This window comes from Hyperoodon ampullatus (genome assembly GCF_949752795.1).
Source record: "Hyperoodon ampullatus genome assembly, chromosome: 4".
Taxonomy (NCBI): Eukaryota; Metazoa; Chordata; class Mammalia; order Artiodactyla; family Ziphiidae; genus Hyperoodon; species Hyperoodon ampullatus.
The window spans coordinates 64,823,209-64,967,387 of NC_136917.1; the positions used below are offsets into that span (position 1 = coordinate 64,823,209).

General features: G+C 40.4%; 5 protein-coding genes and 1 long non-coding RNA gene across 9 annotated transcripts; 3 read left to right on the forward strand and 3 right to left on the reverse strand.

Annotated features, from left to right (window-relative positions):
- Positions 1–12,307: 12,307 nt before the first annotated feature.
- On the forward strand, positions 12,308–87,962 carry AFF4 (ALF transcription elongation factor 4; the record flags this gene model as incomplete). Its single annotated transcript, XM_079702637.1, has 22 exons — positions 12,308–12,580; positions 29,176–29,267; positions 29,737–29,863; positions 32,247–33,041; positions 35,054–35,098; positions 39,198–39,284; positions 57,606–57,642; positions 59,335–59,383; positions 62,086–62,140; positions 62,592–62,629; positions 63,068–63,230; positions 63,878–64,795; positions 67,532–67,620; positions 68,230–68,470; positions 72,145–72,239; positions 72,853–72,916; positions 73,030–73,166; positions 74,156–74,227; positions 82,756–82,849; positions 83,725–83,768; positions 84,891–85,111; positions 87,835–87,962. Exons 3-22 carry the CDS (start codon positions 29,741–29,743, stop codon positions 87,960–87,962), a joined length of 3,495 nt encoding a protein of 1,164 aa, XP_079558763.1. The 5' UTR covers positions 12,308–12,580; positions 29,176–29,267; positions 29,737–29,740.
- A 6,541-nt stretch (positions 87,963–94,503) lies between these two features.
- Positions 94,504–95,252, reverse strand: LEAP2 (liver enriched antimicrobial peptide 2; the record flags this gene model as incomplete). The annotated part of the gene is made up of 3 exons (XM_079702650.1): positions 94,504–94,540; positions 94,848–94,987; positions 95,196–95,252. 3 exons carry the CDS (start codon positions 95,250–95,252, stop codon positions 94,504–94,506), a joined length of 234 nt encoding a protein of 77 aa, XP_079558776.1.
- Positions 95,253–100,566: 5,314 nt separating this feature from the next.
- UQCRQ (ubiquinol-cytochrome c reductase complex III subunit VII) lies at positions 100,567–101,812 on the reverse strand. 2 transcript variants are annotated; one of them, XM_079702649.1, is made up of 3 exons: positions 101,742–101,812; positions 101,415–101,582; positions 100,567–100,764 (listed from the first exon to the last, which is right to left on the reverse strand). In XM_079702649.1, exons 2-3 carry the CDS (start codon positions 101,566–101,568, stop codon positions 100,670–100,672), a joined length of 249 nt encoding a protein of 82 aa, XP_079558775.1. In that variant the 5' UTR covers positions 101,569–101,582; positions 101,742–101,812; the 3' UTR covers positions 100,567–100,669. The 2 variants fall into 2 exon arrangements, with proteins under 2 accessions (XP_079558775.1, XP_079558774.1); XM_079702648.1 differs by having other exon boundaries at positions 101,751–101,810.
- Positions 101,813–104,142: 2,330 nt separating this feature from the next.
- GDF9 (growth differentiation factor 9) lies at positions 104,143–106,645 on the forward strand (the record flags this gene model as incomplete). Its single annotated transcript, XM_079702643.1, has 2 exons — positions 104,143–104,539; positions 105,678–106,645. The coding sequence occupies 2 exons, from the start codon at positions 104,143–104,145 to the stop codon at positions 106,643–106,645; spliced, it is 1,365 nt and encodes a 454-aa protein (XP_079558769.1).
- Positions 106,646–124,373: 17,728 nt separating this feature from the next.
- On the reverse strand, positions 124,374–130,920 carry LOC307051989. Its single transcript, XR_013810846.1, has 3 exons — positions 130,812–130,920; positions 126,589–126,683; positions 124,374–124,484 (listed from the first exon to the last, which is right to left on the reverse strand). It is a non-coding gene; the product is annotated as an uncharacterized lncRNA (long non-coding RNA).
- Positions 130,921–134,584: 3,664 nt separating this feature from the next.
- On the forward strand, positions 134,585–138,217 carry SHROOM1 (shroom family member 1; the record flags this gene model as incomplete). Of its 3 annotated transcripts, none has more annotated exons than XM_079702638.1 (7): positions 134,585–135,553; positions 135,645–135,700; positions 135,925–136,134; positions 136,335–136,907; positions 136,996–137,137; positions 137,218–137,490; positions 137,611–138,217. In XM_079702638.1, 7 exons carry the CDS (start codon positions 134,585–134,587, stop codon positions 137,941–137,943), a joined length of 2,556 nt encoding a protein of 851 aa, XP_079558764.1. In that variant the 3' UTR covers positions 137,944–138,217. The 3 variants fall into 3 exon arrangements, with proteins under 3 accessions (XP_079558764.1, XP_079558765.1, XP_079558766.1); XM_079702639.1 differs by having other exon boundaries at positions 137,626–138,217; XM_079702640.1 differs by lacking the exon at positions 135,925–136,134.
- Between the last annotated feature and the right edge of the window lie 5,962 nt (positions 138,218–144,179).

The window sequence follows — 144,179 nt, forward strand, 5'->3', positions numbered from 1 at the left end:
TGACCAAACTTTTACTGTTTGATTTTTAAAAAAAAAGAACTTAGCTGTGATTATTGGAAAACGGTCTACAGTTTTAAGGTGTAAAGGTGATTCTACAGTGCTTTGAAGCTGCGTAATTCTTAAAGATAGCATATTTTCATTCAGAATAAGTTTCTGCTTGTCAGATGATGTACATTCCCTTCTCTGTGCTCTTGAGATACTGTACCCCCTTTGTGACAGTTGATGCATTCTGCTTTGTATTGTAATTTTTTTATAGATCTGTCATGTCTTTAGAGCAAGAACTATATTTATACCTCTTTGTGTCCTCCCCAGTATTTTATGCAGTTACTAGGTTGAATTTGAATGTGATACCCAACCCAAGATTTCACAAAAGGGTACTCTTAAAAAAAAAAAAGCTGTATGAGCAGGTGATCAGTATTTATTTGTAGGGGAAAAAGTAGCTGTCAGCTACAGAAGATGACAGAAGGTGAAGCCTTCTAAAATTATGTATCTTACATTTTTTTAAGACTTATGGTAAATGTCATGGTTTTATGTGTACCTGAGAGGAACAAAGAAAACAGGTATTTCTTCTTTTGTGGCCATCTACTGGTTTAGAATGGAGTCCAAAATGTATGAGGCCTTCTCTTCATAGTATTTTTCATAAAAATCAAAGAGGTAGTCTTTTTTTTTAATATAAATTTATTTACTTATTTATTTATGTCTGTGTTGGGTCTTCGTTGCTGTGCGCGGGCTTTCTCTAGTTGCTGCTAGCAGTGGCTACCCTTTGTTGCGGTACCAGGCTTCTCATTGCCGTGGCTTCTCTTGTAGCTCTAGGCGTGCAGGTTTCAGTAGTTGTGGCACACGGGCTCAGTAGCTGTGGCTCGCGGGCACTAGGGTACAGGCTCAGTAGTTGTGGCGCACGGGCTTAGTTGCTCCTCGGCATATGGGATCTTCCTGGGCCAGGGCTCGAACCCATGTCCCCTGCATTGGCAGGCAGATTCTTAACCACTGCGCCACCAGGGAAGTCTCCAAAGAGGTAGTCTTAAATATCGAAGGCACACCTGGACAGTGACCCAGAAGTGCAGTGTGTATTATAAAAATGGATAACTTAGATTTGATTTGATTTTACTATTTTTTTATTTTTTATTGAAGGATAGTTGATTTACAGTGTTGTGTTAATTTCTGCTGTATAACGGAATGACTCAGTTATATACATATATGCATTCTTTTTTATATTCTTTTCCATTATGGTTTATTCCAGGATATTGAATATAGTACCCTGTGCTATGCAGTGGGACCTTGTTGTTTATCCATTCTGTATATAATAGTTTGCATCTACTAATCCCAAACTCCCAGTCCATCCCCTGCCCCCAGGTCTGTTCTCTATGTCTTTTGAGTCTGTTTCTGTTTTGTAGATAGGTTCATTTGTGCCATATTTTAGATTCCATATATAAATGATATCATACAGTATTTGTCTTTCTCCTTCTGACTTACCTTACTTAGAATGATAATCTCTAGTTGCATCCATGTTGCTGCAAATGGCATTATTTTGTTCTTTTTTATGGCTGAGTAGTATTCCATTGTATATATGTACCACATCTTCTTTATCCATTCATCTGTCAATGGACATTTAGGTTGTTTCCATGTCTTGGCTATTGTGAATAGTGCTGCTGTGAACATAGGGGTGCATGTATCTTTTTGAATTATAGTTTTGTCCAGATATATGCCCAAGAGTGGAATTGCTGGATCATATGGTAGATTTTATTTTTTATTTCAGCTCTAATCTACAGATAACTTACTATAAAAACTTTCCTGTATAATGTAAAGGATTTCCAGCTTTTGAACCCCCAGTCTTCATTATGGTTTTCCCATTTCCTTTTTTATTTTCTCTGAAAAGTTGGAACAATTATATTGATTTCTGGGAGGGTGTTTGCCAGTCTCAGTTAATTGTGAAATAAGGTGTAGTCAGTGACTAAAAATTGCTTAAAGCTAACCTGACCTGTTACCTTGCTACTTTTCCCTTTGGTTTAGGGAGAGCACCCCTACTTGCAGTAACTCCCCACACCCAGAGATTGACATGAATAGATTGCTCTGGAAAGCCAGTATGGTTTGGCTACCCAGATACTGTCGTGATCTGTCCTGGGACTGGGCTTCCTCGGTCTGTTTTGGGCCTGAATGGGTCTCCCGTGATTTTGTCAACTTGGAGCTGTGTAGTGGGTTATGACATTTCACTTTGACTTCTTTTCTTGTCATCACTAGGGTAGGGACAGTTTTATGGAAAGGTGAGTAGAGTCAGTACTCTTCATAGATAGGCCTTCCCACCTCTTTCCAATTTTTATCATTTCTTCCATCTGGAATATCACTTTTCCTGTCTTGTTCCCTGTCTCTTAACATTTCATCATCTTTTAAGGCACGGTGCAAATACCATTGCCTTAAGTTTTGCTTGATTCCCTACCCCAATAGTGACTTATCTCCTTTGAATCCCTGTATCGCTTTGTATCTCTCTTAATATTTGTTACGCAGCTAACTATGGGACTGTAGCAGGCTGGATGACTTTGAGCACAATCAGTGAAGACTCACTAGTAGAATAAAGACTGTGTTATAATATTTTATTGTATATCTCTAAGAATTAAAACAATAATCCAATTTAAGATTTTACTAAAAAAATTAACACTAATTCCTTAATATCATCACATATTCTAGTCGGCGTTCAAATTTCCCTGATTACAGTTTTTGTTTTGTTTTAACAGTTTGTCTGAATTAGGATCCAAGTAAGGTTCATACATTATATTGTGTTGATGTGTGTCTCAACCCTCATTTCTTTGTCTTTTTGTTCTTGTTGCTATACAATTGGTTTGTTAAAGAAACCAAGCCTTTGCCCTATGAGATTTCTCACAGTCTGGATTTTGCTGATTGCATCCCTGTGGTTTCATGTAGTATGTTCTTCTGTCCACAGTTTTTCCTGTAAATTGGTAATTACATCTAGAAGCTTGCTCCGATTCAGGCTTGAATTTTTTTTTTTTCAATGGGAAGAATACTTCATAGGTAGAGTTGTGTACTTCCTATGTATTCTTTTTTTTTTTTTTTTTTTTGCGGTACACGGGCCTCTCCCGTTGTAGAGCACAGGCTCCGGACGCACAGGCTCGGCAGCCATGGCTCACGGGCCTAGCCGCTCCGCGGCATGTGGGATCTTCCCGGACCAGGGCATGAACCCATGTCCCCTGCATCGGCAGACGGACTCTCAACCACTGCGCCACCGGGGAAGCCCTTCCTATGTATTCTTTTTTTTTTTTTTTTTTTTTTGGTACGCGGGCCTCTCACTGCTGTGGCCTCTCCCGTTGCAGAGCACAGGCTCCAGACGCGCAGGCTCAGCGGCCATGGCTCACGGGCCCAGCTGCTCTGCAGCATGTGGGATCCTCCCAGACCGGGGCACGAACCCGTGTCCCCTGCATCGGCAGGCGGACTCTCAACCACTGCGCCACCAGGGAAGCCCTTCCTATGTATTCTTAAACCCTCAATCTGGCTTCTCATCCTAGCATGCCAGTGAAATTGCTCTTATCAGGGCCACCTGTGACTTCTACATTGACAAATTGTATAATCATTGCTTACTCCTTTACCTCCTTCTATACTTGACATTGTTAACTACTGTCTCCTTGATACTGTTTTTTTTCCCTTGACTTTTATGACTGTCCCTTTCCTGCCTTTCTTACTACTAGCTGCTTCTTTGCAGACTCTTAATTCTCTGCTAATCATATTGATATTTATGAATTTCCACCTTGACCTTCTCTTTTCACTCTTCCTGGTGATTTCTTCCATTTTTGTTGCTGTAGCTACCATCTTTAAGTGTTTTAAACTCACCAGAACTCTTTGATCCAACTGAATATCCCTATTTAGATTGTCCAATAGGTACTTTGTTTTAGTTAGGAGAGCGACACATACCTAACTGAAGCAAAAAGAAGAATTTTTTGGAAACATACGGGTATCCCGTGAATTCTCAGAAAGGCAATCAAGCCATAGGAGGACAGCTAGAACTCAGGAACAGCTAGATCCAGGGACTCCATATGTGGTCAGGAGTATCTCTTTATGTCTCACAAGATACTCTTTTTTTTTTTTTTTCACACAAGATACTCTTTGTGTGTTCAGTTAGTTCTTTCTTGCTGCAGGTCAGTTTTTAACACTTACTAATATCTTTTGAGTTTTAAATCTTATAGCTTCTGCCATCAGAGAGACTGACCTGATCCTCATTCTCAAATCTCAGGAAAGGGACTCGTTACGTTATATGTCCAGCTCTGGACCACAGCTGTGGCTACTGGGCTACATCCCAGAGAGAAGAGGAGTAAAGGACACTCTAAAACATAGTTGTCCAGTTCATTCATTCCATGGCTATTTAGCATACACACACAGAGTCCTACTTTTCTTATATATATTAAATATTTTCTTTAACATAATCTCACTATCTCTATATACCAGCAAACACTCTCATCTCTTCTATGGAAACAACCCAAATTCATATCTACTTAGCATATCCAGAGGTCATTGTTCTCTGAGTCCAGATTCTAAAGGTGATACTCTTTGTTAATCAGGCCTAGATATGCTTTGTCACATGTTTGAAAATTGTGGACTAAATACTGAATTTAACCATCCCCAACATAACTGATACACAGTAGTAGGAAAAAAAAAATAGCTAAAACTCTTATGAGGGGAGGGGAGAGGAAGGTATCATTGTTCCGAAACTTAACACCGTATCTTGCTGGACAGGTACAGTAGAAGGTAAATGATAGAACCAGCAAATTGCATGGGCCTTCATTTGTTGATTTACTTCCTTGCAAATGGAGTGAGTTCTTTGGCAGCCAAATGAAGATTTTCAATTCCGTCCACTAGAAAGATTTTCCTTTTCTGACACTTAGAGGACATTTGAAAGAATAGGAGAGGGCAGTTCTGTGTTACCTTAGCACAAGGGTTGACACACTAAGGTTAGTAGGCCCAATGCTGCCTGCTTTTATATGGCCTGAGAGCTAAGAATGGTTTTTACATTTTTTTAAAATGGTGGGAAAAAGTCAAAAGAAGAATATTTTGTGGTATGTGAGAATTATAGGAAACTCAGAATTCAGTGTCCATGAATAAAGTTTTATTGGAGCACAGACAACACACCCATTTGTTTATGTATTGTATGTAGGTGCTTTTGCTGATACAGTGACAGAGTTGAGTAGTCCTAACTTTATGGCCTGTGAAGCCTAAAATATTTACTGTGTGGCTTTAAAACAGTTTGTCATCTTTTGTCTTAGCAGATCAAATGACCCTTAGTGGATATTTGAGTCTGAGGATTGCCTTAGGGTTGAGCTGTTAGTGACAAGGTCCTATTTACTGTGGTGGTTGCTAGGGGATTTTTTGTTTGTGTGTGTGTGTGTGTGTGTGTATGTATATGTATATATATATCTGTGTGTATGTATGTATAAATGTGGGTATACATATATGTGTGTATACATACCCATTTACATGTATATATAGAGATATAAATAAACCAGGTGGGGTCTGCATATTGGCCTAGCTTTAGTTAAGGATTCAGACTTTATCTGTCAACTGTACCCTGAAGGTAGGATCACACTATAGGTTACATTGTAACATGGTTGCTCTTAGTACAGCTATGTGAACGGGGGAGAGAATTTTGAGAAAAGCTGAGGGTGAGTGAGGTGAGACTAGAAGATGATCAAATAGTCCCTATAAGTGTTGATCATGTTCAAATTAACTATTCTACTACTTCTCAATCCCTTCATCCCTAAATTCTGCTATTTTCCTTGCCTTGGAGGATGTACCACTATCATTGTTTTTTCTAGAAACCTGCAAGTTGTCCTTGATTCCTCCATTTTACATCTCACATCTGTCTGGCCCCAAGATTCTACCTCCTTAACATCTTTGAATCCAAACGCTTTATCTACATTATCAACACTCCTACTATTACTGCCTTAATCCAGGCTTTCATTTCTTACCTGGGTTACTGCAACAGTCTTCTCATTTGTTTCCTTATAATCTACTTCATCCTGTACCAAAGTGATTTTTTTCCCCTCTAAACTGCAAATTCACTTCTCTTAGAACTCCTTAGTAATATTGTGTTTTCTGTAGTATTTTTCTAACTGGGCATTCTTGTACATTAATGAGTTTTATATAACTTCTAAAGGACTGCTTTATAGCCAAGTAATCCCTTGGGAGTTTGTTGCTGTGTTTAGATTTTGTTTATTATTGTGTTTGTGCCAACTTATAAAGCATTGTACTGATGATGCCCAGACAGGGAAAGATGGTGAGTTAAATTAGATCATGTCATGGTATATGTTAGTACAGGCAGGTCAAACCCCGGCTTAGTATTTAGTATCATATTTTCACTGTGAGATGTATCTGGTAGATCCCATCTTGTAATTAATCAATGTGAAACAGTTTGTTTGCAGTGTGTTTTATTCCAAACTTCAGCAGTGATTATACTAGATACACATTTAATGTAGTTTTCATTAAGGTACTGAACCACAAATGAACAAGAAAGATTGCCAGAGTTAACCAAGTAGGCCACTTTAAAACCGACATTTAAGGACCGCTAGCTGGTATGGTAGTATATATAAGGTTGTATTTCCCTAAATTAGCAAATAAACACTTGCAGTTATTAAATCTGTTTAGTTTTACATATTTATAAGCATTTTATGCACTACTGTTATTGAAGTCAAATTACAGAAGTGGTTTAAAAATATGAGAATTCCCTGGTGGTCCAGTGGTTAGGACTCTGTACTCTCACTGACAAGGGCCCAGGTTCAATTCCTTGTCGGTGAACTAAGATCCCACAAGCCATGCGGCACAGCTGGGAAAGAAAAAAAAGTGCGTGTGTGTGTGTATAAAACTAGACCTGAGACTACATATTTCCAGGATTGAATACATCATTGGTCTAGTTTATGTAAAACAACATAATCTGTTACATTAGCATTTTATTTATTTATTTTGGCTGCACTGCGTGGCATGCAGGATCCTAGTTCCCTGACCAGGGGTGGAACCCGTGCCCCCTGCAGTGGAAGCATGGAGTCCCAGCCACTGGACCGCCAGGGAAGTCCCACATTAGTGTTATTTAAATTTTTGTTTTGTAATTTAATTTTTAAAGTTGTTTTAGTGTTATGGTTACATAAGAGCTATATAACATAATGAGTTCATACCTAATTTTATATCCATACCAGATTCTTAACATTATAATTTTAAAAAGGTCATCACTCAAGATCTGGGAGATATTAATTTTCTCTGAAAAGGTATCCTTATGTATTTCAGATTTCAGAAACAAACCCACAGGTCTAGTCTGATCCCATGTGTTTCTCCAGTCTCACCTTTCATTTTGTACTCCCCCAACCCTATTTTTCAACTACTCTTGATCTGTCTCTATTCCCTGGGTGTATGCTGTGTTCTCTCTTCAGGGCTGTTCCACATGGTCTTCTTTCTGCTCAGAACTAACTTCCCTCCCTTCCTCTTCTTCCTTCCCTTCCCTCCTCCTGTCCTCCTGCCACCTTTCTGTAGTTGGTCTAGCTGCAACCAAATCTTGGAGATGATGGGTAATTTTTATTTTTATATCCTTAGCCTTAGTGCAGTGTGTGACACAACATATGCCCTGGTTAACTACAGTATTAACGTTGTACAGTATATGTAATATTGGTCTATACTGAAGAGACAGATTTTAAAATCAGAGTTATAAAGCCTTCAGAATCTTTTGAGTTCTGTTTAAATATGTTACAAGTCTGAATTAGAAAATATTTTGACAATAAGTTTACTCTTATCACTTTATAAATTGATTTTTCAAAGTAAATATTCTCTCATAATAACTCATTTAATATATAAATTTGTATTCTGTGATTAAAGAGCAATAGCCTTAAATGACCTTAACTACCTTTTAAAGCAATATTCTTATTTACATTTTAATAGAACCTTATTAAAAAGAAGTTAAGGTAATTAGGATAGGGGCTGATTTAAGTTCACAAGCCTTGAGTATCTGCCTTCTTCATTCAGTACATTAGCGTTTTCTCTCTAACCTTTTTTGCAATATTCTAAGACACTAAATATATTTTAGGAAACCCAGATACTTTATTTCACTTGTCTTCCACATATGCAGATGAAGATGAAATTAATCAGAAATAATTCCTTTTTAGCGTAAACTCTAAAGAATCTTTGCTGTGTAATGCTTTTTAACTTTTGTTTAATTTGCTATATACATTTTTAAGTAATAAAATTGCCCTTATTTTGCCTTTTTGACATGTGTTATTTTCTCTTGGCTTCCTCAGGTACTATAAATGAAAGCAGTCTTGCAGTACTCTTTTGAACAGATCATTTCTTTCTGGGTGTTGTTACTGAAACACTCAGTTTTTATACCGTCTCAGTTTGCCAAGTATGATTATGAGATTTTACAGTCTAGCACTTGTATTTGGTGAACATTTGAGAGTGTAGGTTTTAAGTAAAAATAGAAATTGATCATTTCTGTACAAGTGTTTTTTTTCTTGTACGTATGTTGTTTTTTTCCTTTAGATAAACTCTTTTAGAGAAATTGTTTTAAAAACAACCAAATTCATTTAGTATTAATATTAATGCTTTATTGGGTTGATAATATATTGAATGCAGGAAATGAGGTAGTAAATGAGATAACCCCTAGTAAATGAGAGAACCTCTACTTTTTAACCAACTAATGAAGTTTACTCATTTAAGTGATTGTCTACTAGGTTATGTTCTAGGTATGCAATGCTGAAAAACAAGCACATTCCCTGATTATTGTCTAGTGGGAGAGGAAATATAAATGAACATAAAAATAAGTATATACTTAATTGTGATCAGGTACTCTGAAGGAAACAGGAATTGTCTACATGAATTTTTTTAAGCTGGAAAGAGCGCCACAGTTCAAGAAGCCTAAAAAAGGCCCTTGGTGGGAGCTGGGAGGGGAGGGCAGTGAGATATAAAATAAATCTGATGAGATAGGCAGGAGTCACGTCAGTAGAAAGTCAAATCCTGGCTTTGTAGGCCATGTTAAGTACCTTAAAGTTTATCCTAAGGCAAGTGGAAAGGTTACTAAAATTTTTAAAGCAGGGGTTGAGTGAAATGATCTGGTTTGTGTTTTAAAAAGATCACTTAAAAAAAAAAATCACTTTAGAGCTTCCCTGGTGGTGTAGTGGTTAAGAATCCGCCTGCCAATGCAGGGGACACAGGTTCGAGCCCTGATCCGGGAAGATCCCACATGCTGCGGAGCAACTAAGCCCGTGCGCCACAACTACTGAACCTGCTCTCTAGAGCCCGCAAGCCACAACTGCTGAAGCCCGTGCACCAAGAGCCCATGCTCTGCAATAAGAGAAGCCACCGCAGTGAGAAGCCCGCGCACCACAACAAAGAGTAGCCCCCACTCGCCACAACTAGAGAAAGCCCTCGCGCAGCAACAAAGACGCAACGCAGCCAAAAATAAATAAATAAAATTAATTTTTTTTTAAAAAGATCACTTTAGCTGCTGTATGAAATATGGATTAGAGAGAGATGAGGGGAACTAGGAGTCCCAATTAGAAGGCTGTAGCATTTGTCCAAGTCTGAGGTAAAATGATGGCTTGTTTTGAACAGTGACAGTGGAGAAGGAAGTGAACTGATAAATTCAAAATATATTTTGGAGGCCGTGGTTATGGAGTGGATGTGGAGGGAGGTTGAAGGGAGGGTTCAGCAAGAGCAGGTGGTTGGTAGGATGAGGATCACTGGAGCAGAAGTTGTTGGCGGTAGGGAAAAGAGATCAAGAAATCAATTTTGGATGTATTAAGATTGATATTCCTCAGTCAAAGGACATGATCAGACAGGCTTGATGTGGAGTATATTTTGGTATTTGTAGTATAGACATATAGATGGTATTTTAAGCCATGAGAATGTAGGGAAAGAATGTAGATTTAATCAGAGTCTGAATAAAGACTTAATCGGAGTCTGAATAAGGCCCACAGCTGAGTGCAGAGGAGCACCAATTTTTAAGAAGTCTGGTAGATAGAATGGGAGAAGCCAGAGGTGCTAGGAAAGCTGGGAGGGCTGGGGTTATAGAAGCCAAAAGTATATTAAGGAGCCATTAGTGGCTGAGTATGTTGAACAGTAGGTCAACTAAAATGATAGTGTCTGTTGAATTTAGCAACTTGCAAATCAGTGTGATCTTGGCAAAGGAGTGGAGTGTGGGAAGTTGGAAACAATGTTGGAAGGTTGGAAACAATGTTGGAAGGTTGGAAACAATGTGGAATAGTGATTGGATGTATTTTGGAAAGCAGTTTGTGTATATCAATTAAAATTGAAGATGCTCATTCCCTGCAACCTAGCAATTCCACTTGTAGGTGTCTCTTCCAGGAAAACTCTCACTCACTGGTACAAAGAGAAGTGTATAAAAATGATCATTACAGGGACTTCCCTGGTGGCATAGTGGTTAAGAATCCGCCTGCCAATGTAGGGGACAAGGGTTCGAGCCCTGGTCCGGGAAGATCCCACATGCCGTGGAGCAACTAAGCCCGTGCACCACAACTACTGAGTCTGCGCTCTAGAGCCCACAAGCCACAACTACTGAGCCCATGTGCCACAACTACTGAAGCCCGCATGCCTAGAGCCCATGCTCTGCAACAAGAGAAGCCACCATAATGAGAAGCCCGTGTACCGCAACGAAGAGTAGCCCCTGCTCTCTGCAACTAGAGAAAGCCCGTGCACAGCAACAAAGACCCAACACAGCCATAAATAAATTAAACAAGTAAATAAATAAAGTAAATTTATATTAAAAAAAATCATTACAGCATCGTTTGTAATGGCAGAGAAAGGGGAAACTACCTAAATATCCATCATCTGGAGAGTGGATAAGTAAATTGTGTGGATACACAGTAGTGAAAACAAATGAACTACCGCAACATGTATCATGATGGATTAACCTCAACATAATGCTGAGAATTTAAAAGGCTCAGAGTCTTTAAAGTGTACCCTTTTTAAAGGTTGAAAAATATGCAGAACAATTCAATGTCTTATTTAGGGATACATACATATATAGTAAAAGTATAAAGAAATCTATGAGAATGATTAACACCAAAATCAGAATAGTGGCTATCTCTTGTAGGGGAAGGGAGCACAGGAGATGTGATCCAGGAGGGGTACACAGTAGCCTTCCACTATATTGGCAATGCTGTATTTCCCAAGGCGGTTCATGGGTAACACAAGTATTTACTATATTGCTCCTTACACCTTTTTGGGTCCTTTTTATCAAACAAATGGTTGCAGAGAGAGTGGGGAATCACCAAGAGTCCTTTTGGCTGTGAAGGAGAATAGAGGAGGGATAGAGTGAGAGCTGGAGAGGTCTATGGGATCAGGGAAGACTTTTTTTTTTTTTTAAGAAGAATATGTTTGAATGATGATGGAAGGGATTCATTAAAGAGAGAAAAGTTGAAGTTGCTGGAGAGAAGGCAGTAACTGATAAAGGTCTGGGAGAAGATAGCAAAATGGGCATAATTGTTCTTTGATAGAGAGATGCTTTTTCTTTTTTAGACAGAGGAAAGAAGAGAATGGATGCAGTGTTAATAGTTTGAAAGTTGATAGTTGATTTCTCTCTGGTCTTTAATCTTTGTAATCTTTGTCCAGTAAGATAAGGTCATTTGTGGAATGGAAGCTAGGAGGAAGAGTCATAGAACTCCATGAAAATACTTGTGAGGAATAGGAAAGAGCATTTGTCAGAGAAGGATAGTAAATTTCCGGGAAACTTTGAGGGCCTAGTTGAAAGTGATTCATGAAACATGATTATGAGAAATTAGATAATGTATAAAGATATGATGAAGAAAGCAAAAACGGTATGGAATTATCTTTGCTTTCATGTTTTTTACTACCTTTTTTTTTTTCTTGGTCACGCAGCACAGCACGTGGGATCTTAGTTCCCCAACTGGGATCAAACAACCTCCCCACCCCCCAGCCCCACTGGAAGCACAGAGCCCTAACCACTGGACTGCCAGGGAAGTCCCTTTACTATGTTATTTTAAACCTGAAGGCTATAGAAATCTCATGACTAATTTTGGGTGAAAGGTCCTTTTATGCAAAATACCATTTTGGGACCTGATGTTTTGTTATTGTTGGCTTTGATCTCCAGGTGTACAACCTCTGTTTGCCTACCTTGTAGGAACTGACCTCTTCAGACTCTCATGGGTAGAGAAATCCTGCCAAATGAGGCCAAGAGGGATTTCTCTACCTATAAGGCTTTTTGCTTTAAGATAGTGTATTTTAAAGTTATAGTTTAATAGCAGTTGTAATAAACTGGATTCTAAAATAATTGAAATCTTAGCTTAAGTCTCATTTTGACTTTTGGAGTGTAAATCATTTAATACTCTGGTAGCTGAATGGCTTCGTTTTTCAGTAGGATAGTTCTAAGATACTAATTGAAAAAAAACCATTGTAACAGGTTCTGAACACTTGAAAGGGTCAAGTTAAAGGTCACATTTTACTCTTTAAACTATTTTTGAAATTTTAAATTTTAAAAGGTTATAAAACTAATACATGTTTTTATTAAAAGGATTATAGGAGATGAATTTCTGGTTCATTGGGAATGCACACTTTTTTTTGAACTGTGAGTACTGTAATTTTTTTATTGTAATATATGCATAACAAAATTTATCATTTCAGTCATTTTAAATGTACAATTCAGTGCCATTATTTACATTCACAGTGTTGTGCAACCATCACCATTGTCCATTTCCAGAACTTTTTCATCATCCCAAACAGAAGTTCCATACCCATTAAACGATAATTCCCTATTCCCTCTTATGCCCAGCCCCTTGCAACTACCATTCTTTCTTTTTTTTTTTTTTTTTTTCTTTTTTCTCTACTTTGTATCTCTGTGTCAGTTTGCCTTTTCTGCATACCTCATGTAAGTGACTGCTTCATCCATGTGTCAGAATTTCATTCCTTTTAAAGGCTGAATTATATTTCTTTTATGTGTATACCACATACATTTTGTTTGTCCATTCATCTGTTGGTGAACACTTGGGTTGCTTCCACCTCTTGACTGTTGTGGATAATGGTGCTATGAACATGGTGTGGACAACTACCTGTTGGAGTTCCTGCTTTCATTGGCCATATATACATAAGAGTATAATAGCTGGGTCATATGGTAATTCTATGTTATACTCTTAGAGTGACCATCAAACTGTTTTCCACAGCAGCTGCACCATTTTACATTTTTACCAGCACTGCACAAGGATTCTAATTTCTCCATATTCTTGCCAACACTTGTTTTTTGTTTGTTTTTTTAAATTTTAATTTGTTGAGAATAGCCATCCTGATGGGTGTGATGTTGTATCTCTTAGTTTTGATTTGCATTTCCCTAATGACTAATGTGGTTGAGCATCTTTTCATGTGTTTATCGGCCATTTGTATATTTTCCTTGGAGAAAAACTTATTCAAATCGTTTTCCCTTTTTTTTTTTTTTTTTTTGCGGTACGCGGACCCCTCACTGCCGTGGCCTCTCCCGTTCCGGAGCACAGGCTCCGGACGCGCAGGCTCAGCGGCCATGGCTCACAGGCCCAGCCGCTCCACGGCATGTGGGATCCTCCCAGACCGGGGCACGAACCCGCGTCCCCTGAATCGGCAGGCGGACTCTCAACCACTGCGCCACCAGGGAAGCCCCCTTTTCCCATTTTTTGACTGAGTTGTTTGTCTTGGCATTCTTGTGGAAAATCTGTTACAAATGTGAGGTATAGGGAGTTCCCTGGTGGTCCAGTGGTTAAGACTCTGCTTCCACTGCAGGGAGTGTGGGTTCGACCCCTGGTCAGGGAACTACAATGCCGCATGAGGCGTGATGCGGCCAGGAAAAAAAAAAGTGAGGTAGATTTCTGGACTCCCAGTTCTCTTTTCTTGATCTATAGGTTTGTAGTAAGTTTTGAAATTGGGAAGTGTGTGTCTTCCAGCTTTGTTCTTTTGCAAGGTTGTTTTGACTGTTCTGGATCCTTTGAATTTCCATGTGAATTTTAGTATCAACTTGTCAATTTCTGTGAAGAAGTCAGCTGGGATATTGATAGGGATTCTGTAGAAACTGTAGATCAATTAAGGGAGTATTTTCATCTTAATAAATTTTCCATTCCGTGAATAGGATTGTTTCCATTTATTTAGGTCTTTTAATTACTTTCAGTAATGTTTTATAGTTTTCAGAGTGTAAATGTTGCTGTTCTTCTGTTAAATTTTTTTCTAAGTATTTTATTCCTTTTGATGATATTGTAAATGGAAATATTTTCTTAATTTCATTTTGGTTTGTTTATTGCTACTGTACAGAAATACAATCCTTTTTTGTGTGTGTATCAATCTTGTATCCTGCAACCTCGTTGAACTTGTTTATTAGCTCTAACAGATTTTCAGTGGATTCTTCATGGTTTTCTATGTACAACATCATCATTTTACTTTTCCTTTCCAGCTAAGATATCTTTTATTTCTATTTCTTGCCTAATTGACTGACTAGACTCTCCATACAGTATTGAATAGAAATGGTGAAAGGACATCCTTGTCTTGTTCTTGATCTTAGGGGAAAAGTATTCAGTACCTCACCATTAAATATGATAGCTGTGTTTTCCTTGTAGATGCACTTTATTAGCTTGAGGAAATTCCCTTCTCTCTCTTTTTTTTTTTTTTTGTGGTACGCGGGCCTCTCACTGTTGTGGCCTCTCCCGTTGCAGAGCACAGGCTCCGAACGTGCAGGCTCAGCGACCATGGCTCACGGGCCTAGCCGCTCCGCGGCATGTGGGGTCTTCCTGGACCAGGGTTCGAACCCGTGTCTCCTGCATCGGCAGGAGGACTCTCAACCACTGTGCCACCAGGGAAGCCCCCTTCTCTTTTATTCATAGTTTGTTGAGTGTTTTTGTCAAGAAGGAATGTCGCAACTTGTCAGATGCATTTTGTCCGTCTGTTGAGATGGTCATTTGGTTTTTGTCCTATATTCTATTGTTATGGTGTATTACTTTAATTGATTTTTGGATGTTAAGCCAATCCTGCATTCCTCACTTAGTCATGGTGTATAATCCTTTGTAATATTGCTGGATTTGGTTTGTTAATATTTTGTTGAGGATTTTTATGTATATATAATAAGCTTTTTATTGATCTATAGGTTTTTTTGTTGTAATGTCTTTGTCTGGTTTTCATATCAGGGTACTATTGCCCTTACAAAATGAATTGGAAGGAGTTTCCTCCTTTCCATTGTTTGGGAAGAGTTTGTGAAGGATTAGTGTTAATTCTTTAAACGTTCGTTAGAATTCAGCAATGAAGCCATGCAGTTCTGAGCTTTTATTTATAGGCAGTTTTTGGACTACTAATTCAGTCTCTTTACTTGTTATGGGTCTATTCAGGCTTCCTGTTACTTTTTTTTCCCCCTAAATTTATTTATTTATTTATTTATTTATGGCTGGATTGGGTCTTTGTTGCTGCGTGTGGGCTCTGTCTAGTTGCAGTGAGCAGGGGCTGCTCTTCGTTGCAGTGCGTGGGCTTCTCGTTGTGGTGGCTTCTCTTGTTGCGAAGCATAGGCTCTAGGCGCACAGGCTTCGGTAGTTGTGGCACACGGGCTTAGTTGCTCCACGGCGTGTGGGATCTTCCTGGATCAGGGTTCGAACCCGTGTCCCCTGCATTGGCAGGCGGATTCTTAACCACTGCGTCACCAGGGAAGTCCCCCTGTTACTTCTTGAATTATGGAATTTGGTGTCTTTTTAGGAATTTTGTCCATTCCATCTAGGTTATCTACTTTGCATACAGCTTTTCATCATATTCCCTTATAATCCTTTTTATTTCTGTAAGGTTGGTAATATTGTCCTCTCTTCATTCCTGCTTTTAGTAATTTGAGTTCTCTCTCTGTTTTGGCCATTATAACTAAAGGTTTTTCAATTTTCTTAATCTTTTCAAAGAACCAATTTTTGGTTTTGCTAGTTTTCGGTATTATTTTTCTATTCTCTTTTATTTCCACTCTAATCTTCATTTATTTCCTCCCTTCTGCTCGCATTTGGTTTAGTTGACTTTTAATTTTTTTAGTTTCTTACGACTGATTTGAAATCTTTCTCCTTGCTTAATAACAGTGTTTGTAGTTATACATTTCCCTTTAAGCACAGCTTTAGCTGCATCTCATAAGTTTTGGTATGGGGTTTTGTTTTTATTATCTTAAAGGGTTTCCTTCCTCTTGTGATTCCTTCTTTGACCAACTGGTTATTTAGGAGTATATTGTTTAACTTCTATATATTTGTGAATTTCTCAATTTTCTTCTGCTCTTGATTTCTAATTTCATCCCATTGTGATCCAAAAACATACTTGGTGTGATTTCAGTCCTTTTAGGTTTATTTAGACTTGTTTTATGGCCTTACATACAGTCTATCCTGGAGAATGTTCCATGAGCACTTGAGAAGAATGTGTATTCTGCTTTTGTTGAGTGTTCCATATCTGTTAGATCTAGCTGAATTATTACAGTGTTGTTCAATTTAGTGTATCAAAACCTGAGAGACTAATATTTGTTCTACTCATATCCTTTATCTCTTGAATAACATCAGATTGTTTTAATGATATGAGACCTCAGTCGTTTCTGATAGGGAAACAGGCAGTTTAAGCAGAAGGTTGGGAGCATGAATTACTTAAAGGAATGCACTGGTCTGAAGCCCATTAATAAGGTCATGAAGATAAAGGAAAAGTTGACAAAGATAAGGTTTCTTTATTCTCTTTTCAAAAACAGCTTTATTGAGGAATAATTTGCATTCCATAAAATTCACTTGTTTTTAAGTGTACAATTCAGTGATTCTTAATCAGTTTATGAGTGTGCAACTATCACCACAATGTAATTGCAGAACATTTTCAGCACCCTAAAAAGATCTGTTGTGTCCATTTACAGTCACTCTTCATTCTTTGTTTTACCCTTTACTCTTTTTATGGTGGCGGGGGTGGGTGCACCATGTGGCTTGTGGGATCTTTGTTCCCTGACCAAGGATCGAACCTGGGACCCCAGCAGTGAGAGTGCCAAGTCCTAACCACTGGACTGCCCCTTTATTCATTTTATTTTATTTTTATTTTTTTCATTTCATTTATTTGTTCTGTGGCACGTGGGATCTTCCTGGACCAGGGATCGAATCTGTGTCCCCTGCATTGGCAGGTGGATTCTTAACCACTGTGCCACCAGGGAAGTCCCCCCTTTATTCTTGTATAGTGTTAAATACTCAAGTACATTCAGATAGTTCTCTCATCTAATCCTTACCGTCAGATTAGTATGGACATTTTATAAAAGACAAAACTGAGGTTTAGGGAGATTATTTGCCTAAATCATGTCTAGTATGTTATATAATCACAACTAAACATCAGGTATCCCTAATTGTCCCATTTATAAAATTATGGTGCCTCAGCTGTTTACAGCTCAATTGAAGTTTGGAAGTTATGTTACTTTGTTAAGGTATTTAAGAAGTTAATAAAGAGGTAATTGCCTGTATTGGTTTTTGGTTACTAGATGTTTTACGTTTGAGAGTTTTTATTAGCAAGGATACCACTCTACATCAAGATTATCCAATAGTCTTTGCTTATAACTAAACCACCTGAATCACTACAATTTGAAGAACTGTGTATTAGGAAATAGAGGGTCATTTTGCAAATTAATACCTTAGCCTCTTTGATATTGATATGGAGAAATAAGGGAGGACATCCCTTTTTCCCCCAAATATTCTTCCAGTAGATAGTTACTGCACATGTACCATATGCTCTGAGTTATTTTTGATGCTCTTCTGAGATTGCTGTTCTCTTTTTTTCTTTGCTTTTTTGACTTTGCTGCATGGCTTGCAGGGTCTTTCTGGATCAGGGATTGAACCTGGGCTCCGGCAGTGAAAGTGCCGAGTGCTAACCACTGGACTGCCAGGAAATTCCCTGAGATTGGTATTCTTAACCTCTCTCTCATTTCCTTCTGGTTTCTCCCCAGGAGGTCCTAAGGATCTTCAGAGAAATATAAATGACTGAGAAATAACCGCTTTCAAATTTGTCCAGTTCCGCTATAAATGCAGTTTCACTTGGACAGAGCTGCTAGTAGTGGGTGGATAAGACTTAGAATAACTGCAATGGGTAGCAGAGGCTGCCTATCAAAGCAACCCTTTCCTTCCTTTAGTACCTCAATCCCATGTAGTCCATAGTATAATTCACTTTTAGTCTCTTCGGATACTAGGTAACTGAGAAGTAAAGATACAGATAGCACATTATCTGTAGTATAGACATTTAAAGTTATTTATTTAGATTGATTTTAGTTAGACCACAGAAATAAAGAATGGAAAACTCCAGAGAGGCTAAACAGTTGCAGATCAAGGTGAAAGTTAAAAGTCAAAAAGCCAACCAGAGGGACTTCCCTCGTGGTCCAGTGGCTAAGACTCCATGCTCTCAATGCAGGGGGCCCGAGTTCGATCCCTGGTCAGGGACCTAGATCCCACATACCGCAACTGAACATCCCACGTGCTGCAACTAAGACCCAGGCGTAGCCAAACAAATAAATTAAAAAAAAAAAAAAAAGAACCAGCCAGAAGCAAATCAAGAGACTTGGAGAGAGTATTGACAAACTTTGAAAACCACAGTGTGAAGTTTGCATCTTAGATTGAGGAGAGTTTAGGCATGGCCTTCCCGTAGTTTGGGAGTGGTCCTGAAAGAGGAGGCAGACGACTTGAAGGAGGTGGTCAGTAGAATTAGTATGCAGTTTAGCATAAAATTTAGTCCTAACCTTATATTCCTCAGCTAAGATATAGGGCAGGTTGGGAAAGCCTAGTTATTACATAATCAAAAGACTATCACTTTAATAGAAAAATGGGCAAAAGATGTAAATAGGCAGTTCACAAGAGAAGAAATATGAATGGCTAAGTAGGACATGAAAAAGATGTGTGGTTTAACTATCGGAGAAATTGACTAGAAAGCAGTTGACTATGAGCTTTATAAGGTCAAAGACCGTGAGTCATTCTCCGTTTTATCTCTGGCTCCTAAGACAGTACCTAGACATAGTAAATAGGCTCATGTATTTGTTGAATGAATGAAATAAACAAATAACGTTGGAATAATTTTTTTTTTTACTTCTTAGATTGGTGGCACGATTAAAAAAGACTCATAATGCCTGGGATTGGAAATGGCATGGTTAAAGGGCAGTTTCATACTCCTTTGGGGCGCTGTCAATTAACACAATCTTTTCGAAAAGCAGTTTAGTGATATACGTTAAAGTGGTATAGCATATATCCTTTGACTCAGCAATTTCACGTGGAGAAATTTATCTGAAACTGAAATAGTGTGCTGGCGCACACGTGCACACACACACACACAATCATTATAATGTTTATCATACTAAATTCCGGATACAACCTAACTATCGGGCTTTCTGGTTAAATGAATACTATGCAGTCAATCAAAGAATGAAAATTCATATGTATTGATATGGAACTATGTTCATTACTTATTAAATGAAATAAGAACTGTATGTGTAACAGTTTTCTACACGACTAATGTGTGACTCTTTGCAATATTAAAGGGAAGTTTCACTTCCCTGAAACTATTGGTGACTTCTGCTTTCTACTTTATGTTAATCATATTAGAGTTTTTGAGCAAAGAGCGAGTATTACTTGTGTAGTTGGAAAAACAGACCCATCAAGGTTTATCTCTTTTGAAAAAGGAACCCTCTACACTGTTGGTGGGAATGTAAATTGGTGTAGCCACTATGAAGAACAGTATGGAGGTTCCTTAAAAAAACTAAAAACAGAGTTACTATATGATCCAGCGATCCCACTCCTAGGCATATATCTGGAGAAAATTATAATTCAAAAAGATACATACACCCCAGTGTTCATAGCAGAACTATTTACAGTAGCCAGCACATGAAAGCAACCTAAGTGTCCATCAACAGATGAATGAATAAAGATGATGTGGTATATATACACAATGAAATATTACTCAGCCATCAGAAAGAATGAAATAATGCCATTTGCAGCAACATGGATGGACCTAGAGATTATCATACTAAGTAAAGTAAGTCATCAGAGAAAGACAAATATCATATGATATTGCTTATATGTGGAATCTAAAAAAAATGATACAAATGAACTTATTTACAAAACAGAAATAGACTCACAGACATAGAAACAAACTTATGGTTACCAGAGGGGAAAGCGGGGAGGGATAAATTAGGAGTTTGGGTTTAAAATATACACACTACTATATATAAAATAGGTAACCAGCAAGGACCCACTGTATAGCACAGGGAACTATACTCAGTATCTTGTAGTAACCCATAATGGAAAGGAATCTGAATATATACATATATATGTGTATAACTGAATCCCTTTGCTGTATACCTGAAACTAACACAATGTTGTAAATAACTATATTTCAATAAAAGTTTTTTTAGAAAGGTTTATCTCTGTTGGAAAATGCAAAAGTGGAAGACTGTTCCTTATTAACATTTACAAGAACAGCCAAAATATTTACTAGGGTCAAGAAAGAAGATTTACCTAAATAGACATCCTTCATATTATGTGTGAAAACTGGATATTCAGATTTCAGTTTTCTTGTGTTTAGCTTATGAGAATAGTAGTTGGCATATTTTGCTGTTAGTTGAGTTAGTTGTATCTCATTCTTTCTATATACTCAACACCTAACAATTCTACTTCTGAGTTTACCCTAAAGAAATAACGAGGTCATCAGTCATATGGCATACATTGTGTTGCATCTACTTTTCCTCACAAAACGGCATTTATGGAAATTCCTCCAAGGTAACTGGCAGTGATCTACCTCATTTGTTTTAAAAAACAATGGTTTATTTAAGCATTTCTTTTTTCTTGGGCATTCAGTTATTTTAAATTGTTTTACCACTAAAAACAGTGCTGCAGTAAACATCTTCATAGCTTATGGCTGTGCTTTTAATTCTGTGGAATATAGTCCCACAAGTGAGGTTACTGGGCTGAAGGATTTGTCTTTTTTCTGGCTGAGTTTGAAATGTCTTCACCATTTTATAACCGTCATCTTAGAAAAGTATGTAGTTTTTAACTGTTATTAAATAAAACATTTATTTAAATTATTTATTTATTTATTTTAAATTTTATTTATTTATTTATTTAGGCTGGTCCGGGTCTTAGTTGTGGCATGCAGGATCTTTTAGTTGCAGCATGCTGACTCTTAGTTGCGGCATTTATATGGGATCTAGTTCCCTGACCAGGGATTGAACCCTGACCCCCTTGCATTGGGAGTGAGGAGTCTTACCCACTGGACCACCAGGGAAGTCCCCAAACATTTTATTATTGAATTGGTTTTGTTAACTATTAAAATCCCATATATCTTTGGGTTTATTTCTTCCCTCTGTTTCACTGATCAGTTTGTTCATTTCTGTGCACTACCATACTATTTTGATAATGGTGATGGCTTATAGTAAGTTTTAATCTAGTGTGGCCAATTCTTCTTGTTCTCTCCCCAATGCTAAGTATTTAATAGATGCTTGTTGCATATTAAGTTAATAGTAAACTTAATAATAAACATTAAATCTTGCTTTAGATAAATTCTGGATGCCCATTTACTTTAGGGAGCTGAGCTTGGCATGTGGATGTTGTCCCCTCCTAGCAGTGTAATAAATGTAATTTCTTTCTGAAATGTAATAAATTGTGACACAGAGGAGGAGTTGAGGAGAATTGGATATCGGTGTGAATTTGGAGACAGGGGTGCACCTTAGTCATGAGAGAAATACTTTAAGCCCTAGAGAAGAGACAGTTTGATGGTAAATCCCAAGGCTGAAAAATGTTGGAAAGCACCCATAGTGCTCTAATATATAAATTTTATCACTCTTATCCTTCCATCTTTTATTTTGAAAAATCTCACACCTATAAGAGAAGTATAATATACATATGTATACCCTTCACCTAGATTAACATTTTTCCTGCGAACATTTAATTACTGCTGCTGCTACTCTTCCTTCTCTTCCTGACTCTTTCCCTCCCTCACCCTCTGTCTTTCCCTCCTTCCTTTATCCATCCCTCTCTGTCTGTCTGTCTGTCTCTCCCACCCTCCACACACATACTATCTATATACATGCTATCTATACATAATAAATATATATTCCAGTGGTCATTGAACCATTTGAGAGTTGGCAAACATGATGACATTTTGCCTGTGTGTTGTGTATGTCCTGGATAAGAATCAAAGATTTTCTCCTGCATAAACAAATACAGTTATCACATTGCTATGATTATCTGAAATACCATTCATATTAAAATTTTCCCAAGTCTTCCATTAATGACCTTCACAACCATTTTTTCCTCCTCAGATCCAGGGTCTGGGGTATGAAGGATCATGCATTGCATTTAGTTGTGTCTGTCTGTCTATCTATCTATCTATCTATCTATCTATTTATTTATTTATTTATGGCTGCGCTGGGTCTTCATTGCTGCACGCGGGCTTTCTCTAGTTGTGGCGAGCGGGGGCTACTCTTTGTTGCAGTGCATAGGCTTCTCATTGTGGTGGCTTCTCTTGTTGCAGAGCATGGGCTCTAGGTGCACAGGCTTCAGTAGTTGTGGCATGTGGGCTTAGTAGTTGTGGCTCACGGGCTTAGTTGCTCCGCGGCATGTGGGATCTTCCTGGACCCAGAATTGAACCCGTGTCCCTGCATTGGCAGGCGGATTCTTAACCACTGTGTCACCAGGGAAGTCCTGTTGTGTCATCTTGAATGTAGAATATAGACATAATCTCCAGTGCCTGCCCCTGTCTGTCTCTCCTTTTGTTCTCTGACATTGTTTGAAGAGTCCAGGCCAGTTTTGTAGAATGTTTCTCAGTTTAGGTTTGTCTGCTTACTTGTGATTAGATTCAGATTAAATATTTTTAGCAGGTAGAATACTGAGGTGGTGCTATGTCTTTAGTGCATCACATTGGAAGGCACATGATGTCAGTTTGCCCCATTATTGATATGTTAAGTCTGATCACTTGATTATGGGTAGTGTTTACTTCTCTACTTCAAAGATTTTTTTCTTTATACTTGATATTCTGTGGGGGTGATACTGAATATTCCATTGCCTCCCAAATTTTTACCCAATGGTTTTAGCATCCATTGATGTTTTTTGCCTCAATTATTACTTTAGTGGCTGCAGAAAAGAGATTTTTTAATTCTTTCATTTCTCCTACATTTATTAGTTGGCATTCTTCTATGAAGAAGTACATTTGCTCCCTGACTTATTTGTCTTTTAATTTTATTCTTTGCTATTATTCTGTGGATTCAGAGATTTTTCTTTTGTTTTTAAGTATAGTTGATTTACAATATTGTGTTAGTTTCAGGTGTACAGCGTAGTGATTCTGGCTTTTTTGAGGATTATATTCCATTATAGGTTTTTACAAGATATTGGGTATAGTTCTCAGGGATTCTTTTTTTATTCAATTTGTTATATTCCGTTGCTTGTTCATTGTGATGCTCATGTTTTAAAATTTGACCAGTGAGAGCCCCTTCAAGCTGGTTCTTGTGTCCTTTTGATATGTCTCCATCTGTTTTTGAGCATTTTCTTACTGTTACAACAAGATACTTTAGGCTCACTTTTTACCTTCCTTGCTATAGCTCTGGAATTATCTATTTCCCGAAGAAGTCCTGTTCCATTTTAGCAGGGAATGATATTAGAAAACAAAATTTGGGGGCTTCCCTGGTGGCGCAGTGGTTGAGGGTCCACCTGCCGATGCAGGGGACGCGGGTTTGTGCCCCGGTCCGGGAGGATCCCACATGCCGTGGAGCGGCTGGGCCCGTGAGCCATGGCTGCTGAGCCTGCGCGTCCGGAGCCTGTGCTCCGCAACGGGAGAGGCCACAACAGTGAGAGGCCCGCGTACCGCAAAAAAAAAAAAAAGAAAACAAAATTTGGTTGCTGAGGGTGCTTCTTTCTACCAGATTGTCACTGCTTCTAGACTCTTTCAGTGGATGGAGCTAGAGACACCATATGTGTGTGTATATATATGTATATGTGTGTATATATACTTAGATATAATTTATTTTTAATATAAGCATGAGTTCATAGTACTACTTTCTAATCCCCAAAGGTTCTTTTTCTTCTTATTCCACTCTATATTTGTATCTGTTTTCCCATAGTAAGGTCCCTGGTTCTCTAAAAGTTTCAGGATGTTTACATTTACTTATTTGTTCAGTCTTGTAGCAGTAAAATTGCTACACCATTATCTTTACCAACAACCAACCAACTAAAGTTGCAGATATTTCTTTGCATTTCTTTTTGTCCCTAGGATTTCATTTAAAACTGTTTTGAATTTTACTGAATTGGGAAGAAATAGAAAATATGAACAGACCAATTACCAGTAATGAAGTTGTATCAATAATTTAAAAAGTCCCAATGAACAAAAGTATAGGACCAGATGGCTTCACAGGAGAATCCTACCAAACATTTAGAGAAGAGTTAACACCTGTCATTCTCAAACTGTTCCAAAAGATTGCAAAGGAAGGAGTATTTCCAAACTCATTCTTTGAGTCCAGCATTACCTTGATACAGGCACAGACAACACAAAAAAAGAAAATTACAGACCAGTATCACTGATGAATGTAGATACAAAAATCTTCAACAAAATGTTAGCAAACTGGATTCAATAATACATTAGAAGAATAATACACCATGATCAAGTGGGATTTATGTCAGAGGTTCAAGGGGGTGGTTCCACATCTGAAAATCAATCAGTGTTATACACATTAACAAACTGAAGAATAAAAATTATATGATCATTTCAATAGATGCAGAAAAAGCCTCAGACAGAATTTAGTGTCCATTTATGATAAAAAGCTCTCCACAAAGTGGGTTTAGAGGGAACATACCTCAACATAATAAAGGCCGTATATGATAAGCCTGCAGCTAACAACATAATGGTGAAAAGCTGAAAGCATTTCCTCTTAAGATCAGGAACAAGATAAGGATATCTACTTTTGCCATTTTTATTCACCATAGTATTGGAAGTTCTAGCCACAGCAAACAGGTAAGAAAAAGAAATGAATCCAAATTGGAAAAGAAGAAGTAAAAACTGTCACTGTTTGCAGGTGACATGATACTATAAATAGAAAATTCTAAAGACATCACCGAAAAGCTACTAGAGCTCATCAGTGAATTCAGTAAAGGTGCAGGATAAAAAATTATTATACAGAAATCTGTTGCATTTCTATACACTAACAATGAACTATGAAAATAATCCTATTTACAATTGCATCAAAAAGAATAAAATACCTGGGAGTAAACCTAACTAAGGTAAAGGATCTGTATTTGGAAAACTATAAGGCACTGATGAAAGAAATTGAAGATGGTACAAATAGATGGAAAGAGATAACGTGTTCATGAATTAAGAGAATTAATGTTATTAAAATGACCATACCACCCAAGGCAATGTACAGATTCAATGCAATTTCTATCAAAATACAAGTGGCACTTTTCACAGAACTAGAACAAATAATTTTAAAATTTGTATGGAAATAGAAAAGACCTTGAATGGCCAAAACAGTCTTGAGAAAGAAGAACAAAGCTGTATGTATCATGTCCCCCGATTTCAAACCATACTACAAATCTACAGCTATCGAAACAGTATGGTACTGGCACAAAAAGACATATAGGTCAGTGGAACAGAACAGAGAGCTCAGAAATGAACTCATACGTACATGAGCAATTAAACTATGACAAAGGAGACAAGAATATACAATGAGGGAAATACACCCTCTTCAGTAAATGGTGTTGGGAAAACTGGACAGCTATATGCAAAAGAGTCAAACAGGACTACTTTCTAACACCATGTACAAAAATAAATGCAAAATGAATTAAAGACTTAAATGTAAGACCTGAAACCATAAAACTCCTAGAAGAAAACATAGTATGCTCTTTGACATTGGTCTTAGTAATATTTTTTGATATATTCCCTCAGGCAAGGGAAACAAAAGCAAAAATGAACAAATGGGACTGTGTGAAACTAGAAAGCTTTTGCACAGTGAAGGAAACATCATCAAAATGAAAAGCTGCCTACTGAGTGGGAGAAGATATTTCCAAATGCTCTGTCAGATGAGTGGTTAATATCCAAAATGTAAAAGAACTCATACAGCTCAACATAAGAAACACAAACAGCCCAATTGAAAAATGGCCAGAGGATCTGTAGACATTTTTCCAAGGAAAACATATAGATGGCCAAGAGGCACAGGAGAGATCCTCAGCATCGTTAGTCATCAGGGAAATGCACATCAAAACCACAATGAGATGTCACCTCACACACAATAGCCATTATCAAAAGACAACAAATAAAAAGTGTTGGGGAGGATGTAGAGGAAAGAGAACCCTTCTGCACTGTTGGTGGCAATGTAAATTGGTGTAGCCACTAAGGAAGACAATATGGAGATTCCTCAAAAAATTAAAAATAGAACTGCCATATGATCCAGCAATTCCACTCCTGGGTATTTACCTGAAGAAAACAAAAACACTTGAGATATGTGCACCCTTATGTTCATTGCAACATTATTTACAATAGCCAAGATATGGAAGCAACTGAAGTTCCCCTCAGTAGATGAATGGATAAAGAAGATGTGATTTATAAATATTTGTAATGGAAAATTACTCAGCCATAACAAAGAATGTGAAATTGTGCAATTTGCAACAATATGGATGGACCTAGAAGGTATTATGCTAAGTGAAATAAATTAGAGAAAGACAAATACTGTATGATTTCACTTATATGTGGAATCTTAAAAAACAAACAAACACAACAAAACAGAAACAGTTTTAGATACGGAGAACAAACAGGTGGTTGCCAGAGGGAAGGGATTGCGGGTTGGGGGGGGGGAGGAAAGAAACAGGTGAGGGAGATTAAGAGGTACAAACTCCAGCTGCAAAGTAAATGAGTCAAGGGTTTGAAATATACAGTGTGGAGAATATGGTCATAACTATGTAATATCTTTGTATGGTGACATATCTTAGCTAGATTCATTGTGGTGATCAGTTTCAAATGTATAGAAATATCAAATCACTATGTTGTGTAACAGGAACTAACATAGTGTTGTAGGTCAATTGTACTTCAAAAACAAACTCAGAAAAAGAGATCTGACTTGTGGTTACCAGAGACTGGGGGGCTTGGGGTCGGGGTCCGGGGAATCAGATGAAGGCAGTCAAAAGGTACAAACTTCCAGTTATAAATAAGTACTAGGGAGGTACTGTACAACATGATTAATAAAATTAACAGTGCTGTATATTTTATATGAAAGTTGAGAGTAAATTATTAGTTATCACAAGAAAAATAATTTTTTTCTATTTCTTTAATTCTGTATCTATATGAGATGATGGATGTTCACTAAACTTACTGTTATGATCACTTCATGATATATATCAAATCATTATACTGTACACCTTAAACTTGTACAGTGCTGTATATTAATTATACCTCAGTAAAACTGAAAGAAAAATTTGTTTGTTATTAATATATCAACTTAAAATAAGTACCGGATGGGTACTTAAACAATTTACCTTAAGTAATTAAAAATCTTAGATGGAGAACCTCCTTTCTACTTGCTAATTTTCTTTTAAAAATTATTTTATCTAGTAGTCAGATTTTGTTATGATACAGCAATTTGTTATTTTTTACTGAATCCTGTTTCAGTACAGTTGCAGATGTCCTGAGGAATATAGTTTTGCCTTTACAAACAGAGATATAATTCAAATTGAGTCATACTTAAATTTCATAATAATTTTAGGGCAGCTCAAGTGGAATTACTGGAATTACTGCTTTGGGGAAAACTTTATTTTAGGCAGAGATACTGATGTTGAAAGACACAGGAGAAAAAAATAGAACTGACATATTAGATGTGAAAATAAGTCAAATCAGAAAAAAATTAGAGAATAAGAGCTACAACTAGAATATTAGTTCTTATAAGCTTATATAGTTCTATATAAGCTTATAGTTCTATAAGCTTATAGAACTTAATATTAGTTCTTATAGTTCTTATAATCATTTAATTTCATTATGAGCTTCTTGGCAGCCTTGTTTAAAAGAGGAAATATTCAGTGTGATGACTTATTGTTTAAGAAAAGGTTTTATTGAATTATAGGAGGAATTTTATTGTGGGAATCGTCCGTTTTTGAAGTAAATGTTCACGTGTTTCTTGCATGATTATTTTAGTGCTGTTGAATACATAAAATTAAATCATAGTTTAAATAAGGCATTTCTGTTGTTTTCTGATCTTTCAAGAATTAAATTTAGGGAAACATAAGGAAATTGGTCATTAACATAGACCCTAACAGATACAGATAAGTTTGTATGTTGCAGCACCATAGCTCTAGAGGTCTATTTGAAACCTGATTGTTGGTGATATACAGTTATTAGTTGGTTCAAGTGTGCTGGAGGATAATAAATGTTCTTTGTTTTTATTTTTGAGTACCAAAGTGTAGATGTTTTATGGTATTTATTAAAGAAAGAATCAAATACTTTATGTGGTTCTGATGGGAGACCAAAGCAAGCACACACTATTTCCATAACCTCAAAATAGTTTATGTTCTCTTATAAATTTATTAGAAAATTGTGCATATAAGAAAGAACTTGAATACACATTTGGACACTTAGAACATTTTTTTAAACATGAAATTGCTTTATTTGCATGATATTAAACTAATCAGGATGTTTTATCTTTGAATGTTTATTTGTACTTAAAAAAGTCCTCAAGAATATATTGGTTTTGCTGTCCATTCTCATTTTATGATTATAGTTTCCCCCAGTCTTGATTGACTTTAATTTTCTGATTTGATTTGATTTATGAATCCTAAGGCTGGAAATACTCCACAGTATAACCTGTTTTTTCCCTTTGGCCTCCAACAGGACTTTCAAAACAAAACAAAACATAACCAGGACAATTGATTAAAACTATCTCCTGGGAAGAGTGTGTTGACAACATTTTTCATTATCTAACCAAAATTCCTGCTGCTATAAATAAACTATTTTCCTTGGTTTGTTCTTAGTGACAACAGTATGACAACATACTGTCATGATTATAGAAATGACACCCTCATTTACCCTTTCTCCCCAAAGACTTTTTCTTTTTCCATACAATTTCGACTACTGTTACTAACCCAAGTTAATTTTAGATTCTATTGCTGAAAGCCTCAGTTTTGCCATTTATTGAGGTGCTAATTGAAATATTAATGTATTTAGAGCAGAAATGTCGTTTTTTAGGGAATCTAGAGCAACAGCAAAGCTGAGGTCAAACTGCCATAAGGATGGACACCAAGGAAGCTGTGTTTGGGACAAAAAGAAATCAAGATAAGGTAGATGCAAAGTAGAGAAAAGCACTGGACCCTGGGGGGAGAGGGTGGTAGGTGGGAGTGGGTTGTATGCCTCTAATGGCAAAGGATAGCTAGATTTCTGAAGAGGAAGCCATAGAAGGCTTATAGGAAATATTAAGAATTATGGGTTTAAGTACTACTTTCCCTCTGAATATAGAAGTTTTAGTTGACTTTTAGCTAGCAGAACACTTAAAAATTCATAAGGTTAAGTATTTCAGTGGGGTGGATCCTAATATTCTGGGCTAGTGTTTCCTGTCTGGATAGTTGTGGAAGACACTGTCGGTTTAGTTGATAAAACCGTTGCCAAAACCCAGCTTCAGTACTAATGCCTGTTATTACTTGAAAGTTGAAAGGGAATCTCCGATTGAAGCGTTAAACTGACAAAATGAGTACAGAACATTTAATTTTTCCTTTTCTTTTTGTGATGTAAAGATTGTGTTTCTCTTCATAGCAACATGAACCGTGAAGACCGGAATGTGCTGCGTATGAAAGAACGGGAAAGGCGGAATCAAGAAATTCAGCAGGGGGACGACGCCTTCCCACCTAGCTCTCCTCTCTTTGCTGAGCCATACAAAGTTGTAAGTTGTCCGTTGAATGTTTTTTCCCCTGTAACATAACATTTTTTGTTTTTAAAATTTTTAAACTTGAGTTTTTATATTAGAAAGGGTTATTATGTTACACCTTTTAACAGTTTTTCCTTTTCTCAGAATATACTTTTTTGGTGTAAACTTTTCATTGCAGTATAACATACTATGGAAAAGCACACAAAGTAAGTGTTACAAATGAAAGAATTTTCACCACATGAGCAACCTCACATAATTAGTACCCAAATCAAGAACTACAGCATCACTAGTACCCTAAAGTCATCCTCACAACCCCCCACCCCCACCCCCATTGCTACCCTATACTCTTTTTTTTTTTTTTTTTTTTTTTTGTTGCTGTACGTGGGCCTCTCACTGTTGTGGCGTCTCCCGTTGCGGAGCACAGGCTCCGGACGCGCAGGCTCAGCGGCCATGGCTCACGGGCCCAGCCGCTCCGCGGCATGTGGGATCTTCCCAGACCGGGGCACGAACGCACGTCCCCTGCATCGGCAGGCGGACTCTCAACCACTGCGCCACCAGGGAAGCCCTACCCTATACTCTTGAAATATGGTCTGGAGTAGCTCAAACATTCATATCTGTATTCCTGGCTCTACCACTAACCCTGAGCAGGCATTTCACCTTTCTGAGCCTTGAATTAAATTAAAAGTTTGTGAATCACTATGCATTGTCTGCTGTTTCCTTGGCTATTTGGGTATAACATCAAAGACAAATATTTCATAGATTCTTTTGTTTCTCCCTATTTCTTGCCATTTGCTTACTTAGTTTACTAAGTTTCAGTGATTATTAGTTAAGTTTGAATAAATGTGTCTTCAGCATCAATCTGATTCTTTTTCTGTTATCATATACTAAATTCTCTGATTTTCTATATGTTTAATGCTTAATTAACAATATCAAATTTAGATTAAAACATGTTATCAGACATGTTCAATAAATTGAACTAATTGCTTTTTTTTTATTTTAAACTATCATGGTACTTGATTTGGGATTACATAAAACACTGAATCTGATGACTCTGTTGTAGCTGTAGTGGCCACACATGTCTCTCTTATGTTTGATTTGGCTTTGGATTTCATTGGAAGTATTATTATAATTTAAAGGCTTGTACTGTGTATAATAGTTGTAATACTATGTATTGCAGCGCTAGTGACCATTGTTGGCTTTATAGTATGAGATTGAGAGTGTGTTAGACTTTTTTCTGATGAAATACAAATGTAACGACATATCCTGGGTTTACCCTTATAACATTTGGTGTTTGTAGAAACCATTTGGGAGCTATATAAAAAAACATTTATTCAGAGCTTATAAGGATTGTCCAATGAAGGGCAGTTATACTGACATCATTTATGAGTGTAACACAAAACTTTGGGATAAAAGACATTTTGAAAAAAGCAGGAGTTTGGTCCAGAATCTTTGAATCATACTACAACTTATTTTGTAATTACATTGTAATGAATTGGATTTGATTTCTGATCTTGATGTTGTCAATAAATTGCTGTAGATTTACCTCTCAGATTGATTTTCAAATAATCTAAAGTCATTACTGATTCCTGCCAACCTCAAAATAAATAGTGGTGGTTCAGGCTTTTCTGTTTGTTTCAAAGTGTTGATTTCCCTTTTAATGTAATCAGTCAACTTTTTTTCTTTCATGTATATGCTGACAAAAGAGTCCTAAAGCTTGTAGACATCTTGGACCTTATTATTCAAGAATAATTCTTGAAACTTAAAGTATGTATTATTGACTTCAAATGTTGGAGCATTTGATGGTCAGAATTAATAGTCAAGATTTAAAACTTTATTACTGGATTTTCCATGCTTAATTTGTTGTTGATTTTTATTAACTTGTTGAGTCACAGTAAAAGAAGGAATTATAAAAAGTCATTTGCGTATAACTTGTTTAACTAAGTTTTTATTTCTGCCTCTAATTATAACATTGAATTATAAGGAATATGATGTTTTCCTAGACTGCTAAAATGTGCGTATTGGCTAATCTGTGACTTGGAACTTAATTACATAAAGGCATAATTTTCCTGCTCTTCAAAAGATTTTACTACTGTTCCAATATATTTATTGGTGAAATTTGGATTTTTAAAACATCTACTGTAGTCTATTGTGTATATTTCTCAGTGTCCTCTAGGATATTTGTGTTTTAACATGAAGGTTTTTCACCTTCAGTTCATTTTTTTCACCATAAAAAATATATGTATTTGGAGTTTGTTTTGAGATTTTAACCTTAAGATATGAGATGAGACTTCCTTTTGAAAAGTCCCGTTCCATTTGAAGTTTGTAAAGTTAGTTTAGAAGCATCTTTTAATTCTAGTTTTGCTAATTTTATAATTTTATTTTACAATTTTTTTTGTAGACTAGCAAAGAAGATAAGCTCTCAAGTCGTATTCAGAGTATGCTTGGAAACTACGATGAAATGAAGGATTTCATAGGAGACAGATCTATACCAAAGCTTGTTGCAATTCCCAAGACTACAGTACCGCCGACAGCAGATGAAAAATCTAACCCAAATTTCTTTGAACAGAGACATGGGAGCTCTCATCAGAGTAGCAAATGGACTCCAGTAGGACCTGCACCCAGCACTTCTCAGTCTCAGAAACGGTCCTCAGGCTTACAGAGTGGACACAGTAGCCAGCGGGCCAGTGCAGGTGCCAGCAGTGGCGCTAATAGCAGTGGCCAGAGGCATGACCGTGACTCATACAGCAGTGGTGGGAGCAGTAGCCGGAAAAAAGGCCAGCATGGATCAGAACACTCCAAATCACGCTCTTCCAGCCCTGGAAAACCCCAGGCTGTTTCTTCATTAAGCTCCAGTCATTCCAGGTCTCATGGGAATGATCACCATAGCAAGGAACATCAGCGTTCCAAATCACCTCGGGACCCTGATGCTAACTGGGATTCTCCTTCCCGTGTACCTTTTTCAAGTGGGCAGCACTCAAATCAGTCTTTCCCACCTTCATTGATGTCAAAGTCCAGTTCAATGTTACAGAAACCCACTGCCTATGTGCGGCCTATGGATGGACAGGAATCCATGGAACCAAAACTGCCCTCTGAACACTACAGCAGCCAATCTCATGGCAACAGTATGACTGAACTAAAGCCCAGCAGCAAAGCTCATCTCACCAAGCTGAAAATACCTTCCCAACCATTGGATGTAAGTCACACATTTAGAGCTTTTTAACATTGTAACTATATGAAGCAATTCACCCTGAAATTATGTTTGAACTTGAACTGTCTCTTTGTCTTAATAGTAAGGAATGTAAAAGTTTAAGGAAAGACTTGTGATTGACTCCCAAGTGAATCCGTAGAGCTCTTAGCTACCCCTCTTGAGCAGTAGAGAAAATGTCATTCACTGTTCTCAAATATTAAAATGACAAGTCAGTTATAGAATTAAAACATGGTCTATCAATACCTTAGATTTCCTCATTTTGATTTTATGGAATAATACATCTTGTGTTCTTTTGTTTTAAAAAAAATTACTTCTGTTCTCATTGTGATAATCATCAATGAGATGTGGGCATGGTTCGTTGCGGTGAATGTTAGAACTTTTTGGGGTACATGAAGATGGTAATGTTTTATGGTTTGGATGCCATGATCCTTTTCTCTGGTTACGCTTAAAGGTTTGAGGCAGCTTCTCCAGGCATAGTGGTGGTTTGAAATTTACAGTATTTATAACTACATACCAAAACATGCTATTCAGAATAACCAAAGAAGTGAGCATTCGTTGTGGAATAGCTGAAATTTTATCTTTTAATCTAGTTTTTGCAATAAAAAATATTTTAAGTAATATCAGTAGCTGAAAATCATAGCTTAAAACGGTGGGGGAAGAGATCAGGAATAGGTAAAATGCTGTCTTAAGGACATTTTAAAATCTTTCTTGTGGCCTTGGGAAACTCATTGTTTGTAGCATTTGTCATCTAATTACTCCTCTCAAGAGAACAGTAAAGTGGTAACTTGTTCTTTCTTCAAACAGTATAACATGATCCTTAGAGTTAGACTTCACTGTAGCTCTCCAGTTCCTGTTTGTACTTCAGAATAAAATTAACTTTTGAGATTTAAGAAATACTATGTAAAATGTCCAGCATGTTCCAGACAACTAATCTTTCAATAATATTCGTTTTATTCTGTTTGTTATTTATGTGAAATGATGATCTCAGTACCATGGTATATTTTGTATATAAACCAGCTTTTAAATTTTTGACAAATTGTTCACCTGAAAAAAGTACATTTTAAAAATTATTTCTAATCCAAGTGTAAGAAAGATAAGATTTCTTTTTCTTTTTTTGGCTGCGTTGGGTCTTTGTTGCTGCGAGCCAGGGCTACTCTTGTTGCGGTGCACGGGCTTCTCATTGTGGTGGCTTCTCTTGTTTTGGAGCATGGGCTCTAGGCGTGTAGCCTCAGTAGTTGTTGCACATGGGCTCTAGAGCGCAGGCTCAATAGTTGTGGCGCACGGGCTTAGTTGTTGCGCGTCATGTGGGATCTTCCCGGACCAGGGCTTGACCCGTGTCCCCTGCATTGGCAGGCGGACTCAACCACTGCGCCACCAGGGAAGTCCTTAACATTTTTTTAAAAAAATCTTATCTTGGGACTTTCCTGGTGGCTCAGTGGTTAAGAATCCGCCTGCCAATGCAGGGGACACGGGTCGAGCCCTGGTCTTGGGAAGATCCCACATGACGCGGAACAACTAAGCCCGTGCGCCACAACTATTGAGCCTGCGCTCTAGAGCCCGTGTGCCACAACTACCAAGCCCGCCTGCCACAACTACTGAAGACTGCATGCCTCAAGCCCGTGCTCTGCAACAAGAGAAGCCATGACAATGAGAAGCCTGCGCACTGCAACGAAGAGCAGCCCCCACTCGCCGCAACTAGAGAAAGCCTGCATGCAGCAACGAACACCCAACGCAGCCAAAGATAAATTAATTAATTAAAAAAATTTTTTTAATATAAAGTTCTTCTGGTCATGTACAGCTTGGTGATTAAAATTTTTTTAGTGCTTGAAAATTTGTATTTAAGGAAATTAGTCCAAAGATTCTAATTAGTGTTCTGACTTAAAGTAGTGGGATACTAAATATGCCTTTAATTTTAATCTCATTTCTAATAATGTTAAAGCAAATCTAATAAGAAATGACTCCAGATCTAATGTGTGTTTCTTTTCCTCTTTCTTTAGGCATCTGCTTCTGGTGATGTGAGCTGTGTGGATGAAATTCTTAAAGTAAGTTTTAAAAAAAATAGTTTTAGTCTCTTTAATTATGATGCTTTGCTACCCTCTTACCCTCCTTCTTGTATTTCACAAAGTATCTGAAACTGCAGCAGATAGCTTACATGTATAACCTGATTATGGCCATCAAAAGTAACTGACTCTGTTCTACTTATATTCATACTTAAGTTCTAAATCACTTGGTTTGTTTACTATTTGCCCTCAAAAAGCTGGGGTTTTTTGGTTTGTTTTTTTGTTTTGTAAGTAAAAACAAACTAGTCTTAACAGCTTGCTTTGAAAAGAGGAAGAAACCAAATATAAACTGTACCTTCTCAGGTTTATCGGTTAATAATTTGAAGTACTAAAAATCTCAGTAGTTATCAGTCAAACCATTGTGTTGAAAATAGCTTGCTTTGTAGTTTATCTGTATATACTGGTCAAATCCTACGATGGAAGATCTTCTCTGAATACTACACATTTTGAGTGTTTAATGGAATATGTTTAAACTTGACACATGACCAAAGAGTACATTCTTCTGTTGGGAAAAGAAAACGTTGTCCTTTGGAAGAAGAGAAAGTCCAGTGAACTGAGTGACAGTGACTGCTTTTGGCTCAATAGACAAAAACCATCAGTCACATATTAATTGTATTTTTTGTGTACACTCTTGAATTTTTGTGTCTGTACTTGTATTTCACTATGGATACTTTTGAAAGACTACGTGCATTGGCTGCTTCCACTTTATTTTCTCCTTCCTTCCTTTAGCCTGCTAAAATCGCTTTTACTTCTACCATTCTGTGAACTTGTTTCTCCAAGGTCATTATCTTCCATGTCATCAGAGGTTTCATTTGAGTTCTTTCTGCTGTTTTGAAGAATTTTTATTTTTTTCTTCAGAAAACATCATTCTTTCTTCCTTGACTGTTGTTATGCTTCACTGTTTTTATTTTCCGCACTCCTTTCTTGTCTCACATTCTCTGCCCTTTGGGAACACTTGTGTCTTTTCTTATCTCTTAAATATGGGTGCATTGTCTAGCCTCTCCTCTTTTCTTTCTCCTCTTTGATGTGATTTTCCTCCATCCTTTGGGATTTATCTGTTAGACAGCTATTCAGTCTTTCCTGCTTTGGCCTCCTTTGGGTTTTGCTTTGTGTCTCTTAATTGCTTCTTAGCCGGGTCTCCATTTGGATTTCTCCCTGCTTCTTCAGACTCAACATGTCTAAAGCTGTATTTATCAGAGTTAACTTCTGTTAGTAGTATCACCATTCTCCCTTGCTTATAAGTGTAGAATCCTAGTTATTTTCCACTTCTTTCTCTCATGTTCTATTTAATCACAAAAACTTCATGTGGACTTTGAAAATTCCTTGAAAATGTTCATTCCTTCATTTCTATTTCTGCCACTTTGAGCTTCAGTAATTGTAATATACAGTCCTCACTCTGCCTTTCTGTCTCCAGAGTCTCCCTGCTCATCTGTCTTCTGTATTGCTGCCAGATTCTTTGCTTTAATCCTTTGTCTTCATAAAGTGATATCCTTCTTAGAAGTTTTCAGTGGCTCTCTAAGGCCCCTAGAAAGAATAATGTGCAAATTTAACATTTTAAATGTTAGGCTGTCCACAGGCCAGTTTCACCCTCTCGCACTATTGATTGACCACTTTGCCAAACTGGTGTCCCTAAGCCATACACTTTCTTGCTCTTTCATCTTTGTAAAGTAAACTCTCATGGAATGTGTTTCTCCTTCCTCTTCAGTTATACATAGATTCTCTTTTTCCTTAGAATCCCACTGAAATCCTTATTCCCCCTGTATCAGGCCGTCAGACCACAGTCATAACTCATATTGCATTCATTTTTCAGTTGCCATGTACATAAAAAGTTTAAGGGAGCATATATCTTTACTCCTAAATCCTCAAAAATGCATGGCACTTTAATACCTGGAAGAAATCTTAGATTTTCTTATATTTAATTATATCTTTGATGTTACTGACCATTTATTCCACATTTTATGTATATGCAGGACTTGGCACGTGGCCTTGGGTGTAATAGGTGCTCAGTCATTTGATGGTAGGGAGTTAAATAGATTTTCTATTGAGAGTATTTTGGTATTTGAGGTGTAAAATGCCAACACTGAAAACCTGGGGCATATGAGTTTCTGTTTCTTTTCCCTTCCCTATGTACAGCGTGCAAGGAAGTTCAGGTTTACACTCCTTTCGTGTTTTCTTTATTTTTCTTCTTCTTCTTTTTTTTGGCTGTGTTGGGTCTTTGTTGCCGTATGCAGGCTTTCTCTAGTTGTGGCGAGCAGGGGCTACTCTTCATTATGGTGTGCGGGCTTCTCATCGTGGTGGCTTCTCTTGTTGCGGAGCACAGGCTCTAGGTGCTCAGGCTTCAGTAGTTGCAGCATGCAGGCCCTAGAGTGCATGGGCTCTAGAGCGCAGGCTCAGTAGTTGTGGCGCATCAGCTTAGTTGCTCCACGGCATGTGGGATCTTCCCAGACCAGGAATCAAACCCGTGTCCCCTGCATTGGCAGGCAGATTCTTAACCACTGTGCCACCAGGGAAGTCCCCCTTCTTGTTTTCTTGATATTTGTAGTCATATTGTTTCTGGGAACCCCATCACGAACTTAAAGGAAAAAGAGTTTTTCTAATCTAAAAGTAATATATGTTTATTGTAAAAAATGATGTATTAATTCAAAGCTTACTAATTGAGTACCTACTGTGTGTCAAGTACTAGGGACATAGTGGTGATAATAGTGATAATGTTGCATCCTTTGAGCTGACAGTCTCGAGCAGGATGTAGGAAATAATCAATTATATACAATTACTTCAGAAAGTGAAATGCTATTAAAAAATAAAGCCTTGTAAGAGGATAAAGAGCAAGTTTAGTGCAGGTGGCTGTTTCAGGAGATTCAAGTGGTAGAAGCTGTATCAAGTGCCCTTGTCTCTTCCTCCTTCAGTCATTCTGTTGTCCAGAGGTAGCCACTGTTAACTGTCTTCCAGAGATTTTTTCATCGATAAGCATTTACGAGGATATACACTATGATTTGTATTTGCCACTTAACAGTAACTGTGGATATCATTTTATTTCAGTAGGTAACTTTCTCATTTTTCTGTCTGCTTGGTGTTCCATTGTATGAATGTCTGGTAATCTAATCCTTTGTTGTTGGATATTTAGGTTGTTTTCGTTTTTTAAAAGTGTGAACCCCTTGAATATGTATCTTTACATAACTGCGGGTATAGCTATAGGGTAAATTCCTAAAAGTTATATCACCTTTAATTTATTGTATTTTCTCAGACTACTTGATGGCTTACTTTGAACTAAATGCCAGAGATAAAACACTCCCTCCTTATTCTAAGTCTGATACCTCTCTCTCTCCTGCTTCTCTAACATATACATTGTGATTGTATCCAAACCTCTACTTGGACATACTTGGCATATGATTAGACAGAAGGCATTGAATGAAATCAGACCTATGGCCTTTCTTGTCTGTCTTCCTCCTTGTGTGCTTTTGATAGCTCTCTTCTTATTTCCTCCACCTGACCAAAATTTCCTTTCAGCGAATGGGCTCTGTAGCCAGACTACCTAGGATCAAATTCTGCGTCCATTACTTACTAAGTGTGTGACCTGGAGTAAATAACTTAATCTCTGTGCTTCAGTTTTGTCCTACATAGAGTCAGGATAATAACGGTATCTACTTCATAATGTCATTATGACGACCAGTTGAGTTACAAACATGTAAAATAACAGTATCTGGCCCATTAAAGGTACGCAGTAAATGCTGGCTGCTTTTCTTACTGTTATTCTCTTCCTCCCACTCCCACAGAAGGCTCTTCCTCAGTAGCATTTTACTAGCCTTGTGTTTGATTACAGGCTGATTTCTATAACTGTTCACAGGTCTTACCATCTTAACTCTAAGCTCCTTGAAGCCAGAGAGTGTAAACTATTTATCTTCCTATTACCTACCCCATAGTGCCTCGCACACACTGTGCTTAATTAATATTGATTGATTAAATATGTATACTTTTGGAGGAGCAATCATGAAACCAGCATTTATAATACAAATCTTGTTTTTAGCTGTATAATTTTTATCCTTGACCTGCTTGAAAACAAACTGTAATAATTACATTTCAGGAGATGACGCATTCATGGCCTCCCCCTCTAACGGCTATTCATACACCATGCAAAACCGAACCTTCCAAATTTCCTTTTCCAACTAAGGTAAGTAAATGAAGTGTGTCTTTATACTGTAAGAAATCTCTAAATGGCTTGACTAAAATCATGTGAATTCAGAATTATCTTGCCATCCCCATTCTAGTGGGAGATAGATAATAAGTGAATAAATAGGTAAGTTTGGATAGTGATATTACTATGAAGAAAATAAAACTAGAACATAGAATCGAGATTAACTTGGATTGAGAGATACTTGGAAAATCTTTGGAGGCAACATGGGAAAGAGACTTAGAAGTCATCAATGTTTGTTGCAAACTATTATGATATTCTAGGCCACAGATGATAAGGGCTTCCCAAACTGTTTGTATGAGGAACTCCTTTCCAGAGGACACAACAACCATACTTACGTCATATGGTAAAGGTTCCTCAGACAACAGTTCCAAGCTCATCTAAAATCAGCAGATTTGGTTTTTTTACATTAATTTATACTTATACAAATAATGCAAAAATATATTCTCCTTGTGAAAGTTTGGGCAGGACCCCTAATAATAGTCTTCCCCATATTCTGTCTCCTACATCTCTCACCAGAGCTACTTCATACATACGTTTACAAGTCTTTTCATATGCATTTACATACACATGTAATGTAATTGTTACATACATGCATTTTCTCATTTAATTTCTGTACAGATACATTCTACTGTATTTTTCATCAGTCAGCAATAGGTCTTAGAGACTTTTTCATGTTATTTTATATATATATATAGAGAGAGATTATATATAGATAATATATTACATATAGAGGTATTTCAGTTCTTTTAACTGCATCCATTTTATAAGTATATCTTACTTTATTTAGCCATTTCCCATTGGTATTTAACTTGTTGCCAAGTTAAATTGTAAACATTTGCTATAATGGATAACTTCGTTCATGCCTTCTTGTGTGCATATGAGTTTCTTTTGTGTAAAGAGCAAGAAGTATAATTGTTGGATATTGAGAGTATATAGTTAATATATTCTCTCAAATCCCCTCCATAGTGATTGTACTAGTCAGTACTCCCACTTGTATTCTCTATTATTCCTTACATGCACACCACTATTTGTTATTTTAAGTTCCAGTCTTTTGAGTGGGAAATGGCATTCCATTTCCAGATTGCTAGTGAGGTTCATCATCTTTAGTCCATTTAACTTCTATGTGGATGAATTGGCCTATTTCCTCTGCCTTTTGGGCTACATCTTTCACTGAGTAAGTTTCAGCAGAGTTTCTTTTTTTGTTTTGTGTTGTTTGAATTCTGGATTCAAATAATTTGTTCCACATACTGCAAATGTTTCTCTCAGTTAGAGCCCTTTTAAGTTTTATGGTCTAGAAGATTTTAATTTTGATGAATAAATTTCTTTTTCTTCTATAAAGCTTCTGCTTTTTAATGTCTTGTTAAAGAAAGCTTTTCCTTCTCCAGGATCATAAACATATCTTCTTATTTTTCCTTTAATGCAATTGCAGTTTTGTTTTCTTTGTTTATATTTAGCCCAGTTTATTTTTGTATGTGATGTGAGGTATATCACTCACATCTGCCTATATGTGTGCCATACCACTCTTTTACTTTTTTAAGTCATAAAAAATGCACATATATTTAATGCACAGCCCCAGTTTTGATAGACATATGCACCTGTGTAACCACCACGTTAATCAAGAATTAGAACATTTCTGTCACCCCACAAAGTTCCCTCAAGTTCCTTTCCAGTCCCCCTCACCCCCACCACTGGCCGCACACAATGGCTGACCTGTTTTATGTTACTATAGGTAAGTTTTGCTTTTTCTAGAATTTCATATAAATGTACTCCATACAGTGTATACTTTTTTGGCATATATATTTGCATTCTTTTGCTTAGTATATACTTTTGGAATTCTTCCATGTTCTTGAATATATCAGTAATTTTTTCCTTTTTATTCATAGTTCATTTTTATTTCTGTTGTATGAAAATACCAAAATTTATTTATCCATTCACCTGTTGATGAACATTTGGGTTGTTTCTAGATTTGGGCTATTAAGAATTAAGTATTTATAAACATTCACTAACAGTCATTTCTGTGTTTATATTTTCTTTTCTTATGGGTAAATACTGAGTCATGTGGAAAAAAGTAGAATTGCTGGGTCATGTATTAAGTGTGTTAAATTGATTGTATCACACTCCTACCTTATCCCACTCCCATTTCCCAGCAGTGTATGATAGTTTCATTTGTTCTACATCCTTGCCTACATTTTCTATCGTCATTCTGTGTAGTTTTAGCCATTTTAGTGGGCATGTAGAGGTATCTCATATTGATTTTAATTTGTATTTCCCTTATGACTAATGATGTTGAACCTCTTTATGAGCTTATTGGCCATTCTTCTCTTTGAAATATCAGTTCAAATTTTTGCCTTTGCCTTCTCTTTGAAATGTCAGTTCAAACTTTGGCCTTTGCCGTGTGTGTGTGTGTGTGTGTGTGTGTGTGTGTGGTGGTCGTGGTGATGCCAGAGTTGGGTGGGTGATGATTGTAATTTTGTTTTGTTTTTTCTAATAATGTCTTTGGTTTGATATGAGGATAGTGCTGGCTTCTTAAAAGGAGCAAAGAAATGTTCCCTTCATCTCTATTTTCTGAAATAGTTTGTGAAATATTAGTATTAATTCTTCCCTGTATGTTTAATATAATTCATCAGTGAAGCTATCTGTACCCCTAGTATTCTATATTGGAAGGTTTTGAATTACAAATTAAATTTCTTTATTAAATATAGAGCTATTCAGATTTTCGATTTCTTCTTATGTCAGTTTTGGTAATTTTGTTCGTTTCAGTCAAATTTATTGGCACAGTTATTTATAATCTATACTTACTCTTTAATGTCTGTAAGATCTATAGTGAAGTCCTTTTTTCCCTGCTATTGGTGATGTGTAGTTTCTCTTTCTTTCTGTTTTCCTTGATTTGTCTAGCTAGACCTTTTTCAGTTTTGTTGGTCATTTCCAAGAACCATCTTTTAGTTTTTTTCAGTTTTCTGTTTCTTTGATTTTTGCTTTTACTGTGATTATCTTCTTCTTTCTACTTATTTTGAAGTTTCTTTTATTTTTTAATTTTTATTTATTTATTTATTTTTGGCTGCATTGGGTCTTCGTTGCTGCACGTGGGCTTTCTCTAGTTGTAGTGAGCAGGGGCTACTCTTCGTTGCAGTATGTGGGCTTCTCATTGCAGTGGCTTCTCTTGTTGCAGAGCACAGGCTCTACGTGCATGGGCTCCAGTAGTTGTGGCACGCGGGCTCAGTAGTTGTGGCTCGCGGGCTCTAGACCGCAGGCTCAGTAGTTGTGGCGCACGGGCTTAGTTGCTCCACGGCATGTGGGATCTTCCCGGATCAGGGATCAAACCCGTGTCCCCTGCATTGGCAGGCAGATTCTTAACCACTGTGCCACCAGGGAAGTCCCTTCCTACTTATTTTGGGTTTCATTTGCTTTTCTCCTGATTTCTTAAGTTGGAAGCCTAGATCATAGATTGTAAATATTTCTTGTTTTAAGTATATAAAACTATCAATTTCTCTCTAAGCCCTGTTTTAAATGTACCTCACAGATGGTGATATATTGTGTTTTTTTTATCATTCAGTGCAGAATATTTCCTAATTCCCTATGTGGCTTCTTCTTTGTTTTATTTAGAAGTATGTAGTTCTATTTTCAAGTATTTGAGGATTTTCCAGATATTATTCTTTTACTGATTTCTAATTTATTTATATTCTTGTCAGAGAATATACGCTGTAGAATTTCAGTCCTTTTAAATTTATTCAAATGTTTTAAGGCCTAGTAAATGATCTCTCTTGGTGACTTCCATGTGCACCAGACACAATATGTTCTATATGTGTCAATTAGATATGGTTGGTTGAGAGTGGTTAAGTCATCTATATTTTTACTGACTTTCTATCAACTTGTCCTCTCAGTTACTGAAAGGAGAGTGTTGACATCTGCATCTGTATTCGTGGTTTTGTATGTTTCCTTTCAATTTTGTCCATTTTGGGCTCATGTATTTTGGAGCTTTGTCCTTAGGTACATACACATTTAGGATTTCTGTGTCTTTCTGATGAATTGATCTCTTTTTTTCATTATAAGATTTCCCTCTATGTATCTGGTATTAATGCTTGTTCTGAAGTTTACTTTGTTTGATCATATGATAATTCTATTTTTAGTTTTCTGAGTAACCTCCACACAGTTTTTCATAGTGGCTGTACCAACTTACAGTCCCACCAACACTATAGGAGGGTTTCCTTTTCTCCCCACCCTCTCCAGCATTTGTTATTTGTAGACTTCTAAAAATTTATTTATTTATTTATTTATTTATTTATTTATTTATTTATTTATTTATGGCTGTGTTGCATCTTCGTTGCTGTGTGCGGGCTTTCTCTGGTTGCGGCGAGCGAGGCTACTCTTTGTTGCGGTGTGCAGGCTTCTCACTGTGGTGACTTCTCTTTGTTGCAGAGCACAGGCTCTAGGCACGTGGGCTGCAGTAGTTGTGGCATACGGGCTCAGTAGATGTGGCTCACGGGCTCTAGAGCACAGGCTCAGTAGTTGTGGCAGACGGGCTTAGTTGCTCCGCGTCATGTGGGATCTTCCCAAGACCAGGACTCAGCCCCGTGTCCCCTGCATTGGCAGGCAGATTCTTAACCACTGTGCCACCAGGGAAGTCCCTATTTGTAGACTTTTTAATGATGGCCATTCTGACCAGTGTGTGGTGGTACTTCATTGTAGTTTTGATTTGCATTTCTCTAATAATTAGCAATGTTGAGCATCTTTTCATGTGTTGGCCATCTGTATGTCTTCTTTGGAGAAATGCCTATTTAGGTCTTCTGTCCATGTTTTGATTGGGTTGTTTGTTTTTTTTTGTTGAGTTATATGAGTTGTTTGTATATTTTGGAACTTAAGCCCTTGTTGGTCGCATTGGTTGCAATATTTTCTCCCATTCTGTAGGTTGTCTTTTCATTTTGTTTATGGTTCCTTTTGCTGTGCTATTTAGTTTGACAATCAACTCTCCTTTGTCTGATATTCATATAAAAGCCACTCCAGCTTTTTAAGAATTTATGGTTAACATAGTTTAACATTTTCTATTCTTTTATTTTTAATCTTTTTGTGCCTTTATATTTAAAGTGAATTTCTTATAGGTGGCATATAATTGGGTCTTGATTTTTTATTTACTCTGCCCATGTAGTGTGTAATCTTGGCACATTCAAAAGATTTCCCTTTAATGTAATCATTAGTGTTGTAGGCTTTAAATATTCCATTTGCTACTTGTTTTCTATTTGTCCCATCAGCTTTTTCTTTCTTTGTTCCCTTTCTTGAGATCCTTTTGGGTTAAATAATTATTTTTTAATATTCTGTCTCTTATATTATTTAATAGCTATACCTCTTTTGTAATTTTAAGTTAAAGCTTGAGTTTATCAGAAGACTTTGGATATAAGTTTGTAATTCTGGCTAATAGCTACTTTTCCTTTTCTTCGGTAACTATTTCATTGAGATGTAATATACATAACATACAGTTCATCCATTTACAATGTACAATTCACTGGGTTTTAGTATATTTAGAGTTGTGTAACCATCACCGCAATTATTTTAGAACATTTTCATCACCCCAGAAAGAAACCTTGTACCCTTTAGAGTCACCCTCCTGTTTCCTCCAACCCCACTCCCCACCCCCCAGCCTCTAGGCAACCACTAGTCTTACATTATATCTCTGTAGATTTGCCTATTCTGGACATTTCATATAAATAGAGTCATGCAACATGTGATCTTTTGTGACTGGATCTTCTTGTTTTTTGTTTTTTGGCTACATTGGGTCTTCGTTCCTGCGCACAGGCTTTCTCTGGTTGCGGCGAGTGGGGGCTGCTCTTCGTTGTGATGCGCAGGCTTCTCATTGTGGTGGCTTCTCTTGTTGCGGAGCATGGGCTCTACACACGTGGGCTCTGGTCGTTGTGGCCTGCAAGCTCAGTAGTTGTGGCTCGCGGGCTCTAGAGCGCAGGCTCGGTAGTTGTGGCGTACGGGCTTTGTTGCTCAGCAGCATGTGGGATCTTCCCAGACCAGGGATTGAACCCGTGTCCCCTGCATTGGCAGGCAGATTCCAGGGATCGAACCCATGTCCCCTGCATTAACCACTGCGCCACCAGGGAAGCCTGCTGTCATTTAATAAGCTGAGGAAGTTCCCTTCTATTTTTATTTACCTGAGAGTTCTTATCAGGAATGAATTTTGGATTTTTTGAATGTGTTCTTTGAATTTATTGATATAGTCAGAGGATTTTCCTTTTTTTTGTCTGTGAAATGATGACTACATTGGTTAATTTTAAATTTTTACATCAACATTACATTTCCTGGTAAAAACTCCACTTAGTCATTATGTATTATCTGCTTTATGTAGTGTTGAATTTGATTTTCAAAAAAAATTTTTTTTCAGAATTTTTGCACCTATGTTCCTGAGGGATACTGGTCTGTAATTTTCTTTTCTTGTTGTCTTAGTCTGGCTTTGGTATCAGAGTAATGCTGACCTCATGGAATGAGTTGGCACCTAATTCCCTCTTCTCCATTTTCTGGAATAGTTTGTGTAGAATTGGTGTTATTTCTTCCTAAATGTTTGCTAGAATTAACCAGTGAAGCCCTGTGAGTATTGAGTTTCCTTTGTAGGACAGTTTTGTAAAGACTGAATTTATAATCATGTTATCTATTTCTCCTTGCGTCTGCTTTGGCAGTTGTGTCTTTCAAGGGATTTGTCCATTTTATCCACTCATTGTCAAATGTTGTCAAATTTATTGATGTAAAGTTTTCGATAATTTTCTTTTATTATACTTTTAAAAATCTGTTGTGATGCCACTTCTCTTATTCCTGTTATTGGTAATGTGTTTCTTCTCTTTTTCATCTGTCTAGAGGTTTGTAAGTTTTATTGATCTTATTTTTCAAAAAACTGCTTTTTTTCCCTCTCTCCATTGTTTTTCAATTTTGTTGCATTGATTTCTACACTGATCTTTATTACTTTTTTGTTCTGCTTTGTTTTGCTTTATTGTACTCTTTAAAAAAAATTCTTAAATTGGAAGCTACGGTTGTTGATTTGAGATCTTTCTCACTTTCTAATATAGGATTTTAATGCTATAAACTACCTTCTAAGTAATGTTTTGTTTACATCCCAGAGATTTTGATATGTTATGTTTTCATTTTTATTCAGTTCAACATAACTTTTTGTTGTTGTTTTTGTGTTTGTTTTGTTTTGTTTTGTCCACATCATGCATGGCATGCAGGATCTTAGTTCCCTGACCAGGGATCCAACTTGTGCCCCCTGCAGTGGAAGCACGGAGTCCTAACCACTGGACTGCCAGGGAATTCCGTCAACATAAACTTCTGATTTCTTTGATTTCTTCTTTGTTCTGTGGGTTATTCTGAAGTGTCATTTAGTTTCCAAATATTTGGAGATTTTTTTCATATATCTTCTGTTATTGATTTGTGGTTTAATTCCGTTGTGGTCAGAGAACATACTCTGTGTGACTTGAATCCCTTTACATTTGTTAAGACTATTTTATGGCCCAGAATATTGTCTCTTCTGGGAAATGTTTCATGTACCCTTGAAAAGAGTGTACCGTTGTCAAGTGGAGTGTCCTGTAAATGTCAGTTAGATCAAGTTAGTTATGGTGTTATTCAAGTTTTCTGTGTTTTTATTCCTTTTAATTCTCGTTCTACCAATTATTAATTTATAGTTAATCTCCAACTATTACTTTGAATTTGTCTCTTTGTCCTTACTTATTCATTCCTACTTTTTCAAGTTCTGCTTTTAGGTGCTTAAACATTTGGGATTGTTATTAGCTCTAGATGAATTGGCCCCTTATCATTATGAAATGACCTCCCTTTAATCCTGATATTATTCTTTGCTATAAAATTTACTTTGCCTGATATTAATATAACCACTTAGCTTTCTTTTGATTAATGTTAAGTTATATACCTTTTTCCATCCTTTACTTTTAACCTGTGTTCTTACATTTAAAATGCATTTCTTATAGGTAACATAATTTTGTCTAGGGCTTTTTTGTATTCAGTCCCACACTCTCCTCTTTTTTGGGGGTATTTAGTCCATTTATATTTAATGTGATTATTGATATGGGTGGGTTTATCTCTGCCATCTTGCTTTTTGATATCTACCTGCCCCATCTGGTCTTTTTTGCCTTCTTTTTGGATTGAGTATTTTTTATTATTATATATCATTTTTGGCTTATTAGCTGTAATTCTTGTGTTATTAAATGTTTACTTCAGGGTTTGTAGAATGTATCTTTAACTTACTGAAATCTATCTCAAGTAATACTAAACCATTCTTTTCTATCATATAAAAATTTCTCAACATTATGCTTGAGTTTTTCACTTCTCCGCATCTGTTGTTGCATACATTTACTTTCATGTAAGTTATAAACCCCACAAAATTGTTAATCATTTTAAAAGTCTATTGTTTTATTTTATTTTTTTTAAGGAAGATGTTGGGGGTAGGAGTTTATTAATTAATTAATTTATTTTTGCTGTGTTGGGTCTTCGTTTCTGTGCGAGGGCTTTCTCTAGTTGTGAAAGGGCCACTCTTCATCGCGGTGCACGGGCCTCTCACTATCGCGGCCTCTCTTGTTGTGGAGCACAGGCTCCAGATGCGCAGGCTCAGTAGTTGTGGCTCACAGGCCTAGTTGCTCTGCGGCACGTGGGATCTTCCCAGACCAGGGCTCGAACCCGTGTCCCCTCCATTAGCAGGCAGATTCTCAACCACTGCGCCACCAGGGAAGCCCTGAAAGTCTATTATTTTTTAAAGAGATTTAAATAATAGGAAAAAAAGGCTTTTGTATTTCCCCATATAGTTATCATTTCATTTGCTCTTTCTTCCTTTGTGTTAATCCAGATTCCTCTCTGGTATCATTTTCCTCCTACCTGGAGGACTTCTTTAACTTTTCTTTATAGTGCTTATTTGCTGGTGATAAATGCTTTTAGCTTGTGTATGTCTGAAATAAAATTTTATTTCACCTTTTCTTTTTTGTTTTTAAGATACTTTTACTAAATATAGATTTCTAGGTTGAAGATGTTGATCCATTGTCTTCTGGCTTGCATTGTTTCTGAAAAGTAATTTATTGTTCTTTCTTCATCTGTGTATAATGTGTCTTTTTTTTTCTGGCTGCTTTTAAGAGTATTGTGGTTGCAACTGATTTTAAGTTGTTCATTTATGATGTGCCTTGGTGTGATTCTCTTCATCTTTCTTGTGCTTGGGTTTGTTTTTAGCTTCTTGGAACTTTGGGTTCATAGTTTTCATCATATTTGGAAAAATTTTGCTATTACTACCTCAAAATATGTTTCTGTACTCACTTCTTTCCTTTTTTCCTCTTCTTTAGAGACTCCAATTACATGTATAGTGGGCCTCTTGAAGTTGTTCAACAGTGTAGTAATGTGCTCTTCATTTTTCCCAATCTTTTATCTTTTGTTGTTTCATTTTGAGTTGTTTCTATTGCTGTATCTTCAGGTTCAGTAAAATTTTGTTCTGCATTGTCTAGTTTGCTATTAATCCCATTTGACATATTTTTAATCTCAGATATTTTAGTTTTCATCTCTGTAAACCTGATATGTTTATGTGTTTTATCAAACAGATACTAAGTCTTACTATGTTTCAGATACTAAATTTGACAATGTATTTTTTTAAAATTTTATTTATTTACAGTCTTTTTGGTCATGCCGTAGGGCAAGTGGGATCTTATTTCCCAGACCAGGGACTGAACCTGAGCCCTCTGCAGTGAGAGCGTGGAGTCCTAACCACTTGGATGACCAGGGAATTCCCGAGAATGTACTTTTTATTGCAATGCTTTTTCTTTCTTTCCAGCTTAAAAAAATTTTTTTTAATTTTATTGAAGTATAATTGACTTACAATGTTGTGTTAATTTCTGCTTTATAGCAGTGATTCAGTTATACATATATATACATTCTTTTTCATATTCTTTTCCATTATGGTTTATCATGGGATATTGAATATAGTTCCCTGTGCTGTACAGTAGGACCTTGCTGTTTATCCATTCTGTATATAATAGTTTGCATCTGCTAATCCCAAACTCCCAATCCGTCCCTCTCCCACCCCCTCCTCCTTGGCAACAACAAGGCTGTTCTTTATGTCTGCGAGTCTGTTTCTGTTTCATAGGTAAGTTAATTTTTGTCATATTTTAGATTCCATATACAAGTGATACCATATGGTATTTGACAGTGTATTCTTTTTTTAAAAATTATTTATTTATTTATTTGGCTCCATTGGGTCTAAGCTGTGGCACGTGGGATCTTCGTAGCGGCATGTGGAATCTTTGATTGTGGTGTGTGGGCTCTTCGTTGTGGCACGCAGGCTTCTCTCTAGTTGTGGCGCACGGGCCCTAGAGCACAAGGGCTCAGTAGTTGTGGCATGCAGGCTTAGTTGCTCCGCGGCATGTGGGATCTTAGTTCCCCAACCTGGAATCGAACCTGCATCCCCTGCAGTGAAAGGCAGATTTTTAACCACTGGACCACCAGCAAGTCCCTGACAATGTATTCTTTATTGGTGACACTTTTAGTTAGAAAGGTGAGGGCAAAAGAATGATTGAAGTGGGCTCAAAAAGTATTGGAGACGATGATTATATAAATGGAGATTTTCTTTTGAGGCATTGTTTGTAAAAGGGAGCAGAGAAATGTGGGGGTGCCAAAAGGGTATGGTGATATTATCAGGGCGGTATTTTTTATAAGATGAGGACATTTTATCATATTTATATGCTGATGAAAATGATTTTGTAAAAAAGGAAAAACAAGTGATATATGGGAAAGAGAGAAGGTAACCTTAGGAAATCTCCACAAGAGGGATTGACATTCATGCCCAAGTAGAGAAGATTGGCCTTAGAATAGAGCACAATTAGGTCATTCTTTTCCACAGGAGGGAAAGCAGAGTGAATGGGTGTAGTTAGAGATAGGTTGGTAGATTTTCCAGTGATAGTTTCAAGCAAACTAAAGCTTTTGACTGCCTTTACTCATATTCACTCTATGTTCTGAACAATCCCTGGCAGTGTTCTAGGTGCTATACATACAGCACTGAACCATTTAGATGGTGTCAATGTGCAGAATAGTTCCTGGCACATAATATTCAGTAAATGTTTATTGAGTGAATTTGGGTATATATACTCAGGTAATTATGTTTAGATTTTTGATATTTATGAAACAGCTCAGTTAGCTGCTTAATGATTATTGCTTTGGTTTGGTTGCTTTTACAGGGTTTTGCTCTTTTATAGCTTGTCTCATGCTCTGAATTTTCAGTGAATACAGCTTCACATATAATATAGCTTAAAGCTTTATATGAAGCTTTAATAGGTATTTATTCTCCTTGTGCACTAACTATATGGACTAAGTCTAATGAGCAGACAGAGAAGGGACAAAGTTTTGATACTCAGGGAATTTGGAGATGGCATCCTAGAGAAGATGACAACAACCGGGATTAGAACAGGAAGTATAGGAGTGCCAGAAGCACATGGGAAGATGAGGAGCACAACAGAGAGGATTTCCTACCCATTAACAGATCTGAAAGAGCAGTTCATAGTCATGGGTGAGAAGTTGAGTTTAAGAACATATTTGGAGAGCTAGTTTATTAGTGAATCACTATCATTTGCTTAACCATTCTTTATCTGTCCCATTTAAAAACAACACAACAACAACAAAAAAATCCAGTCTGTTCCGTGTTGTTCTCCAGCTACTCCTCCACTTTAGAGTTAATCTTATTAAAGAGTGGTTCATATTTGCTTTCTATATACTTTCCTCCATTTAATCCTCAGTCCAAGCTGATCTTGCTTTCACTCTCAGTGTCTCACCAAAACCATTAAGATCACCAGGGGCCCATTTTGGCAACTCCAATTAATGTTTTCTTCATTGAGCTTCTCATGAGCATTGAATGTTGTTTAACCTATTTCTTCCTTGTCTCCCACTATACACTGCTCATCCAGATTTACTTTGTTTCTTCAGTTGCTCATTTTTCTCTTCTGTCTCTCCCTCTACCATTAAAAGTAAGTTTTCTGGGCATTGTGTTGAGTACTATAAGAGAATACGAAAGAAGAAATGTGTTCTGCCAGTGTGTCAAACATTTGGTTGTGGAAATGAAATAATACAAAAGAAAGAAAAAAGAATTACATGTTAGTGTTTAATTGGATGCACAGCTAAACATGAGGAGAAGTCATTATTCTCCCAACCAAAAAGCAAAGAGAAGAACAAGCATGGTTCTCTTCTACTGTTCCATATCTTAGTGAAGCTAGAAAACCTTATAGGAGTTATGTTTGGCATTTGCCTCTTCATCACACCTCATAGACTGTCACCAACTCCTAATGATTTTAATTCCTTTAATGCATTTCAATTTTATTCATTTTTCTCCATCTTTGTTGTTACCGCTGTGGTAAGTCAGTGGTCTCCAGAGTGGAAAACATATACCCCAGTGTTGTGTGCATTGGAGAATGGGGGATGGGGGATGAAAAGTTTATTCTTATTTTTTAGTTCTAAAAATGCCAATTTATTTGCTTTTTAATTTTGAAAGAAAAATCAAATACGTACATTTTGCTGTCTCTTGATCCGAATGGCAGATGGTCACATTTTATGTCTGGTATGTGAGGTATCCCAAGAGAAGTTTAGGTCTTTTCAATATGGAAAATTGATACAGTTGTTTTCATTCATTTGCTCTTCCTAGCTGTGTCATATTGCAGTTTTAAGTGCGCTTGGTTAAGATGATTTACAGATTGTATTAACTGGTTTTAATTCAACTAATCTTCACTAATGCACAAATGGCTTAAAAGACATACCTGCAGTGAAACTACTGAATGAAAGTAACACTAAAATGCATTTCTGACCAAACAAGAAAATGGCAGAGTTGAGATTGTCCTTCTCCTGTTATGTCCTTCTCCTTCATCTGCCACTACAAAGTAGAAACAAAGATGCCCATAAGCAGAAAAAAGAAAAAAAAAAGTCCAGATTATCAACAGTAGTTTGAGCATTCATGTTTATCATTAACCTTGCTTTTAGTGTATATAGCAAGTGCCTTGAGATAGTAACTGATGAAACTGAAAGCATCATAATTTGTACTTAGTGATATTTTGAATTATGTGGTATTCAGTTCAGTCCTTAAACATAAATCAGGCCTAACAAAATTTTATTAAAAACTTCTTTGATGTTTCTCCCAGTGTTCTATAACCTTTGTTTAAAAACTCAGTCTTTTTACTCCAATGAAAATGACTGAAGTCCAGTACAGAGAGAACACAGAGAAAACATACTAAAACGCATTCCTTTGTCAGGAAACACTATTGAAACAGGCTTAGAAAGCAAAGCTAAAGATTCAAGAACAAATATTAGAATAAATCATGCAGTGTACAAAGTTAGCTATATATAGATTGATGAAAGTGCAGGTGCTTCTGGTAGTATCAGTTTAAGATATTGTTAGATTCTTTTTTAGTTATAAAATACTTGAAAAACAATTTTTTTGTGTGTGTACCACCACTCAAAGAAAGATATAACAGAAGTTAAATCCTAAAGTATAAATAATTTTTCTTCCTTCTTCCTTTGTGGAGAACCTGTGTGGCACTCCCAGATACCTTTTATACTAAAGCAGAAGTTCACTGATTATTTGTTTAATGACATAAGAAGTTAGCTCACTTATAAAAAAAAAAGAAAATAATTCATCAAAAGGCAGTGCTTAATCCATAATGATTCTGAAGAATATCTGGCTCTGACCTAGTCCCCCAAACCACTACAATGTTAGTATTTTAAAATAATCACATCAAAAATAAATGTAGTATCTGTACCTCTCTATCTTGAATTATATAAATGCATAATTCAAGCTAAGAAAAATGAATTAGACATCTCCTTCCCTTCCTTTCTCTCCCTCCCTCTTCTCTCCTTTCTCCCTCCCTCACTTCTCCCTCTCCCCTCTCACTCTTTCACACACAAGTCCCAAATACATTAGATCTTTTCATAACATATTTAAAATAATAATAATAAATTAAACCCTCTTCTTAGAATAAAAGTGATATCTTAATGAATGAAAAAGTAACTGCCTCAAGCTAGGAAAACAAGATTTTAAAAATAATATCATTACTATGTATTTTTTATTGTTGACAAAAACTATGATGATTGTCATATGTGCAACCTTTAAAGACTTAGAAACAGAATTTTCTAACTTCAGTGGGTTTTGAACCTATTTCCTAAAAATATTAAATCACAACCTTTTAATTTATTTTCTTGAAAACCTGTTTTGTATCATTAAACATTGGAAATCTATTAGCTCAATTTCAACAGAAACCTTTGCATAATTAAGGTATAAATTGAAATTTTGGTATCATGATTTAGTAAGTATAGCGCTTCCGTTTGTATAGCTGTGTCTTTGTGATGTCCAATGAAACCAAATATCAAGCCAGTTTTGGTGTCAGACCTTTGAAGCACTATATATTTTTTTGTGTGTGTAATAAATGTGTTGTTGTCATTGATAAATATAATTTTTAATTACTCTAGAATATTATCTGAGCCCTTTAAAATTTCAATATTTTGGTTTTACATAATATATACTAGTTAAATAACAATGCATACAATATACGTATTTGGGAGATACAAATGCAAAAATTTCTTAGCGGTGGGGGGTACATGATCAAAAAAGCATGGAGACCAGTTTGTTTAAGCTGTTGTCATCTCCTATTTGTACCACTGCGGTTATCTCCTAACAAATATCTTTACTTCCATTCTAGATTTCTCAAAGCTGTTCTCTACTTAATAGCCAAGGTAATCATCACAATATGCAGATGTGCTTGTATAATTCTTCTGCTTAGTAAATTGCACACACACACAAATCTTTAATATGGTCTATAAAGTCTATAAACTATGTGATCTAGCCTCTCTGGTCCTGAGTCTAATTTCTTAACCCTCTTCCTTCTGTACTTTTTCCTCCCATGGGCTGCCTTTAAGTTCTTTATACTAGCTGTGCTCCTGTTCTTTCTTGCCTTTACACATGCTTTTCTCTCTACCCTAAACACTTACCTTTCCCTTCGTTTCCCAGTTTACTTCCTACATAACCGTCAAATTTCATACTGAACAGTACCTACTCAGGGAAGCCTTTGTTCATTTTCCCGATCAGGGGTGTGTGTGTGTGTGTTTGTGTTTGTGCGTGTATGTATGTATCTGTATGTGTCTGTTTTGTGTGCACACACACACACAATTGTAAGCTCTTTTATAATGCTGTGTAAGCATTTGCCCTTCATTGTACCTAACGCAATTGCTATTTTACCTTGATTTGCATGAGTAGTTGCAAAGATATTCATTGACATTAAGCTCCATGAGGACAAGGCCCATGTTAGTTTTTGCTTAATTCTGTTTTTCCAGTACTTAGATATGTGAGTGAATGTTATATCAAGGAGTTTGGGTTTCATCCCTAGGAAAAACAAAGAGCCATTGGAGGCTCTGTGAAGAATAGGAGTAATGATGACAAATACTAAGATTTGGGCTTTAGAAAGGTCAACTAGAGGCTATAGCTGAGTGAAGGAGAGACTAGAGCCAGGAAAATCCATTAGATGGCCATTGTAGTTGAAGAAAGGTGAGGACCTAAAGTCTTCGCAGTGTAGATGGAGAGGAGAAGGTGTTGCTTGTAGTAGATGGTCTGGAGACACAGAGTCCAGTCGCATTGGTAACTAGCTGACTGACTGTTGTCAGAGGTGAGGGGACGGAGTCAGAGATTACTTAAAAGCTTGGGCTATTAAACTTTTAGGCCATTTACTAGGTAAATGAGTATAAGACAATTAGCCTTTCAAGGGGGGTGGAGAATTCTTTTCGTTTTTAATAAGATTCACAGGAGTGACCTCTTGGCCACTGCTGTATTTAAAGAGTGTTTTAGAGTAGCTTTATTGAGATATAATTCACATACCATGCAAATTATCCATTCAGAGTATACAATTAAATGGTTTTGAGTATATTTATAGACATATGCAACCATTACAACAGTCAATTTTAGAACATTTTGGAAAATCCATGGTGGTCCAGTGGTTAGGACTCTGCGCTTTCACTGCCGAGGGCCTGGGTTCAATCCCTGGTCGGGGAACTAAGATCCCACAAGCCACATGGCACAGCCAAAACTAAACAAACAAACAAATAATTTTTTAGAACATTATCACCTCAAAAGGAAACTCCCTACTGTTTAGCTATCAACCTTTTCCCCTCTGTTCCCCTCCCAGTGCTACCCAACCACTAATCTGTTCTCTCTATAGATTTCCCTTTTCTGGACATTTCATGTAAATGGAATCATATCATATATGGTCTTTTGCACCTGGATTCTTTCACTTGGCATAATGTTCAAGGTTCTTCCAAGTTGTAGCATGTATCAGTTCCTTCATTCTTTTATATGGCCAAATAATATTCCATTGTATAGGTGTATATCATTTTGTTTCTGAATTCATCAGCTGATGGACATTTGGGTTGTTTTGAGCTTTTTTTTTTTTCTGTTTTGAGCTTTTGGCTACTATGAATAATACTTCTGTAAACCTTTGTATGCAAGTTTTTGTGTGGACATACGTTTTTGTTTCACTCGGTTATACACCTGGGGGCAGAATTGCTGGGTCATATGGTAACTCTGTGTTTAATCATATGAGGAACGGCCAGAATGTTTTCCAAAGCAGCTAGCCGCACCATTTTGTATTTCCCATTAGGCTTTCAATTCCTCCACATTCTTGTCAACACTTGTGATTATCTGTCTTTTTGATTCTAGTCATCGTAGTAAGTGTGAAGTGGTTATCTCATTGTGGGTTTGATATGTATTTCCCCCAGTGACAAATGATGTTGAACATCTTTTCATGTGCTTTCTGGCCATTTGTATATCTTTCTTGGAGAAATATATAGTTAGATCCTTTGCCCACTTTTTCATTGGTTTACTTGACTTTTATCATTGAGTTGTAAGAGCTCTTTATATATTGTAGATACCAGTCTCTTATCAGATATATGATTTGCAAATATTTTCTCCCAATTTGTATGTTGTCTTTTCACTTTTTTTTCTTAGAATATTTTTGGTTTTATTGGCATTATTATTATTTTATGGTAGTGTCTTTTCACTTTCTTGATGGTGTCCTTTGAAGCACAAAAGTTCTTAATATTGATGAAATCCAATTTACCTGTTTGTTTCTTTTGTGTCTTGTGCTTTTAGTGTCATGTAAGAAGTCTTTGCCAAATCCAAGGTCATTAAGATTTGGGCACTACATTTTCTTCTAAGAGTTTTGTAGTTTTATCTCTTATCTCTTACATTTAGGTCTTTGATCCATTTCAAGTTAATTTTTTAATATTGTCTGTGGTAAGCATCTGACTTCATTCTTTTGCATATGGCTGTTCACTTGTCCCAGAACCTTTTGTTGAAAAGAGAATTCTTTCCCTGTTGGATGGTCTTCACACCCTTGTTGAAAATCAGTTGACAATTGATGTAGGTTTACAGTTTTTTTTAACACCAAAACTATATTTTAGCTTAGATACTGTTTGGATTTCTCTTTCATAGATAATTCTGTCATTAAAGGAAGATTGTGCTTATTTTTAAGTAAGCTGTTACAGATGTTAGGGATGTTTGTGTAATCTTAGTACTACATTGTGTACCACAGACTTAACCTAGAAAAATGCACAATTTGCACTTGTGAAACAGCTGTTCTGATCTTGAAAGTTGACTTTGGAAAGTCATGTTTCTTTCATGGACAGTGACATTTTGGTTTTCTTTTCTTTTCTTTTTGGCTTTCTTTTTATGGATGCTTCCTGAATGCCAGGCACTGTGCTAGTATAGGGCTTACAAAGAAGTATATAAAACGAGTATGGAAAATCTCTTCCTCAGTTTGCTAATTGTAAGATCTTGGGAGCAGGGAGAGGAAGTAAAATGACATGGGAATAACATAGTAGGAGTTGCTAGTTCATAAAAGTGGTATATTTTGAGTCTATATAGTTTGTACAGCTATTTTCACTCTAGTATACGGTTATTAGTATTACTTTTTAAAAAATAGCATTTTCTTAAGACCAAGAATTAAATTGGGATATGAGTACCATGGATGCTGCTGAATAGAAATGAATGATAAAGAAAGACTTACATAGCTTGATGCTTTTTGTATTAAGCTCTGGGAAACTCTGTTATTGACCACAAAATTGCTGAGGCTGATCAGATGGACTCATTAAATTCTTTTGGTGTTTTTTTCTTTTATGCATTCTTAGGAACTCAACGGGATCTTTCATTGAATTAGCTGGAATTGAATAGTTTAATTTGAAGCATTTTTCTCTAATGAACCTTTTTCTCTTAATGTCACTATATAATTTTATGTCCCTTTTTCTTAGGAGTCTCAGCAGTCCAATTTTGGCCCTGGAGAACAAAGTGAGTATTTCTTTTCCTCTTGGTTTTCAAATTAAGCTGTTTGTTGCACATTCATTTCTCATGGTCACATCATGTATTTCTTTAATAATTCTTTTGTATGTCTTATCCCAGTTGTAAAAATTTTTTTGGCCACACCACATGGCATGTAGGATCTTAGCTCCCTGACCAGGGATTGAACCTGCATCCCCTGAAGTGGGAGCGTGGAGTCTTAATCACTGGACCACTAGGGAAGTCCCTTATCCCAGTATTTATGACCTGATGATCAGTAATGGGTTGAACTGAATCTTGGCTTGAAAGATGAAGAATTAAAGATCATTGGAGATCAAAATTAACTGTTTTTACTAAGTATTTGAACTAATAGTTCAGAGTTCATGAATTCAATTTGATGGGCACCTCATAACCCCAAGAGCCATACTTCTGTCTTTCCATCTCCTTCATGAAGATACTGGATTCTATTATGGTAAAACTCCAGGCAAGAAGGGGTCATTTTAGCTTACCATGGCTCTTCTCTTCCTGTATCTATATTTATCTGTTCTTCCTGGGTGTTTTTGGCTGGGAAGAAAGTCTGCTGTCTGCTACACAACCCGCCTCCACCTCCACTCTCTTGGCCTCTCAAAGAACTTGAGGGGAAGATAGCCTTGGGGAATTCAAGTGTGATTCAAAGAGTTGATGGCTGTGTGAACTGGTAGTGGTAAGGTCAGGAACCTTGCAAATGTCTGGGCTTCACCATATAGCTCTCTAACAAAACAAATGTTCTTTTACCAAGAGCAATAACTTTTCAGATAGATTTACTCTGGTCATAAGCTATTTTGGGAGATTAATATGTGGAGCATTTTAATCTTTAAAGTTGTCTTTAGTGATCTTAAAGCAGGGACAAAACTAGAAGAATATCCATTTTAAGGTTAACAAACTTTTTATGTATCTGTTTCTTCGTTCTGCCTTAAAGCTGCAGTTACAGGAAAAAAAGGACCCAACATTGTTGATATACAGTAAATAGCTAGCTATAGGCCAGAAAGTTTACATTTTCTCTTAAAATCTTTTAAGAATGTCTCATCGTTACTTCTCCCCTTCCCCCATTCTCTCTCCCCAAAGCTCCCTATTGGCAACCGGGCTCATAAGCTGCACCTACTCTTTATTACCTGTATTTTTCACTTAATTTATTTTAGAACTGTTTTTATATCAGTGTAAAGCTCTAGTTCATTATTTTTAAAAACAAAATTGTGTTATATTGTTGAAAGTATTGTAATTTGTTTATCTAGTCCCCTGTAGATGGACACTGGTTTCCAGTTTTTGCTGTTGCAAACCATACTATAATAAACTGTATGTGTGTGTCTGTGTGTCTGTGTGTGTCTGTGTGTTTATGTATTCCTCTAGATATACCTGTAAGGTAAATTCCTTTCCTTATAATTGCTAGGTCAGTGGATATGTGTATTTACAGTATTGGTAAGATAATATTATCACATTGCTCTCCAGAAAGATTGTATGAGTTTATAGCCCTACCAATAACATATGAACATGCCTATTTCCACCAGTGTTTCATATTATCGCATTTTAAGGTGTTACCAACTTGATGGATGAAGAATTTTATCCCAATTTTTTGATTTATATTTCTTTAAGGTTATATTGATAGATATTTTAAAATATAAATAGCCATACTATAGTTGCTGATTTCTGCATTCCTTTTTGTTCCAGAAAGATATAATCCTTCTTCTAAAACTTCCAATGGACACCAGTCTAAATCGTAAGTTTATGGCTTAGTAAGTTTAATGTTTGTCTTTTTTTGCTAAAAGTCTAACTGTGGTATTGATACTTAGAACAACACTTAGAAATATGTACTTAATCTTTTAAGGCAGGGGTAGGCAAACTTTTATGTAAAGGGCCAGATAGTGAAATAGGGGCCAAATGGTTTCTGTCTCAGCTACTCAGTTCTGCAGTTGTAGCTTGAAAGCAGTCATAGACTATGGGTGTGGCTACGTTCCAATAAAACTTTCTTTACAAAATACGTGTAGATTTCGCTTGTGGACCATAGTTTGCCTACCCCTGCTCTGCGATTGCAATTACACTTTTTTCTCATCTTTCAGAAATGTGTGTGTGTTTGTGTGTGTTGATAGTTTGTTTTTAATAAAAAAAACACATGAAAAAATATAGGATTCTTCTTAGTAAGCCCTCCATTTGACCACTAAGTGTAGAATATTAAAGCAACATAGTTCATACTGTCTAAGTTTTCCTACTTTTATTTTGTAGGTAGACCCAGGAATATATTGGGTTGGCCAAAAAGTTCATTTGGGCTTTTCCATAACATCTTATGAAAAAAACCTGAATGAACTTTTTGGCCATCCCAATAAATCAAAATATGATAGGGTTGTATATTGGATGATAATAAATTCCGAGCTTAAAGAGTGAACTAACAGGGCTTCCCTGGTGGTGCAGTGGTTGAGAGTCCGCCTGCCGATGCAGGGGATGCGGGTTCATGCCCCGGTCCAGGAAGATCCCACATGCCGCGGAGCGGCTAGGCCCGTGAGCCATGGCCACTGAGCCTGCGCATCCGGAGCCTGTGCTCCGCAACGGGAGAGGCCACAACAGTGAGAGGCCCACATACCGCAAAAAAAAAAAAAAAAGAATGAACTAACTACTGAATTCCTGAGACCACAAGTTAACCCAGTGATTAAAACAAAATTCTAAAGAAACTGACCACAGTGCTAGCTTTATACCATAACCACACTCTATACTGATAACCTCAGCCTCTTCAGCTAAACATAGTGCGAGCTGAGAATGAAACTATATGAATGCAAGGAGTTTAGCCTCACTGCTGAAGAATTCAAATTATGTAAATTCCTATTTATCATATTTATTCATGGGCAGAAAACTGATGGGAGCTTACCATGTATGTGCATATCACTTTGGTTGCTGACAGAACAAAAGCATGAAGGACCTTGAGCGGTCTGGTAATAGCTTTGACATATTCACATGTGTAAACAGGTTCATAGAGCTGCCATTATTAAAGCATAAGGACTGAGAGAATTCAGACTGAGTACATTTCTTTACACGAAATCAGTCATAAAGATGCACTAAGCCCTAAAACTCTTTTTCTCTGTTCCACTTAATTGGTCATCCTTAGAACACTTTTCGTAATTCTGTAATCATGTGGTTACTTTGTTTCAAGGTGATCTTTTATGTGATACTCTGAATTTGGGATCAGATTTAGAAACTCAGGTTAAGCTTTGAGGGGAGAGTGTAAGTAGTTGTTGGAGTGAAAGAAGATTTCCTTTCCGCTGATTGGAGACTGTCGTGAAATTTTAAGAAGAAAGGTAAGTGGAGCTAGTGGTAATGAGAAATTAAACATTTTCTAGTTGTAGTTCTCCCTAAGCTTTTTTTTGTTTTGGTTTGGTTTGGTTTTGCGATACGCGGGCCTCTCACTGTTGTGGCCTCTCCCGTTGCGGAGCACAGACTCCGGACGCACAGGCCCAGTGGCCACGGCACACGGGCCCAGCCGCTCCACGGCACGTGGGATCCTCCTGGACTGGGACACGAACCCGCGTCCCCTGCATCGGCAGGCGGACTCCCAACCACTGCGCCACCAGGGAAGCCCTTTTTTTTGTTTGTTTGTTTTTGTTTTATCTCCCTAAGCTTTGTATTAATTTTTCCTTTCTTGTAAAAAGGCAAGGAGTGTTTTGTGGTTCATTACTCAGTTTTTAATTTTGATTTTATGGCCTTAAGGAAAATTTAAATCCGTAATTTTACTTTCAAAAACTAATTCCAGAAACTATCAACTTATAGTATTTATTTGTGTTTTTTTGATCAAGGAAGATTGGAGACTGGAGTTTATTTTTAATTTATACATTGTTATTTCTCTTGTATAGCCAAGGTTCTTACCCAGAATTGTTACATCTGCAAGGATTGGTCGTCTTGCATAGCAAGGCATTTATGAACTAGAATTTTGACTGTGTGTTCTGGTTTTCACAGTCACCCAAGTGTACATATCTCTTCATGAAACATTGGGGACAGTGAAAGAGAATTGCTGATGCTTTCATTTTATCTTCCTTCCTTTTAGGAGTTATATTTCTCTAGTGGACTGTTGGGTATGCGTATGGTCATTTGTTTTAATAATGGAAGAGTTTGTGTGTATGCAATTAGAGAAAAGCTAGAGATAACAGAAGTGAGTATAAGAGTTTGTGGAAGGTAGCTTTTGTTTAATTAGAAAAGAAAGATGAATATTGTACTTATGGAAAAGTGAGCTTCCAAAACTGTTAAATTCCACCTTTCTTAATTTTTTACTCTAGATGTACACCAAACCAGATAGAGTAAGACTTGTTTTCTTTATTTTTCAAGTAAATCTTTGGCTACCACAGTGATTATTCCTAGAATTATTGGTAGATATTTAATACTCTGGTATGCCATGATGAAGTTCCAAAAATAATAATCCTTTCTGCCTTTTCCTTTTAGTATGTTAAAAGATGACTTAAAACTAAGCAGCAGTGAAGACAGTGATGGGGAACAGGTGTGTCTACTACTATATAATTTTGCCGGTTTCATACAGTGTTTTCATTGTATTTTAAAAGAATTATAATTGAATAATACATATGATTCAGTTATTTAAAATAAGTTCCTTCCTGCTGTCTGACACTAAATGTTACAGTTTTCCACTTTGTCTTTAAACCTCCATTTTTTTCTTATTTTAAAAAAACTGGCTTTTTCTTAATACTTAGCATATATCAGAATATACTCGTGAAGCATGAGATTGTTTACAAGAAGAACTATTAACACAGCTTTTAATCTTACCCTGGAAATTATTCTTTAGGTAAAAACAGTATTTTTGTAAGTGTTAAGTGACCATTGATGCATACATTAGAGAAACCAGTTTTTCTATTAAGATTTCAGATATTGTTCACATCAAGCAGATAGAGTACTATTTATTCATTCACAGATTTCCTCTCATGTTTTAATTTTAGGATTGTGATAAGACAATGCCAAGGAGTACACCTGGAAGGTAGGCATCCTTTTATTTCTTGTTTTATTTAGAGTGGAATGGTCAATCTGATAACAGTGTAGTGATAGAGTAATTGACCTTATGAAGTAAATATTATCGATTGTGATGGCAGTTTTACAATTCTGTAAATTAACTAAAAATCATTGGATTGTATACTTCAAATGGGTGAATTTTATGGTGTGTAATTTATACCACAGCAAAACTTTTTTAAAGGTAAGTACTAATGGCTGAGCCACATTTCAGATATTTTTTAAGGAAGTATTTATTTCATTTATAATGAAGTTCTAGATTCATAATGAAGTTCTAGATTCATAGAATTATAAGAGCTTAACAAATAGTAAACATTTTAAATAAAGTTCATTGTCAGATTTGAATGCTTACCTGTTGTCCCTCTAAAAAAAAAAATTTGGGGTCATTTATATGTTTTATCTCTTTTAGTAACTCTGAACCTTCACACCATAATAGTGAAGGGGCAGATAACTCCAGGGATGATTCCAGCAGCCACAGTGGATCTGAAAGCAGCTCTGGATCTGACTCAGAGAGTGAAAGTAGTTCCAGTGACAGTGAGGCAAATGAGCCATCCCAGAGTGCATCTCCTGAGGTGAGGGGGGGCAGGGGGGTGCCTTCCATAGGCCCTCTGAAGGCCCCTGGTGATGGCCAGTTAAGACTAGTTTCAAATATAAAAATGAAGAAAAGAAGATTACATATTCTGACAAAAAGAAACTGAACCGTGTATCTTGGAGGAAATTTAAATACTTCAGTGTGCTTGTTATGTGAACATATTTGGTCTAGATTAGGGACTATTTGCAGTCACATTTCAGGTCACTAAAATATTGGATTTATTTACTTTGGGCTTTATTTTTGTTTCAACCCGGTAATGTTATTTAGTTATGGTGAAAAAAGTCTTAAATAGTATAATTTCACTGTAGGTTGATAAAATGTTGTTAAAAATCTCTATGGTACTTACATCATTTGTTTACTTTCTGTAATTAAATGTACTGTATGGTCATTTGGATTCCTGACAGGGATATTCAGTAATTAAAGGCTATATATAACATTAAGCCTATCTTCTCATTCAAGTGATTAAAGCTATTAGTATTTTTAGCCTTTTGCTTTGGTTCATTCAGAACAATGAAAAACAAATGCCTTTGTGGCATTAGGCATTATGTTTTTCCCTCTTCCTCGAGATTTTAAAGGAAGGAGAAAGTTTCAGTACTAAAAAAGCATACTTCTTTCTCTGTTTTTCAGCCTGAACCACCACCCACAAACAAATGGCAACTTGATAATTGGCTGAATAAAGTGAACCCACATAAAGTGTCACCAGCTTCTTCTGTGGACAGTAATATCCCATCATCTCAAGGCTATAAAAAGGAAGGCCGAGAACAGGGCACAGGGAATAGCTATACTGATCCAGGTGGTCCTAAAGAAACAAGTTCTGCTACTCCTGGACGAGACTCCAAAACTGTCCAAAAGGGATCAGAGAGTGGGCGTGGGAGGCAGAAGTCTCCTGCACAGAGTGACAGCACAGCACAGAGGAGAACTGTAGGCAAAAAACAACCCAAAAAGACTGAGAAGGCAGCTGCTGAAGAGCCCCGCGGAGGCCTGAAGATAGAGAGTGAAACCCCTGTAGACATGGTTACCAGCATGCCCTCCAGCAGACACAAAGCAGCTACCAAAGGCTCAAGGAAACCCAATATAAAAAAGGAGTCCAAATCTTCCCCTCGACCTTCAGCAGAGAAAAAGAAATACAAGTCAACAAGTAAATCTTCCCAGAAATCAAGGGAAATCATAGAAACAGATACCTCATCCTCAGATTCGGATGAAAGCGAGGGCCTTCCTCCTTCCTCACAAACTCCTAAGTACCCTGAGAGTAATAGGACTCCTGTTAAGCCCTCCTCAGTGGAGGAAGAAGATAGCTTTTTTCGGCAACGAATGTTCTCTCCTATGGAAGAGAAGGAACTTCTTTCACCCCTCAGTGAGCCTGATGACAGGTATCCACTTATTGTGAAGATTGACCTGAATCTCTTGACTAGAATACCAGGAAAGCCTTACAAAGAAACAGAGACACCCAAGGGGGAAAAGAAAAATGTTCCAGAAAAGCACACAAGAGAGGCTCAGAAACAAGCCTCAGAAAAAGTTTCCAACAAAGGCAAAAGGAAACATAAGGTTTGTAAAGAGTTTTGTTGTTGTTGTTTTTTGAACATCAGCATCTAAAATGCAATGGAAATCTCAGTAAGCCAAAAAATAGCTAGTTGAGTCAGCTATGAGGGAAAATAGAGATGAGCCTAAAGCCCCAATGAAGCTACAGACACAAGAGTCTCTTGAAGACCACTCTGCCTCTGCCTGTCTCCTTTAGTAAAGAATTATAGTTTCTAATCAAATAAGAAATGAGCCAGTGCTTCTGTTCATGACGTGTGCTGGCCAGTATAGAGGTGAGAGTGAAGCAGAGATTGCAAACTGGCCTTCACAACATTCTTAAAATTTTGGTTTTCATTGTCTTTAGTTGGGATTATTTACTCTTCAGGTTGTCACAGTCCCTAACACTTTTTTCTCTCTTACACCCAGACCAAGTCACACTTTTTTTTTTTTTTTTTTTTGTGGTACATGGGCCTGTCACTGTTGTGGCCTCTCCCGTTGAGGAGCACAGGCTCCGGACGTGCAGGCTCAGCGGCCATGGCTCACTGGCCCAGCCACTCCGTGGCATGTGGGATCCTCCCGGACCAGGGCATGAACCCACGTCCCCTGCATCGGCAGGCGGACTCTCAACCACTGCGCCACCAGGGAAGCCCTAGAAGTTGAAGATTTTTTAAAATTTGAATTTCTAGAAAACTGAAGCTTACTACTTTCAGTGCTATAGCTAATGCGCTTCCATTGTTTTAGTAAAGGGATACTTTATTCAACTAGTAAGCTGTTTAGAGCTGCTAGACTCTAGAGCCCGCAGCCTCAGATTGCTGGACTTGGTTATGGGATTTAATTAATAGAATTACATGAAATAAGAGCTTGTATATGATAGGTTCTGCTCTTTAAAAAACTAAGGTGTTTCTTATGGAATTAAAAAAATGGTCCTTTTGTCTTTAAAAGATATTACATGTTCTCTGTAAAATTTTCAAACATTTAAAATATAATACAGAAAATGAGTCTTTTTTACTCTTTTGTTTAAAATTTTACAATATATATAACTTACAATAAAAAATCCCCTTCCTCTAAAAAGTGGCCCATATCTCCTTCCCTCCTCCACATCTCACTGGCATATATTCCTCACAGGTTTTTTTTTTTTTTTTTTTTTGGCGGTATGTGGGCCTCTCACTGTTGTGGCCTCTCCTGTTGTGGAGCACAGGCTCCGGATGCGCAGGCTCAGCGGCCATGGCTCACGGGCCCAGCCACTCCACAGCATGTGGGATCTTCCCTGACCGGGGCATGAACCCGTGTCCCCTGCATTGGCAGGTGGACTCTCAACCACTGTGCCACCAGGGAAGCCCCCTCACAGGTTTTTTATATTAATACCTATGAGTCAAATTTTGATTTTATAAAATGTATGTATATCACCAGGAAACTGGGTGATGATCCCGCATCTTGCGGGATCTTAGTTCCCTGACCAGGGATCAAACCCGGGCCCCGGCAATAAAAGTGCCAAGTCCTAATCACTAGACCGCCAGGGAATTCCCAGTGATGATTTTTGAGATTTGCTGCTTTGGTAAAATTAAGTGTCAGGGGCAGTTCCTGAGGATACAGCAGATAGTACTGAGAAGAGACCCAGCCAAGGATAATGAAGAATGTGGATTCCTTTTTCTCATGTTTTCACATGTCCAACTTTAATCATTTGTGTATGGGAACAAATTCTTCTGTTATGGCAGAAAGTTTGCAATATTCATGCCCTGATATTTAAGTCAATAGGAAATCTTAAATTCATCAGGCAAGTAGCTTGGGGATTATAGACACGCCCAAAGCTTTTGTTTCAGCAAAAAAGTTTTTCAAAAATCTTTAGGCTTGTCTATAAGCAAAAAGATGGACAATAACAAGTATTGGTGAAGATATGGAGAACTGCAGTGCTGGTGGGAATGTAAAATGATGTAGCCACTTTGGAACATAGTTTAGCAGTTCCTCACAAAGTAAATATGTAGTATTACCTTATGACCCAGCAATTGCACTCATAGGTATATACCCAAGAACAGTGAAAACATGTCCATACAAAAACCTGTACTTGAAAAGTAGAAACAACTCAGTTGATGAATGTATAAATAAAATGTGGTATATCCATACCACCATATATTCAGCCATAAAAAGAAATAAAGTATTGACAAATCTTACAACGTAGATGAACCTTAAAAATATGCTAAGTGAAGGGAGCCAGACACAAAGGCCACACATATTGTATGATTACACTTTATGAAATGTGTAGAATAGGCAAATCCATAAAGACAAAATGTGTAAATTAGTGATTGCCGGATCTGAGGGTGGAGGGAATGGGGAGTGACTGCCAATGGAGAACAGGGTGCTTTTTGAGATAATGAAAATATTCTAAAATTGATTGTGGTGATGGTTGTACAACTTTGTGGATATGCTAAAAGCCATTGAATTGTGTACTTTTAAAGGGAATTTTATGGTATGTGAATTATATCCAAATTATAATCTCATCCCCAGCCCTCCCCAAATCATTAGGCTGAAAAGGTGCCACTAAAAGACTGTTGCAGCATTTCAGCTCTTCTTATCTAAAATAGGAGGCTCTTTCTCAGACTTAAAACCTAATTTATTGAACATCGTTTAAATGAATTCTTTTACTTCACATTTATCTTCTTTCTGAAGTTTATCAGAGATAAACTGTTTGAGGGTAACTAGTACTGGAAACTGAAATTTGATGAATAGAAATCAAACCTAGCTGCTTTTTTTCTTTTTTTCATGCAGAATGAAGATGATAACAGAGCCAATGAGAGCAAGAAACCCAAAACGGAAGACAAGAATTCGGCAGGCCACAAGCCATCCAGCAACAAAGAGTACGTTTGCAAAACATGTTACATGTGTGTCAATCTGTTATTTGCTATTGGGTACTTTCCAACATGCTCTTAGAATGTTCCTTTTAGTAAGTATATGCCATACACATCTATACACAGTCATATACCAAGTAGTGGGAGGTTTTGCTTTTAGCTAATTGGGATGAAAAGCAATTAAGATTCGGTCACATCTTCCTCTCTCCTTTTTTTAGTGGAATAGGAGGTATTTATAGGATAAGAATTAAAGTAAAGCTTTACCACTTTCAGGCTCGGTGACAAGCTTAGGTATAACTTGCAGGAGACTTACGAGCATTAATATCATCATTCACCATTCATCTTTTTGTTAATTTATTCAACCACTATTTATTGAATACTTGTGTGGCAGGCCAAGGTTTAGGCACCGGGTATACAACCATGATGGGGGGAAACACCAGACAAGATGTCTGCCCTCATGAAATTTACAGTTTTATTTTGTTTTGCAGAAATCATGTGTTCTAGTAATCAAATAGGGAAAAACAAATTTGTCTTGAAAGCAGGCAAAGTCAAGTGGAAAAAATCCATCACTCCTGTATGACCGTGTGGAGAAATGAGGGCATTTGTTTGGTTTGGCAGGTCATCTAAACAGAGTGCTGCTAAAGAAAAAGATTTGTTGCCTTCTCCTGCTGGGCCTGTTCCTTCAAAAGATCCAAAAACAGAGCATGGCTCTCGGAAGAGGACTATTAGTCAGTCTTCTTCCTTAAAGTCAAGTAATAACAGCAACAAGGAAAACAGCAGCAGCAGCAAAAACAGTTCCTCCACATCAAAGCAGAAGAGGACTGAAGGGAAGACTTCCAGTAGCTCTAAGGAGGTCAAGGTAAGGCATTGGGGGCTTGAGCCTTTTGAAGAAAAATCTCCTTGCCATGTGACATCTCCAAGGTGACACTGTGCTTTGAAAATTTTGTAAACGTCTTTATTTTATAGACTTGTGCATTTTTACTCTCAAAATGTCATAATCTTGTTAATAAACTTGTGCAGTGATCTGAGACCATGAAAGGAATGAAGTCATCTGGCCATATGCATATTAGTTAGCATAGAAACCCATAATTGGAAAAGTTGGTTATGGAAAAACAGTTGATTATGATCAAATTTGTAAATAGCTCCAGTTGTTCTGATTGGGTTCTTATCTATGGTTTTAAATGGACTTTGGATTTTTTAGAATTAGATTTTACAAGCAAGTTATACTATTTATAAAGTGATAAAGCAACCATTTGGTTTCATGAAGAAGAAAAAATTTCTTTAGCTGAGCTACCACTGGAATTATTTCTAGAGCATGATCATAATGTAGGGGAATACTGTTAATGTTTGTGGGTATGTAATTAGATCAAAGAAGCTTTTTCAAGGCTATACTTGAGGCTCTCACCCTGAATTTGTTTACCAGGTTATTTGTATTGCTTTCTAAAGTGTTCTGATCAGGAGCAAGCTACCTGACAAAATTAAGAAAATACCTAGATTTTTAAGTATATAATTTACTGAATTATTTGTGACTTAAATAAACAGAGACTAAGGGGGTTGAAAAAAATTGACTGTTAAAGGCAGTTAGTTGTGCTTATTAAATGTGGTAATTAAATTTTTCAAATTTTGAGGTAATTTAAATGGTGAACATCTCTGTTAAGATATGCAGAAGACTTTTTGTCCTGCTGGACCCCCTTCGTAGTAGTTTAGAGAGTTAGTCCTAGTGCCCTCGAGGAACCTGTCCTCTTGGCCTCTTTCACTGTCCCAGTTCTCTGTCTACCTCCTGACTGGCTCTTTCTCCATTTCCCATCCTGGAACTGTAGGATTTCAGGCCTGTGTGCTTCTTTCTTTAAATCTCTTCTCCCTCTCTGTGTCTCTGTCTCTCTCTGTCTCTCTCTGTCTTTCTGTCTCTCTCTCTCTCTCTCACTTTAAATGCACTCATTAAGTGAGCTCACCTGCTCATTTGGCTTCTGTTAGCTCATAGGTAACACTCTCTGTGTCTCTTTCTTATTGGTTTGTCAGGTTCTTGAAAGCAGGGATTTGTATCTTACTTGTTTTGTGTTTTATCCAGTGTTTAACTTTCTGGATAATGAGGAAACATTTGGATCAAATGTAGTTATTTGGTTCTTTGTTGTTATCAACAAAATATAAAATGTATTGGCCCTGACCCCTTTGATTTCAAGATCTTATGGCACTTAACAGTTGTTAAAATTGTTAATGTTAGTCTTGGCAGTTTCCAGTTTAGGCAATTATATATGAGTTTATTAAAGAAAATTCTATAATTAACTTAGAAAATATGCTCTTTCTCATATCAACTAAAGAAAAATTAGATAACGTGAAAAACCAAAATTACATATAATTTTAATTTTGTTTTTCTAGATATTTGATGATATCAAATTTTTGAAATATGCTGGCATAAATTTTGTTAATTATAGTCTCTTATGTTTTTAATATCTATAATATTGCTACTTATGATCCTCTTTTATTTTTAGTATTAGTTTTCTGTGCCATCTTTCTCTTTTCCTTGATTAGTCTCATGAGAGGCTTATCACTTTTACTTGTCTTTTCAAAAAAACAACCTTTCTTTGTCTTTATTCTCTGTAGTTTATTTTTGTTTTTCTGTTTCATTAACTTACATGCTTTATAATTTCCTTTTAATTTCTTTTTGTTTTGCTGTTCTGTTTAATAACTTTTAAAGATGGATACCTAGCTCAAGTTTTTTAAAATTAATTTTCAGTCCTTTTTCTCTAATATTCTAATATAAGCAGCTAGACTATATATTTTCCTCTAAATACTACTTTACCTGCATCTTCAAGATTTGGTATACAATATTTTTATAACTCAGTTTAAAATGTTTTTTAATTTCCTTTCTGATTTCATCTTTGATCCAAGAGTTTTTAAACGTGTGTTACTCACTTTCCAAATGTAGAGATTTTCTTGTTGTCTTTTGGTTAGTACTTCTACCTTAGTTGCAGTGGGGCTGGAAAGTGATCTGTGTGTAGCAGTCTTTTGATATTTGTTAAGAGTTGCTTTATAAAAGAGCATAGTATACAGTAGATTTTTGTAATGTTCTATATTTGTTTGAAAAGACTGTGTCTTCCACATGAATTGGGGACAGGGAGCTATATAATTCAATTAAATTAATCATGTTTTCACACCTTCTATACGCTGACTGATATTTTGTCAGTTTGTCCTATTGTTCACTGAGAGAAGTTCTTCCAGTTTTTTTTTAATTGAGATATAGTTGATATATAACATTATATTAGTTTCAGGTGTACAACATAATGATTACGTATATGTATATATTGCAAAACAATCACCGCAGTAAGTCTAGTTAGCATCTCTTACCACACATAGTAATTTCTTTTTTTATTTTCAGAAACTTCAGTTTTCCATCAATAAACTTAGGCATTTGTAGATCTGTTTATAAAACACAGAGGGAAAGCTGTCCAAGTAATGTTAGATGGCAGCAGTATTTAGGAAGCCATTTCATAAATATGCAGACTGCGTAAAGAGCTTAGCATTTTCTCAAATCTCAGGGCTTTTATTTTCATTCTTGAAGGAAGCTGTAATGGGTGGAACTGAAGGACTCTTTTACAAGAAAAGAAAAAAAAATGGTTACATGTTTTTTTAAAAATAGATTTTAAGCAGAAGTAATAAAATATATATTATTGTGTCATAGGGCTGGATGGGGAAGCAGTTGGGAGGACAGGGTCATAGCCATTGCATAGAGGTCTGTGTTGATAGGAGACAGGATGGACATGTTGATAGGAGGCAGAATAAAATTTAAGAAAGTGTCCAGGCTCCTTTTTTGGCTGCACTGGGTCTTCGTTGCAGCACTCGGGGTCAGTAGTTGCGGTATGTGGGATCTTAGTTCCCTGACCAGGTATTAAACCCGGGCCCCCTGCATTGGGAGCATGGAGTCTTAGCCACTAGACCACCAGGGGAGTCCCTGTCCAGGCTTTTGAAATCTGAGAGATCTGGTTGAAATCTGAGAAACTGGAAGCCGAGTTTCCAGGAATACTGCTTAAAAGCTGTTTGAACTTGGACAAGTTACTCAGCCTCCTTGAGACTACTTTTTATGCTATCCTAATAGCAGTACCTATTTCATAGGGTTGTTGAAGGATTAATCATTGTGCTAAGTACTTGGTTAACTGAATGCCTAGTAAGTAGTAGGCACGTAGTAGATGTTAGATATTATTGTTGTTTTCATCGACCATTTATTACCAGTAAATTTTGTCTTAAGTAGTACTGCTATATTGATAATAGGTTTGTGTCTTCCTTATGTTTTTACAAGTGCCAGGGTCAGTGCCTTGCACATAGTAGACCCCTGATATTATAAATAATATTTTTGGTTATGTAAAATGGGCTCATTCCATAAAAAGGACATTTACCTTCTGAAATTGTAATATTTTATAACAAGGAAATTAATTACCAAAGGCAATGGAATTTTCTTTGCTTTTTAACCACTGACTCAAATACTTTTAATTTTAATCTCACAATTTTCAACAAAGTTACATATATTTTTTTGGTCAGGAAAAGGCTCCAAATAGCTCTTCTAACTGTCCTCCATCTACACCAACTCCTGATGCTTCTAAGCCTCGGAGAACGAAGCTTGCCTTTGACGACAGGTGAGATAAATATGATTCTTTATGCATACAAGAAATCATTCCGGTCAGCATATAAAAAACTCATTTTAATTTCTGTCAGTGACCAGAAGAATTGATTGTGTTGTGATCACAGAATATTCAGATTTTAATTTGAAAGGCACCTACTAGTCCAAGTATTGCTCCTTTAACTTATTAACTCCATGATTCTCATGGGGAATGTGAATAATGTACCTTCCAGTAGAATCTTACTGCTGCTGACTTTACTGTTTAAAATAAGGGCTTTCTTAAATAAGTAAGAGCAATGTTGCTTTTTTTCCCTCCATTTTGATAAAAGGTTATTTTTCCTACCCACATTTTATTTACTCTCAATTTTTCAAACAACTTGGGTAAGTTAGCGGTTAATACTAGGGAGTTTGATTTCTGTTTTCCTAGTAGAAAATGTGCCAAGTTGGCCAAAATGATTTATGCTCTTAACCCAATTTAAATGTTCATCAGAAAAAACTGAATTGAATGTTTAGTAATAGTTCATTTTCTTTACTTGAATACACGAAAACTGAGGAATATTAGAGACTAAAGTGAACTAGTATCATGAAAATATTTACCGTTTTACTTATAATAAAAATTTACATTGCAGAAATTATTCAGCAGACCATTATTTACAAGAAGCAAAAAAGCTAAAACACAATGCAGATGCATTGGTATGTAAATATTCTCCTCACATTTATATATTTAATCAAATTAACTTAAATCTTCATTTGTTCTCATAGTACATCATTGTGGCTCTCACTTACCTTTATTCTCCTTTCTTCAGTCTGATAGGTTTGAGAAAGCTGTATACTATCTTGATGCTGTGGTATCTTTCATTGAATGTGGGAATGCATTAGAGAAAAATGCTCAGGAATCTAAATCCCCATTCCTTATGTATTCAGAGACAGTGGAGCTCATCAAGTAAGTGGGAAGACTTGCCACATCACTGGCAATAATATTTCTCTGGTCCTTCTAGGAAAAGACTAATATAGTTATATACAGTAAAGCTAAAGAGGATCCTTAGTCCTTTATTGTCCTTGGATAAGGAAAACTAGACACTTCAGTGCATCAGGCTCCAACCTTTTTGGCACCAAGGACTGGTTTCGTGGAAGACAATTTTTCCATGGACTGGCGGTGGGAGATGGTTTGGGGACGATTCAAGCGCATTACATTATTGTGCACTTTATTTCTATTATTATTACATTGTAATATTTAATGATATAATTATGGAACTCATCATAATGCAGAATCAGTGGGAGCCCTGAGCTTGTTTTCCTGCAACTAGATGGTCCCATCTGGGGGTGATGGGAGACAGTGACACCCAAAGTGTGTTGCTTATGTCCCGTCTACTCTGTAAGATGCAGCTTAATTGTCACTTGCCACTCACTGGTAGGGTTTTGATATGAGTCTGCAAGCAACTGATTTATTATGGTCTCTGTACAGTCAAACCACTCTGCTAATGATAATCTGTATTTGCAGCCACTCCCCAGTGCTAGCATCACCGCCTCAGCTTCACCTCAGATCGTCAGGCATTAGATTCTCATAAGGAGCACACAGCCTAGATCCTGCATATGCATAGTTCACAGTAGGGTTCATGCTCCTATGAGAATCTAATGCTGCTGCTGATCTGACAGGAGGAGGAGCTCAGGAGGTAATGCGAATTATGGGGAGCAGCTGTAAATACAGATGAAGCTTGCTTGCTCGCCCACTGCTCACCTCCTGCTGTGCTGCCCAGTTCCTAACAGGCCACAGATCAGTACCGGTCTGTGGCCCAGGGGTTGAGGACCTCTGCTTTAGTGGGTATTTTTGCCTTTATTTAGGTTTGATTCTAATGTTTAGAGGACTAAGGAGGTCATAAGACAGATGAAGTATTATATTTTGTGTCATTTGTTTCTTATATTTTCTCACAGATACACCATGAAGCTAAAGAATTACTTGGCACCAGATGCTACAGCTGCAGATAAAAGACTCACAGTACTTTGGTAAATGTTGTGTGTTTTAGCCTCTGCTAGATGACAAAGCAGTTTCATAGTGAATTGTGCTATGTTCTTCTGAAAGTTATCCTTGAATCTTCCTTCCATAACTCAGTCATAAATCTGTTCTTGATGGGTAAAGTAGAAAATAACTCAGAATTCCTTCAGAAATATTTTAGTTGCTGTGAGTCTCTGATCCATTGCCCTCTTGGGAAAAGCCATGGTAGAGGGGGACTGATGTTAGAACTTTCTGTTGTCTTAAGTGGTCACTTTTTCAGGCTCTGGGTTTTTTTTTTTAACTATAGTTTATTTTTATTACTCTCAGACTTCTGTTGTGTATTGAAGTAAAGGTGGACACTATAAAAAATCCAGGCTCTTCTTTTGGTAGCCTCTCTCTCTGTTTACATATTCATATACCTTACGTTAGGGAGCAAACATCTAGCTTGCTCAGGATAAAGAATATGGTTTGTTTGCTTGTTCCCAGAGAGATAGTTTATTTGTTGGGGGTATATACTTTACCTGGCACATGTTTAACAACTGGGAGTGCAGCCTTGGGAAAAACTGACTGGTCCTATTTGTTATGGAGTCTAGTGTCTAGTGTGAAAAAACAGAAATTAATCAAATAACCACGCAAGTATATGAATTAAGTACTTTGAAGCAAAAGTTTATGTAACTATAACGGTAAAATGTAGGGATACTTAATCCTTAGGTAGAGAAAACATGTACACAGCTGGATAGTGGAAAGAAACTGGAAACTTTCTGTCAAGGAACTAAAAGACAGGGAGAAGTAAGTGAAAGTAACTGGAGAGGTAGGCAGTGATGATCATGCAGGGCCTTTGAGCCACGTTGGGTTTATATATGTTACATCAGAATTGTAATATTCAGAGCCAGGAGTCAAGATGGCGGCATGGGAAGACGCAGAGTTAGCGTCTCCCCACAACTAGGGCGCCTGCCGGACGCTGGCGGGAGACTTTGATGCCCAAGGAGACGGGAGGAACCCCCAAGCGACCGGGTAGGACGTGGGGGGACTGAAGGGAGAGGAGAAGTGGAGGCGGGACAGGACCACGCCGCTGAGGGGTGGCTGGGATGGGGGAGGGGTTCCCACGCCTGGAGGGACCCTCGGGGGCTCGGATCAGTGGGGAGTGCACCTAGCGTTTCCCCTGCCCTGTTGGCCTGGGAAGCCTGCCCAGCTCTCAGGCCAGATCCTATGCCCTAGGAGGTCCGCTCCAGGCTGTGTTGGTCCTGGGGGCATAGGAGGGAGGGTGGGGGAGAACAGGAGAGGCAGGTGGGGGGACCCTCCAGGACCAGAGAAGCAGGAGAGGTGCAGAGGGCTTTGCCCTGCCCACTCAGCATAGGAAACCTGCTGGGCTCCCAGGCTGGGTCCCCGACCCTCCAAAGCCCCCTCCCGGGCCCTGTGGGTCCTGGGAGCATAGGAGGGAGGCGGGGGAGAACAGGAGAGGCAAGTGGGAGGGATCCTTCAGGACCTGAGGAGCAGGAGAGGTGAGGAGGGCATTTGCCCCGCCCACTCGGGGCAAACCAGAGGCAGGCCTGGACCCCTTCTGTTTTGTTGAGCCTAGGTCCGACCCCCGCCCACACACACTTTTCCAGCCCTGTGGGTCCTAAACATAGGCCCTGCCCACAGCCTAAAAACCCCACCCCTGCCTAAGCCCCACCCACACAGCCAAGGCCTTTTCTCTTTTTCTTTTCCCCCTTTTTTACTATTGTGGTTCTGTTTTACCTTCCGATTGTTGTTTCATCTGTATTTTTTTTTTCTTCGCGGTACGTGGGCCTCTCACTGTTGTGGCCTCTCCCATTGCGGAGCACAGTCTCCGGACACGCAGCCTCAGCGGCCATGGCTCAGGGGCCTAGCCGCTCCGCGGCATGTGGGATCTTCCCGGACCGGGGCACGAACCCGTGTCCCCTGCATCAGCAGGCGGATTCTCAACCACTGCACCACCAGGGAAGCCCTCATCTGTATTTTTATTTTTATATTCTTTCTAACATATCTGTTAGTTTCCTGGTCTAATTTTATTTTTCACTCTTTGTTATTGCTCTGCTCTTTTTTTCTTTTTCTTTTTTTTTTTTTTTTTTTGCCACCCTACATGGCTTGAGGGATCTTGGTTCATGAGCTGGGGATTTGGCCAAAGCTCCTACTGTGGGAGCTCTGAGTCCAAACCACTGGACTAACAGAGAACCTCAGACCCCAGGGAATATTCATCAGAGGGAGGTCTCCCAAAGGTCCTCATCTCGGCACCAAGACCCAGCTCTACCCAACAGCCTACAAACTCCAGTGCTGGAAGCCTCAGGCCAAACAACCAGTAGACAGGAAAACAGTCCCAACCATCAAAAGAAAAAAAAAAGAGACAGCAAAAAAAATATGTCACAGATGAAGGAGCAAGGTAAAAACCTACAAGACCAAATAAATGAAGAGGAAATAGGCAATCTACCTGAAAAAGAATTCAGAGTAATGATAGTAAAGATGATCCAGAATCTCGGAAATAGAATGGAGGCACAGATTGAGAAAATACAAGAAATGTTTAACAAAGATCTAGAAGACCTAAAGAACAAACAAACAGAGATGAACAACACAATAACTGAAATGAAAAATACTGATTCAGTAACAATAATTGAGGCAGAAGAACAAATAAGTGAGCTGGAAGACAGAATGGTGAAAGTAACTGCCAAGGAGCAGAATAAAGAAAAAAGAATGAAAAGAATTGAAGACAATCTCAGAGACCTCTGGGACAACACTAAATGCACCAACATTTGAATTATAGGGATCCCAGAAGCAGAAGAGAAAAAGAAAGGATCTGAGAAAATACTTGAAGAGATTATAGTGGAAAACTTCCCTAACATGGGAAAGGAAATAGTCACCCAAGTCCAGGGAGCGCAGAGAGTCCCATACAGGATAAACTCGAGGAGAAACACACCAAGACATGTATTAATCAAACTAACAAAAATTAAATTCAAAGAAAAAATGTTAGAAGCAGCAAGGGAAAAGCAAAAAATAACATACAAAGGAATCCCCATAAGGTTATCAGCTGAGTTTTCAGCAGAAACTTTGCAGGGGAGAAGGGAGTGACAGGATATACTTAAGTGATGAGAGAGAATAACTTACAACCAAGATTACTCTACCCACCAAGGGTCTCATTCAGATTCAACAGAGAAATCAAAAGCTTTTCAGACAAGCAAAAGCTAAGAGAATTCAGCACCACCAAACCAGCTTTACAACAAATGCTAAAGGAACTTCTCTAAGTGGAAAACACAGAGAAGAAAAAAACCCACAAAAACAAACCCAAAACAATTAAGAAAATGGTAATAGGAACATACATATCAATAATAACCTTGAATGTAAATGGATTAAATGCCCCAACCAAAAGACACAGACTGGCTGAATGGATACAAAAACAAGACCCATATGTATGCTGTCTACAGGAGACCCACTTCAGACCTAGGGACACATACAGGCAAAGTGAAGGGATGGAAAAAGATAATCCATGCAAATGGAAATCAAAAGAAAGCTGGAGTAGCAATACTCATATCAGATAAAACAGACTTTAAAATAAAGATTGTTACAAGAGATAAGGAAGGACATTACATGAAGATCAAGGGATCAATCCAAGAAGAAGATATAACAATTATAAATGTTTATGTACCCAACATAGGAGCACCTCAATACATAAGGCAAATGCTAACAACTATGAAAGGGGAAATCAACAGGAACACAATAATTGTAGGGGACTTTAACACCTCACTTACACCAATGGACAGCTCATCCAAACAGAAAATAAATAAGGAAACACAAGCTTTAAATGACACAATAGCCCAGATAGGTTTAGTTGATGTTTATAGAACATTCCACCCTAAAGTGGCAGAATACACTTTCTTCTCAAGTGGATACGGTACATTCTCCAGGATAGATCACATCTTGGGTCACAAATCAAGCCTTGGAAAATTTAAGAAAATTGAAATCATATCAAGCATTTTTCTGACCACAAATGCTATGAGATTGGAAATCAGTTACAGGAAAAAAACTGTAAAAAACACTAATAGCTGGAGGGTAAACAGTGTGCTACTCAGTAACCAAGAGATCACTGAAGAAATCAAATAAGAAATAAAACAATACATGGGAACAAATAACAATGAAAACGTGACAACCCAAAACCTATGGGACTCAGCAAAAGCAGTTCTAAGAGGGAAGTTTATAGCAATTCTGTCTCACCTCAAGTAACAAGAAGAATCTCAAATAAACAATCTAACTCTATATCTAAAGCAACTGGAGAAAGAACAACAAAGAAAACCCCAAGTCAGTAGAAGGAAAGAAATCAAGATCAGAGCAGAAATAAATGAAATAGAAACGAAGAAAACAGTAGCAAAGATCAATAAAACTAAAAGTTGGGGACTTCCCTGGTGGCGCAGTGGTTGAGAATCTGCCTGTCAATGCAGGAGACATGGGTTCGATCCCTGGTCCAGGAAGATCCCACGTGCTGCGGAGCAGCTAAGCCCTGTGAGCCACTGAGCCTATGCTCTAGAGCCTGTGAGCTACAACTACAGAGCCCGCTCACCTAGAGCTCGTGGTCCGCAACAGGAGAAGCCACCATGATGAGAAGCCTACACACCACAACAAAGAGTAGCCCCCGCTCGCCACAACTAAAGAAAGCCTGTACACAGCAACAAAGACCCAATGAAGCCCATAAATAAATAAACAAACAAACAAATAGAAACTAAAAGTTGGTTCTTTGAGAAGATAAACAAAATTGATAAACCCTTAGCCAGACTCATCAAGAAAAAAAGGGAGAGGATGCAAATCAATAAAATTAGAAATGAGAAAGAAGTCACAACTGACACTGCAGAAATACAAAGGATTATAAGAGACTAGTGAAAACAATATGCCAATAAAATGGACAACCACGAAGAAATGGACAAATTCTTGGAAAGGTACAATTTTCCAAAACTGAACTAGGAAGAATTAGAAAATATAAACAGACCTATCACAAGTAATGAAATTGAAACTGTAATTAAAAATCTTCCAACAAACAAAAGTCCAGGACCAGATGGCTTCACAGGTGAATTCTATCATACATTTAGAGAAGAGCTAACATCGATCCTTCTCAAACTCTTCCAAAAAATTTCAGAGGGAGAAACACTCCCAAATTCATTCTGTGAAGCCACCATCACCCTGATAACAAAACCAGAAAAAGATATCACAAGAAAAGAAAATTATAGACCAATATCACTGGTGAACATAGATACAAAAACCCTGAACAAAATATTAGCAAACAGAATCCAGCAACATATTAAAAGGATCATACACCATGATCAAGTGGGATGTATCCCAGGAATGCAAGGATTCTTCAATATACGCAAATCAATCAACGTGATACACCATATTAACAAACTGAAGAATAAAAACCATATGATCATCTCAATAGATGCAGAAAAAGCTTTCAACAAAATTCAACACCCATTTATGATAAAAACTCCCCTGAAAGTGGGCATAGAGGGAACCTACCTCAACATAATAAAGGCTATGTACGACAAACGCACAGCAAACATCATACTCAATGGTGAAAAACTGAAAGCATTTCCACTGAGACCAGAAAGAAGACAAGGATGTCCACTCTCGCCACTCTTATTCAACATAGTTTTGGAAGTCCTAGCCACAGCAATCAGAGAAGAAAAATAAAAGGAATACAAATTGGAAAAGAAGTAGAACTGTCTCTGTTTGCAGATACTATACATGATACTGTACATAGAAAATCCTAAAGATGCCACCAGAAAACTACTAGAACTAATCAATGAATTTGGTAAGGTTGCAGGATACAAAATTAATGCACAGAAATCTCTGGCATTCGTATACACCAACAACGAAAATTCAGAAAGAGAAATTAAGGAAACACTCCCATTTACCATTGCAACAAAAAGAATAAAATAACTAGGAATAAACCTGGCTAAGGAGGCAAAAGACTTGTACTCAGAAAACTGTAAAACACTGATGTAAGAAATCAAAGATGACATAAACAGATGCAGGAATATACCATGTTCTTGGATTGGAAGAATCAATATTGTGAAAATGATTATACTACCCAAAGCAATCTACAGATTCAGTGCAATCCCTATCAAACTACCAATGGCATTCTTCACAGAATTAAAACAAAAAATCTTAAAATTCGTATGGAAACACAAAAGACCCTGAATAGCCAAAGCAATCTTGAGAAAGAAAAACAGAGTTGAAGGAATCAGGCTCCCCGACTTCAAACTATACCATAAAGCTACAGTAATCAAGACAGTATGATACTGGCACAAAAACAGAAGTATAGATTAATGGTACAGGATAGAAAGTCCAGAGACAGGGCTTCCCTGGTGGCGCAGTGGTTGAGAGACCGCCTGCCGATGCAGGGGACACGGGTTCGTGCCCCGGTGCGGGAGGATCCCACGTGCCGCGGGGCGGCTGGGCCCGTGGGCCGTGGCCGCTGGGCCTGCGCGTCCGGAGCCTGTGCGCCCGCAACGGGAGAGGCCACAGCAGTGAGAGGCCCGCGTACTGCAAAAAAAAAAAAAAAAAGCCCAGAGATAAACCCACGTGCATATGGTCACCTAATTTACAACAAAGGAGGCAAGAACATATAATGGAGAAAAGACAGCCTCTTCAATAAGTGGTGCTGGGAAAACTGGACAGCTACATGTAAAAGGATGAAACTAGAACACTCCCTAACACCATACACAAAAATAAACTCCAGATGGATTAAAGACCAAAATGTAAGACCAGACACTATAAAACTCTTATAGGAAAACATAGGAAAAAACACTCTTTGACATAAACCACAGCAAGATCTTTTTTGACCCACCTCCTATAGTAATGAAAATAAAAACAAAAATAAACAAATGGGACCTAATTAAACTTAAAAGCTTTTGCACAGCAAAGGAAACCATAAACAAGACGAAAAGACAACCCTCGGAATGGGAGAAAATGTTTGCAAATGAAACAACGGACAAAGGATTAATCTTCAAAATGTAGAAACAGCTCATGTAGCCCAATATCAAAAGAACAAACAACCCAATTAAAAAATGGGCAGAAGACCTAAACAGACATTTTACCAAAGAAGATGGATGGCCAAGAGGCACATAAGAAGATGCTCAACATCACTGATTATTAGAGAAATGCAAATCAAAACTACAATGATGTATCACCTCTCACGGGTCAGAATGGCCATTGTCAAAAAATCTACAAACAATAAATGCTGGAGAGGGTGTGGAGAAAAGGAAACCCTCCTACACTGTTGGTGGGAATGTAAATTGATACAGCCACTATGGAGAACAGTATGAAGGTTCCTTTAAAAACTAAAAATAGTACTACCATATGACCCAGCAATCCGACCACTAGGCATGTACCCTGAGGAAAGCATAATTCAAAAAGAGACATGTATCCCAATGTTCATTGCAGCACTATTTACAATAGCCAGGACATGGAAGGAACCTAAATGTCCATCAACAGTGAATGGATAAAAAAGATGTGGCACATATATACAATGGAATATTACTCCACCATAAAAATAAATGAAATTGAGTTATTTGTAGTGAGGTGGATGGACCTAGAGTCTGTCATACAGAGTGAAGTAAGAAAGAGAAAAACAAATACTGTATGCTAATGCATATATATGGAATCTAAAAAAAAAAATGGTACTGATGAGCCTAGTGGCAGGGCAGGAATAAAGAGACAGACATAGAGAATGGACTTGAGGACATGGGGCGGGGGAGAGGGGAAGCTGAGGCAAAGTGAGAGTAACATTGGCATATATACACTACCGAATAAAATAGTTAGCTAGTGGGAAGCAGCAGCATAGCACAGGGAGATCAGCTCGATGCTTTGCGATGACCTAGAGGGGTGGGATAGGGAGGGTAGGAGGGAGGCTCAAGAGGGAGGGGATATGGGGAATATATGTATGCATATGGCTGGTTCACTTTTTGTATGACAGAAGCTAACACAGCATTATGAAGCAATTATACTCCAATAAAGATGTATAGAATTGTGATATTCATAGTTGAGTTCCTAGTTTTACTATTTTACATTATTTATATTGTAATTTGATGTAGAGATTCTGCCCCAAAGTGATTTTTTTTTTTGCCATGCCACGTGGCCTGCGTGATCTTAGTTTCCTGACCAGGGATTGAACCCAGACCGTGGCTGTGAAAGCACTGAGTCCTAACCACTGGGCTGCCAGGGAATTTCCCTGCAGGGATTTTTTTAGTCCATATGTTATAATAACATGTTGGTGTCCTGTGGGTGAGGTTTTGATTTTTGAATGTCAACAAACAGGAGGCTAGTCCTAGGTCTCTTCCCCTTCCTTCCTCTCCCTAGGGTATGTACCATAAGAAGATCACATCTTTTGGTTTTGCCTAAGAGTTAGTGTTGTTGTTCTTATGCCATGGTCTGCTCACATGAGCCAATCATGTAGTCTGGCACTATGCAAAGGTTGTCTATACAGATGTGGCCAGAGTCTGTTGTCCTGGTAAATAAGCTGCCCTTTTCCATTGGCTAGCCTGCGATGCCAGTCTTTGCTGTACCTGAGGCTATTCAAACTGAAGAAAGAAACTGCTCTGAAGTATTCAAAGACACTAACAGAGCACCTGAAGGTAAGTGTGCAAAAGAGGAGTATCTGTTTCCCAGGGGACAAAATTTATAAAGTCTCCTATCTCCACCCCAGAAGTGCCCTCATGTTTTCCCTACCAGAGCAGGGGAGAAGCTACTATTTGGCAACTTTCAAATAGTTTGATGTTTAAACTGCACACGTATCTGATTGTAGAACCTATGTAGCCATATTCAGTAGCTCTTAATAATATTTCAGTAGATGTAGCCTATTTTTATCACAAAACCTAATTTATACTTTTTAAATGGTCTTTTGTTTTCACTACCATCCTTCCTTAAACTATTCTCTTAGTTTCCTAAAATACCTTCATATGTTTTTTCATGATAGCACTACATAAGTCTTCCTAAAATTCTGCCCTGATTATGACTTGGAACCCTTTCGTAGCTTATCATTCCCTGCAGGGTCAAGTTAAGTCAAAGATTCTTACCCCGACCTGCAAGGCCCTCAAGATTTCTCTCTCTCTCTCTCTCTCTCTCTCTCTCTCTCTCTGTCATTCTCTCGTTCCTTTTCTAAACCTTTGCTGTAGATAAACTATATGGGTCATATACATTCTCTTTTCTGCAGCCTTTGTACATAGTATGACTTACCTCTCTTTGCCTTCTCCCCTGTTCTTTATCCATCTGAATGTTACTCATTCTTTGTCTCTCCCTTTCAGTCTTCCAGAACACCCCAGCTCCCATCTAAATAACTTCCTTCTGTTGCACATTTACACACACACACACATTTTGGTTTCTTAAGTTTGTAAACTTTCTTAAGATCAGTACTGGCCCAATGCTTTTGAATATATTTAATACTTCATAAGTAGTGTTTTTTTGGTTTTTGTTTTTGTTTTTTATTAAGTACATTCTCTTTTCTCCACAGAATTCTTATAATAATTCTCAAGCACCATCACCAGGCTTGGGAAGGTGGGTAAATTTTATTCTATAAAATATTATATGACAAGTTTATTTATTTTTATGTAAAAGTGGAATGGGTTTGGCCACTTTCCAAAAATGGAAAGATGACAACTTTAAAAAAAAATTAAGGCCATGTCTAATAATGTATTTTTTGAAGTATTTTTTTCTTTTTTTTTTTTAAGTTGAAAATATCATGAACATGATCTTAGAAAGATTAAAAAGGGGATATTTTACCTGCAGAGGTCTAAGTTTTTTACAGTACCTCAACCCTTCTCACAGTTTGATTTCTATGGCTAGCCTGGTTTTTATCACCTTGAGCTTATCTTTACTCAATGTTTTGACACAAATTTAATAACAGTGGCATGATTACGGTTTCTCCTCCATTCCCACATCACTCCCAGCCCACCCACCCACAAAAAGGAGGAAAAACACCATGAAATCTTTTTTTTCTAAGTTTATTTGTTCAATTATTTTGTTTATGCTAATCGACAGTCTGTCTTTTACCTTTATGTATTTTCTTAACCACATTTAAAGTGCGAAATGTGCAGATAAAAATATTCTTAACAAATAGCTTTTCTCCCCTCAACTACTGTTTGATTTTCCTTTTTTTATGGTCTTGGGCCTTTTCAGAAGTTTTAGTACTGCTGAAATGAACCTGCCAGATTTCAACATGTGTTTTCTAGGAAATGCTTAATTGACAGGAAGCTTGAGATGATTGCAGTTGATTGAGAAAGCTGTTCTTCTTTGTCATCTCTGAATAAGTTGGTTAAGCTAGGAAAGTACCAGAAATTATGGAGTTCAAAATAAGATGTTTCCATCTACTACCACATTTTTTTGTGTGTTAATTGTTAATCCACCCAGCTTTCTATGAAACAGTTGGAAAGTACCTAATTATTTGCCCGAATAGGTGGAAAGTGTGTTGAGGAAAGAGTCTAGATAAAATGATAATTTGCAGTGGTCTTCAGTGAGCTAAGTATTTATTTAAAAGAAATTGTACTTCTCTCGAAACTCTTCTAGTTTAAAAGAATCTTTAAATTTTAAAAGTCTTCATGTAGGAAGAGCCAGTAGTACATTGATTTCCTCACATTCACCATATTCATATGAATAAACTTCCTATTTCTCTGTGTGTAGCAAAGCTGCTGGGATGCCTTCCCCTGTTTCTCCAAAGCTGTCACCAGGCAATTCGGGAAATTATTCTTCTGGGGCCAGTAGTGCTTCAGCAAGTGGTTCTTCAGTGACCATTCCACAGAGGATCCACCACATGGCAGCCAGCTATGTTCAGGTTACATCCAACTTCCTCTATGCCACCGAAATTTGGGACCAAGCTGAACAGCTTTCCAAAGAGCAGAAAGGTAGGGAGGTCTCTGGAGAGAATCTGAATGATGGAATTGTTAAGAGCTTTTATGATATAGTTAAGTAAGTCTCTGGTATGCATTTAGTTTATTATCTAGTCTAGAGTTAATGACAATCAGTTTGCTGATTGCCATTGCTTATCAATCGTGAATATACTGAATTCAGTCAAAAAATACCTTGCACTATAGTGGTGACACAAACTAAACAAAAAATAGTTTTTGGTCTAAGACAAATATGCCTTTGTTCAGGCAAATTTAATTACAGCTTATACTGTAAAAGTAATAAAATTTAGATTCTACTCTGGGATGGTTAACAGTAAATTTGGCTATGGGCATAGGATTACATCCAGACATCTTGTACATATGAGATGTTTAATATATAAGAAAGCATGTTCATATTTGATTTTTAGGCATATTGGAAGAAACTTATATGATAAAAGAGACTACAAAATGAATAGACTTATAGCATTCTTTAATATTAGGTCATTTGAGGCCTTGCACCCTGTTTGTTATCTCTAAAACTAAGAACACTGAGAATTAGAAAGTATTAAAGATCTTTGGAAAAGTACAAGATAAACACCATCTTATTTTAGTAGATATTTTTAGTAAATATGTGTGTGTAGCATCTATTCAGGCAGTTCCTTTGTAGAGAAACACTTGAAGTAGCCAATCAATCAAGTGTCCTTTTGTCACAGAGTATATTTAAATACTTATAGCATGAACAGGTGATCAGATGAAAATGAAAAATTCCTATCCCTAAAGAGGGATGGTGGGAGAAAGGTAGAAGGGGAACCACAACATGCAATAAAAAGTTGTGTTTTTGAAAACCTAATTTGTTTCTAAAATTTTAAATATTGTCAGTGCTACTCAGGAAAGGCTACAAAGCTGAAATTCTTCTTAAGTCATCCCTACTTTACATTCTTCTCCCTGATGCCAGTTTTCTAGCATCATTCTTCCTTTCCTTTCCCTCCCTCCCTCCATCCCTTCCCCCCTCACTTTCTTGCTTCTCTCCCCGGCTCCTTGCTTACACACTTACTTGCCTGCCTGCCTGCCTACCTACCTACCTACCTACCTACCTACCTATTGTATGGCAGTTTGCAAACACTGACTAAAGGAAAGAGAATGGTATAATGAACCCCATGTCCCTTTTACTCAAGTTCAGCTTCAACAACATATTTTGCTAATCTTGTTTTATCTCCCACCCCCGACTGCCCCCCACCGCCCCCCGTCCTACCTTTCTTTACCCTGTGTATTTTAAAGCATGTATCAGATACGACATTTCACCTGAACATACTTCGGTATGCATCCTTAGGTGATAAGGAGTTTTCAAAAACATGACCACCATGCCTTTATCACAGCCACCGAAATTAACAATAACTCCTTTATGTCATCTAAGACATAGTCTCCCATCAGATTTCCCTATTTTCTCAAATATGCCTTTTTTTTTTTTTAAACAGTTGGGTTTGTTTCAAACAGGATCCAAACATTCATTCATCAGTCTCTTAAGTATCTCCCTCTCCTCCACTTTTTTTTGGGGGGCGGGGGTGCGGGCATGCCATTGATGTCAAGGAGAAGCTGCAGCATAGCATGTGTCATAGTCTAGATGTGGCTGATTACTTCTTCATGGTACATTTAGCTTGCTCTTTTGTCCCCCTCATTTCGTTCATGCTGATAGTTATATCTTGAGACTTGATTAGATTCAAGTTCATTATTTTAGATAAGAACTTTTCATAGGTGTTATTCCATATTTCCTATTACCTCATATTATGAGGCATGTAATGGTTATCCCTTTTTTAGTGTCAGTAAGATTTGACCATTGATTCATTCAGATGGTGTCGGCCTGGCTCAGTTTGATGTTAAGATTCCCTGTTAAACTTTAACTTAGGCTTTTAGCATCCATTGATGGTCATCACCTACATGTGCTTTTCCATTAGGAAACAGAAAATTCATCAGGAATTTATTAGCTGGAATTCTATAAAGAAGATTCTTTTCTCCTCAACTGTTTGATTACTTCGTATCTTGTTTAAGTATACTGAGGTCTTTGTCATCACTGCACATGTAAAAACTCTCCTTACTGAGTCCTACATCTGTCTTCTTCCAAAATTGCATTGGGATCAAATGTCAGGATATTACCATTCCTTCCTCCTCTCTGTACCCTGCCTTACATGCACATCAGTCTGTATTTGTTCACTTAGGAAGAATCCTTTCATTTCTGTCTCTTACATTTTTAAACTACTGTCTAAAACATGAGATTTAATGTATCAAAGTTGCATGACATATGATTATAGCAGAAAGGTTGTCTAACCTCACAGTGGCTCTTATCGGGAAAAATGCAGATAACATCCTCCTTTTTTGTACCACTTGCTTCTTATAGAAAAACAGTACACAGAGAATGTTTTGAGTAATAGTACATTGTAGAATTAGGTCTCCATTTTAATAATGTTTGCTGCATACTAGCAATTTCCATCAGTGACATTTTATCTATATGTATAACTCTTAATTCCTGACCATATAGTCTTTTAAAAATGTTTCGTGACTTAGGGAAAAAATATAACTTGAGAGACTACGGGATGATTTGTTTTAAAACACGAAGAGTTATTTTAGTGCAGGAGGGAGTGCTTTTTACCTTATATGAATAGTATTTTACAGTCTAGACTAAAAACTTTATAAAGCACTGATTCAAAAGAGTGTGCATCATTTAATAAGTGTTTTTGGTTTTCTAGAATTCTTTGCTGAACTGGATAAAGTAATGGGTCCTCTCATCTTTAACGCAAGCATCATGACAGACCTAGTTCGTTATACCCGGCAGGGACTGCACTGGCTTCGCCAGGATGCCAAGTTGATATCCTGAACTGAACACATTCTTGTTGCCTCTGATTTTCTCCACAACACTGTGTCACATCACGAAGGAAAACTGCCATAACATACCACCTAGTCGACACTAAGAATGAGGAATGGTTTTCTCCTCCCTGGTTCATGTGTTGTTTTTCATAACCCAAAGCCATCATGTAGTTTGACCCCTTCAATATTCCCAATATGAAAAATTATTTAAATGCTTTTAAATCTGCAGCACGTTGATAAGCTGGTTACAATGATCTGTAATAAGATTGAAATTTCGGTTGCAATTCATAACTAACCAGTTGAAATTCTATTTATTTTAATTTTTTTAAGTGCCCAGATTGGGGCTAGTTTAAAACTTAGTTATTTCTGCCTATAAATTTACTCTGTTGAATATTTTGTGTAAATTTAATGTAGGCATTTTTATTTATATACTTTGGGAGCTTTGTTACCTAAAAATAATGTCTTTTTGTGGTAACTCTTCTAAGAGTAAGAGTCGGTTCATCTAGAATGTGGATATGTTCTTTCTACACCTACTACCTGATATTACTTCAGATCTTAAGTACAATTTTATTATTGCAGAATTTATACTTAGTATTAAGGATATTCTTCTACACATGAAAGATCACTTAAATATGAGAAGATGGCGTTCTACGTGGATGTAAAATGAAATGTGTCTGATTTGGTATGCATTATTTCAAGAACTGTGAACATGTGTTAATAACACTACAGCAATCACAAGGTGACTATAACTTGCATTTAATGCATTACAAAAGAGGGCAGGCAAACTTTCTAGGAGAAGCATAGCATGTGAAGGGTTTCATAAAAGGACAATCTTGAACCTTATGGATTTTATTAAAACCATGTTTTTTGTTTTTTGGGGTTTTTTGTTACTAATAATTTGACACTTAACTGAAACAGAATAAGTTACTGTTGAACAAAGGATGATCTAACTCCTGAACGTTGCTGCCTATATCTCTTGCATTGATGATGTTTGTAGGGTAAAATCTCTCTTCAGAATTCTAATTTAAAACTTTTTTCCCACACTAGGTTGTGATGCTCTGATAGGAGCATTCAGTGACTGGTGTAGGAATGGGCTGGAGCTTTGGTGTGTGTGCTTTTGCTATACAACTTAGAGCTCTAATGCCTGATGTAGAGATGATCAGTTTCTCCTTTTAAACCTGTCTTGTGTTTACTACCTTTGTATTATGAAGGCCCTCATCAATGACGTTTGTTTCTGATGGGATCAGAAAATTCACACTAGAAAAGTACCTAACTTGGTTCAATATGAATTCTCTTGGGAAGGGAAGGGAAACAGGGGTAGAGCTTGAGAAGCCAGCTCTGTAAGAGTTGTATATCAAAGTACCTTTCCCTATAAGGTGCATATAGGAGTCAAAAGTGAGAAATATACCTTCTATCTTTTGTTTTTAGTGCCCCTATCATATCTGGTGTGCCTTAAATCTTACCTTTAAATGAAGAGTCTATGGGTTGTTTACAGATGAAGTTTTACACTAGTTGCAGATCACCCATATGGTTGGTATTCTGTAGTAATAATGTTAAATTCTCTTTCCTTTTCAATCGTCCTTTAGGGTCACATAAAGATTAATTCTTTCAGAAAAGCTAATGCTTTGGTACATGACTTAGTCTAACCTATTGGGTAATGCTGCTTCAAAAAATAGTTTGTCCTCCCAATTTCAAAAATGAATCCATCCAATCAGAAAAAAGGATTGCCCTGCTATTTATAGATGATTGCTAAGGCTTGAAATGGGAAAGAAGGGATAGAAAATCTCCAAGCCCAGTGGTATAATGACTCCTCTGTGTCTGAGTCTACACTTATTTATGAAGCTAGTGAACTTTCATTGTCCTGTGGCCTCATATAGAGCTTCTTAATGGTTTTGTACCTCAAGTTGTTTTTGCATATCACTGAAGATTCAGATCTCCAAATTATGCAGAATTTAACAATTTTCCCTTGGAGAAATTGCCTCTGATACCTTGCTAACTTAATCTTAGTGTGTTTTAGGAACAGTTTTCCTTAAGAGGACAGCTTCTCAGTGATCGTTATTCAGTAAGAAACTTGCCACAGTTAATCAAGTAGATGTTTGTCCTGTTCTTCTCTGATTTCTCTGACTCTGATTCCTTAATTTTCTGTGATATCTTAGAAATGGAAAAAGTATCCTCTGAGCTTTTAGACTTCCAGCAACAGCAGCCAGTGGGGCACTTCTGAGTTCCAGTGTGTTCTAGTCTCTTGTGGGTCCTGAGAGGTAGCAGGAGCATTTCCCAGATCACAGTGATAATTTGTTAAAGCAGAATTTCCTGCATGTTTTTTGGTGCTGTGCTAAAGTACTCTCTCTCTAAAACTGTGTTAATTCTTGGAAAATGAATTTTTACAAGCTTTTCATTGTTGAGGGTTTTTCCCACCAGGTGGTAATGGGCAATGGATCAAAATCCTTTTCTGAATAATTGAATTTTCAGTGTAATAGTCTCTGGAAACACCACTCCCTCTCCTCTGTGTCCATCTCCTCAGAAGTTCTGTCTGTCTTCATCTGTTCCAGCACATACTTTGCACTCCTTCACAGGCGACCATTCCTTCTTCCTCAGTAGGTGTCTTCAGTGTTCTCTATTTACAACTGATTTTGAAAAATAGCTAAAAACTTACTTAGTCTGAGACTTGTATTTAATATAGTTAATTATAAAAATAGCAGCTATTTAAAAAATTACTCTGTTGACTGCTCTAAGACCGCACTTGTGTGCCAGGAGACAGTAGCCTACCCCACTGGACTCTTTACAGGCAACCAACGAACATATTACGGTGGATGAAGTTGTCACATGGTATAGTCTTGCCCGGCCTAGGCTGGGCTGTGGGGAGCACTCCCCTCCAGGTGATTCAAGCTTCCTGAGTTCAGCCCAGGTCCAGTCTGGCTGGGGAGCATTCAGCCCATTTCTTGCTTCAGTGCCACCTTTTTCTGGGCAAGTAGTTAAGAACTGACTTTATAAGCAACGAGTACTTCAGATAAATTTACAGCTGTAGTTGCTGAAGAGTAGAGAAGGTTGAGCATCACTAGTTTAACTCTCCAGCGTAAAAGCTGTCTAGAGTAACGTGTGCACGTGCCCACACATGCCTGTGCTCTGTGGGGCTCTCACGCTGGTGGACCCACAGGCATCTGGGTTGCACTTTGAGCGACACACTTATGGCTTTATTAGGTTTGCTGCTGTTGTTGTTTTTTAATTGTTGTTTGTTTCTTTTCATTAAAGAAAGTTTTAATCAGCTAGATCAGACAGCATCATTTTTATATTTAATGACAGTAACTTCGAGAAATTACCTTATTGAATAAGCTTGCATTGTGAAGCAAGAGCTTACAAAACACACCTGTTCTAAGTGAAATTTCTGGCTCTGGAGGCCAGCAGCACTCTGCGGAGTTTCAGCACAGCCCGTGATCGCTCCAGTCAGTGATGCCTAGCTGTGTAGGGGAGAGGTACGCTGTGCACTCTTCTAAGTGTGAGGGTATGCGACTTTGGATTTTAAAATTATGTACACATACACACTTTATATATATGTATGTATGTATGTATGAAAACATGAAGTTAGTTTGTCAAAAATGTGTGTGTTTAGTATTTTAGCTTAGTGCAACTATTTCCACATTATTTATTAAATTGATCTAAGACACTTTCTTGTTGACACCTTGAATATTAATGTTCAAGGGTGCAATGTATATTCCTTTTAGATTGTTAAAGCTTAATTACTATGATTTGTAGTAAATTAACTTTTAAAATATATTTGAGTCCTTCCGTAGTATAGTAGGGCTCTTACAGGGTGGGAAGGATTTTAATTTTCCAGTTGCTAATTGAACAAAAGGGCCTCATAATGTATTTTGAATTATAGAAGTTTGCCTCTGGGTCCCACGAACATCTACTGGGAATGATGCTTTAGGCAGATTGTGATGATTTTTTATTTTTCCTAAATGGGAAGCAAAACATTTCAAATCCATATAGATTCCTATAACTCATATTCCCTAATTACGTGGAACACAGATTTCATTTCAATTTCATGTATCTATCTATGTGTTGGAGAGGCAGACTTTTTTCCAATAATAAATAATATTGCACATCTAAGGTTGCTATTCAGTAAAATAAATAGAAGAGATAAGTATTGAATGACTTAGAATATGTAGTGACAAGAGGCCAAATTGTTCATGTTTGTGAGCATATCTTTCACATATTCACTAATAGAGAAATTCATTTTAGACCCCTAGACCCTGTAACTAAGCCAACAAGTGATAGGAAGTAAGTTATTAACAGTTGGTAAAGCAGATACAGATTCTATTTACTTGAACCATATGGTTAATTAAAAAGAACTTACAGTCTCCAGAAAAGCAAATGGAAAGAATATCTCAGTCTCTTCTGTTTGATAGAATTTGGTCACAGAATAAGGCATTAGAGTTAAGTCTAAACCAAGTCTTAAAATCTTTAAGCAACCTAAAATAGCAACCTAACTAATCGTCATATAATGAAGTTGACTTTCAGGAATGTCAGCTTGGACCTCTCCTTGCCACCATTGCTCAGCTAAGCATAAATTCCCATTTTTAAAAAGAAGCAGCTAAAAAGCTCTCTAAATGAGCATGGGGGAAAAAGCTCTCACCCAGAAATTCTAGTAATATTCAGTTTTGACCTCTTACTGCTTCCACATAGGAAGCAGCTTTTATCCATTGGAATTTTCTACCTGCTGTGTTCCTCTCTGGAAAATATCTATTTGGAAATGCTGCCTTTCAAATCAATGCCATGATTATCCATACTGTTGAGTTTGTTGTTGCTGTTCAAGAAGTGTCCCCATTTTACAACTTTATGCACACACCTGGCAAATCATTGACATGAGCATTCAGCAGTACTGGGGGCGGGGCGGGGCGGGACAGGGCTCACCAACAGAGCTGGCCCAGGTGGTAGAGCCTGAAAAGGCATCACCCTTGAGGACCAGATGTAGGGTTGGTAAGCACAGTTATGAAAATTTCTATCTAGCCTCCGTTTTGAATGGTTTCAAGAAATTTTGTATATGGAGGATGGAAATACTTATATATTTATTGAAAATCCTTTTATTTGAAATTAAAATTATTTGGTGAGTAATGGTTTGATATTTGGGGAGGGTTTTGGAGGGGAGGTAATGCCGCTGATAAAAGCCTTGTTGATTCTGCAGAAAGGTACTGTTAGTGTCTGATAGAATGCCTTTGTTTTGTACATGATCCAGATCTTTGTTTTACATTTCTTTTATCCAAAATATTTAGGCATCTGACATTTTCAACCAAAATTCCAATTATATACTGTGATTTTTATTTGTTGTAATACATTAAAATTTCAGAGGTACTTTGGGGCTCAAAAGCTAGGATTTCTAAGTCAGTATGTGCATTTCACATAACAAAGCTGTTAATGGTGAGCAAAGTATTATATACTAACTAGATTTTTCCACATCTGTATAGTATATTATATGTATTTTGTGGTATTGAGATTATAGAAAGTTTAGAGTGTCAAACATGCGTTTAATGTGTATTTTTAAACAAATTTATGGCAATTAAAATATTTGGAGACAAGGGTATCACATTTCAATTTGTAAAGATCTTTTTAACTCTACTGTGTCATTAAGATGCTTTGTATAATGCCAAACCATAGCTGGAGAAACGAAGTTTAATAAATATCAAATAGATTTTCTGTATTAAAGTTTATAAACACTGCTCTCTACACTTCTTCAACTCCTACTTTGCCCTTTTCGTGTAATTTCTGTTTTGTATTTTAGGGTCCAGTGCTACTCTTCTTTAAAAGTCTGGTCCCATCAGTCCAGGTCTTAATTTCTGATTATAGAAATTCTGAACTGGCTGGCCATGGGTCCTTCTGCATAGATCAGAATTCACCCTGCTCCAACAGAAATCTCATACACATCCTTTTTGTTATTCTTGGTGGCTTTTATTGTTTCATTTTCTTCCAGTTCTCTGTTCATAGACAAACTAGGGCACATCGTCAGGTACTGAGTGCCATTATCGCCTGTCTTTTGACATCTCACTGAAATGTTCTTTACATGGAGTGAAGGGTTAGGATCCAGGGCCATAGTTTATGAACTTGCCGAGGTTAATCACTAGCTATTAGTAAACTTTTGCCTTTAGCCTGCCATTGTGTTCTTTATTTCTTCAAGAAATGTTAACTCTCACTGCACTTTCCAGATTGAGAAGTTAACACATTATTAGGCAATGCTGGGTTTTCTATAATATACAAAATAAATCCTTCTTCCCCTCAAAAGCATGAATTCCATGCTGCCAGAATTTCAGTTTGAGACATTTAATAGTATAAATAGAAAAATAAACTCTTAAGTTGACAAGTTTAGTTATGCTTATCTGCATATCAACATTGTAAGAAGAAACGGAGACCAATTTAAAGCATACACCTGTCTTTAAACATCTAAAAACATAACATTGCTTCACTTAAGTGCCTCCAACCAAATACAGTTAATCAATATTCCATAGAACGGAGCATTGTTGTAGGTAAGTGCTGTCCTCTTTTCCCCTGGTGTATATACATCATTCCTGGGCCACACTTAGGGAACAGCGTCTTTTTCTAAGGGAAAAGAAAAGGTGATTTTTAAGACAGAGGTCTGGCAGTGCCCAGAGCCACCTCTACTGCATTTCCTTCCTCTGCTTGATATCCAATCTCAGGGTAGAGCGAAGAAAGGAAAGGAACTACTCTTTCATGGTACCTGTGTGGAGCCGTTCTTGGCTTTTAACTCTTGAGAGATTCTCCCCCGTGGAGCTCCCACCTCAACCCAGGCACTCTTCCACCCCAGTTTTATTTTTAGGTCTGTGTATGTGCTGATCGCTCCTTTGCGCAGCTTCCCAGGCCTCTTGGGCCCAGGTTTGTGGAGTACCTGCATAGCCTTGTGATACATTCAGAATCATCCCAACAGGAGGCTCCAATGGGCCTGAGGGAAACCCCTCTCCAAAATGGGGTCATTCTCCTCAGCCTTCTCTTTGCTGAACTCAGTTCTGGTATTGGGGAGCCATATACCTGTAGGACAAAGACAGATTCACCTCAGGTATGGAAGAGTTGAAGCCTTGCTGTACAACTTGGAATAACGATCCCCCCCGCAGATGCTGTAGACTCAGAGCAGAGGGTCCATTCCTCAGGACTGAGTCTGGCGCTCAAGGTCTGCTTACAGTTCTTCCACCACCACTACCATCCCCACCCACCCACGTATGTATCCTTCTCTTCTTACCTGGCCTAACAGCAGCAGGCAGACCAGGAGTACTGCAAAGGGTTTGAGGTGCCACATCTCAATAGATGGGATATTGGATCCTGAAGGCTGGGGACAGTTCCCACTTCCTTTTATAGATAGCTCTGCCTCTTCTATGGTTGCCAAGTGAGATGGGGGCAAAGTTTGTTTGCAGTCAGGGTCAATTTAATAAGTTAATGTCTACCAGAGAGGAATGTGCTCAAGGCCTGCCTTTCATGCATGTAGTATTTACTGATCCCTCATCTGGACTTTGAGTGATCGTGTTGCTGGCATGGACCTTTTCACCCATTTTGCCAAAAGTCAGCACTACCTCCTCCCCTTTGAAAAGCCACGTGAAGCCATTGAGGGAGACCAGACACCTGGCCACGTTTTGATTCCAAAATAGCTTAGTGAGATCACTTCAGTCAAAACAGAATAATAATGAGGTCTTCAGAAATAGTGTTGACCCCTTTCAGCCTTGTCTAGGAAAGAAACACTGACCTATTTTGTTACAGGCAATTGGATAAGGCCCTTATCTCCCTTCTGTGGGAGGATACTTCAGCAAGCATGGTCTACAAGTGCCCCAGATCCCCATTTGTATAGATGGACTATCACCCTAATTATTTGTTCCACATCATCTCTGTAAAGAATGGAAACCCAGCTTCAGAAAGTTCAAAGTCTGGCCTACCTGCCATCTCCCAGGGGAAGGGCAATCAGGACTGACTGGTGGTGTTTCAATCATGGGTGAATTGAATGAATAAGTATAGGTTGACTTTGTTTCCTTTTTTAAAATGTGAATGAGGAGATAGCAGGGGCCCCTAAATCAGTGAGAGAGCTTGATGGTGGTGATAAACATTGTCAACCTTGAATTACTAGCTTTCTTGCCAGTAGCTGACTGGGCCTTTTACAGAGCACATCCTTCCAGCAGCCTCAGGGAAGCAGGCATAGGGCTGAGATCTCTCCAAAGCCCAAAGCATTGTCACCTTAAGTAGGAAGCAACACAAGTTTCTAGACCAAGAAAAAGCATGTACCTAAACCGTGAGTAGTTATGGGTACTCCTTAAATGACATAGACATTTTAATAAATTTGTAGGGAAAGGTCTGAATTCTGAGTAAGGAGATAAATAGGACTTCAGATTTTCCTATAACCTGGAAGGAAAAGCCAAGAAGACAAATGCAACAAGATTTTTTTTCTGCCTTGTGTCTCCCTGAACACCCAAAGCCCTTCTCATCTTCACAGGTTGGATATGTGGTGAGGGCCTGCCTGTTCCCCAAGGAAAAGTGGAGGAGATGTGGCACAGCTGAAGGTGGAACAGGATAGTCACGAATCCTCTTGCCAAGGGAGAAGAGGGTGGTATGGTGGGCCTCAGAGCTGGGATTGGGCGGGGTGTGACTCCACAGATCTGTCTGCCTGGTTCCAGTCCTCTCAGGACCAGGCAAGGCCTGGAGGGAGATACCACTGCTTACACTTAAGGAACATTGAGAAGCAGAACTATGCCAAACTCACCTAAGCAGTCCTGCAATTTTGAGACTAGTTAGCTGTTCCTTCCCTTTACTCCTGAGCTTTGATACAGAATGATCCCAAGTAGGGGCTTAACTAGAACTTTTGTGGGGTGGGGAAGAGGCTGTGTGGTGACCTAGTGAACACTGGGTAAGAACACAAATCTGATTAAGTAAGTGAAAGACTGAACAGCATGATATCCTAGAGCCAGTTGGGTCTGTGGACTGAGTGCCAGCCTCCCGTTGACGAGCATAGACTGATGTGCCAAATGGGATTTGGAAAGTGCCGATTCCAAAGACGGATACTTTCTCCTAATCCTCCATTTCTGCCTTCCTGTATTTCAAGGAAAATCAAAGTAGCCTTTTGTATTAACTTATAAAGCCAATACGACAGCCAAGGATAAGGGCCTGAGGCTGTGGGCCCCCTCTGTGCACGGGAAGAGGGACTATTCATCGTCATGGGTGTGACAACACTGCAGAAGACTTTGTAGCTCAAGCCTCTCTTTTTTTTTTTTGGCCTCACCGCAAGGCATGCAGGATCTTAGTTCCTCGACCAGGGATGGAACTCGCGCCCCCTGCGGTGGAAGCGGTGGAAGCGCAGAGTCTCAACGACTGGACCGCCCGGGAAGTCCCTTAAGCCTCTATCTTTTTTTTTTTTGCGGTACGCGGGCCTCTCACTGCTGTGGCCTCTCCCGTTGCGGTGCACAGGCTCCGGACGCGCAGGCTCAGCGGCCATGGCTTACGGGCCCAGCCGCTCCGCAGCATGTGGGATCTTCCCGGACCGGGGCACGAACCCGTGTCCCCTGCATTGGCAGGCGGACTCTCAACCACTGCGCCACCAGGGAAGCCCTAAGCCTCTATCTTGTATGCCATCCCTCCTCCCAAAAGAAAAGATGCATTAGTTACTGCCTGTGGAAGGAATCACTGTGAGGGAGAGTATTTCATGTGTCTACAAACTCTGTAGTTGTTTTATTTAAATACGGAGCAAAATTAAACTTTTAAAAGCAAAGCAGCATCCAAACAGCATTAAACTGAAGTGACAGAAGTTGTCCACAGCCATCCCACATCCCTTGAGTAGCTGTGGCCTATTCCTGACATTAAAAAATAAAAATTGTAAAAGTCTAGGGGCTCTCTACAAGTATTTTGCTGAATGAATCAACCCAAAGTACATGTTCCTTCCTCCAGTAGAAAGGTCTAGGCGGCCATAAGAAGAAATGCTTGGCTGGGAGGCAGGAGCCAGGGGCCCAGGTAGGGTAGCTGACCAGATGCCAGCCCTGCCCCTCTTTGGGCTTTAGTTTCTTGTTCTGTCAATGAGTTGGGAGCATATCTCTGAGGCCCCTCAGGCACTGACATTTGGGGGTTCAAATGATTAATTTAGAAGAAGAAAGTGAGACTGAAGCATGTTTGATAGCTTACAGCTTGGAAACTCTGAATACAACTCAGGGATTTTCTGTTTCTGAGGTTAAGTGCCTAGGGTGAAATGGGAGACAGAGTGTGTAGCTACATGAGCAGCTATTTGAAACACATTCCAGGTAGAGGGGAGATCATGAAGGGCTTGACAGTAATTGGAAACTTTTTTGCTGCCCCTGAGCAGGAGATGCCTAATGAAAAATGAAAGCCTCTGAAATGGAAAGACTATTCCAGGTAAAACTTCAACAAAGGGTCAAAGTGTATTTGCTCAATTGCTGGCTAGAACTGGCAGGGACTTCTGGGCCTGCATCTCTGGGTCTGTGTTGGCCGACGGAAGAGTCCCCTTTGCCGCATTCTGCAGAGATAAAAGCCCTTGTGGGAGCAGGTGCACTGCTGGGGAAAAGAAGGGCTAAATGAACACGTGATTGTGCCCCAGCAGCAGGTGAAGGAGCCACACCCTGGCTGGAGGCTCCAGGTGGGTGGGTTATAGGCACAGAGGCCCACAACAGTGATCCCTCTTAAGAGACTTCACCCATTTTTCTTTATGGATTTCTACAGATAGAATAAACCATAATATGATCCCAGATCCCATACATATCATGTACAGGAACACTGAGCTATAACTCACATTCCACACCATCCACCAGCCCCACACCACCCCCCGCAGGACCCTGCTACACAGAGCTCTGGGTCTCCAAGCGTAGAGAGGGAAGCCCCTTGGTGAGGGACAGGCTTAAAGCAGCCTTTAACAATTTTATCCAAAAGCAGAAGCTTAGCACGTGCACGGACTTATAGAACAGTCTTCTCAGTAGAGCACTCCTGGGATAAAAGGTTTCAGACCAAGAGGCTCAGTGCCTGGTCTGGGCTAAGAAAGGGTAAGTTTGATTTCGGGCTGATATCGCCAAAGGACTCAAAAGAACCAGAATAAAAGTCTAAGGGTAAAATGAAGCCAAGATATGGGACAAGGAAGGGTGGCCATAGTCCCTAGGAAGCTTGGGGCTAAAACTGGAGGGAAAAAAAAAACAGAGATCAATGGCCTGTCAAGGCAGTGATCAATCCTCCCCTGGGGCGGTGAACCTGTTCAAACTATGCCAGGTTAAGGATGCATTTACACCTTCTTCAGGTCCACAGCTTTCACCAGATTCTCAAAGGAGTCTATAACTCATATACGTTGCACATCAGGCAGCAAGCCCTGGGAATAAACTTGGACAAAAAGCCAAACAGGAAAATTAGACTATGTGTGGTGAGACAAGAGTTTTTATCACACTGCTGTCCTTTGTTAAGCCTGTACCACCCTGCCAGACTCTTACATACCACTCATTTCACTGTTACCTCAGACCTATGGCTTTGTCTTAATACATCTATTTTATGGATGCAAAGCTCACAGCTAAGGAATGCGGGTTTCTTGCCTCTATCACACATTGAGGAAGCAACAGTTAAAGGATATGGGCCCAAGTCCGTCGGTCTCAGCTGTACCTCTTTCTGCTGCCTCACAATCAGTGCCATCTTACTTCTGTTTTGTTTTGAGGTAGTTTTGGTTCCTGAAAGGCAGGAACAATCATTAGAAGAAGGAAAGACACAGCCTGGGCCAGATGCTGGCTGCCCTGTGAAAGCTGCTGCTCTGGACCAGCAGGAAATCTCCTTAGAAGAGAGGAAGTTTCTAGAAATGGAGCAGGGGAACCAGAAGCATAAAACTGCCAACACCTACCTGCACCATGTCCTGGTGAAGGGAAAAGGGTCTTTTCCACTAGAAAGATAATTCAGAGGCTCTAAGACAGGGGTAAACATTTTCTATAAAGGGTCAGAGAGTAAATATTTTAGGCTTTATGGGTGGGCCATACACGGCTAAAAAGCACTGTTAGCAACCTGGTACAAACACAGCCAGCTTGCTGACCCCAGCTCTAGAGGCAAAGGGGTCACCTCACCCTTTCCTTTCATAGGTGACTTCCTATCATGTGGTACAGCACAGCTTTAAGAGCACAAACTTTAGTGCTCTAGCTGTATAATTCACTAGCTGTATAATTTGAGGCAAATTACTTAACCTCTCTGTGCCTGTGTCCTCATCTGCAAAATGAGTGTAATAGTGATGCTTCGAAGGTAGTTTTGAAGGAAAAAACACTGAAAAATCAAAGGTAGTTGTGAGGTTTAAAAGAACTTATTTGTGTAAAGGGCTAAGAAGAGTACCTGACACACTGTAATTACTAGATTTTATTGTCAGTATGGAAACAGTGGGCAGGGAGCCAACATTACCCACAGTCGATGCCATCCACAACTGTTCAGCTACAGGAGTAGCTGCAGCTACATTCTTGTAGGTTATAGAACAAGGAGTGAGCTACAATCCTTCAGCAAACTCAGACTAGCCAAAACGGTTCAGGACTCATGCTGGGGAGGGGAATTCATGAACTTGAAAAGTAGCAATCACATCCAAGGACTCTGCTCACACAAAACGCAAAATCACAACAGTGCAGCCTATAATAAGTTTATTGTGTCTTCAAGACACTACAATGTAGACTCGTCTCCCAGAGAAGGGTCTTTCAGAGACAAGGAACTATTATCCAGATGAGTTGCTCATTTGTCATTTTCATAGGCAGCTGGATTCTTCCTCTTGGATTTCTCAAACTCCTGTGTTCCCCATGTGTAGACAAGATAAAACACTACGAATGCTATAAAAATAATAAATGAAAATAAGCAGTGAGCACTTACAAGACACATGGATCTCAGTCCTGTTTTCTGACTCACAACATATTCTGCCTTCCTGTCTCTAGTTTTTAAGAAACGACTCTTAAACGAGACGATCAAGAAAGGTTACATTACAAACCCAGGTTTACAGGTGTGTAAAAGAAAGGGGTTTACCCAGGAAAATTTGTGACCAACTCTTCCCTATCACTCCCCTGTTGCACATTTTAAAATATTTTAACGAGATAACTGAGATCAAATTCACATAACATAAACTTCATCATTTAACCATTTTGAAACATACACTTCTGTGGGTTTTAGCAAAGTCACAATGTTGTGCAACTATCATCACTATCTGCTGCACCTTTAACACAAAACAGTTCATCGCTAATAAGTGGGTAAAGATGACCTCAGAGGGAGACGCTGGAGTCACACAAGTGACCTTGGGCCAGTCATTTAAGTTCTCTGTGACTCACCTCCCTCATCTATAAGATGGGGACGATATGAGCAGTTCAACGTCATTCAGGACTATTCAATGAGAAAACGTGTGTATGGCGAGCTGTAGAGTGCTCAGTGAGGGACCCGCAGTGCCCACTGTAGATGGGAGTCCAGCCCCCCGCCCGGCCAGAGCACTCACGCGGCGCGACGCGAAGGATGCGCGCTCGAGTGCGGCGCAGCATGTTGGGGATGCCCTTGCTGAAGTAGTGCGGGAAGGCGCGCTGTTCGAAGGGCGACAAGCTGTAGGTGATCACATGCCGCATCCGCATCAGATGCCCAAACTCGCGGCCCATGGTCGCGGCGGCGCCTGCAGGACGGAGGGTGGAAAGGCGCTGGGCTCAGGCCCCGGCCATGCCACCCCCAACCCGAGGCTCTCCCCAGCGCACCTCATCCCTCCCAGCCTAGACGGCGCCCCCACTCCCCCCCAGGGCCACCGAGACCGCACTACCGGACCCCACACCCGCACCGAAGTCACCTCGCCCTCCTCAGAGCGAAATCCACCAGCCTCCGTCCGCCACTTCCGGTAAGATCGGACGCCGCTCTAGGAGGCAATGAGGTCACTTCCGGGAGGACCAGTTCCCGGCTGTCTCCGGAGGAAGGCGCCATCCTCCCCGGGTGGGAGAGAAGCGCCCCGGCCGAGTGACGTGAGGTGGGCGGTGCCTGCTTGGGGGTGGGGCCAAGCGCGACTGAGTGGGCGCTGGGGCCCGGCGGCGCCCTCTCGACCCTCTCAAGCTTCTCCTCGGTTCCCGCTTTTCTCGGGAGCCGCACGGACCAAGAATTGAAGAGCCAGGGGCCCGCCGACCTCGAGGGCCTCGCTGGCTGCGCGCTTAGGGTCGGGTGTTCTCCCGCGGTGGAGAGCGCCCCTGAGGCCGCCGCCCGCAGCCGACGCGAGGTTTTGTAGGGTCTTGTCCAGTAGCTGGAACAGGAATCGGTTATGTTCAAGCTCTCAGCGACCCCAGGGACACGGATCTGGGACTTCTCTTGGCACCCACCGGGTTAGAATCCACTGGCAGGATGTAGACTTTCCCAAGAGAGAATAAAAATGTTTCTTCAAATTTAGCCACAGGAGTCCTCAAGTAATAGTCCAGCAACTGCTGAACAGCTGTTAGTGGTGGTAGGAGGGAAGAAAGAGGCGACCTCCACAGCAACCGGCTTCTCTCGGACAGGGTTCTGCCGCGGGCGGGATGTCACGTTGCCCACAGTTCACTCCACTTCCCAGGAGGGAGGCGATTCCATTTTCGGAAAAGTGCTGTCTGCTTAAGGATGCCGCTTAAGGATGCCGCTGTCCTGTGCAGCTGACTGACTTTTCCACTTGATGCAGCATGTCTGTAAATGTTCATGGAATTGCTGGCCATGTGTAATCTAGGACTAAGTTCTCATTCAACAGTTTGGCTGTGTTTTATAACCCTGCTTACCAGCCATGGGCCAGGGAGGCTTGGCCGGCAATGACTTAAAATTTACAAATAGGGACTTCCCTGGTGGCGCAGTGGCTAAGAATCCACCTGCCCATGCAGGGGACACGGGTTCGAGCCCTGGTCCAGGAAGATCCCACATGCCGTGGAGCAACTAAGCCCATGCGCCACAACTACTGAGCCTGAGCTCTAGAGCCAGCGAGCCACAACTACTGACCCCACGTGCCACAACTACTGAAGCCGGCACGCCTAGAGCCCGTGCTCCACAACAAGAGAAGCCCCCGCAATGAGAAGCCAGTGCACCACAAGGAAAAGCAGCCCCCGCTCGTAGCAACTAGAGAAAGCTCGCGTGCAGCGATGAAGACCCAGTGCAGCCCAAAACAAACAATAAATAAATTTATTTTAAAAATATTTACGAATATACCTCGGTTTTATCAGCCTGGATACTGCATAGACTGGTCTGTATCTTATACCATGAGTATATTCAGCTCTTCACTGTGCACCCATCTCATTTTTTCTAAAACATAATCTCTAACCTGATTTTAGCTCAGAGGCAGGAACATAAATACTTATAACAGTTAAGAACAAAAATATCCTAGCAAATTCTACCACCATTTGAGTGATTAATAAAACTTTCATTTATTTTCTAGCACCTGAAAACATCTCTAAACCTTTCAACTAAAGTATGTATAGATGAATGTGCAGACCAAAGTAAAGGCATCAAGATAATTATATTTAAAAATGAGTCAGGATTAAAGGCGATGTCCTCCTTTTTAAAAGCATATTGCAGTATTCCAAGTACATATCCTTACTAAGTTACCTGAGAGAACTAGGCAACTTAATAGTTCTGTGCTCTCTGGAATTTCATTGCCAATTGTGACTTTCTCTCACCCTCCAAATCAACATGAAGTAAATTATTCTAAGCACCTGGAAGTGGGAGAGGTGATGAGAATAGAGAAGGAGAGTAAACCGAATACCATAAGTTGCATACCAACAGATCTGTGTATCATCATGAATAATTAGTTAGCCTTTCCATGTCCCTTGGAAGTTTCAGCAAGCACCTAAGGAACACTTTAAGAATACTAATCTCTCTCAGAAAATGGGTGGTTTTGTTTTAAGATCATTCCTCAATTCCTCTTAGCCCTTCAGCTACATAACTAGTCCATTAACTTAAGCGCTTTTAAATAAATGCCAGGGAAAGGGAAAAGAAAAGCTACATAACCAAGTAAATCTGTATCTAATTAGGAGAAAGTGGGTAAATAGAGTGTTATCAGCTGTTTGACATACAGCTGATAAAATTACCTTCAGCTAGGCATCCTTGATGTCTGATTACAGAAGTGAACCTAGCCCACGCACACACCTAAAATTTATTTAAGAGACCAACAGAGGCTCTTCCTGGCTTTTAGGAAGAAGACTGGTATGGGGAAACGTGTTTCTTGCTAATTCTTCCAAGCCATGGCACTTCCCAGCAAATTCTTCCTTTGTTTTTGCTGCTTTGCCTGGCTCTGTTTTCCTCTTAGCCTTGGTTCTCAGGCTTCTAGGGGAGAAGCTCAGACTGCAGCTAGTGCTCCATTGGAAACTGAGGCTGAGCCTCGGTCCTCTCTGCAGCCTCTAGATGGGAGACACAGACCTGGCCTCCTTTCCCCTCTCTTTAAGGTTCTGTACGATGGGCAAACGGAGGCCCCCAGGCTGCAGCCAGATGACAGAGCTTTGCACTACATGAAGAGGCTCTATAAAGCATGTGCTACCAAGGAGGGGATCCCGAAGTCCAACAGAAGTCACCTCTACAACACTGTTCGGCTCTTCACCCCCTGTGCCCAGCACAAGCAGGCTCCTGGGGACCAGGTGACAGGTGTGTAGGAGCAGACTGGTTAATGGGTGGAGGGAAGAAGATAGACCTTTTGCATTTCAGTTACAGAAAGGACCTGGCCCTTGCTCCTTGACTCACATTTTACTTTGCACGATACTCAATATCAAATTCCAGACAAATCTGGTACTTGATCTTATTGTTTCTTCCTAATGCCCTCATGGGTTAAGCTGGGCTAATATGATAGAAGAGACTTAATGGCCCTAAAGGCTGGGAAAGTGCTGCTGGAGGTTAGCGTCTTGTCCAAGGTCACAAAATCAAGACTGGAAAAGAGGTATTTTGACTTCCAAGTTGCATATTCTTCTCATTCTACCAATTCTGGCCTGGATATGTGCCTAAAGAATCTCTTTCAGCTGTTGGTGTGTTTTATGAAACAGGATATTTCCCCATGTTTGTTGCTTTCTGTGAGAGGAAAGCTTAAGTACCTATGCGGAACAGTAGATCCTTATAAGAACAAAGCATTAGTCAACAATCTTGTGTGTGTGAGAGAAGGGAGCAGCACTATTAAAAAACAGAATCTATATTCACTAGCTCATAACTTACAGAAAACCCTTCTAACTCAGCAGGTCCTTTGTGGCTATTTAAAACCTTTCCTCCTTCCTTGATGTCCTGTTTTGTTATAGTGGGTTTAGAGCCTCCATTTGTTATCGGTCTTAGGTGTTCCAAATTAACTTGGGCAATTATATTTTCTTTATTGATTCTGTCCATAAGGTCTTGAATGTTTTCTTAACAAGCCTGGCAAGTGTCTTTATTATATTTTTCCCCTTAGAGACTCTTCAAGAGAAAAATACTGCTCTCTTTCTTAGCTTCCTCTATGTTTGAAGCAAATTATTAAGATTCTGAAACTTCAGAATGTAATGATTCCCCGTTTTAATTCACCAGAGCTGTTCTGAATTGCTGGTGATTAAGTATCCAGCTGTAAGTGCTGGGACTTAGTTATGGTACTGGTTACCTGCTTTTTTTTTTTTTTATAACCCCCACCCCACCCCAACTTTTGTTTTGAGACTTGAGAAAGTGGGAAAAGAAGGGTGGAAGTACATTCTGAGGTGCTAATTCCTTGATCTGACTTTGCGTTGCTTTCGATTTGTATTGAGCATTACTGGTGGCTTGTTTTTCTCCTCAGGTACCCTTCCATCATCAGTGGACCTGCTGTTTAACCTGGATCGTGTTACTGCTGTTGAACATTTACTCAAGTCAGTCTTGCTATACACTTTCAACAACTCCGTTTCTTTTCCCTCTCCTGTTAAATGTGTGTGCAACCTGGTGATAAAAGAGCCAGAGTTTTCTAGCAAGACTCTCCCAAGAGTTCCATACTCATTTACCTTTCACTCACAGTCTGAACTTAGAAAGAAATACAGATGGATTGAGATTGATGTGACGGCTCTCCTTCAGCCTCTAGTGGCCTCCAACAAGAGGAGTATTCACATGTCTGTAAACGTTACATGTGTGAAAGACCAGCTGCAGCATCCTTCAGCGCAGGACAGTCCACTTAACATGACTCTTCTGGTAGCCCCCTCACTGCTTTTATATCTGAATGACACAAGTGCTCAGGCTTATCACAGGTGGTATTCCCTCCACTATAAAAAGAGGCCTTCACAGGGTCCTGACCAGAAGAGAGAGCTGTCTGCCTATCCCATGGGAGAAGAGGCTGCTGAGGGTGTAAGATCGTCCCGTCACCGGAGAGATCAGGAAACTGTCGGCTCTGAATTGAAGAAGCCTCTGGTTCCAGCTTCATTCAATCCGAGTGAATACTTCAAACAGTTTCTTTTTCCCCAAAATGAGTGTGAGCTCCATGACTTTAGACTCAGCTTTAGTCAGCTGAAGTGGGACAACTGGATTGTGGCTCCACACAAATACAACCCTCGATACTGTAAAGGGGACTGTCCCAGGGCGGTCGGACATCGGTATGGCTCTCCGGTTCACACCATGGTGCAGAACATCATCCACGAGAAGCTCGATTCCTCAGTGCCGAGACCATCCTGTGTACCTGCCAAGTACAGCCCTTTGAGTGTTTTGGCAATTGAGCCTGATGGCTCAATCGCTTATAAGGAATATGAAGATATGATAGCCACTAAGTGCACCTGTCGTTAACATAGGCTCCTCTCAAGTAAAACCGTGAGTCTCCCGGCCAAAGTAAATGCCGTGCGCCTGTCTGTGCCTTTGGGAGAAAGTTTCATGTATCAAATCTCTAAATGTAATGCAGTGTGTTGTGTAAGGAGGAGCCTGTGTAGATTAGCACATTCTGTGGCATCTATCACTGTAAAGGGATAACAGCTGCCTTTCTCATTTCCAAATGTAAATGAAATGTACTTCTTTTGGAAAGCTTTAAATTTTTTTCCCCTGAGTGATAATTTTTTTTCTTTTGTAGGAGTCTTGTTTTTGATGTAAGAAAAAAGGCTTAATTAGCATAAATCTTGGATGGAACTGCAGCTCTAAATAGACAATTCAGATGGCTATAGTCTTATTTAATGGAATAATAAATTCCTGTGAGTGGCATAAATTTTCTGTGTATGTGGTTTTAATTAAAGATTTGCTTTTAAATGGTCATTTGAGAGGGAGAGGAAATGTGTCTAAAAGATAGTCTCAGCTCCACTTACTATCCCTTTTTCAGAGTGAGAGAGACTAACTTCTCTATATCCTGACGAAGTGAGAGCCATTAGACTAGAGAGTATGCAATATAACCCATTTCTGTTGTATTAGTGATTGGTACTAACTCTGCTCCTTAGATGGCTTGTATAAATTGGTTGACTCATGTCAAACAATAACATTTGTCCCATTTATTTAAAGGAAATAGCCTTGCAAATTTTCCCAAGAAAATGCAGAGTTCAAGGTTTTTAAAACGTATTTTCTCCTTTATATATTTTAAAACTCTGACCCGTTGCAAGGAGGTCAAGAAGCGATTTTTCTTGGCTGGTTGGTTTATTTTTGCTGCTTTCCCTCAGCTCCTATCACTCCACCCCGACAGGTTTTTTTTCCCAGGTGGATATAGCACTGTTAGCACTAAATTAAGCTGGCAGTGACTAGGTTATATTACAGAGCGGGCCTTGTTTGGATATGAGGGCTTTTATGTGGGTTTTCAGTAAACCTACCTTGAGAAAGCCCTGGAGGCACAGAGTCCGGGCCGATGCAGTGATTTTTTTTTGTTTCAGAGTTTGTAAAACCCTCATCTACAAACCAAAAGTAACTCCAAGATGCAAGTACTTCTCATTCTTGTAAATGATTTTTGCTTGGTGCTTAGTGTCTAAAGAAGTCAGCTGGGATTTTGATAGGGATTGTGTTGAATCTATAGATTAGTTTGGGGTGTACTGCCATCTTAACGTTAAGTCTTCCAATCCACAGGTGTGAGAAATTTTTCCGTTTATTTAGATCTTTCATTTCTTTAGAGAATATTTTGTAGTTTTCGAGTATGTTTTGCACTTTACATTATTAAATTTATTTCTAAGTATTCTCTTTTGATGCTGTTGGCAATGAAATTGTTTTCTTAGCTTTATTTTTGAATTGTTTCCTGGTGCTCTCTTGCATACACCTTACAAACCTGCACACACTGTCCTAAATGCTCTATTTATCTGCTCATGATTTTTTTCCCTCCAGAAAAACGTTTTTTCCAAAAAACGGGACTGAAAAGTTTTAGGTGGCCTAGTTTCCAAATAACTTTGCCATCTTGTTGTATAACTTGAAGGAGTCATTACTCTTGGGTAAATGAATCTGCAAGTATAAGAGATAAATGGTGTTTCAGGGTTTTGTATCATTCTGTCATTCTTAGGAGTAAAAAAATATTTGGAATGGCCAGGGCACAAGTGATGGTGACAAGGTACAACTGAGCTTATTTAAAGGTAAATCTCCCTTAAATATGGCTGTTTTCAAATGGACCACATGAAATCTACATCAACTTTAAGGATTCCTCATAGTTCCCCAAATGCCCTAAACTGACATTTTTTTCCCTTAAACAGGGGAATTTGTTTTGCTTTATTGTTGTTTTGGGGTGTTTTTTTTCATGGCCTAGTTCTGTGGCTGAGTATGGAATATGGTCTGCAATCAGAGGTTTTGAAAAGAAGAAAATGGTGGGGTAGTTTTGGTGGAAGTTAAGTATTAGGGTCAATACCAAAATTAGGAGTAGTTAAATATTATAGTTCATCTGTATAGGTAAGTTCTAAAATTGACTGACTTAAAACACTTTTGCACAGTGTTTTGATGCTATAGCTGAGTAATGATAGCTTGAAAACCGTAAGCTTTACTTCCCCCATCCCTTTAGGCTTTATTTGTAAATCTAGTCTCTTTCATTCAGAGGACAGCGTTAATATGCAGGGCTTCTATATCTGCTGAATTTAAACTTCAAAGATTCTCTTCTACACAATCGAGGAGGATACACTAGTCTCCCAACTGCCTCCTCCGTATGAAACCTGTGTTTCTTCAGTTACTCTTATAAAAGCTGCCAATTTAGAAAATAAATGAGAAAGGACCATAGTGATTTAGATCTGGAAATTCAAGGATGAGGCTTCATCTGCCTTAAATAGGTGCATTCAGCTTTGGTATTTAGTCCAGATGAGATACGAGGTCACCTAACTTGATGAGTGCCTTAGTGTACCAAGGAACAATGGGCCATGTCAGGAGCTGGGTTCTCCTTCAGCTCTGAGTTTCCTGCTCTTTATCGGTTTAAATCAACTCCTGTGTTATGCTGAATACTTTGTTTTACTAATCAGCTTCAGAAGCAGCAGCTGCTCGAGTTGGTTTAGAACTCAATTTAGACAGCCTGTGGGAAAAATTAAGTTGCTCTTTCACGAGGTAAAGGAGGAAGTATTCCTGACTATATAAGTGATAAAAGAAAAATGCTCAGACAGAAGAACTTGGTTTATATTAAAATTAAGTAGTTGATTTCAATTTGCAACTTTGGAGAGATTGTAACTTATAAAATGATAATTGAAATGAAATTAAAACACTTAAAATACTCTTCAGAATATTTAGAGGATGGTAAGTCCCCAAAACATTCCTTAAGTATAGAGATTGGCTGAATGGATTATGATAGAGTAGAAAAGTATGCTGTTTTATACATTAACTGTTCTCTAAATAGATGGAATAATAAACACAACCTGGAGATTTAGACACTTCATCCTTTACCAGAATTGACAAGCCAAGTAGGTTCTCTTCATGTGCTTAATTACTTCCTGATGGGGATGTCCTTCCCAAACCCCATTTATACTAGTCAATTTTTGGAAAGTGGCTTGATTTGTCAGTAAGACTAGGACTATTTCAATATCCATTTAAAGAACAGGATTTTATAGATGGCCTGACAGTAATTTCTTCGTTCTACCTTACTATGTAATACAACTTGTATGGAAGAATTGAGTAACTAGATAAATGTGGATAAGAGTCGGCTGTACATTTTGGACATCTTATTAAGAATAAGTGCTTTGTGAACAGTTCAGAGTCATTTACAGACCTGTGTGTGGTGCTGGTGTCTTTCCACATTGAAGTGCTGTGACAGGCAGTGTTGGGAGTTCATAGCCTGTGCCTGGATGTCATTTTGGCATTCTCAGAAATAATTAGCTCATTGAATAAATATTTATTGAACACTGACTATGGGCAGGTGCTGTGTGTGCTTAAGAACAGAGTCTGATGTCCTCAGCTCCGGGAAAAATATATCACCTACCAGAAATGGAGACTTCCTTTACTACCCTAAGTTCCATCAGTGAGTGTTCAGCACCACAGAACGTTCTGTGGAGGAATACATTTTGGGGTGGTACTACATAAGCAGGCTGAATGAATACTAAATTATCTTACCTTTAGAATTTTTTTTTTTTTTTTTTAGCGGTACGCGAGCCTCTCACTTTTGTGGCCTCTCCTGTTGCAGAACACAGGCTCCGGAGGCGCAGGCTCAGCGGCCATGGCTCACGGGCCCAGCCGCTCCGCGGCATGTGGGATCTTCCCGGACCGGGGCACGAACCCGTGTCCCCTGCATCAGCAGGCGGACTCTCAACCATTGCGCCACCAGGGAAGCTCCTAGAATTTTTTAATTAAACTTTTTAAAGGTAATTATAGATTCACATGTTATTGTAAGAAATAATAGAGAGATTACATGTATCCTTTATCCAGTTCCCTCAATAACATCTTACAAAACTATAGCATACTGTCACAACTAGGATTTGACATTGATACACTAGGTTAGAATTTTTCACATGTTGAAACCTACTTGGGTCAAGGGAAATGTTGACCCTAACATCAATAAAGTTTTGATATCTCTGGGTGGAAATAATGGTTCAATATTTTTTTGTCTTACACCATTTCATCTCTACCTTTGAAATTTGAGGTTTTTTAAATTGAAGTATAGTTGATGTACAGTATTATGTAAGTTACAGGTGTACAATATAGTAGGTTACAGTTTTTAAGTTATACTCCATTTCCAGTTACTATAAAATATTGGCTATATTCTGTGTTGTACAGTACATCCTTGTAGCTTATTTTATACATAATTGTTTGTACCTCTTAATCCCCTACCCCTATCTTGCCCCTCCCCACTTCCCTCTCCCCACTGGTAACCACTAGTTTATTCTCTATAACTGTGAGTCTGTTTCTTTTTTTTTTTTTATTCACTAGTTTGTTGCATTTTTTGATTCCACATGTGAATGATATACAGTATTTGTCTTTGTCTGACTTATTTCACTTAGCATAATACCCTCCAAGTTCATCCATGTTATGGCAAATGGCAAAATTTCATTCTTTTTTATGACTGAGCAGTATTCCATTGTGTGTGTATATATATATGCGTGTGTATATATATATATATGCCACATTTTCTTTATCCACTCATCTGTTGATGCGCGCTTACTTTACTTTCTTGGCAATTGTAAATAATGCTGCTATGAACACTGGGGTGCACTTGTCTTTTCAAATTAGTGTTTTTGTTTCTTGTGGATATATACCCAGGAGCAGAATCATTGGGTCATATGGTAATTCTATGTTTAGTTTTTTTTAAAACCTCCATACTGTTTTCCGCAGTGGCTGCACCAGTTTACATTCCCACCAACAGTGTATGAGGGTTCTCTTTTCTCCACATCCTCAACATTTATTATTTGTGTTCTTTTTGATGATAGCCATTCTGACAGGTGTGAGGTGATACCTCATTGTGGTTTTTTTTTTTTTAATTAGTTTCTGCTTTATAACAAAGTGAATCAGTCATACGTATACATCTGTTCCCACATCCCCTCCCTCATGCATCTCCCTCCCTCCCACCCTCCCCATCCCACCCCTCCAGGCGGTCACAAAGCACCGAGCTGATCTCCCTGTGCTCTGCGGCTGCTTCCCACTATCTATCTACCTTACGCTTGGTAGTGTATATATGTCCATGCCTCTCTTTCCCTTTGTCACAGCTTACCCTTCCCCTTCCCCATATCCTCAAGTCCATTCTCAAGTAGGTCTGTGTCTTTATTCCCGTTTTACCCCTAGGTTCTTCATGACATTTTTTTTTTTTAATTCCATATATATGTGTTAGCATACGGTATTTGTCTTTCTCTTTCTGACTTACTTCACTCTGTATGACAGACTCTAGGTCTATCCACCTCATTACAAATAGCTCAGTTTCGTTTCTTTTTATGGCTGAGTAATATTCCATTGTATATATGTGCCACATCTTCTTTATCCATTCATCCGATGATGGACACTTAGGTTGTTTCCAGCTCCCGGCTATTGTGAATAGAGCTGCAATGAACATTTTGGTACATGTCTCTTTTTGAATTATGGTTTTCTCAGGGTATATGCCTAGTAGTGGGATTGCTGGGTCATATGGTAGTTCTATTTTTAGTTTTTTAAGGAACCTCCATACTGTTCTCCATAGTGGCTGTACCAATTCACATTCCCACCAGCAGTGCAAGAGTGTTCCCTTTTCTCCACACCCTCTCCAGCATTTATTGTTTCTAGATTTCTTGATGATGGCCATTCTGACTGGTGTGAGATGATATCTCATTGTAGTTTTGATTTTCATTTCTCTAATGATTAATGATGTTGAGCATTCTTTCATGTGTTTGTTGGCAGTCTGTATATCTTCTTTGGAGAAATGCCTATTTAAGTCTTCTGCCCATTTTTGGATTGGGTTGTTTGTTTTTTTGCTATTGAGCTGCATGAGCTGTTTATAAATTTTGGAGATTAATCCTTTGTCAGTTGCTTCATTTGCAAATATTTTCTCCCATTCTGAGGGTTGTCTTTTGGTCTTGTTTATGGTTTCCTTTGCTGTGCAAAAGCTTTGAAGTTTCATTAGGTCCCATTTGTTTATCATTGTTTTTATTTCCATTTCTCTAGGAGGTGGGTCCAAAAGGATCTTGCTGTGATTTATGTCATAGAGTGTTCTACCTATGTTTTCCTCTAAGAGTTTGATAGTTTCTGGCCTTACATTTAGGTCTTTAATCCATTTTGAGCTTATTTTTGTGTATGGTGTTAGGGAATGATCTAATCTCATACTTTTACATGTCCCTGTCCAGTTTTCCCAGCACCACTTATTGAAGAGGCTGTCCCTTCTCCACTGTACATTCCTGCCTCCTTTATCAAAGATAAGTTGGCCATATGTGCGTGGGTTTATCTCTGGGCTTTCTATCCTGATCCACTGATCTATCTTTCTGTTTTTATGCCAGTACCACACTGTCTTAATTACTGTAGCTTTGTAGTATAGTCTGAAGTCAGGCAGCCTGATTCCTCCAGCTCCGTTTTTCGTTCTCAAGATTGCTTTGGCTATTCGGGGTCTTTTGTTTTTCCAAACAAATTTTGAAATTTTTTGTTCTACTTCTGTGAAAAATGCCAGTGGTAGTTTGATAGGGATTGCATTGAATCTGTAGATTGCTTTGGGTAGTAGAGTCATTTTCACAATATTGATTCTTCCAATCCAGGAGCATGGTATATCTCTCCATCTATTTATATCATCTTTAATTTCTTTCATCAGTGTCTTATAATTTTCTGCATACAGGTCTTTTGTCTCCTTAGGTAGGTTTATTCCTAGATATTTTATTCTTTTTGTTGCAATGGTAAATGGGAGTGTTTTCTTGATTTCATTTTCAGATTTTTCATCATTAGTGTACAGGAATGCCAGAGATTTCTGTGCATTAATTTTGTATCCTGCTACTTTACCAAATTCATTGATTAGCTCTAGTAGTTTTTCGGTAGCATCTTTAGGATTCTCTATGTATAGTATCATGTCATCTGCAAACAGTGACAGCTTTACTTCTTCTTTTCCAATTTGGATTCCTTTTATTTCCTTTTCTTCTCTGATTGCTGTGGCTAAAACTTCCAAAACTATGTTGAATAAGAGTGGTGAGAGTGGGCAGCCTTGTCTTGTTCCTGATCTTAGTGGAAATGGTTTCAGTTTTTCACCATTGAGGACAATGTTGGCTGTGGGTTTGTCATATATGGCCTTTATTATGTTGAGGAAAGTTCCCTCTATGCCTACTTTCTGCAGGGTTTTTATCATAAATGGGTGTTGAATTTTGTCGAAAGCTTTCTCTGCATCTATTGAGATGATCATATGGTTTTTCTCCTTCAACTTGTTAATATGGTGTATCACATTGATTGATTTGCGTATATTGAAGAATCCTTGCATTCCTGGAATAAACCCCACTTGATCATGGTGTATGATCCTTTTAATGTGCTGTTGGATTCTGTTTGCTAGTATTTTGTTGAGGATTTTTGCATCTATGTTCATCAGTGATATTGGCCTGTAGTTTTCTTTCTTTGTGACATCCTTGCCTGGTTTTGGTATCAAGGTGATGGTGGCCTCGTAGAATGAGTTTGGGAGTGTTCCTTCCTCTGATATTGTTTGGAAGAGTTTGAGAAGGATGGGTGTTAGCTCTTCTCTAAATGTTTGATAGAATTCGCCTGTGAAGCCATCTGGTCCTGGGCTTTTGTTTGATGGAAGATTTTTAATCACAGTTTCAATTTCACTGCTTGTGATTGGTCTGTTCATATTTTCTATTTCTTCCTGAGTCAGTCTTGGTAGGTTGTGCATTTCTAAGAATTTGTCCATTTCTTCCAGGTTGTCCATTTTATTGGCATAGAGTTGCTTATAGTAATCTCTCATGATCTTTTGTATTTCTGCAGTGTCAGTTGTTACTTCTCCTTTTTCATTTCTAATTCTACTGATTTGAGTCTTCTCCCTTCTTTTCTTGATGAGTCTGGCTAATGGTTTGTCAATTTTGTTTATCTTCTCAAAGAACCAGCTTTTAGTTTGGTTGATCTTTGCTATCGTTTCCTTCATTTCTTTTTCATTTATTTCTGATCTGATCTTTATGATTTCTTTCCTTCTGCTAACTTTGGGGGTTTTTTGTTCTTCTTTCTCTAATTGCTTTAGGTGCAGGGTCAGGTTGTTTACTCGAAATGTTTCCTGTTTCTTAAGGTGGGATTGTATTGCTATAAACTTCCCCCTTAGAACTGCTTTTGCTGCGTCCCATAGGTTTTGGGTCGTCGTGTCTCCATTGTCATTTGTTTCTAAGTATTTCTTAATTTCCTCTTTGATTTCTTCAGTGATCACTTCATTATTGAGTAGTGTATTGTTTAGCCTCCATGTGTTTGTATTTTTTACAGATCTTTTCCTGTAATTGATGTCTAGTCTCATAGCATTGTGGTCGGAAAAGATACTTGATACAATTTCAATTTTCTTAAATTTACCAAGGCTTGATTTGTGACCCAAGATATGATCTATCCTGGAGAATGTTCCATGAGCACTTGAGAAAAATGTGTATTCTGTTGTTTTTGGGTGGAATGTCCTATAAATATCAATTAAGTCCATCTTGTTTAATGTATCATTTAAAGCTTGTGTTTCCTTATTTATTTTCATTTTGGATGATCTGTCCATTGGTGAAAGTGGGGTGTTAAAGTCCCCTACTATGATTGTGTTACTGTCGATTTCCCCTTTTATGGCTGTTAGTATTTGCCTTATGTATTGAGGTGCTCCTATGTTGGGTGCATAAATATTTACAATTGTTATCTCTTCTTCTTGGATCGATCCCTTTATCGTTATGTAGTGTCCTTCTTTGTCTCTTCTAATAGTCTTTATTTTAAAGTCTATTTTGTCTGATATAAGAATTGCTACTCCAGCTTTCTTTTGATTTCCATTTGCATGGAATATCTTTTTCCATCCCCTTACTTTCAATCTGTATGTGTCTCTAGGTCTGAAGTGGGTCTCTTGTAGACAGCATATATATGGGTCTTGTTTTTGTATCCATTCAGCCACTCTGTGTCTTTTGGTGGGAGCATTTAGTCCATTTACATTTAAGGTAATTATTGATATGTATGTTCCTATTCCCATTTCCTTAATGGCTTTGGGTTCGTTATTGTAGGTATAGTCCTTCTGTTGTGTTTCTTGCCTAGAGAAGTTCCTTTAGCATTTGTTGTAAAGCTGGTTTGGTGGTGCTGAATTCTCTCAGCTTTTGCTTGTCTGTAAACGTTTTAATTTCTCCATCAAATCTGAATGAGATCCTTGCTGGGTAGAGTAATCTTGGTTGCAGGTTTCTCTCCTTCATCACTTTAATTATGTCCTGCCACTCCCTTCTGGCTTGTAGAGTTTCTGCTGAGAGATCAGCTGTTAACCTGATGGGGATTCCCTTGTGTGTTATTTGTTGTTTTTGCCTTGCTGCTTTTAATATGATTTCTTTGTGTTTAATTTTTGACAGTTTGATTAATATGTGTCTTGGCGTATTTCTTCTTGGATTTATTCTGTATGGGACTCTCTGTGCCTCCTGGACTTGATTAACTATTTCCTTTCCCATATTAGGGAAGTTTTCAACTATAATCTCTTCAAATATTTTCTCAGTCCCTTTCTTTTTCTCTTCTTCTTCTGGAACCCCTATAATTCGAATGTTGGTGCGTTTAATGTTGTCCCAGAGGTCTCTGAGACTGTCCTCTGTTCTTTTCATTCTTTTTTCTTTATTTTTCTCTGCATCAGTTATTTCCACTATTTTATCTTCCACCTCACTTATCCGTTCTTCTGCCTCAGTTATTCTGCTATTGATCCCATCTAGAGTATTTTTCATTTCATTTATTGTGTTTTTAATCGATGCTTGATTCATCTTTAGTTCTTCTAGGTCCTTGTTAACTGTTTCTTGCATATTGTCTATTCTATTTCCAAGATTTTGGATCTGGGAAATAGAATCTTGGATCAGCTTTACTATCATTATTCTGAATTCTTTTTCAGGTAGACTGCCTATTACCTCTTCATTTGTTAGGTCTGGTAGGTTTTTATCTTGCTCCTTCACCTGCTGTGTGTTTTTCTGCTTTCTCATTTTGCTTATGTTACTGTGTTTGGGGTCTCCTTTTTGCAGGCTGCAGATTCGTAGTTCCCGTTGTTTTTGGTGTCTGTCCCCCGTGGCTAAGGTTGTTACAGTAGGTTGTGTAGGCTTCCTGGTGGGGGGGACTAATGCCTGTGTTCTGGTGGTTGAAGCTCGATCTTGTCTTTCTGGTGGACAGGTCCACGTCTGGTGGTGTGTTTTGGGGTGCCTGTGGCCTTATTATGTTTTTAGGTATCTTCTCTGCTAATGGGTGGGGTTGTGTTCCTGCCTTGCTAGTTGCTTGGCATAGGGTGACCAGCACTGTAGCTTGCTGGTCGTTGACTGAAGCTGGGTGCTGGTGTTGAGATGGGGATCCCTGGGAGATTTTCGCTGCTTGATATTATGTGGAGCTGGGAGGTCTCTTGTGGACCCGTGTCCTGAAGTTGGCTCTCCCACTTCAGAGGCACAGCACTAACTCCTGGCTGCAGCACCAAGAGCCTTTCATCCACCTTTTGGGGGGTCTGAGGTCTTCTGTCAGCGTTCAGTAGGTGTTCTGTTGGAGTTGTTCCACGTGTAGATGAATTTCTGATGTATCTGTGGGGAGGAAGGTGATCTCCGCGTCTTACTCTTCCGCCATCTTCCTCCGGCTCTCCTCATTGTGGTTTTAATTTGCATTTCCCTGATGATTAGCGATGTTGAGCATCTTTTCATGTACCAGTTGGCCATCTGCATGTCCTCTTTTGAAAAATGTCTAGTCAAGTCTTCTGCCCATTTTTTAATTGAGTTTGTTTCTTTGAGTTGTATGAGCTGTTTATATGTTTTGGATATTAACCCCTTATTGGCCGTATCATTTGCAATTATTTTTTCCCATTCTATAGGTTGTCTTTTTATTTTCTCAATGATTTCCTTTGCTCTGCAGAAGCTTTTAAGTTTAATTAGGTCCCATTTGTTTATTTTTGCTTTTATTTCCTTTGCTTTAGGAGACAGATCCAAAAAGATATTGCAAAGATTTATGGCAAAGAGTCTTCTGCCTGTGTTTGCCTCTCGGAATTTTATGGTATCTGGTCTTACATTTAGGTCTTTAATCCATTTTGAGTTTATTTTTGTATATGGTGTTAGAGAATGTTCTAATTTCATTCTTTTACATGTAGCTGTCCAGTTTTCCCAGCACTGCTTTTTGAGGAGACTGTTTTTTCTCCATTGTATATGCTTGCCTCCTTTGTCATAGGTTAATTGACTACACATGTGTGGGTTCATTTATGGACTCTCTGTTCTGTTCCAAAGCTTTGATTACTCTAGCTTTGTAGTATAGTTTGAAGTCAAGAAGTGTGATTGCTCCAGCTCTGTTCTTCTTTATCAAGGTTGTATTGGCTATTCATGGTCTTTTGTGTTTCCACACAAATTTTAAAGTTATTTGTTCTAGTTCTGTGAAAAATGCCATTGGTAGTTTAATAGGGATTGCAGTAAATCTGTAGATTGCCTTGGGTAGTATGGTCATCTTAACAATATTAATTCTTCCAATCCAAGGACATGATACATATTTCCATCTGTTTATGTTGTCTTCAATTTCTTTCATCTGTGTCTTACGGTTTTCTGAGTGCAGGTGTTTTACCTCCTTAGGTAAGTTTATTCCTAGGTATTTTACTTTTTTTGATGCAATGGTAAATGGGATTGTTCCCTTAATTTCCTTTTCTGATCTTTCATTGCTAGTGTATAGGAATGCAAGGGATTTCTGTGCATTAATTTTGTGTCCTGCAACTTTACTGAATTCTTGGATGAGCTCTAGTAGTTTTCTGGTGGCATCTTTAGGATTTTATGTGTATTGTATGTTTACTTTCCATGTATAGTATGTATATTTATGCATCGGCAGGCAGACTCTCAACCACTGCGCCACCAGGGAATCCCTGTTTCAGTCTTTGCCTTTCATGTTGGAGGCTTTTCTCAAATGTTTTTTGTTGTCCATTTATAAGTGTAAGGCTTTAGAAAGCTGTTGGAAGCTCTGTATGAGAGGGTAGGATGTGTTCATTAATGGGCTCTTTAGTTTGAGGCTCCTCTGTTTCTTTAAGTTTTTCCACAAAAGAATTATCCAGTCTTCTTGTGGGAGGAAGATGGGGCAAAGATGTACACTTAGCTGATGGTGTTCTTAGAGCCCAGAAGTACAAAGGGCTATAAGATTTTACCTAATCCCTTTTTATCCCAATATTGCATCTCTTCCCCCAACCTCCACCATGCCTCTTTGCTTCAACTCTTCTGTATGGAGCATCTTTGATTCAACTCTTCCACAAAGTCAACCCCTAGTCTCCTGCTGGGTGGCGGGTGATCCCCTAGCTGCTTGGGGTGGGGGAGTATACACTGGGTCCAACTGTTCCATCTACAGACTCGGTCAATACCCACTTAGTTGTAGCTGGCACGGCTGCCTTCCATAGCACATGGCATCTTCATTTCCTGAGCTTCCCAGCATTCTCTGCTGTGACTCACCTAGCTTCTCAATGACATCCCCACCCCCTGCAGGTTTAGGTTTCTTTTTTAATTAGCTCTGCTCACTCTTCCAGACAGTTTTCATTCCAAAACTTTGTTCACACACCTGCTGTGCTCTCCTTACCTGTTCTTTGCCCTATGGGTATATTTGATAATCACTTCTGATGTTAGTGGGAGGGACTAGAGACCAGTGTATGTGCTCAGCCCCCCAAATGAAAAATGGGTACATCTTTAAGCAGCATGTAAAGTCCTTGTTCAAACCTCTGCTCAGAGCAAGTGGGTAAGAAAAAGTCTATTGCAAACTGTAATCCCTTTGTGACCTGAAAAGAACTTTCCACATGTCCCTATTTGATGGCTTCCATAAACTTCACCATCTAATCCTGGTCTAGTCAGTTTTGGTTAAGGAAAGTGGAAGTATGTCTAAAACAGGAGAACATCCAATATTTGGGATGCATACCACATTTAACATAAAAAAGTACTTCATTAGATACTATTGACTAGCAGGACTAGTATTAACTACCTGCCAATAAATAATCTGAAGTTTTGTCTAAATGTAGGAAAACTGAGTTCAATTGTACCTGTAGAAAAGGGAAAAACAAGCTTAAGAGTTTATTAAAGTCGAAATAAAGGTGAATGTGCCTAGCTTCCATTGCATCATTTGCTAGGAAAATTTGTACTTCAAACCTTGCAAATCATTGTATGATTGGAGAAGAAAGTAATCAGGATCATAAGTTTTCGTTGTGTTCATACCCTTGACCATTAACAGTTTGTGAAATATTTGTAAAGGGCTAAGGCAGGGTTGTGGAGATTAAGGAATCTCGGGGACTTTCTGAGTTGATGTCACACATTGAGCACTTCCTGGAATTCATGGCTTCATCTTATCCAGCTCCTTCTCCATCAAAACTATAGGCAGATGAGGTAAAAAGAATCCCCAAGGGCTTCCCTGGTGGCGCAGTGGTTGAGAGTCCGCCTGCCGATGCAGGGGACACGAGTTCGTGCCCCGGTCCGGGAAGATCCCACATGCCGCGGAGCGGCTGGGTCCGTGAGCCATGGCCGCTGAGCCTGTGTGTCTGGAGCCTGTGCTCCGCAAGGGGAGAGGCCACAACAGTGAGAGGCCCGCGTAACAAAAAAAAAAAAAAAAAAAGAATCCCCAAGAGAGCAGTACTTAGTTTATTACTACTCATCAGATCATATTCCAGAGAGGACAGCAGGCACGCCCCAGGGAACAGAGCATGAGTTCTGGAACCACCCTGGCTGTAACTTCAGGCAAGTGAGTTAACCTCTGTGAACCCAGTTTCCTCATCTGTAAAATGGGGGGAAAAGAGTACCTATTTCATAGGGTTGTCGTGTGGATTAACTAAGTTAATACATCTAAAGAGCTTAGAACAATGTCACGCAAATAGACTCTCACTAAGTGCTGCTTTTATTAATACCACCATAACTAAGATGCTCCGAAGCTGTGCTGTCCAATACAGTAGTCACTTGCTACGTGTGGCTATTGAGCATTTAAAATGTGGCTTATCAAAACTGAGGTGAGCTGTGAAGGTAAAATACACACCAGATCTCAAAGACTTAGTATGAAAAAATGTAAAACACCTAATTTTGTTATATTAGTTACATGTTGAATATATTTGGATATATTAAATATATATATATATTTAATATATATTAACATTTATTTCACCTGTTTCTCTTTTACTTTTTTTTTTTTTTTTTTGCAGTACGCGGGCCTCTCACTGTTGTGGCCTCTCCCGTTGCGGAGCACAGGCTCCGGACGTGCAGGCTCAGCGGCCATGGCTGTCGGGCCCAGCTGCTCCGCTGCATGTGGGATCTTCCTGGACCGGGGCACAAACCCGCATCCCCTGCATTGGCAGGCAGACTCTCAACCACTGCCACCAGGGAAGCCCTCTCTTTTACTTTTTAATGTGGTTATTAGATAACTTAAGACTACATTTGTGGCTCATTCTATTTCTCTTGGACCGCACAACAGCCTCTTCCTCATGTGATTTCACTCTAAACTCCACCCTGATATTGCCCCCACCCCAAGGTAGAGTTCCTGACACTTATAAAATACACACATTATTCAGTCAACCCTCAGTATGGATGGCATTCTGCACCTGGATTCAACCCACCTCGGGACGTGCAAACTGTGGATAGGGAGGGCTGACTGTACTACACTGCTTTATATAAGGGACTTGAACATCATGGAGTTTGGTATCCGCAGGGGGTCCTGGAACCAATCCCCTCAATACCAAGGGACGACTATATATTTATCACTTAATCTGATACAGTTACTCCTCCTAGCTGTCTTTCGAATAATGATACTTGAATGTACTTCTTTCCCACTATGGAACTGCCCAAGCCTGGTAGAATCACTGTTGGTAAAAGATGAGTCACAGCTCTCACTGATGAGAACAGTGACAACAACTTGAGGAGAGAGGCACAGATTGATATGTACGGAAGCTTGCATTAATTTTTTGTAGCTACCTTTGGAGTATAGTTCTCAGGGGCTGTCTGATTATCTGCCCCATCCAAGTCAGAGGAACTGATAAACTCTGTCCACCAGAAAGACCCTGGACCTAGTTCTGCTGACATTCTTTTTCTTTGAAGAAACCACATGTGTGAAGCTGAGAACTACCATGTAGATACACATATGGTGTCAGGATTGGAATATGCCTTCACTTAATAGGTCCTGACAATAATTTAGATATTCTGATTATATTTTCAAGTCAGATCAAAATTTGTTAACAGGTAGCACTAGGCTATATACTTTTTTAAAAAAATATTTATTTATTTATTTATTTAGGCTGCCCCGGGTCTTAGTTGCGGCATGCGGGATCTTTAGCTTCGACATGTGGACTTCTTAGCTGCAGCATGCAAACTCTTAGTTGAGGTATGTGGGATCTAGTTCCCCAACCAGGGATTGAACCTGGGCTCCCTGCATTGGGAGCATGGAGTCTTACCCACTGGACCACCAGGGAAGTCCCTAGGCTATATACTCTTGATCAGACTCCTTTTGTATTGCTGCTAAAGACTCTTTAAAAAAAAAAAACAACTAGTAGACTTTAATTCATCCTCAATAGTAATTTAAGTCATGTGACATCCATGCATGTGAATATTGAGACTTGTGGCCCACAGATAAACCTGAGATTTCCTGGCATGCAAGATGGTTTTAGGTCTGTGAGCAGATGGTGCTCTGAGCTAGTGGGTAAATTAGTGCAAGAATACATGAGCTTTCTTTCTGCATTTAGGGACATACTTAAAATGTCAGAGAGGTTACAGCTCTTAGTAAAGACCATTTCTTGCTTATATATGAAGATCTTGAGCAAGAATGGGCCAATGTCAGCAACAACTGTTAACTCTATGCATACATTGTGCAGCCGTAGTACATACACATACAGAGAGAAAAATTCACATACCCTAAAATTCATCACTTCAAAGCGTACACTTTAGTGATTTTTAGTATACTCACAAGGTGGCGCAACTATCACCAATATCTATAATAATTCCAGAATATTTTCATGGTCCCCAAACAGAACTTCATACCAATTAATACACACTCCCCACACCCACTCCTCTAGAAGCCACCAATCTGTTTTCTGTCTCTATGGATTTGCCTCTTCTAGACATTTTGTGGTTTTTTGTTTTTTTAATCTGGTTGCCCCAGGTCTTAGTTGTCGCACGTGAGATCTTTAGTTGCTGCATGTGAACTCTTAGTTGTGGCATGTGGGATCTAGTTCCCTGACCAGGGATAGAACCCAGGCCCCCTGCATTGGGAGCATGGAGTCTTAGCCACTGAACCACCAGGGAAGTCCCAATACATGGTCTTTTTGTCTGTTTTCTTCCCCTTAGCATAATGTTTTCAAGGTCCATGCTTGTGGTAGCATGTATCAGTACTTAATTTCTTTTTATGGCTAAAGAATATGCCATAGTATGGATATGCAACATTTTGTTTATCCATTCATCTGTTGATGGTCATTTGGGTTGTTACCACTTTCTGGCTATTATGAATAATGCAGCTATAAACATTCATGTACACGTTTTTTGCATGAAACATGTTTTCAATTCTCTTGATTATATACCTAAGAGTGGACTTGATGGCTCATATGGTAACTATGTTTAATTGTTTGATGAACTGACAAAATGTTTCCAAAGCAGCTGCACCATTTTACATTCCCAGCAGCAGCGCATGAAGATTCCAATTTCTCTACATCCTTGCCAACACTTAATGTCTGTCTTTTTGATTATAGCCATTCTAATGGATGTGAAGTGGTACCTCATGGCTTTGATTTGTATTTGATTTTGAGTATCTTTTCATGTGCTTATTGGCCATTTGTATATCTTCTTGGGGGAGATGTCTTTTCAAATCCTTTACCCATTAAAAAAGCTGGATTGTCTTTTTATTGTTGAATTGTAAGCTGTTTCACATGCTAAGGTGAATCTAATTTAGATAAAGCCCTCACTGCTCCAGGAAGACCAGAGAGTTGCAGTTTGGCTTCATTTTTAATTCTTTTCAGGCACTTACTACATTTTCCAAAAGAACCTCTCTTCACAGACTGTGAACTAGAAGTTATTGCCATCACTAGTAAAGATTATTAATCTACTTCTAAGAACGAGTGCAAAGAATTTGAAAACCCAAATGAACTCTTAGAAATCCTTGCTTCCATCCATGGCAGCAGCTCCCAGACCTCTGTTTGCTGTGCTCAAGTGAGTGACTGAAGTAGTCTACTCTGAAAAGAAAGTAGCCCCTTCTAATATGGTAAGTGACATCGTTTAGTTAAAACCACCAACAGGAGAAAGTGAAACAAGAATTGTAGGTAAACTTTAAAGCGTGCACACACACTCTAATCACTGAGTCCTGGGGACCAAGGCTATCCTTAGGATGTTGCTACCAGCTGTGAATTCACAGAATAGAGGAGTGACTCAGATGTTCACGTGGGGTCAGGTCTCCCACTTGCATTCATTCAACAATCACTGATAGTAGTTCTGAGCCTGGCACTGCCAGGCATGGTAATTTCCTTCAAGAGTTCACAATCTGTTTTATGGGGCAGACACACAAGTAAATGAGTATATATTCTACAATATAATGTTAGGTGCAGGAGGGAACAATGAACTCTACCTAGGGATAACAAGGATGTTTCACCGAGGAGGCGGCACTTGGCTCAAGGGTTGTATAACTCAGCGTCACGATGGGTCCTTTCCACGGGCGTTTGCTAGTAGGAAAGGGAAGAAAAGAAGAAGCTTCAGCATATGCCTAACCCTCTATGGGGGGGCGGCTATGGGACGGGAGCCTATGCTTCAGGGTCTCTAGCCAGGCCCACCTTGGCCTGACATCAGCTTAGTCTTTTGGTTCATGCTGGTGTTTAAAAAAAAAAACAAACAAACAAAAAAAAACAGGTAGAATCCAGGTCAACTCTCTTTAGTGTAGGAATAGGAAAAAGCAACCGATCTCCAAATTTTCTTGTCTTTGATTTTATGTTTATCAAGGGAAATCTTGTTTTCATTTTCATAGCAAATGTATTACTTTGAACTAGGAACTTGCCTGCCTTGTATTTCTCCTGCGCTGCTTTATTCTGTTTCCTGAGTTGCTAGTTTTGAGCTTGTGTAAGCCTTGTTAGAGGATCTCCAGACACATCAAAGGGCAGGGACTGCATCCCCTTAGCCCCAGAGCAGCTATGGGAGATCTCTCTTGCCCTCTTGCCTAGCGGTTGCTTCTTCCAAGGAAAGAGTACCTCTGAACACCCAAGTCTGCCCAGATTTTCCTCCAGTCTAACATTGGCATCCCAGTATTAAAAGGTGTCTTGGCTCTATATCAGAAACTTCTTAGGTTCAGGCAGCAGCAACCAGCTCTTGCAACTCAAAAAAGGGATGCATTGGAAGGAGGTCTGGTGGCCCACAGAACTGACTAAAAGGCAGGAGGACCAGCCTATGAACATAGACAGGAACCAAAGAAGGCTGGATAGCAAGATCAGGAGACAGGTTAGGACCACCACCATACACACCCCCAACTCCTGATGGTTTCTCACCTGTCCCTACATCACTATGTCACTCACATGAGAGTCCCAGTCCCTGGCAGAAGCATCACATTGGTCAAGCCAGGTCTGAAGGCTTGCACTGTGGCAAGCTGGCTTTCAAGTGGGAGGAGGGGCTCTGTCTCCCCAAGACCTACACAATGTGGGTTCCCCCAGGAAGGAAGAGTTCAGATGCCCACCCCGGCCCTGTCTGGGGGAGCAGTAAGCACAGCTTAGGAGAGGACCAACACTCATTGGAGCCCTCTGGTGTATAAACCAATCCTTAGAGATAAAATTGAGGCTGGGGTTTAGTCAAGATTGTCTTCCCTACAAGAGAAGCTGAAGTGAGGAATTATAACTAACACCACTTATTGATGGTCTCCTGTGAGCCCACTGCTGAGTATATCTGATGAAATCTCATTTAATCTTTACCTGCCAAACATATAGTAGTATCCATTTTACAGATGAGGAAATGAAGGTTCAGGAAGGTTGGGATATCTCCAGGGTCATACTGGCATTCATACTTAGGTCTGCCAGGCTGTGGACGCATGCTTGCTTTCTCACTGCTGGTTTTCTTATACCTGGGATACAGTGAACTGGAGAACAGCTCCCTGTCCTCCTTTCTTAAGCTTCTCTTAATGCTTCCCTTGAAGCACAAAAAGCTGCCAACTAGATTGTGTGTGTATGTGTGTGTGTGTTGTCACATTCACTCCTGGCAGGGTCCCAAAAACTCATGAACCATGATGGATGACAGACATACGCACCCTCAGGTTTTAGAACAAAGTCTCTTCCATGTGAGCAACTGACCAGACACATCAGTTAAAATCAGCAAGATTTTCTCAGTGAATGTTAAGAACATGCATTATCTGCTTCCATAGCCAATGATCAAAATCCATCCCACGTACATGTGGCATGCTGTGACCCAATCCTGCACTAATGCTTCCGTGTGCAGCCCGAGGCTCAGAGCTCTAGAGTTAGAGTGGCCTCCTGTTGCAAATGCTGATCAGATGACTCCTTGGTGAGCAGAGACCTGGTGGATTTAGCTCAAACAGAAGGCAGTTTTAGGAGAGGGGCCTTTGGAGACCATCTCATCCCTTTGTTAGTGCCTGAACACAGAAGGCAGTTTGGCCATTCCCAGGCTTGAGCCAGCTGTTGCCCTCCCTGGGGATGCCATTGGGGGTCTTGTTCATAGTCTTGAGTTTATTTCTATTCTTGGGGACCAAAATGAAGCATAAGAGACATTTTCCATCTGGGTCCTGGGAGGCCAGCAAAGCAAAGTGGAAAAGCTCACTTGGTTACCACTTACGTGTCTTGAGTGCACTGGAGTAGGTAGAAGAGGAGAGAGGCCTGCATCCAGCTATCTCCTTGAATGTCTCTTGGCCAGGGACGTGTCGGTAACATCTGAATGAGGGAAGACCAGGAGGATGGAATGGTCCCAGGCCTGGAGCTTGGGGCCAGGCTAGAGAAGAAAAGCTGAATTCTTATGGCCAAATCAAACAGAGGCTGAGGAGTCACCCAGTGTCTGTAGGGAAAAGGTGATATATGTGTACTCAGTAGGAATGTGACAGCCCAGCATTCCTTCCCGGGAACTGCTGATCTCAAAGGGAACTTCGGTTCAATCCCTGGGACATCCCTGCCAGATGCCCCCATAGAAGAGGGGTGCTCCATTCTCCCTGTGCTTTTTCTTGTGGCTGCCTTCCTATTTATAGGAACAAGTGTGGTGAATTCAGTGCATAATTAAAAAGCAAACAAACTTGCTCTAAGGGAACACTTACCATTTAAGTAGACACTTGTGTAAAAACAATGCTTCGTGCTTTATTGGATTTCCAAAAATAGACAACATGATTTGTTGAATGATTTCTGGCCTTTAGTGTATTTTAACCTATACATGACAGTCTCTGAATTATCAAGACAGCTATGTAGTTACTGTCTACAAGAAAGAAACATCTTTTGCCTCAACCACAGGTTATAAATTCACTGCTACCACAAACAAAGTCAAAAGATACAAACTTGGGAAAATATTTGCCACATATTAAAAAAAAAGAGTTAATTGCCTTAATATATAAAGAGATCTTACAAGTCAATAAAAAAGACCAATAATTTGATAGAAAAATGGGCAAAGAAAGTTAACAGATCACAGAAGTTAATACAAATGGCTTTAAATGTACAAAATGATATGCAATTTTATATATAAAAAAGAAATGTAAATTAAAACATATTATTTTCACCTTTCATATTTCAGAGGTCAAAAGTCTGATAATGTACTGTGTTAGTGAGGATCTAGGAAAATGGGCACTCTCATATATATTAATGGGATACAAATTGGTACAAACTCATTGTAAGAAATTTGAGATTAACCAAATTTGAAAATTTACATACCCTGTTACAGTTATCTATTACTGTTTAACAAACAACCCCAAAACTTAGTGGCTTTCCCATTTACAGTTATTTTACTTGTGAAATTGAGGAAGGGCTAGGTTGGGTGGTGGTTCTCTGACCCGTATAATGTCAGCTGAACTCTCCCAGGCCTGGGAAAGTACTGAGATACTGAGGGGCACAGGCATGTCTTTTTATGTAGTAGAAAAACATGATTAATATGTGCATGTGTCCATCTTCTCCATGGCCCCTGCTCCCCAACTACTGCCACCACTAAAGGAGACTCCAACTTCGCAGCAGTTTCGTCCCCTTCCTCCTCTCTAAGATTCTTTGGGCTTTTGCAATAATGAAATGCCCTCCAGTCAAAGACCCTGAGGAACACACCTATAGTTGAAAAAAATGGAGTGTATTACTTGTTACAGTGAGGGGAATACACAGGATGGGGAACCATGGAGCATTTTGGTAAGAGGGCATTAGAGAGGACTTACAGGATTTGGGCTTGTATTAGTGATTTTGGAGAGAATTAAAGAAGCAGGACTTTTCTCAGTGTTTGATGCTGTCGGGAAGCAAGAGTAATTCTATGATTAGGTACCTTAAATCTTATCTAGAAAAAGGAATAACTAAAGCAAAGTTAAAGCTGCAATTGGCAAGGAAACAGCACTCGCATATTATCCAGGATAGAAAGACATTTGGTCATTTTGGGGACTTGGACAACGTTCATGGTTTGTCTGTGTTTGGATATGATTACAGAATGGTCTTGTTTTTGTCTTGACCCATCATGGTTACAGATGGCCTTGTCCGATGTTGATGTCCTGTGAAATAGTTTCTGTGCAACAGGAGAACTCCAAGGCCTTGGCTGTGAATGTCAGATCAACTTCTACAACACCAAGGTCTAACTGATAGTCCCAGGCCAACATCCAGATGTCAGGGACTGCTTTCTCTTTCTCAGACGAGAAGAAGAGGCAAGCAGAGAAGTGGGTGGGCGGGATTTCAGTTTTGGAGGAGTTAGGCAGAGAGTTTCTGCAGCGTGTGCAACAGAAATAAGGGGGCGGGAGGAGGAGCGGGTTAACAAGAATTGCTGTGGACACTGTGTCCACTTCATGGTTGTCAAGAAATATACTTTTTAGGGACTTCCCTGGTGGCGCAGTGGGTGAGAGTCCGCCTGCCAATGCAGGGGACACGGGTTCATGCCCCGGTCCAGGAAAATCCCGCATGCTGCGGAGCGGCTAGGCCTGTGAGCCATGGCCGCTGAGCCTGCGCGTCCGGAGCCTGTGCTCTGCAACGGGAGAGGCCACAACACTGAGAGGCCCGCGTACCGCAAAAAAAAAAAAAAAAAAAAAAAAAAAAAAAAACTTTTAAAAAATATAAATTAAAATCTTGAACAATTTTGAATTGGCTTTTGGTTGCTGGATTGTATTCCCTCTATTGTAATACTGCTCTGAGACCAACCATGCGGATCAGGATCTTAAAAGGGCAGGTATTCAAAGCCAAGAAGCTCTGAGCCATTGTCTTAAGAGTCCAGAGCTCCAGCTCAAGCTGAAGCTGATGCCTGGGTCAGGATGGTGTTTGAAGAAGAACCAGAGCCAGGAGGGTGCCAATCAGAAGCCAGGCTCAGGTGCCTGCAGCCTCCATCCCCTAGAAGACCCAAGCATTCAGAGCTCCCCAGGCTCTTAGTGCCCCCAGAAAGTGGCAGCCTTGACCTCCGGTCTGGGTTTCTGGGTCCTGGTTTTTACCACAACAAACCTTGTCAGCCGAGGATGCAAATATAGGGGGATATGGTCCCTGCCCCCAGGCATGCTGATTCTGTGGGAGAGTGAGGGCAGCCACAGCAATAGCTGGGGCTCAAGACAGACGAGCACTGAAGGCCCAGCAAAAGGCCCCCAGCCCCTTCCAGGGAGGGAGCATTTCTTGGCAGAGCCAGTATCCACAGGATAAATGTTTGGAAAGCAGGGGCAAGGAAGGCTGAGGACAGGGCAGTGAGGAATGCACAGTGGCAGATGAATTCAGAGCATTCTTTGGAGCCTGGAGATCCCCAAAGGTGAAAATCTCAAGAGCCAGACTCTATGGCTGGCGTAAATCCTATCGAGGCCACAGGGGATATGCATAGTCCAGCACCTAAAGGACCCACTGAGGGTAGCAGGAGTGAACACAGACATCAGCAGAGCCTCCCCTCTCCTTCCCTTCCTCTCCCTCCCCTTTCAGGTGGCTGGCCGGAAGGGCCCAGACTATGTGGGGTAGTGGGAGAAATGAAAAGAAAACGGGCAAACATGGGAGAAGAAGAGCCCACACTGGGAATCAAAGAGCTGGAAGAGTTCTGGAAATGGAGTATCTGGAGGGACAGTTGGTCAAGGGATGATGCATTAGCATCCGAACTGTACTCAGAGGGACAAGGACAGTGGCGGGTCTGCTTACTTGGCCAAACTTTCTGAAAGGAATGGGGTGCCCGTGTGGGCACCCGGCCTGGGCTTTCCCACAGAAGGGGTGGCCTGGACCCTCGGTGCTCGGGCCCGCGCGCTACCGGCGGTAAGAACGCGCTGGGCGGAGGCGGGCGGGCGAGCGCCTTGGTGGCCCTTCCCCTACTTTCCAGCTTCTTCAGCTGGAGCAAGAGGTCTGTGCCCGGCGGGGGAACGAGCGTCCAACCCCTGGACTCAGGTCTAGGCCCGCAAGCGGACACTACGAAGGGGCGGGCGGCTCCCGGGGCAGCGCCGCCGTTCCTTGCTCCCGCCCCCGGGAGCCGGACGTGGCGCCTCCCCCGCGGCAGCGGGAGCCTGGAGGTGGGGTCGGGAGCCCGAGGCCGGGACTCTGATGTCACCGCGCGGCCGCGGGCGCCCGGGAGCGCGTCTCGGGTTGGAGCTCAGGTACTCGGTGAGGCCGGGGGGGCCGGACGGCCGGGAGTGGGCGGCGGAATCGCCCTTCCCGGGGGCGGCAGGGCGAGCCCCGCCGCTAGGAGCGGGTGGGGTGGCTGGGGCGCCGCGGAGCAGCCCGCGCGTCGTTGGGTCTGGAGGGGTTGGGCTCCGCGCGGAGTCTGGTCTGCGCGAGTCAAGGCCCTGCGCGCTTGGCCCCTTCGCAGAGGGGTGGGGGGCGCAGAGCCGGCAACAGCGGAAGCTGCTGGGGAGCGCGCCCGGGGGACCCGAGCACGCAGTGGAGTCTCACCCTGCAACCTCCGGCTCCCGCCTTTCGACCGCGCAGCCACTGGGGAATCCTGGCCTCTCCGGTCCACGATCGCGCGGTCCCCTCCGCGCGTTCTGAGCCCTCCTTCCCCGACGGTGAACCCAACCAACAAGAAAGGCCGAGAAATGCGCCGGCCAGGGACCATCCGCTCTCCCAGCGTCCCCGAGGCCTCGCTCTCCAGCCGCACCGCGTGACTTTGTCGCCCCCTGTGGCCGCCAGGCCTGCGCCTCTTTCCTCCCTGGAGCGCCTCGACTCAGCTTGAAGCCCCAGGTATGTGGTACGATCTCGACCGCGGCTTCCTCTCCCCAAGTGCCGCCAGCATCCCGGGTTTCCTGACCATGGCACAGAGCTAGAGTCTACGGAGACTCTACGTGTGCGCGGGAGCGAGCTGAGAGCAGACGCTTCGCGACGTGAGCTGTGGTGCTGACAGGCCGGGAGAATGGGGTGCCGGAGGGAACTGGGAGAGCCACGGAACTTACCAAACCTGGTCTGGAGTGGTGGAATTCAAGACACGGCCCAGGACCTAGAAACTCAGTCCGGCAGGGAGACTGCCATGCAGGCAGCGCGGCAGTCTCCCTGCCAGACCATCCAGGTGGGGTGGCCTGGACAACCTCTCCATAAGAGAGGTCAGACGTGAGGTGGCCTTTGGGAAAGATACGATTTAATTCCTGATCATTGTTGATAATTTGAGGTTGTCTGCCTTTCTGGTCACCTTACCTGGATCTGCTTCCGTTGCCTTTGTGTGATTTTACCCACTGGAAGCTGTCTTCGTGGATTTCCCCACGAACCTCTAATTAAAAACCTGGGTCTGCTTTCTTGCCTGGTCCAACCTCTCTCCTGAGGTCCAGACACACATCTCAACTTACCACCTGCTTGCCAGACTTGCCACAAACACTGCAAAGCCCACAGGCCCCAGACTGAGCACTGGATCCCTTGGCTAGTCCCCGTCTCAGCTTCCTCATTCCTGGGACCGGCACCTCCACCTCCCCAGCCCCTAGCTCTGAACACGGAAGTCATCCTTGTCTCCTTTTCCTCTCTTGCTCTTTGATTCAGGTGATAAGTTTATCGCAAATGACCCCAATGCCGCATGACCCCAATCTGGTGGTTTTCTAGCAGGGATTCCACTCTGCTCCCCCTGCTCTGACGGGGCTTGGCAAAAGGTTCTTTGAGTTCTAGCCTCTGGACTTACATTCAATGCAGGCACTGGCTCTGCAGCCCAGCCCACAGCTGACAGTAATGCTGATGCTAGGGCTCCTGGGGTGTGGCTACCCCCAGCCACAAGGACTGGCTGAAGTGCAAGAGGCTCCCTACAGCCAGACAAGTGTGAAAACTCTTTGCTCTTTGGGCTGAGGCCCCAAAACACACTAAAGGAGCTGGACCCTCCTGGCATAACAGGTTCTACAAAGGGCACAGTGTGAGCATCCTGCCTGGGTATCAGGTGCTTGGGTTACAACTGCAAAAGCATCCTCGAGACAAGTTAAGGTCAATAAGAAAATGTACACACATTTTAGTTATCCATTTGAGCTGTTTTTATTTGGTGAACTCAGAATCCTTTATCAGTCAGTAACTCACAAATAAGATAGAATTGTCAAGGCCTTTTTTGAGGAAACATCTTTGTATTAGAACAGTTACCCATGCCTATAGATGCAGCGAAAGTCAAGAATGGGTGGCATGAGCCAGGGTAAACAGTGCTCCCAAGCTGGGCTCAGAAGGATACGAAGAGAGAGAGCTATTGTCTGGGTGGCTGGGGGGGGTGGTTACCAAGAGGAGGTGACTGTCCTCCCAGGGGCTGCTACTCAGAGTAGCTTCTTGTCTTTCTGAAGTTCAGGGAGTATAAACTACTTTGCAAAAATGGTCCCCAAGCCTGAGTGAAGACCAACCTGCAGGGCTGGCCTTAGTGGGCACAAAGATGCCTCCAGGTGGGTGATGTCAAGATGTTCTGGTACCAGGTCAGCTGAGATCCCCTCCTGGGAATGTTGGAGGTACCGCTTCGCCCTTTTAGGAAACATCATATCCTCCCACCACTAACCTCCCTACCTGCCCTATCCAGCAATCTGTAGCATCTGGGGTCTCAGGGAATGGGGTAGAGGGTGATCCTGAGCTCCAAAAAGTGTCTAGAGGCTCACATAAGTCTGTTTTTCAGTTTCCACCCAACTGTGGGCCACCCTCCTCTGCAGTCCCAACCAAGCAGCTCAGGAAAGGCAAGCCTGCCCCCCACCCCACCCCCAAAGTCCCTATAGCCCATAGGGAGCCCTCAGTTCCCAAGACTGAAAGCTGCTTTCACCCCTGACCCAGGCACACCCACCTAGCTCCTCCCCTTGCTCCCCCTCCTGCCACTGGGCAAGTATTGATTTCTGGCCATTCCTGTTCCAAGCTGTGCTTGCCTGCGCTTTTGGTTCCTAATAACCTGAGTAACCTGGTCAGTGTCCATGGGTGGCAGCTGCCTCACCCATTCCGTCCCCTTTCTCAAAAAGACTAATAGGGAGAGAAAAGTGGGTGGAAGCAGAGAAGCCCTCAACCTTCTCCACCAAAGCCACCCCCATCTACTCCCTGAAAGGCTGCTCCTTTCCTTGTCATTCAACAAATACTTAACATCCACTACGTGCCGGCACCGAGGGTACAGAGATGAGTAAGTGCAGGGCCTGTCCTCAGGAAGCTCAGGGGTGGGAATGGGGAGAGGGAATCAAAGCAAGCCAAGAATCACAATGCAGGGCGATGAGTGCTGTGATGCAGGAAGCTCAGGACACTGTAGGGATCCCAAAGGGTCAGAAGACCTCTAAGCTGAGCCCTATAGGAGGAGCAAGAGTGGCAGGACAAAGAGGGGGTGAGCCTGTCATTCCTAGACAAAAGGCAGAGAGTCTCCCAAGCAGGGGCCATATTATCCTGGAATCTGCCAGTATTTTGAAGGGATGGGGGCGATTGTTTCCCATAGTGGAGGCTGAGCTTTGTTGGAGGCTCAGGCCCCTGGCGGCTGGGGGTGAACTGGCTTTCAGCAGGGTTTGCTTCTAGGAAATTGATTCTGGCTGCAGTAAGCTTGGAGGCAGGCCCAGATTCCAGGCAGGGCTCTCTGCCTCTTACCAGCTGTGTGCCTCTGGGCAAATCATTCCCCCTTCAGAACTTCACTGTCCTCATCTGTAAAATGCAGACAGCAGTTGTGCGGTTCAAGACAAATATTTATTCAAAGCACCTGGAACATAACTGGCCCAGAGGGAGGGAGGAAGGCTGTGAAGCTGCCCCTGCCACCTGACCTGGGTCTTTCCCCCTCCTTTCTTGTCTCCCCTGTGATCTCAGACCGTTCTTGACCATTGTTTATCAGGGAAAGATCACATGGAGAAGCTAACAAAGCAGCCAGGAAGCAGCCAGGGTGGGACAGGGTTGGGGAGGGCAGGAGCATGGGTACATTCTCAGAGCTCCAGGAGGTGCCAGGGTAGAAGCCGGGGCTGCGGGCCAGAAGAGCCCCAGCGGGGGATGCGCTAGTCGCCAGTTCCTTCCCCTGAGCTAAGGCCCTCAATCTCCAGAGTTGTTCCCCTGGTCGTACTGCCCTTGCCATTCCAGACTAGGGAGGTGGGGGGTGTGTGTGTGTGTGCCAGCGCTAATAAGGGTCGTGAGACTAGGGAGGGGATGTGTAAGCATGTCCGTGTTGGAGGTGCCAGAAGGTTGTTCTAACCCTAACCCGGAGCGCCTCACCCACCACCCCGTCTATGCTTTTCCAGGCCCCACAGAGCTGGCCACCCTCCGCCCGCGTCCGCGCAGCCATGGAGGCTCTGGGTCCTGGAGGCGACTGCGCCTCGCCGGCCTCGTCCACTCGCAGCCTGGACCTGCGGCGGCTGTCCGCGCGCGCCGACTCAGCCTACAGCTCTTTCTCCGCCGCCTCCGGCGGTCCTGAGCCGCGCACACCGTCGCCGGGGACCCACCAACTTCCCTACCTGGACTGGGACTACGTGCGCGTGGTGTGGGGCGGCCCGGCCCCCACCGCCGGGCTTCGCACCTCCCCGCAGCCCCGGCCCGCGGCCGCCGCACGCAGTGGGCCTCGTCCCCCCGAGATCCGGGGGACCCCGGGGCCGCTCAGCCGCCAGACCACCCCGCTGCTGTACGCGCTGGCGGCCGAGGCGGAGGCCGCGGCGCGGGCAGCCGAGCCGCCCAGTCCGCCTGCGTCGCGGGCCGCCTACCGCCAGCGGCTGCAGGGCGCGCAGCGGCGAGTGCTCCGGGAGACGTCCTTCCAGCGCAAGGAGCTCCGCATGAGCCTGCCCGCCCGCCTGCGGCCTGCGGCCCCCGCGCGGCCCTCCGCCGCGCACCCTCGCTCTGCCTTGCTCAGCCACCCCGGCGGGGAAGCGGAGCCGGCGCGCCCCGGGGCTCCCGCGCCGGGAACCGCCGGCAGGGGACGCCTCGCCAACCAGCAGCGGAAGTGGTGCTTCTCAGAGCCGGGAAAGCTGGATCGCGTGGGTCGGGGCGGTGGGTTGGCGGGGGAATGCTCGGGGGAGGCCTGCTCCAGCTCTGGCCTCGCCAGGCCGGAGCCCCGGGAATGGCAGCAGCGGACGCTGGCAGAGTTCGAAGGTCACCAGATCAGATGGCTGCCTGCGACCCAGCCCCGAAGCATAGAGGACCCGAAACCCCGGTCCTTGAGGCTCAGCAATGCCTATAGGCCTGCCGGTCGGAGTCGGAGCGCTTCGGGGGAAGTCTTGTCCCTCTGGGGAAGTCCAGGAGGGGTCATGCCCATTGCCCAGGTATGGAAGATAGGGGCTGCAAGCTTGGCTTGGGGGCATCCAGAAGATTGAAAACTTGAGCAGCATTTCATCCAACTGCTTGCCTTTCCAGGCTGTTCCCCAAGGAGCAGAAACCCCCAGACCATTGTTTCAGACCACACTTTCCAGGTGAGAGACATGGACCACTCTGGGGACTGAAAGCTGGGGGAAGGCAGCTTTCATAGCTCTTGCTCAAGAAAGAAGAGGGCCTCCCACTCACCCTCAGTTGGAGCCTTCTGTCTTTTGCAAACCACATCCCCTAATCCCACCCCCAACACCCTACTGTCTGTCTGGTGCAGAACCAGAATCTTCCCGCCTGGTCCCTGTGGTCAGTGTAGGGTCCCTGCTTCCAGGTTCCTGACTCAGAAGGAAGTTGCAGTGGTGTGTTCTGCAGAGGGCCCCCAGAGCAGTCCCTGTGACTGGGAGCAGAGGGCCTCAGAGAACTGCATTGTGTCTGCCCGGCTCCCATCCCTTCCTGATGATGAAGTTTTCCAGGAAGAAGCCCCGCTGGTCAGAATGAGATCACCTGCAGACTCCCATGCTCCTCTGGGGCTCCCAAACAGGTGAATTCCCTCAGGCTTTCAAGCAGAGTGAGATACCCCTTTCCTACACACATCTACAAAATGCTGGAGGGGCAGGGAACCCTCTCCTGGCTGGTGGCTGGGAGCCAGGGGGATGAGGTGGGGGAGGTGGATGGCCGTTGGAGGCCACCATTTATCTTTGGCCAGAGCTTCTTCTGATTTAGTGTCTCTTCCACTTCCAGTGTCCATGCCTCTGACCAGCAATATGGAGCTGGCTTGGGTCAGAGGGCTGACCAGGCTATAATCCCCTCAGAGCAGCCCCTCCATGAGCACCCAGAGACTGCAGGGGCGGATGACTGTTGGCAGGGGGTAAACGGTTCTGTGAGTGTCTCCAGGCCTACATGCTGTAGTCCCCCTGGGACTGCAAATGGTGACATTGCAACCTTTGACCCCACTGGACTGCTGACCACTGATCCCCCCACAGCTGCAGAGACTGACCCCCTCAAACCTCTCCCAAGTGATGCCCTGAGACCTCCAGGCAATGATACTCTGGGGCCTTCTGACCACACTGCCCTGGCTTGGGGCACTGGCCAGACTGGTTCAAGGTCAACATGGCCCAGTCCACGCCTCGAGGAGCTGGTTCAGGAGCTGGCCAGATTGGATCCCTCTCTGAGTGACACCCTCACCTCCTATCCCAGCCCAGAGCCATCCCTGGGCCTGCTGGATGGGCTGACTCCTTTAGCCGAGGTCTGGGCTGCAATGAGGCCAGCCTGTGGAGAGGCTGGAGAGGAAACAGCTGGTACTTCTGCGTCAGGGTGAGTGAGGGGTACCAGGGACTCAGGGGATTCTAAGCCCCTGCAGCCTGGGGCAGGACGACCCAAGGAACTCTGGTTTTGTCCCCAGCTCTTACCTACTTAACTCCACCCAGCACCTGCCAGCTTCTCAGGAGGAGACAAGGCCTGAAAACCTTACCACCCACGCTGTGCCTGACAAGCCATGCGGCCCGGGTCTCCCCGAGCCAAATAACAGCATCCAAGCCAAGAAAGTGAGTGTGGAGGGGCTATTAGAGGCTGGGCTAAGTCAGGGCCCTGCCTCCAGACTTAAGTACCCACGCCCTCCCTGCAGGTGGAGCTGGCGGACCTCCTCCAAAAGACGCTAAGGGAGCTTCAGGCCGAGCAGGAGCAGCTGCAGGGAGCGGCCCACGCTTGGGCCAGGCGCGGGGCTGCCCTGGAGGCCGCTGTCGGCCAGGCCTGTGCACCCCACGAGCTCGAGCGGTTCAGCCGGTTCATGGCCGACCTAGAGCGCGTGCTTGGCCTCCTGCTGCTGCTGGGCAGTCGCCTGGACCGCGTGCACCGCGCCCTGGCCCGGGCCGGCGCAGACGGCGACCCTGACGAGCAGGTAACGGGTTTGGGCTGGGGGAGGGCGGGGCGGTGAGGGGCCTGCGGGCTCCGGCTGGAAGCCTCCCGGGAGCGGCGGCACCCTCGCCCCGCTCACGGCGCCCTCGCCCCGCGTCTCCAGGCCTCTCTGCTGCAGCGACTGGGGCTCCTGCAGCGGCAGCAGGAAGACGCCAAGGAGTTGAAGCAGCATGTGGCACGGCGCGAGCGGGCCCTGCGCGAGGTGCTGGCGCGCGCACTGCCCGCCGACGAGCTGCGGGCCTATCGCTCCCTGTTGGTCGGCAAGGCCGCTGTCCTGGCCCAGCAGCGCAGCCTGGACGAGCGGGTCCGCCTCCTTCAGGACCAACTGGACACAGTCAGGACCGACCTTGGCCGTCGTCCTGCGACTCCCAGGCCGGCCTGGCCCCCAGGCACCCGTCCTCCGGATAAACCGCCCTTCCCCCCTCCCCTCTTCTAGTTACAGGGGTGTGGGGGTGAGGAGCACTGCCCCTGCCTCTCACCCACGTGATTGGGATGACCCTGGTTTATTCGGTGCTTTTCCCTTGGGGTGGGGAAGACCCAGGCCCGGCCTTCCTGGGGTACTTTTTCCAAGTGTTCTCATGTGGCCTTACCCAAGTCTTGCGGATTATTTGGTAATTAACTTATGAATTTTAAAGCCTGCAGTATTCCCCCTTTTCGGCCAGGGTTGGTTGGAGGGAGAGGAGACAAGTCAGAGGAGCATTTCAACTTAAGATGCAAAATGGCCATTTTTTTCCCTCAATAAAAAATTGATGTGAGAAGTGTGCGTATCACCTGGAGCCTGGCTTGGAGGAGGGATCTTGTTTGCAAACTACAGACACCTGCCAGACTGGAGCAGAAGAGAGATTTGTTGGAGGACATCACTCGGGCCTGGGGATCCCTAGAAAGACTGAGGAAACAGGCTTGAAAACTGGAGGGGCCAAGCAGATGCTGTCACCAGTAGTCCCTAACTATTCTGGTGACTGCATTATTACCACGGAGGCCTAGGCCTGATTGGCTGAGGCCAGGTCTCTTTTGCTGGTTTTTACCCAAGCCCCCGACATGAGTAGTATAGTGGAAGTGGGGGACTGCCTCCCTTCAAGACTCAAGGGATAGGGAACTTCCCCAAATGGAAAATGGATTCAGATGCTTTGCTGCCTTAAAACCCTGAGGAATGTCGAGTACACTTGGACATTTGGGGACATTCATTCCAAGACCCAGAAAGAACTTTCTTCCTCTTCCAATTATGTTGGATAATTGGATAAACTGAATTTATCCGCCTTTCCTTTGGAGTCCCCACTAGGTCACCCAGGCTTAAGGAGGGCAGTTGGGGGGATGGGAGCTGAAGGTGAGTCATGGGGGACCTGGAGACCTATTATTGTGGGGGTGGTGCTGAGGAGCTGCAGAGGCAGCTTTTCTTATGTTCTGGAGATGCCAGTTTGGGTATGGGCTAAGGTTGGGAGTTAAGGGCTAGAGTGGTATGAAACAGGACACACATTCCCCTCTGTGTGTCAGTCCTGTGTACATAGAATCAATGTTCAGTTCTCAAATATACATTGAAAATCTGCCTTAATATTTGTAGCTGCTAAGGCCAGGGACAAGAACATTGTTCATGTAAATGTTCAGTGTATTTTTGGAAGCTGGGCACATTAATAGGCATGTGTATGTGTATCTAAAGCCAACAGACCTCAAAGTGAGAAATCTCTGCTTCTGGGCTCGTTTTCTGATGCATATTGTCACTAAGTGCAACTGGTTGGGAATTTTAAATGGTCGTATTCATACCAAAAGCATTAGTTATAACAGTCGCGCTATTGAGCACAGAACAATGCTCACATTGTGCCTTTTTATAAAAAACATATGGGGCTCCTGCTGATTCTAACATTATGTTTTGCTTTTCTCCTTTGAACGCTGTGGGCGGGGCCTCCGCTCTAAGATCCTCTGCCTAGCAGGGCAGCTCTCTTCGAGACGCGTTCTGGATGGAATCTACTTATTTCTGGCTTTTGCCCTGTACAGTCCCCATTGCATTCTCCCATTGTGATATACTTAGAAACACACTTAACGTCGTCCATTAGGCCAGTGGAAATTGTGTATATCAGACAAAACACTCCCAGCCCGGGGTGGGCATGAGAAGCAGCGTCTGCCATTGTCTGGTTAAACTGCACTTTGGTTCTTTGCTGGTTTTTGCCATGGGGAAATATGAGGCTTCTGTGCTTGTCTCTACCAGATCGAGAGAGCCCACAAAAGTAGGGCCACAACTCCTGCGCCTGTCCTTCCATTTTGCCTCCGTCTCCTTCCTGCCCCAGTTTATCTCCCTTCCACACCCCGTTATTCCTTCAGAGGGCAAGAATGAGCTCAGCATAGGTGTTCTATATTGGCAGCACAGACTAAGACTAGGGGTGGGGTGGGGGCCAGTACCAGAAGTCCGGTGAATTCCATCCTCCTGGACACTGCCAGCAGAGGGCACTGTTTTCCTCATGATGAAAGCTGCTAGCCACGCTTTACCACCCGCCGCCTCCCCAGCTACCAGGCCCTCTGGGCTAGCCACAGGGACGTTGCCTTGTCCTGAGCAGTGTCCCTGTTGGACCTGAAGGCTGGGGCTAAGCATTTGTGTCTGTCGGAAAGAAATCCTGGCCCGCCAGTTATGGGAAGGTTGGCTCCCTTTCCTTTGCCACTAGGCCTTTGTTCGAAAGTCGTTGGCTAATGAGGAGTGGGGAGGGGGAGGCTGGGGGTGTTGATCTCGAGGATCAGTATCAAAAAGAGCCTTACGTAGTTCCCCACGGTGGAAAAGAGCGTTTCTTGGGCCTCTGTTGGGGTTTCTGTCCGCACCTCCCCAAGCCGCCTGCGCCCGCCGCCGCCTGCTGGTCCCGCCCCCAGCCCTGAGGCCTGCAGCGCCCCGCCCCGATTGAGCAGAGCGCGGTTGTTGCCTGGCAACTGGCAGCCCCGGGGCCTCCCTCCTCTCCTACTCGCCTCGTCCCCCCCCCCCGCCGTTCCTAATATGGATGTAATTAGTGCACTTTTTACCTTCTGACTGTAAATTGGAAACAGAGTAGGGAAGCAGGGTTCCGTGGTGCCCAAACCGACGCGCAGTCTGGCTGGAGCAGCCGGGTCCTCACACCACGTACCTCGGCGAGCGGCTGGCGTGAGCCTCAGGAATCCTCACGGGAACAAATTACCTTGCTGTTCAGTCACGTGTAATTCAGAAGCTTATGAGGACATTTAGGTCAAATGTGGTCGAGGACCGCAGAGAGAAGAGGTGAAATGCTGTAAAGCAATCCTTCCAACGACCCCGTAGCGTTACTGTCACAGCCTTGCTACAGTTTAGACAGTCATGATGGGTGTTTACCTGTTGTCTTTGAAACTTAAGTCAGCACTGACTTCTCACTAGGAGGACTTTTTCCTCCCCTTCTTGAGGAGAGGTCCAGACATCTCTCTCTCTCTCTCCCCCCTTCTCCTCCCTCTCTCACTATCTCTTCCTTATTTCCTCCTTCCTGCAGTAATATCTGAGGCCACCTCTGCTCCACAGGTTCAAGTCCAGAGGTGTGGCAGTTCTGGAAAGGTGACGCCAGCCACAGAGGTTCAAGGCAAAAAGCTATCTGGAGAGCGACAGAGTCTATTTATTAAACCATTTTAAAAGGTCAAATAATTTCTTCCAGGAAAAGGCAAAGAAAAGGGGGGAAATGTGGGTCCTGGGTAGGCCCAGCTTTAAAACCATGTGTGGGGGCTTCCCGGTGGCGCAGTGGTTGAAAGTCCGCCTGCCGATGCAGGGGACACGGGTTCGTGCCCCGGTCTGGGAGGATCCCACATGCCGCGGAGCGGCTGGGCCCGTGAGCCATGGCCGCTGAGCCTGCGCGTCCGGAGCCTGTGCTCCGCGACGGGAGAGGCCACGGCAGTGAGAGGCCCACGTACTGAAAAAAAAAAAAAAAAAAAAAAAAAACCATGTGTGGAGGGGTGCTCTCAGTCCAGAAGGCTGAATGACTGCTTGTTTAAGACTGGAAGTTGGGGGGGGATGCTAGAGGAATGTGCATTAAGAAAGGCATTGTGATATTTTAAATAAAGTGATATTTCCCTTTTGTGGGGAAACATTTTTCCTAGTAGAGTCACTGTTGTTGTTTATATATACAAATACTAACATGGTAAAAGAATGGTGATCATGTAGAGCAACGTCACGAATCAGAGATATTTGGTTTTGGAATGCAGCCAGATATCCCTTTGGGACCAACTCGGCACTCCTGGTAATATTACAGGATGGTGTTGCAGTTCACAGACGACTTTACCTACTCATTCCCTGTGTTCCTTCCTCCCCACAGCCTGTAGGATATGTACTGCCAGTTCCACAGAGAGGGAGGTGGAGCTTGGAGACTTGGGTCACTTGCCTAAGGTCCTAAATGAATAAAGAGCTGAGATGAGACCACCTTGCTTTTCTGCAACAGGACACTGTAATGGAAAAGAGCAAGAGGATGCCATCCTGACTGTGAGAGTTACTAGCTGTGAGGCCTGTACAAGTTACTTACAGTTTCTCTAAGCTTCAGTTTCCTCACTTTAAAAATCAAGATACTAACAGTGCATACCTTGTAAGGTGGTAGTTAATACCTGCAAAGTGTTTACAACTGTGCCTGGCACTTAGTAAACACAGGTCATATGTGTGTTACCCATACCCTAGTCTCCATTAGGTAGGTAACACATGCTCAAGAACAGCCTCCAGGGACTTCCCTGGTGGTCCAGTGGGTAAGACTCCACGCTCCCAATGCAGGGGGCCCAGGTTCGATCCCTGGTCGGGGAGCTAGATCCCACATGCAGGCTGCAACTGAGAGTCCGCATACCGTAACTAAAGATCCCACGTGCTGCAGCTAAGACCCAGTGCAGCCAAAATAAATATATTTTTTAAAAAAAGAACAGCTTCCATCCTCCTTAGAGGAAATGTACAATTGTATTAAAAAGCTTGCTGTGGGGGCTTCCCTGGTGGGGCAGTGGTTAAGAATCCGCCGGCCAGTCCAGGGGACACGGGTTCAAGCCCTGGTCGGGGAAGATCCCACATGCCCCGGAGCAGCTAAGCCCGTGCACCACAACTATGGAAGCCTGCATGCCTAGAGCCTGTGAGCCACAACTACCAAAGCCTGCGCGTCTGGAGCCCGTGCTCCTCAACAAGAGAAGACACCGCAATGAGAAGCCCACGCACCGCAATGAAAAAGTAGCCCCCGCTCACTGCAACTAGAGAAAGCCCGCGCACAGCAACAAAGACCCGGTGCAGCCAAACAATAAAAATAAAAAGCTTGCTGTGGACATGACTCATACACATCTACATCAGCAGTTAACTCTTCCCGCATTAAGAGGAGTGATTCTCTTCCCTGTGATAATTTTAACCAGGTAAATTAGCTTAATCAATGAACAACTATTTTTTTGGTCAGTTGTTGGAAATATCCTTCCACAGGTGTACCTCCTCTTAGTCAGATATTGTTCTTGAAAACTTTCCATATGCATATCAACTGTAATTTCCTACTGACTTACAGTTTCAGAAAGTTTTAGCCTGCAAGGAAAAAGCAGTGGTTTCTAACACCTGAATTTTAGGCTTATTGATCCTAAACTCTTGCCAAATGTTTTTACTTCACTGGGTAGGCTTGCAGCACACCCTTCTGAAACACAAAGATTCATCTGGCGGTTCAAGAACCCTCCTCTGATTTAAGTGTGCCATAAACGTTAGTTATTGTTATTACTACTTTGCTGGTTTACATTTTGTCTTTCTCAAAGCTGGTCATACCTGTGTGTGTGACCTTTGTTACCCGTCTCAGTCAAGCCTCTCTTTTACCATGAAAAATCTCTAATATTTTATCCTGTCCTAGACCTTCAGCTACTGAGATTGCTTTAATTATTGCCTCCTGCCTTTTATTTTATTTTATTTTTTTGCAGAGGCAGAAGACTTTAATTTTCATTTTGAAATAATTTATGCAGCTTAGAGTTCCAAGCTAGGAAGGTGGGAGAGGTCAGATCCAGGCCTATATTTACCTACAGTTTTTGGCTACCATATCCATGTTTGGTTGACTCCTTTTTTTTGCAGAGAAATCCAAATTCTTTCAATAGTAGAATGCTTGAAAGAGGCAGAAGGATGAGGAGAAAAGAAGTGAAAAGAAAAGCAAAATACAGTAGCAAGTGCTGTAGAATGTTTAAGGGAAGTACATCATTACACAAGCAGGAACAAAATGGGGGACTTTATTTCATTGTTTAAATCAAAACATTCCATGAGAGACTGCCTTAAATAATTTCAGAGGCCTCACTGATACATATATGGGAGGGGAGCCCCAGTACCCTGTGCCACAAAAACTATTTGGTATAACTAATGACATGCAAACCCAATTTGCAAAAGCAGAGCATTATTACAATATGATATAAAAAGGTTGGTTGAGCAAATAGATTCCACATCTTTAAAATGGGAAAAGAGCCATTTTAATTACACTGTGTTGAAACTGAGAAATCTTGGCAATACTTAAAACCTTCTCAATTACAAATAGGAGCAAAGATACAGATGAATCAAGCCACCCCTCTCTAAGGTCACTGAGCAAAGAGATTCTGCATTTGCTATTTTGGAATAAGTTGTTTGCTTTCAGATGGCTTTTTAAAATGGATATCACGTACCTTTTGCTTCTACATAACTTTCATATAAAATAGTTGCTCCTTAATTGTATCTGTTACTATTTAACCAGT

Excerpts from the sequence above, each read along its gene's own strand:
- UQCRQ (XM_079702649.1), bottom strand. The coding sequence starts at position 101,568 with ATGGGCCGCGAGTTTGGGCATCTGATGCGGATGCGGCATGTGATCACC. Across the intron at positions 100,765-101,414 it reads CATCCTTCGCGTCGCGCCGC|CATTCGTAGTGTTTTATCTT; the intron begins GTGAGTGCTCTG and ends TTATTTTTATAG.